Source organism: Gobio gobio (genome assembly GCF_949357685.1).
Source record: "Gobio gobio genome assembly, chromosome: 2".
In the NCBI taxonomy this organism is placed as follows: Eukaryota; Metazoa; Chordata; class Actinopteri; order Cypriniformes; family Gobionidae; genus Gobio; species Gobio gobio.
The window spans coordinates 50,181,915-50,319,252 of record NC_137098.1 but is presented as its reverse complement, the minus strand read 5'-3'; the positions used below and the strand labels follow the sequence as shown (position 1 = coordinate 50,319,252).

The following is a 137,338-nucleotide window of genomic DNA, read 5'->3' as shown; positions in this document are numbered from 1 at the left end:
TGTTGAGTAAATAAAAGCAGCTCTTAATGAAGGTGAGCATAAATAAACATGATGCTGTGTGGAAGGAGAGCTCAGGTTGGTCTGATGTATTGACTGCATGAAATGAGTTCGGTGAATGGAGGTGTTTGCTCATCAGCGAGTGTAATTCTGAAGGGACGACAGCAATGCTTAAAGATATCAGAGCTTGAATCACATAATAGGCAACAGAAACTTGTTTTGGCGTGTATTAAGGTCTCCAGTCTCTCAATGACTTTCTCTCACTGCTAGAGGGACATAGTCTCTCTCATGTCTTTTCTCTCACTCGCTCTTTCTCTACAGCTTCTCTGAGTACACACAGAAGGTTCAAGGTTAGCAGAGAAAAAGGGGAATGAAAAAAGTGAGAGAAATCGATCGATTTTATTTCTGTCCAAAGGCCTCTTTTGTGATACTCAAGTTCCCTGGTTACGTTTTCTTTATCATGTTCCCAGAAAAACAAACTTTGAAGCTTAAGGAATGGTTGCCTCATTGTAGATAAACACAGCCAACATACATTTCATATACAGTTAATAATGAAACAAATTTCAAATTAAACACAGCCAACATACACAGATGTTATTGGTATAATGCTTAACCTGAGCCTCTCCTTTACATGTTGAATGTTATTTTGAATCTTAATTACAGTGAAAATGAACAGCTTTTTTTATAAATTTTGTTTGGTATAAATCCAGATATTCATAAAGAATATGAAATCAATCAGTGTTTTTAAACCGGCTAGGCAACCTTTTACACCACAGACTGAACAAAATTAATTGCTTGGTAATTAGTTGACCTAAATTGGTTTTATCTAATTGTGTAGTTAAATTTAAAAGCTGATTGGTTGATTGTAAGTCATTACATACCTTTCTATCAAAGTTATCTGACATTATCAAGATGAATTTGTTCTGACACAGTTTAACTCTGAGTTCTTGTCATATTTTATTACCATTTTCTAAACTATAGCGAATAAACTTTGATAATGTGAGAAAATGTGGAAGGTGTCTGAATACATTTACATTTATTCATTTAGCAGACGCTTTTATCTAAAGCGACTTATAACTGAGGAATACAGGAAGCAATCCGTCATGAAGAAGTGAAAAAACACAAAAAGTGCCTGAAATACTTCGTTTTGGACATTACCCAGAGCAGCACATAAGCTAGAATAGGGAGTAAATAGAGGAAAATTATTATTATTATTTTTTTAAGATGAGGTTAAGTGCTCAAGGAAGAGATGAGTTTTCAGCTGTCTTTTGAATGTTGTCATTGATTCTGCATTCCGGATGGAGGTGGGAAGATCATTCCACCAGTAAGGAACAGTGAATGAGAATGTTCTGGAAAGTGAAAATTAATTTTAAAATAAATTTTGGTTTGACTGTATATATATATATCAATCGATTTTACATATATATCGCTTCACTTTTTCCAAATTTTTTTATGTTACAACCTTATTCCAAAATAGATTCAATGAATAGTTTTTTTCCTCAATACTACAAACAGTACCCCATAATGTCAACGTGAAAGAAGTTTGTTTGAAATCTTTGGAAAACATTTTTTTTTTAACAAATAAAAAAAATCACATTCACAGCCTTTGCCATGACTCTCAGAATTGAGCTCAGGTGCTCCTGTTTCCACTGATCATCCTTGAGATGTTTCTACAACTTTGATTGGAGTCCATCGGTGGTAAATTCAGTTGATTGGACATGATTTGGAAAGGCACACACCTGTCTAAGGTCCAATAGTTAAAAGTGCCTGTCAGAGCACAAACCAAGCCATGAAGTCCAAGGAATTGTCTTTAGACCTCCGAGACAGGATTGTATCGAGGCACAAGCCTGGGGAAAGGTACAGAAAACTTCTGCAGCATTGAAGGTCCCATTGAGCACAGTGGCTTCCATCATCTGTAAATGGAAGAAGTTTGGAACCACCAGAACTCTTCCTAGAGCTGGCCACCCGGCCAAACTGAGCGATCGGGGGAGAAGGGCCTTAAGCCGCCTTTCCACTGCACACGACATTCGGACACGACTGTCGGAATTTGCCCCCTAGTGGCAGTCGCAAGGAAATTTCATTATGATCGTACACGGCAACATGGGAGAGAAGCTTATCCTCGCGGTTAAACAAGTACACAGAATAGTGTGGGTGTATAGCCTATATATATACACACATATATATACACACGTGTGTGTGTGTGTGTGTGTGTATGTGTGTATTAGGCCTAATATATTATTATTATTAACTTGGGTTTGTACCTGAGGCAAATTGCCAGACGTTCGGGCTGATGGATTCCCGGAATGCAGTATCCTGAATGGTAATTTTTGGGCCAACACAACAACCTGAAGGATCTCATTAAATTTCTCTCGTGAGACCCGAAAATATTCACGGAAATCTTCAACGTTAAGGCAGCTCATTCACTAAACGGTGATACTCGCCAAGATGTTTCCTCTGAGCCATTATACATTTTTTTTAAGTTTTAAAACAAAATAAAATGTGATAAACAAAAAGAATTCTCAACTTGCGCACTCCGATTTGATTGGACAACTTTGGAATACATCACATCTGGTCGGCGTGTCGAATACGGTGTAGTCGCTCAAGTTCAAATATTTGAACGCATCCGAAGCTCAAATCGGATCCGAAAATTCCGCATTCGCAGATGGTCGGCACCCCACGCAACCCCTGTACGACTCTCCATTGGAAATGAATGACTTCCGGTACGACGGCTGTCGTTTGTCGTGTGCAGTGGAAAGGCGGCTTAACTGTGCGTTCACACCAGATGCGACTGGCGCGAATAAATCACGCTATTCGCGCGTAGTTGGACGCTGGAACATTTTGAGTTTACTCGCTTCATTCACACGTAAAATTCACTTCCCAACAAATGCGAATTCGCGTCATGGGAGGGGCTTCTGCTTCAGCTCTAGTCTCGTTGCAAAATGGCTGACATGGATTTTGTTGAGAGGGTAGCTGTGCTTTATTTGCTGTGGAAGCTAGCTTGTAGTCTCAATATGTATACATATATAGCCCAAACTGAGTAAAGAGCGTTTTTTACAACTTACCAGATTGTCCGACCTCCTCACTCACTTTCTTCCAAGCAAGATCCTTATTATTCCTGTTTCTATAATAATACGAAGATGTATCGTACAGCTCTGGGTATCCACACACTGCAACAATGATTTTGTCCTCCATTGTTGTTCGAATTTCTGCCTCCGCTCGTAATCACGTCACTACTAGAGCAAGCTCCTGATTGGTTAACGAATATCCGCCAAAGATCAGATTTTTCAACTTGCGCGTGTCAAAAGGCCGAAACGCTCAATTCGCTGCCTCATTCCAAGAACCCGATGGTCACTCTGACAGAGCTCCAGCGTTTCTCTGTGGAGAGAGGAGAACCTTCCAGAAGAACAACCATCTCTCCACCAATCAGGCCTGTATGGTAGACTGGCCAGACGGCACATGACAGCCTGCCTGGAGTTTGCCAAAAGGCACCTGAAGGACTCTCAGACCTTGAGGAACACAATTATCTGGTCTGTTGAAACAAAGATTGAACTCTTTGGCCTGAGTGGGGGTAATTTTTTAGGATTCTTTACCTAACTTAAGTCTCTGAGATCCTGACACCTTGCACTTCTGGAGACTCCAGGTAGGTTGCAGTTCTGGAAAATGGACACTGGACACTAAAGGGTTCTTGGTGGTTTCACACTTAATTCTTCACCTTAATTCTTCATTCTTTTGCAGTTAACATGTGTGTCTTCTTTGCCACCTGTTTTTGTCTGACCCTGCTGACCCAATGAGCATTTCATTGTCCAATAGTCTTGCCTTAACTGCAATGTCTATTGCATTAGTAATGTATCCTTCTCATGGGCATTTAATACTTTTTGACTTTTCAGTCTGAGTTAAATCTCTTTTTTGGCTCATTTCATCTGTAAAAGAAAATGTACCTAATGCACACCTTAATATAAGGTGTTTTTCATTTCCAGCCTTCATGAACAATTATATATCACTTATAAATTATTAAATACAAAATTAATAGTAGTTATTAAGATTAATGTGGTTTGGAATTGGTCAAATGTGCCTGGAAAAAAATATGATCAGAAAATCAATAAGCCTAATAATTCTGCACGCAGTGTATGTGTGCTTTGAAGTTGTTTTTCAGGATTATTTTATTAAAATTCAGCATTAAATTTAAGATTAAAACATGCTTTATGTATGTTAATTACAACAACAAAGTGGCAAATTTAGCAGAGCAAAACTGTGTATTTGAAAGAACAGATGAAAAAAAGTTTTGCTCTGTGATTACTGTGCATGTGTGTGCAAGAGAGATACTGAGAAATCGTAGATCTGAAAATAAAATCTAGAAAGACTTGTGGTGGTTTGTACATGTGTCCTACTAAGCATTCAATTGGAAGTGTACTTAAAAGTGAGAGCTGAGAGTTTCTCTGTCATCGTCAGTGGCAGCCGTCCTGCTTGTGTTTTCTCAGCTGAGTGTTAGTCATCTTTAGTTTGAAGAGCTCTGGGCGCTTCCTCGACCACATATTTGTGCTTCAGAGTGCCCCCTTCTCTCCTCCAGCACTCATTCAGGACAGTGGTCTCAAATAAAGCCTGCACTTCTTTTACATAATTGAATGGGCCGCAAACCCTCCCTCCTCTTAAATGTGTTTGCTTTCATTTGAGTGAAACACATATAGATGCTTCTGTAAACCCAACCACAACTGGACCTTGGTTACCTTGAGGATTGGATCCTTCTGTAATGATAAATATATGTGCTCCAATTTTTCCCACTCAAAAAACGTCTCGACACTCATTTTCTCCTCCCAGTCCACAAAAATGAAAATTTTCCTTCTAGGAAGCGGCCTTTGATGTGTCGTATTCTGTTTGATTTGCCCATTTTAAATTATGTGTGAATTATTTACACAAGCTGTTATGATGTCTCCAGCAACAGTGTGTATATTGTTCCAGTGAGTTAGAGTTCACAGCATGCTTCTGAATCCTGACTTCGTTGCAAAGCAAGGTGCAGAATTGGCCAATGTCTGTTCCCTGAAAAAACAAATGGTTTTCAGCAAAAAGAAGCAACATTGTTAAACAAGCAGATGGAGGCTGTTAGACAGTTCAAACTTACTTAGTGAACTGTGTTGTGCTATTTTTTTTCTTTTCTTTCTACAGCAACTTTAGTCAAGGGGATCAATTGTTCTAACAGCAACAGCAAAAATCTGTCACACAGTTATAGCATGATGCAAATAAACAATGTGGATATTTATAGGGATATTTGCTTAATTAATAAATGTATTTTTTATTTGAAACTAACAGTAACCTAATTCTGTCTTCATTTACAGCAACAACAAAAACTGTGTTACTCTGAGGAAAAGAGATAGCCAGTTAGTTGAATGTTACTGGTGAGAAATTGGGAGCGAAAACAAATTGAGTCGCAAAGAAAATACAGATTTATGTTAATCAAAAAATCTAGTGTGGTTATCTGCCACTTTAAATGCTCGAGCTCTTTCAAGCAGGATGGATTCTAAACACTACTAAATCTCACACTCAACATTAATCTTGCACCAAAAACATGATATAACTCTTCATTTTTAGCATTTACTCTCCATTTTGAGTGTAATGGCAAAGCATGCTGGGAAATAGAAATCCCAGCCCAGTTTCAGATAAATTTAAGTTTGCCTAAATTAAAAGAAACAAGTTCATAAAACTCAAAAGAAAAGGAAAGTTCGAAACACTCATAAAAGTGAATTTGATTGAACTAATTTGTTTAATTTGAGTTGGCTCTACTCGAACTAATTCATTATTTGAGTCTATACTTTTACAGAGTATAGAATCACGCAACATCGCAACATCAAATTGGTTGGTTCAACTCATGTTTGGGTCCAATGTGGACCAACCCAATCGTTGGTTTAAATTAAACAGTTTAAACCTATAGGTTCATTTAAACCAATGGTTGGGTTTGTCCATATTTGACCCAAACATGGGTTGAAAAAACCCAGCATTTTTTAGCGTGTGAGAACATATTGAAAACGTATTGTTCGATTGTTTGAATAACCTTGTTTAAAGTGACAATGTTGATAAGTGTTGCATATTTATCAATGAGCACCATTTACATGATATTCTCTTCCAATTTGAGCTCAAAGAACAGGTCCGTTAGTCTTTATGAATAAACCCTTGCATTTATAAAAACAAGACCTTAGACCTATAGCACGATTTTGTAGCACACGCATGAATTCTATAGCAAAGATAGTTTTTTTCCCTGAAGACATATTGCCAGACGGGTATACTTTAATACATGCATTTTTTACTTTACAGCAACAATGTGTCTTTTAGTTGTTGTTTTTTTTACATTTAAAGTTGACAATTCACTATTGCACTGTCACAACTAGAAGAGTATAGTGACACTCATAATGAGAATCTCAGATCGGTCAGCATCATGTCTCATAACGCTTCCGTGTGGATGTTTAGAGTGAGAGTGAGAAAAAAACAAGACTATCTGAGGCGGCGGAGACAGTCAGATGAAATAATCATAGCCGTACGACACTGCGAGTGTGAAGTGGGAGGAAAGAGCCTTTCACCTCCTGCTGCTAGGCCTTTAATATTCACACAACCCCACCCGTCACATCCTCCCTTTAGGTGGGAAGAGATAGAACCACAGAAGTGCAGCAGAGAAAGAGCGTTACTTCTTTAGAAGAAAAAAACGGATTTATATAAATATTTAGAAATATTATAGCCTATAAATATCTATTGAATGGTAGCATGATTCTTTACATTTACTATCTCTCTCTCTCTCTCTCTCTCTCTCTCTCTCTATATATATATATATATATATATATATATATATATATATATATATATATATATATATATATATATATATATATATATATATATATATATATATATATATATATATATATATATATATATATATATATATATATATATATATATTATTAGGTCACACTTTAGATTAGGGTCAAATTCTTACTATTAACGACAACTTTTGCCTCAATAAACTTTTAATTACTGCTTATTAATAGTTAGTAAGTTATTTGTTAGGTTTTGGTATTGGGTAGGATTAAGGAATGGAGAATTTGGTCATGCAGAATAAGCTATTAATATGTGCTTTATAAGTAATAAACAGCCGATATGCATGCTAATAATCAACTAGTCAATAGTCAGAGAATTGGACCCTAAACTAAAGTGTTACCAATTATTATTTGTATGAACTATTATTTCTCTCAACACATTTCATACAATATTCCCCTCATAGTTATTAAAGTCTGAAATCAAAACATTGTTTTAATTGGCCATTTGTAAATGTTTTGATATCAGACTGTTCCCATAAGCACACAATAATGATCTTTTCTCTAATTGTCTAACTGCATAAAATGTATGTGGGGGGTGGGGGGGTCTCCTTTGTTGTTTGTGCTTTGTTCTATGCTACTATTACTAAAATCCCAAGACAAAAAAAAGCACATTAACTGGAATATAAATGAGCTTTAAACTCAAAAGCTGCTACATTAGTATAATACCACCCACAATTCAATGTTTTATTCTCTGCATAACTTACTCTTATGAATGTGAGCTTTGTATTCTGTGGCAATGTATGGAGACACCAGAGACTGAAATAACATGGGAGTCATTTGGGAAGTATTCAGTTTGCCCTTGATAAATGATGATATATGCTCTTCCTGTTGGGGTCCGCCCTCCTGCGATTTAGTAAATAAATTGCATTGTAATGTTCAAGCATTCCAGCCCCTTCTTTTAGGTAAAATCTAAACTTCTCCATTAGGAGCAAAGTCTGTGAGCCTTTGAAGATAATTAGCAAATGCGCTGGAATGTCGGCGATGCTTGGCAGGTGCGTTTGATCAGTTCCATCAGGCGAAATGAGTGCTGACAGGGATGGGGTGATGGGGGAGGGGATGGAAGGGTTACAGGAAGAGGGGGAGAGGTACACACTTTTCATTTAACACCAGAAAAAAATGACTTTTTGAAATTAGATTTTGACAATGTTTGGATTAAATGACATGACTGTTTTCTATCTTTGTGTGTATGCATATAACCCGTGGCATCCTTGTCATGTTGTTTCTGTGTTTGTGTATAAAAGTTTTGATAAATAAGAGTCTATACTTTACTATTCAAAATGTGGAGTCGGTAAGATTTTTCATATGCTCACCAACGCTGCATTTATTTTTACATAAATATAGTAAAAATACAGTAATATTGTAAAATATTTTATTTGTGTAATTTTTTTTTTTTCATTGGCACATTCATTGGCACTCAAGAAACATGTATTATTATTATCAAAGTTGAAAACAGTTGTGCTGCTTATAAATGATCTTATATATATCTGTACTGTCACTTTTGATCCATTTTTATGCATCTTTGCTGATTAATTTCTTTAAAAATACAAGTGCATATAAATGGCATGACATGACTACAGTAAAAATGAAGTTGTTTCGGACAAATATTAAAGTTTTAGGTTTACCCAAAAAAGTTTGAACATTTTCTCACATAAAAATTGTAAAGGGATTTTTGTTATACTCAGAATACTGTATGAGGCAAGTCCCTGTGAAAGTCATTAAAATGTTCTCTTTAATTGTGATGGCCATTACCACTGCGCTGTTTACATGTGCATTTGATCTATATGTTGCCCTGATTTAAAACACAACAAAAGTTTGACATTTTATAACCGTTAGAGGATCCGCAAGGAGTGGTTTCGCCCAATAGTTGCGAGTTATTTTTCAGCAGTGACACAAATACACAATGGAGCCCAATTAAATGAGTCACAATATGTGAGAGCTCATTTGAAGATGCCAAGAGCATAGTTAATATATAAATGCTAATATTTGAAAGTCAAATTAAAGTTGAAAGGGCCCGTAATAACTGTTAATTAACTCTTGTTTTCTTTCTCACACACCCCTCGACAAAGTTGAACCGACTGAAAGATTAACAAGGCTTCTCTTTAACATTTCGGACCACAAAGCTAAATTTCAAAGCATCAGGCTCTGCCTTTGAAGTGGGGTATTCTCTGCAGATTAGATATTATTTTAAGATCCCTTTGTTTAAAAATTCATTTTTATTATCCCTGCATGAAATGCAGGGGCAATTCCCTACATAGCCGACCATCAGTGCAATTAACATCTTCGATCGAGACTGCATTCCTGATAATTAATACAGACTTTGGGGCTCCCTTGTGATCGCTCGCAGGGGTTTGATTCTTCTGCAGCAACCATTCATTTGCAGAATGAGATTCATCCTAATGAAAATGGAATGTGAAACTTTAATGAACATGACTGCCATGTCATAATGATAAAGACTTTGAAACAACACCGGCCTTTCCACACTGGCTGTCTGAACCCGTGTAGCTACATCGTGCCAATTAAGTGTGATGATAAAAATTAACACTTGCGGGTGTTCGGCAAACACACGGCCCGAACGAGGCTGTAAACAACTGTTTTGCAGGAGATTGTCATTACCGCCGTCTGCGCGCTGAGCAGAGTGATGATGGTGGGTGTCTGTTTTGAGCTTGTTTTTTCCCCCCGTCAAGCTCTTCTTGTTTTAATTAATGTTGAATTAATACACTAAATGCATGTTCGCACTTGAGGATTGGAATGATTAGAGAAACACGTTTGCTCTTTTGAGATCAGAATGGCAGAATTAACATTTTGTGCACACTTGATGGATGTGAAGTTTTCACGACTTTGCGATATTTCGTTTGCACTTCAACGTTTGGCAGAATGCATGTCGGAATGCAACACGATAGTGCTTGTTTTATTGATCTGGCTGCAATGTCTTCTTTTTAGCACAACGGTCCCACACTTTTGGACCTTGTCAGCTTTTGTGCTTTTGGTTTGGATCTAAAAACAAGGGAAGTGTTTTAGAGGCAGCCATTTAAAGCTCTGTCTCTGTGTGTAAATGCAGGGTAAGCCCACCCACGGGAGCCCTCTAAGTGTTTTAAGAACATCCTTGAACATGGAGCTGCGTTTGATGAAGAAACAGAAGAGTCAGAAGATCCAGAGCATGAACAAATCAACCGTTCCCAGAGGAAACCATCTCAGCTGTCTACAAAACACTGGTCCTGAGACAGTTTGAGCTGAATAGCGCTGTAGTCTTTTACAGCTGCCAGTAAACTCCTCAAACTGTTTCATGATCAGTCAGATGTGCTTGATGTGTCCACTGTCCCAGGCTTGGGGTAAAGTCAGATCTTTCAGCTAGGGAGAGCCACAGACACAACTAATATTCATCTGCACATCACTCAGATAAAAAGGTCCACTAGGCCCCAAAGGTTTTTTCTGAATTTTTTTGAAAGCATCGTTCTGCAGAGATGATGATTCTGTTTATAAGGACTTAATGATCCATCGAGGATGATCGATTGCAGCAAGGATCTGACAGCTGAAAAATAAAAAAAACATACAATCATATAGCTGTCTCATCAGCTATGAAATTGGTTTACATGTGCTATCGAGAATATCCTGCTCTGTCAAAATTTCATTATAGTTATTTTTACTGACCACAAATAAGCAATTTCACACGAGCAAAACGTCAAGTGCAACGACTAAGTGTGATTTTATACAGCAGTTAAATAAGAAGTACACATTGAGTAATACTGTTCTGCCAATGAAAACGAATTCAAATCAGAATCAACCCGAATAGGCTTCACTGTGGAGAGTAGTGTTGTTTCGTTCCTGGATGAATGAGGCTGCATCTGAAAACATATACACTGATCAGGCATAACATTATGACAGGTCAAGTGAATAACACTGATTATCTCTTCATCACTGCACCTGTAGGCAACCCATGACCCTGTCGCCGGTTCACCACTGTTCCTTCCTTGGACCACTTTTGATAGATACTAACCACTGCAGATCAGGAACATCCCACAAGAGCTGCAGTTTTGGAGATTCTCTGACCCAGTCGTCTAGCCATCACAATTTGGCCCCTGTCAAACTCACTCAAATCCTTACGCTTGCCCATTTTTTCTGCTTCTAACTCATCAACTTTGAGGACAAAATGTTCACTTGCTGCCTAATATATCCCACCCACTAACAGGTGCTAGAAGATATAATCAGTGTTATTCACTTTGCCAGTCATAATGTTATGCCTGTACCTAGATGAACTACTACTTCCAACGAGATTCTGAAGTGTGCATACGATGGACACTTTACTATCCCATGATAGGCCATGGGTGAGGATTTGTGAATGGAAGTAAAACGACGCAACTGGTGCTGGGAGGTCACATGATAATGATAATGACAAACAGACACACATTCACAATATAAAGAACCTACTTTTTAGCACTCGCAAAGTAAGTACTTGTTCAAAATAAGTAGCTACTCAAGAGAGTATGTTATTTCGGATGCAGCATCAGTGTTTTTTTACAAAATGATTGAATTAATGCCAATTTCTGCCCCCATTGGCATTAATCATGTAACCTGCAGAAATAATAGAATCTTAATGTCTTTGTTTGATTTTATACTGTAAGATGTGACTAATGCCAGGTAACAACAGTTGTATTATAGTAACAATAATGCATTTTAGTTACCATGGTATTTTATTTATAATTTTCTACACATGATCAGATACCATCATAAAATTAATATAATGAAATACAACCCCAAATCAGAAAAAGTTGGGACAGTATGGAAAACGCAAAAAAAAAAAAAGAAGTGATTTCTAAATTTACTTTGACTTGTATTTCATTGCAGACAATATGAACACAAAATATTTCATGTTTTGTCTGGTCAACTTCATGTCATTTGTAAATATGCATCCTTTCCTGTCATTCAGACCTGCAACACAATTCAAAAAAAGTTGGGACAGGAGCAATTTAGGGCTAGTAATGAGGTAAAATGGTTAAATAATGATGTGATTTGAAACAGCTGATGTCAACAGGTGATTGTAATTATGATTTGGTACAAAAGCAGCATCCAAGAAAGGTCTAATCCTTTAGGAGCAAAGATGGGCCGAGGATCGGCAGTTTGCCAACAAATACGTGAGAAAATTATTGAAATGTTTAAAAACAATGTTCCTTAAAGAAAGATAGGAAGAGATTTGGATATTTCACATTCAACAGTGCATAACATAATTAAAAGATTCAAGGAATCTGGAGGAATTTCAGTGCGTAAAGGACAAGGGCGCAAGCCTAAGCTGAACAACCGTGATCTCCGATCCCTCAGGCGGCACTGCATCAAGAATCGTCATTCATCTATAAGCGATATCACCACATGGGCTCAGGACTACTTTGGCAAACCTTTGTCAAGTACCACAATACGTAGTTACATCCACAAATGCCAGTTAAAACTGTACCTTGCCAAAAGGAAGCCCTATGTTAACAGTGTCCAGAAGCGCCGTCGACTTCTCTGGGCTCGGAGGCATCTGGGATGGACCATCACACAGTGGAAACGTGTACTGTGGTCAGATGAATCAGTATTTCAGGTATTTTTTGGGAGGAATGGACGCCGTGTGCTCCGGACCACAGAAGAAAAGGATCATCCAGACTGTTACCAGCAACAAGTCCAAAAGCCAGGGTCTGTCATGGTATGGGGTTGTGTCAGTGCCCTTGGCAAAGGTAACTTGCACTTCTGTGAAGGCACCATTAATGCTGAAAATTACATAGAGATTTTGTAGCATAATATGCTGCCTTCAAGAAGACATCTTTTCCAGGGACGTCCATGCATATTTCAACAAGACAATGCAAAACCACATTCTGCACACATTACAAAGTCCTGGCCTGCCTGCAGTCCCGGCCTGTCTCCAATAGAGAATGTGTGGCGCATTTTGAAGCGCAAAATGCGACAACGAAGACCCCGTACTGTTGCCCACCTTAAGACTTGTTTGCAGGAAGAATGGGACAAAATTACACCTGAAACACTTCATCACTTGGTGTCTTCAGTCCCTGAACGTCTTTTAAGTGTTGTGAAAAGGAATGGCAACATTACAAAGTGGTAAATGCTTTACTGTCCCAACTTTTTTTGAAATGTGTTGCAGGTCTGAATGACAGGAAAGGATGCATATTTACAAATGACATGAAGTTGACCAGACAAATCATGAAATATTTTGTGTTCATATTGTCTGCAATGAAATACAAGTCAAAGTAAATTTAGAAATCACTTATTTATTTATTTTTATTTGCGTTTTCCATACTGTCCCAACTTTTTCTGATTTGGGGTTGTAATATTGAACAATTATTGTTTTCTTACTAGATTGCATGAAAGTCCATATATGGTAAAGAGCATGGAGACCTCCTTGTAGACTATACTAAAATTTTAGTATGGTGGAAGAAATAGTGTGCGCATGGAAAATCAGAATTCATGCCACAAGTCAGAATGAGAAAAAATTATGGGCAAAACAGTTCTCATATACAGTACAGTTTATGCAAGTTAAGTATAATGGCCCCACTTTTTATTAGGTGGCCTTAACTACTATGTACTTACATCAAAAAATAAGTACAATGTACTTACTGTGTTCAAATTGTATTGCAAAACACCTTTTCTGATATTGAGGTGGGATACGGGCGGGGTTAGGGACAGGTGTGGTGGTATGGGTAAGTTTAAGAGTAGGGTTAGGTGTAAGGCAAATGTCAACTGTGTAATTACAAATGTAACTACAGAAATTAATTACAGACGTAATTACATGCAGGTATTTTTTTTAATCTAAGTACATGAAAACTAAAACATGCACACAATAAGTGCATTGTATCAAATTATTAACTAAAATGTTAGTACATAGTAGTTAAGGCCACCTAATATAAAGTGGATCCAGTATAATTTTATTCAAGTAATATTTATGCATATACAGTAAGTGGATAAAAAAAAAACATTTGTTGCCTGTAAACCAGTAACCAGAAGTCTTTTAAGAAAAGCTTTCTCTGGACGCTGCTCTTAAAAATAACTAGATCATGTTGAGATGTTCATTGATCCTCTTATGCACCAGATGTTGTCGTTTTATCAGAACAGAATTATAATGTGAGCATGTTATTTTCCTCTGAATGCCATATAAATTCTAATCTGGAAACATAACCTGGGAGAAAAAAGATCCTTTCTTTTACTCCATGCTCTTTAATACAAAAATCATGCAGTAGCTATCTAGCTCACCCAATCAGAAACAGACCCTTATGCTGAATAAATAAAAGATGGCAGAAAGTTCTATCATAGTTAATTCCACTCCGCTCAATTATACAAAGGCCCACGTATTGGAAAGTTTGAGCTGAGGACGATTCTAATAAATCTGCGCTTTAACACAGGGCATTTAATATCAGCGCTTCTTAATGGGGTCTTGGTGTTGAATTATCTATGGGGCCTCTGTGATTCTAGAAGGACCATCAAACCCCTGAACTTGAGAGCTCTGTCTTGTAATTGAATAATACATTACATGTGGCAATTATTTTCGTTAGAGCTAGACGGAGAAATCAATAACCAGGGGATCAGATCAGTGGCTGCTGTGCTCTTGTCTTTCCCCCCTTGTGGCCAATTACATCATCACAGCCCTAAACACCTGCGCCGTGTCCGTGAGTCGACCGCCGGATCCAGAGGAATGTCAAATGAACACTGCCGTACAGTAGGATAGAGAAGCGAACAGGTGAATAAGGTGAATGTAGATGCATTTTCTCTGCATAAGCTAGGCAGGGAACACAAACAATAGAGACGTCAGACAAATTCAGGGTGAACGGGGGAGTTGTGTATATGTTTTGAGATAATAGATGCTAGTTGCAAGGACCAACTCGGAGTGATAAATTATGCAAGTGTGTTTAGCTCCAGGCAGTATTCCCCACGACATACAGCTATTTGATTAAGTGGGATTAAGAAGGGCTTGTATAATGAACTACCACCTTTATGTACACTGGGCTGGCATATATAAACAACACATCAGTCAAGTATCACTCAGCACGGTGGAACGATTCTGTCCAGCCAGACAAACAAATGCAATTTACTCTGGTCTGGAATATTCACAGCCTTTAAAAAAGGTGGATATCAGGTCTCATTAAATGTAGATGCAGCTTGTGGCTGAAGAGAACACTGGCTACATCAAAGGCTCTGTTACATGAATACTAATAAAGGTTTGGGCTATACTCAGACTCCACACAGCCATCAGCATCGCTTTCTGCCTGTTCATATTTTGCTGTGATGTTTAACTAGTAATGTGTAGCATTAGTATTAAAGGGTTAGTTCACCCAAAAATGAAAATTCTGTCATTAATTACTTACCCTCATGTCGTTTGACACCCGTCTTCGGAACACAAATGAAGATATTTTAGTTGAAATCCGATGGCTCAGAAAGGCCTCCATTCATTGGCACAATGCACTGTACACTCTCAAGACCCATAAAAGGTACTAAAGACGTCGTTACAAAGTCCATCTCACTACAGTGGTTCTACATTAACTTTATGAAGCGACGAGAATAGTTTTTGTTTGTTTTTTCTCAAAAAAACAAAATAACAGCTTATAGTGATGACCGATTTCAAAACACTGCATCATGAAGCTTCGAAGCGTTGTGAATCAGCGAGTCGATTCAGCGGTTTGGATTGCCAAAGTCATGTGATTTCAGCAGTTTGACGGTTTGATCATGATTCGACTCAAAGATTCATAACGCTTCGAAGCTTCATGATGCACTAAGTGTTTGATTTTACTGCACTAATGTGACCATGTTTGTTGGTTTTACTAACAGAAGTAATTTCCATAAAGAATGAGACTAGTCCAGATTGATGGCAATAACACCAACTGGGGAAAGAAGAGATTTTTACTTTAGAATTAGACTAGAATACAGAGCCCCGCACATGACATGCGAAATAAAATTTAATATTGTAGCCAAAAATTGAAGAATCCACACTACTTATTAGGGGTGTAACGGTATATCGTGTCACAGTATATCGCAATACAAAAATTTAACAATATGTATCATGGATAGTAAAAATCAGGGTTATTCAAATCTTGCCCTGGAGGGCCAATGCGCTCAGGGGTTAGCTCCAACCGTAATCAAACACACCTGAACATGCTAATCAATGTCTTCAGGTTCATTAGAAAATCACAGGTAGGTGAGTTTGATCAGGGTTGGAGCTAAACTCTGCAGCGCATTGGCCCTCCAGGGCAAGATTTGAATAACCCTGGTAAAAATCTATATTGTGTACAGTTCACCCAAAATAAAAATTACAGTGTGAAAAAAAATTCAAGTTCAGTAGTGTCAGTACATTAAACTACTATAATGTTGAATATAATGTATAGTAATGCAATTGGGGAATAATGCCAAATGTCTTATTTTACCAGTAAAAAGTGCCCTACATTATTTTAAATATATCTAGTCGTTGACAGAATGCAAGCATATTCGTCTAAAATTATTCTGTATTTTCAGCTTCAGAATCGTGAATATTTTTATTTTGGTGTCACCATTATCCTTTGCATTGGGTTACCAACACCAGGTTCAAGCATATTCATTTCCACCCTCAATGTAATACCAAATTTAGCATTTTAATCAACAGTAAATTTGTTTGTTCACCTTTTGCCATATGTCTTGTAGTTTCGCAATAATACTGTATCATGAGGTCAGTATCGTTATATGTATCGACTCGTGACATGAGGGTATCGTTACACCCCTACTACTTATAATTTGTGGATTATATTGTTCTCTGAGTTAGTTACATTGTGGCCACTTTGTACTATTTCATTCCCTCATTTAAATTGAATTAAATCGTGATCACTCACGTATGTCATGTTATGTAATCAGAAATCAGAAAAAAAATATTATTATTATTAGTATTATTCATATAATTGTCATTGGTTATAAATTTACAAAGGGTCTAGCAGATCTAAGTTAAAGACAGTTCACCCAAAAATGAACATTTATTTACTCACACTCGTGTTGTTTCAAACCTGTGCAACTTTCTTTTGCCCAGTGAACACAAAATGTTTCTCATGCTCTTTTCCATGAAATTACTATGAATGGACTGTACTGACTGAAGCTTTTGAACTTCAAAAGCACCATAAACAAGATCCATACATAACTTGTGCTCTATATTTCAAGTCTTCTGAAGCCATATGATAGGTTTGTGTGAGGAACACACTTAAATTCACATTATTATTCACTGATAAGCATCCCCGTCACTAAGCTGTTCACCTCTGTGACTACAAAATCTAAATTGAATTTGTTAGACTAGCATGCAAAATGATTCACAAGTAAAGTGAAATAGGAATAGTATGTTGTGCTAACAAATGCTTAGTTAGTATAGTTCACTTACACAAGAGTTCTAGTAACTAAAAAAGAACTGTAGAGAGGACTTGATCTTTTACTTTAGATTTACTCTTGACTTAGTATAGCTACCATTGTTGTTACCATTGTTGTGTTTTGCATGCTGAATGTTGAAGTCTGTGTGTGACTCAAGCATGGTCAACTGCAAGATATTGTTACAAATATAGAGGGATTATATCAATTAAACATTTCACTTGTGTTTATGGCGTAAGTGTTAGCAATAAAATTGTAAACAATCATTATACGACATAAAGGGAAATATTACATAGGTTGCTTTTAAAAGGTGACCTAATTTCTGACTAAATCATTAATTATTCAGTCAGAAGCTATAGGTCAACTTTTAAAAGCAACCTTGTTATTACTTCTCTTCCTTTGAAACCAAATAACTGATTTCTTGTTGCATTACTGTATCAATAGGAAGAGAATTACAACAATATGAATGTTCCAAGTGCCCAACCAAATGGAACACTGATCACCATAATGGTGTTTTTATTTTTTATTTTGCTTGACAAATCGGCACTCGAACCAATCAATTAATCTTAACTTGGGTTTTCTGAGTAAACAATGAATAGTATGTAAATAGTACAAGTTACTAGATTTTTACAATTAAGTTAAGACATTATGTAAAGTTAAGTAAGAAGTGTTAGTTAGAATCACTGTTGGATTGAGTCTGGACTGAGTAACTGAACTTGAGAAAAAGATCAACTAATTCACTGAAACTTGATTAAATCACAAATCAGATATTGTGAATTGCCTCATGAACTTACAAAGAAAGGTTAGATATTCAGATCTTTTTTGAATGGCTCACACAAAGCAATTGTATTAACTTTAAAAGACTTAGTATTTGAATGGATCACTTCTACCTCAAAGCTTCAGCCCACTTTTCTTGTTATTGTATGAGAAATTGCAGGGAAATGTTGTCTCCCTTTGTGTTCCATGAGGGAAAAAAAGTCATTACTGAAGAGAAAAAACATTAGGCCTACTGAGTTTTCCATGTTTTTTAACATAGTATTTAGATTGCAAGTCTCAGTGGCCAGCCCGGTACAAAGAGCTGCAGAAGAACAGAGACTCCAGCCACGCTGCAGGACAGAGAAATCTGCCCTGGACCAGAGTGTCAAACAGATGAGAGAAAAGGGCCTCATGAAATAATGATCATTTTCTCAATCTCACCGTAGCATGGCGCTGAAGTACAGAGAAGACAGAAAGAGAGAAAGAAAGTGGCACTGGGGTGAGTTTTACAGAAGGTTAAAACATCCACAGGCTACTCCAATGAAGACATGCACTAAAGGAGCTCACATCAAAAGAAACCTGTGTTTTTTCTCCTATTCTGTGTGGTGCCTTTCCATATTTTATGAACAAAGGCTTTACAGGCCTGCTGTTTTCTCCGCTAATGTATGAGCACCAGCCTCTGTACAGCTCTTCCTGAAATAAAAAAGTTTTTTTTTTTTTTTTTTTTTAACCTTGTGTTTGTAGAATCCGAAATGTTTATGCAGCGATGAGGAACTGTACTAACATCTCTAGCCAGCCTGAAGGGCAAAAGACGAAAGAGTGGAGTCAGACCTGGTATCTCTACATAAAAGACCCCAAATGACCTATAGTTGCAGGGCCTTTAAAGACACAGATGACAATCAAAAGGACAAATGTGACTGGCTGTGGCACGGGAGCAATACCGGCCCCGCAGTTCTGTGAAGTCTTTGACCTGAAAGTTCAAAGCCCGCAATGGACCTTTGGACCTCCCTCTGAGAGCCCCAGACAAAGGCTTTGTTCATTCTAAAGCAAAAAAACCACCGGCATTGTTCCCTTTGAGCCAAGCAGCACCTGTAGAAAGTGGAGAAACCATGCTGACAGCGAGTAGAACACGAGCACAAAGCGGCATTTCATCTGGTGGGATGTGAAATTACATTTCAGAGCTTCCTGACAGATGCATATTTTCTTCTTTTCTGTAAATGGCTCTGAGAAAGCCCAGCGGTTGAGCGGTTGTTGCTCTCAAAGAGTGAGTGATGTGTTGTTTTTGTAAATGATGAGATGCATTTTCTGTAGTCTCTCTCTGCTCTTCATATACATTCAGGATAATATATTCCCTTGAGGGTTGGTTTGACGGCATGAGATTAGAAAACATAAAAACATAAATTATCTTGAAAATCAAGATATTTGTCCACAGAAAAGTTAGTCAGTTTGACATCTATGGTGTTGGACATTAATTCTAGGATCTGTCAAAGGAATGTCGATTCATCAAAATACATGTCAGAATAAAACCCATTAATAGTAGATCATCAAGTCCTAAGGAATGTTCTCGTTCATATTCATGCACAATTTATATAATGTTAAAATGAAAACTATTAAATTAGTCATATTCAACCCATAGCTGATAATCAAATCAGCTAATATACAATTATAAATTGAATAACAAAAGTGAATGATTAAAATTAATAACTCAAAAACCTAATTATAAAAAATACAAGTCCCATTTTAAACATCTTTGTGATGCGCTGTGTGATGTGTTCTATATGATTTTATAGTGAACTAATTGAATATTTGTGTTTGTACTTAAAATAAAAAAATATTTCTGCAGACTGTTTTTTCAGAATTCCTCATCAGTATTGATATTTAGGTCTTTTCCCTAGTGTTTAACTGATGCTGCTGTTTTAGTGTAATCCAAATAGTTGATCCTAAGGAAAGTTGTCTGTTGTTTGTATCTATTGTTATATATCGTTAGCCTCATAGCATAATTGCCTAAGTCATATTTCAATGTTTTTGGTAAACAAGAAAAAAAACATTTTTAGGTATTTTTTCACAGTAAAGTTAGGCAGATATCTCAATTGGGCCAACAAATGACTTAGGCAATTATGCTATGAGGCTAACGATATATATATATATATATATATATATATATATATATATATATATATATATATATATATATATATATATATATATATATATATATATATGTCAAAGCTTTTCTTGTAATTGTATGAAAAATAGCATGGTAGTATGCTCAATTGTCTCCCTTTTTGTTCCATGAGAGAGTAATTACTTATAGGACTTGAAGGATCTGCTTATTAGGAAGGTGGTCATGATGTTATGCCTGATCAGTGTGTATATATATATATATATATATATATATATATATATATATATATATATATACAAACACTCTTCCTCTCATTCCAGCCTGATGTTCTGAGCTGGTAGCTGCTCGCATCTCGGCCTGCCTGACAGACATTTCTTGCTGGATGAAGGCCCACCAACTTCAACTCAGCTTTGCAAAGACAGAACTGCTTGTGGTCTCAGCCAACCCAACACTTCATCACAACTTCTCCATTCAGCTAGGTTTGTCAACCATCACTCCATCCAGGACAGCCAGGAACCTTGGAATTGTGATTGATGATCAGTTAAACTTCACAGACCACATTGCTAGAACTGTCCAGTCCTGCAGATTTGCCTAATACAACATTATGAAGATCAGCCCCTTCCTATCAAAGCTCACTACTTCAGACCTATGTGCCCTCCAGAAGCTTGCGGTCTGCAAGTGAACGGCACCTTGTGGTGCCATCCCAAAGAGGCACAAAATCACTTTCACTGACCTTTACCTCAACTGTTCCAATCTGGTGGAATGACCTGCCTAACTCAACCCGAGTCTTTAGCCACTTTCAAGAAACGGCTGAAGATGCATCTTTTTCGTCAACACTTGAGCCATTAATACTAACACTTACTATTCTATATATCTGTAATTTAAAAAAAACCCTTCCTATGTGTACTAACCGGGACTAGTCACAGCACTTGCATATTGTTGCCCTATTGTTGGTTTGATTGCTTCTATTTCTCTTTTCATTTTTCACTTTGGGTAAAAGCATCTGCTAAATGATTAAATGTAAATATAAAGGAATAAATGTATCTAGTTTAAATGATAAATACGCATGGCAATAGGTGATCATCGTGTTTATAAAATATCAAAATGTAAAAACTAAAGTTTATAAACTAAAAATATTCAAATAAAATGATATGTAAAACCAAGTAATAGTTGATCATTGTGTCCTTTATGAAAGTTCTCTGTTGTTTGTATTCACACACAGGTGTCCTGGAAAAAAAACAGTCTGTTTAAACTCCACGCCCGCTGATCACATAGGCCAATATTGTTCAAACTGGCCACCTTTTCCTTAAACATATCCCATAGCGTTGATTGGAGCTACAGTTCTTAGAACAAGTAAAGCTTTGTGAGAGGGTATACAAACGTACCTGTGTCTTTAGTGACAGTGTGAGAGGAGTTGAAATTCCTGCTGTAGCAGGTTGAGGTGGCTCTGGACGGTAGCCCCTGGTGCTTGTTAGCCGTGTCAGTGGAGAGCGGCTAGTCTCAGTGCTCTTCATGCAATGCTGCCCCTGTCTCTCCAGAGACAGTGGGGGTTTGATGTTAAAAGTGTGGCTGGAAGACAATACTGAGTGCATGTGATCTTTTCGGCTCTTTGGTCTATCGTAGGCTGAGGGAAGGTGAGTCAGGCACGCCTCGGCACTAATGATCTTCCACAAAAACTGCTGTAAAATTTTGGCAGGCTACTGAAACTTTTCCTTGAGCGCAAGAAGCATGATTTTCTCTGATCAAATACGTATTTATTTCATAGTCAATTTCAGCCTTATCTTTGAGAGCTTGTCCACTTGTATGATTAGTGAGCTGTGTCAACATTTAGCCTTTGTGCCTTGAGATCTCAACTCAGCCTTAATATATATCTCTCACAGGCCACTGGTCAAAGCGGCACAATCAACTCATTATCAACGCAGACATCAGTGATGCTTGGATCTAATGACAGAGAAACAGGATTATTAGAAACTTGCTTCACTAGGAACTTGAGAAGATTTTCTTTAGACCTGTGGTGCTGCAGGTCCTCACTGTTCACTGCTATTACTTCAGTCAGAGTGATGGAAACATATTGAACATGTGCGTACATAAGCCATGATATTCTTCTGTAGCACTTTTATTATGTAATAAGGAACATTTACTGTGTTAATACAGACAATGTTGATGTGATTTCTTTTTCTTTCTGCATGAAGAAATGATCACCATAAAATATATGTAAATCAAATCAATTTACAGAATTATTTCAAGAAATTAAAGAAGTGAACTCTTGAAGGAAAAATGTATAAATCAACTAATACAAGAGCAGTGGATATATGTATTATTTTTCTAATGCAAGTTATATAGTTCCAAGGACTTTTAAATTAATCTGTAAAAACTTGAATCCTTTCTTTCTCCCCCATTATTATTATATCCAACATATATTTAAAATGATTAGACTTGAGATGCCACAGTGTAGTTTATTAACAACACATTTTGTTATATATATTGATTGTAAGGATTTTTGCATATTATTATTATTAGTTCACATTACAATTACTGAATATAGGATATAATATGCAAAAATCCTTACAATCAATATATGTAACAAAAAGTGTGTGTGTGTGTATATATATATATATATATATATATATATATATATATATATATATATATATATATATATATATATATATATATATATATATATATATATATATATATATATATATATATATATATATATATATATATATATATATATAGCTTTACTTGAGAGCACAAATGCTCAAGGAGAACAAATATAAAATGGATCTTCACTGCCATCTAGAGGAAATATTTTGCATCACCGGTAGGATGGTAGGTATGAGCAACTGTTGGTATGGTTCTTTTCTTTATGAGGAAAATAGTATTCTTTAGGCAAAATCAAATAATATATTTTATTTATATAATATAATAATATAATTTTTCATTACATTTTATTTTCTTTGTTCTGATTCACCAAATTGAAACAAAATCCAGAATGGATAAACAGCTTGAATGGGCTATTTGATCTCTGCATGTGGGGCGGGAATGAAACGCTCCTTTCCACTGATTGGTCAAACCAAACATCAAACCGTACCGTCATCAGTTGTCCCTCAGTTTTGTCAGGCTTAGGCCTACTGCATTTACAGTGAAGTGCAGACTAGTATCTTTTTAAGTGTCAATGCAACAGTCATCATTTTTGTCTAAGGCATTATGCTGAGTTTCTTTCATTAATACTGAGTATTAATTTATGTCACTCAAAACAATGCGTTTTATTTTTTCGAGAAGGGTCTGTCTGCGTCCCAAAAACCATGCCCCAGCAAATTACACCTTACATAACAAGTTACGCCTCCCACGAAGAAACAAGCTTGGATGTCATTGACTAAAACAATCTTTTGAAGTAAATTATTTTGTTTTATGTATGAAATGTTTGTACGACTATCTTATATTGCTTTATTTGGGGCATGGTTTGTAGTTCTGCGGGACGCATTCGGACACACTTTGAGAGAGGTGCACAGAATGGTGTTTCATTCCTGAATGAATCTGAGTCTTTGAACGAATCTGTTGGTGATTCAATGACTCACATATAAGCTGTGTCCCAATCAAGCGGCAACCTTCCCTAGTTTCTCTTGAAGCCAACACAAAAGTGACTTAAACTGCAATTCATCGACTGGCCTTCAGAAGGGAGCATAATCTCATTTAGCCCCATGTTAAAATGCCCAACTTTATAGCACAAAAAAACATGTTTACAGCCTGGTACAATTTGTGTTTTTTGTCTATATGGCTAATTTTGCCCTTCATGACAACTGTGAGGGGGTGAATCTTTTTTATAACTCATTCTTTTACATTATATTAAGCCTTTAAGTTCTGCATAATTAAGGGCGTGGTCACTTGAGTGACAGGTGGTTGCCGCTGCTGTCACTACTAGCCGTTTGTCTGCTGTCAGTTAGCTCCACCCACTCCACCTGTTACCTCCTCTTAGCTCATTTTCAGTTATCCGGGAGTGACGTGCTGCCAAGATGGCAACGGCCGCACTTTAGCCTTCAGAAATGCTCTTCAGAAACCGTCACGGACACAACGTCCATATGTTTTAACAGTTTATGGTCCCAATTTAGAGGTTGCATCCTTCGAAGGCTACATCCGAAGGCTGATTGCGTCAAAGCAGCGTGACGAAGGCTGTCCCAATTCGAAGGCTCCTTCAAATGCAGCATCCAAAAGACGTTACTAGTGCTCGTCAACAGCAGCTGTCAGTTGCTAGGCAATAAGAACAGTCCTCTTTAGGCTAGAATGTCCCATTTAACAACACTCGGTCTGACCTTCGAAGGATGCAGCCTCTGAATTTCGAGTCCTTCGAAGGATGCAGCCTCTGAATAGGGACACAGCTATAGCCACCACCACTTGCTGTAGGCCTACGTCCAAAATCAAATATTTATAGTATGCAAAAAGCAGTAGTATGTCTGAATACATAAGCTGTGTCCGAAATCGGTTAATGAGTAGGTACTACATTTGAATTTGAACTTACTTTGCAACGGTTAAAAAAGCATTTTGTATAGCTTATTCAAATCAAAGGCATAGCTTGATGATGCCGTGAATGAGCGTGGAATCATGGGAGTTGTGGTCTTTTCTCTTCACCTCCACATCCAATAGAAAGAAATTCGACAAGCAGAAATCATGTTCATGAATGAGCAAATGTATTAAAGTTTTATTAATGTTATGGTGGTATGAAGCAGGGCGGGTCAAGAGCCCTGGGAGTGAATGCCAATGAGAGACACCGGTTCGCCATTTGACCAAATAGTGTTGTCTCTGAGGCATAGTAAAAACCTTACTCGCTGTGAATCAAGAAAACAAACCAGTTAAACTAACCGGTTAAGACTAATGTGTCGCGCTGAATAACAATGATTCCTTTTCTGTTGATAAATGTATATCCAAACAGTTGCTCACCTGTATAAAAAAATACATACTACATTAAATCTCTTTGGTGTTTCCATGGTTTTTACGGAAATCAAGGATAGCGCGGATATGACGTCATTGACAGGCAACATAAAGAAAGCGGTCTGTAACACTGGTTAAAATAGCTGATTTCCCTGGATTTAAACATTGTTGGAAACATTTGGGATAATGTAAGTACACAGGTCAATAAAATATATAACAATGTTTTAGTGGTTTAATCTATAAATCTTACATATTGTGCCTTTAATTGGTAACTGCCTATAGCATGAGTGTCCAAACTCGGTCCTGAAGGGCCACTGTCCTGCAGAGTTTAGATTCAACACACCTGCCTGGAATGCTTAGTAAGACCCAAATAATCAGGTGTTTAATTTGGGTTGGAGCTAAACTTTGCAGGACAGTGCCCCTCCAGGAGCAGGACTGAACACCCCTGGGGCCAGTTGCATAAACTAAGCCATTATGTTAACCCTTAATCGTCCCTTGGGGTCCAGCTGACCCCACTGGACTTTTCCTCCATTTTTAAAAAGTGTTCCCTTCATCTCAGGGCCATGAGACTCTGTGACTTTTCCTACATAATCTATCTAAACATGCACAACAAATCTGGGCTTGATTTGGTTGTTCTAAAGGTGTGTAAAAAATGTTTTACCGTTTAAGTCCCTCTGGGTCAGATTGACCCCACATTGAAAATGAATGGGAAAGTGTAAAAAATACTTCTTTTTTTTCTCACTTTTTTTGTCACATTTTTTTTACTAAATCCAGTATAAATCTGAAAATTTCCAACTTTATATCAAGGTCTGGTCCTAGACCATAAACACAAAGTAGAACAAACTTTCTATCTCATACACACACACGTACACACACACACAAACACACACATGTGTGTGACTGCAACAGAGAGTATTTTTATTGAAATTGGCAAATAAAATCAACAAAACTGGCATAAATCTGAAAGATTTTCATACATAAATGAAGTACTAATACTAGAGCACAAATGCAATATGGAACAAGCATGTTCACACACACACACACACACACACACACACACACAAACACAGGTGTCTGGAGCATTTGTTTGATTTTGGCAATGAATGGGAAAATGTAAAAAATGCTCTTTTTTTCACTTTGTTGAAAATCAACTAAATCCAGTATAAATCTGAAAATGTCTACATTTATATCAAGATCTGGTCCTAGAGCATAAACACAAAGTGGAACGAACTTTCTGTCTCATACGCACATACACACACACACACACACACACACACAAACACACACACACACACGTGTGTGACTGCAACAGAGAGCATTTTTATAGAAACTGGCAAATAAAATCAACAAAACTGGCATAAATCTGAAAAAAACCATACATAAATGAAGGACAAATACTAGAGCACAAATGCAACATGGAACAATCATGAGAAAGAGAGGGAAAATGGCAAATAAAAGAAAGATGAAAGGCAGCTTAACTTTTGCATAACTTCCCTGTGGACCTCTAGTGGATAATGTGGTCATTGCACTCTCTTTCTCTTTAACTATAATTCCTAAAAGTTTTTCCACAAACCTACAGATGGCGGTATTCTATCCCTAACACATAGCGCAATGTCCAAAAACTATTTATATTTATTTAAGATCATCATTCAAGTGATTTTTTTCATTAAAAAATAATAATTTTTAATGAGCCAATTTATGACATAGTTAAGTATTTGTGCAGTAAATAGGTAAAAAACTACCAAATACCCACAAAAACACAGCATAAATGTATAGTTGAGAAGTAAATAAAAAAAATGATATATAGTTTTCCATGTAAAAAAATTATATTTCCTTATGCAATCGCTCTGTAAAAGTTTGGGGTCTATCTGTCCCAAGGGACTCAAATGTAAACCCTACTTGAGGGACGATTAAGGGTTAAGACAGTGTCTTAAGATATGAGCCACTAGCAGTTAGGCAAGTGGCATTCAGTCTTACTTTTCGTATCAAATTAGGCCAGTCTATGTTTTTATGTAACTGATTTAAAAAAATCATGAACAGTCTTAAAGAAAAAAATGTAGGCCTATGTCTAACTTGTAAGACTAGTCTTAACGGTTTATGCAACCGGCCCCTGCTGGTCTACGGTGTCATATAATTCTAATTTAATAACATTTAAGAATTTAACATTAACGATGGCATAGGCTAGCTACATATTGGTTAGAGAGAAATACCCCTGAAAAATGATTCTGTTGTGCGGAACTGAGAAACAGCTGATGATGGTTTGATGCGTTTCATTCCCGCCCATGGCTCGAATATTCAACCTGCGTTTCCATTTGGCGAATTAGAACAAAGTGTAATGAAATACAAAAAAATATAAAGAAAACGACATGAGATTAGTTTATTTATGTTCTTCATAAATGTTCATTATGTTCATGTGATAAATAAACTGTTTCTTTTTTTTCCAGTTTTGAAGAGCTATAAAAGAGAAAACAAAGTATCCGAAGGTAGGCTACACGGACTCGGGACCTTGTCGCACAGTCTGCTAAATTAAGAAAAGACAAAAAAAATGCCTCCGGATGAAACCCCTGGAGCAACCGATAATGCGCTGCCTCAAACCTAACATGAAAATCCCTTCGATCTATATAGGCTACAGACAAATCTTGTCTAAATGTGTGTAGTTTATTGTTCACAAAGTTTCGAATACGATATTAGGCCTAGAAATGTTTAGAGTAGAAACCAACTGCTTCTGTAAACTTCTGTTCCAGTAGGCTACTTCTGCGGCGATGGTGGTTCGCAGTGTGTTGGTGTCAATAAATTGTAGATCCTGATTTAGCCACACGGTGGCGGTGTTTCGCAAAAAACTTGTACAATAAAATGTCATGAAAAATGGAGTGAAATTAAATCATCTGCAGAATGGCTTAACTTTGCCCACATATCAGTGTAAAATAGTAGCCTACTCATTACATCGTATTGCATCCGACTGAAGTAGGCCTATACATGGCAGGTCAAAGAAGGAAACCAAATTAAAAATGTTTTTTTTTTTCAGAAGTGTGAGTTTTCGGGCATTATATATTGCAGTTGTGACGTGAAATAGAATCACCAAATGCAAACTTTTGGCAAATATATATTTTAAGGTAACAGTAATTTTACTAAATGGTGTAACATTATGTTTATTTAATAGCCATGAGCATTTCGTAAACCTCTCAATAGCCCTATTTTATTGGGACTCGTGTTATTTCCCATTTAGCTAGTTCATAACAGTGTAGGCCTACATGTTTGAGCTACAATGTCACTACAGGCACAATCACAACTGAATCTACTTTGTAATTGGAGCGGTCAGTGTGGGCCTACACTTTGGATACTTTACAACGTTTACATTCCCTCCCATCAATTTATTACACTACAATCAATCTTTATTTATATAGCACCTTCCAACAACCAAAAGGAGGACCAAGGTGCTTTACATTTAAAACAGAATAACATTTGCAGTATAAAATATATAAATACGTTAAACAATAACCAAAGGGAAAAAAAATACACAATAATACAAAAAAAAAGGCTACAAATATGAAAGTGAAACAGTACTGCAGTGTTTTAAAAGCCAGTCTAAATAAGTGCGTTTTTAACCTGGACTTGAACAGGGCTAGGTCTGTGAGAACACGCAGGTCTACAGGTAAAGTGTTCCAGAGTTTAGGAGCAGCAACAGCAAATGAACGAACGCCCCACTGCTTATACCGGGACCCCGGAACAACTAGTCTCATCTGGTCAGCCGACCGGAGGGCTCTGCTGGGACGGTGGACACTTAAAATTTCAGATAAATAAAGTGGCGCAAGGCCATTAAGAGCTTTAAAAGCATTAGAGACACATGTACGACAGGTATTGTGCATTTTCCTCCATTGCCAATCAAATTGTTTTTTTACAACGGGAAGAAGCGTACAGGAAGAAACCATCTTGCCATTTTTTTGTGAAACTTTTGAAAGTCATTGACATTTGTTCTCCTCTTAAATGTAGTGCGAATCATGCTTAGAGAAGCATAATGCTTTAAAAGTTATTCATTATTGATCAGACAATGCAGGCTGCACTTTGTGCCTGCTTCCATATGGTCAGTCCACTTGGTCGTACATGTGTCTCTAATGCGAGTGCACACTATTGATCTTGGGATGGATGTATGGCATAAATGGCGACCCGGGAAGACGCTTATCAAATATATAGTGGAAACACTGTAGAGCTAATGGCTTGAGTCTTCAGGCTCATATCAGATAAATGACAAGTGACTGCGGTTTATACGTAAGTGCAAGAAAGCTATGGATTAGTATTATTTGTTGGAAAATGTATGTGAACCCTTTGGATTTACCTGGGTGGGGGTAAAAAATGGGGGTTCTGCAAAACTCTGTCATAAATTTTGATCTGGTCTCCAAATTTTAACAAGCAACAGACAATCTGCTTAAAAGATGCACATATAACAATGAATGTTAATCACTGATTTGTTTTCATGTCTTTATTGGACACACCATGTAAACATTGACAGTGCAGAACGGGAAAAGTATGTGAATCCCTAGAATATTGACAAAGGAGTCATCAAACCTGGAGGCCAATCAATGAGATGTGATTGAAGGGGTTGGTCAGAGCTACATAAAATCACTCAAAGGGTGCTTCTAATTTCTTATTAGTGAATTCCCTTGCTTCCTTTCCTCACGTCTTAGCTCCACCCCCTTAGAATGCGAGGGAAGGATACACCTATGTATCCTCGCTCATTGAAGCTCAGGAAGCTTCATTCCTTCGGTGCCATTAGAAAATTGAGATTCAAGATGGCTGAGTTTGATAGGTTTCCAGGTTACAGGCTTGAGGACATAGGAGTGGGGGAAATGAGGAAGCATCAATTTGAGTATGGAGAAGCACCCAACACCTTGTTAACTTGCATAAAAACCCCTTTCTGCACATGTAAAGTTCTCAATCAGGCACTTGAATGTTCCACAGAACAACTGGCAAATGTTCTGTGGAGAGATTCAATCCAATTTGAAAACATTAAAACTCAACAGAAGTTCAACAGCAGAATCAACAGATGAAAACACACCTTGAGTCCAAACCTCAAACTTGAGTTACTTTATTATGACCTCAAGAAGCAGATTCACAGAATGGGTTGGCAGTTTCACATCCAATGGGTTTATGTAATTTTCCATACTGTGAATTTTGAATAAATAAAATATTTTTTTCTGCGTTAAAGGGATAGTTCACCCAAAAGTGAAAATTAGCCCATGATTTACACTCTTTGTTAATTTTAATAAGTTTACAATTGTTTTCAAATGTGGGAAATAGAAATAAGAACGAGTAGGTTTTTACACAGATCCTGACCACAAACTGAAGGCAGCTGAACTGATTAATAAGACATAAAATATTCTGTTACATGAGCATCTGCGCATTGTTTCTGGTTTCATTGCTTTCCCTTTGGTAAAATTATGCCTGGTTGAAACTGTTCTTCAGAGATTCTTCACCGGTTCTTTGACTAAGGTGCTATATAGCACCTCTGAAGAACCGCTGAAGAACCACTGAAGCACCAAAATTGGTGCTATATAGCACTAAAAAAGGTTCCCCTATGATTACGAGCCAAGAACCATTTTTGGTGCCATACAGAACCTTTTTAGTGTACTCATCCTGTGTAAATGACATTCTTCTTTCAGGCGAATACAATCAGACTTATATTAAAAAATGTCCTGGCTCTTCCAAGCTTTAAATTGTAGTGAATGGTTGTTTCTGTTTTACAGTCCATAAAAGTGCATCAATCCATAATAAAACTGCTCTGCACGGCTCTGGGGGGTTAATAAAGGCTAACTTTCGCTAACTGTCGTACGCTCGTTCACAGGAGACTGGTGTTCCAGCTTATGACGTTCCTTACGTTATGCCTGCATCCTACGTCATACGCTGGAACACCAGTCTCTCGTGAATGCATGTACGACAGTTAGTGGAAGTTTTAAATATGGATATTTTTCTTACACGAACGCATCGCTTCGCTTCAGAAGGCCTTTATTAACCCCCCGGAGCCGTGCGGAGCAGTTTTATGATGGATAGATGCACTTTAATGGACTTCAAAACAGAAATAGCTATTCACTGCCATTATAAAGCTTGGAAGAGCCAGGACATTTTTTAATATAAGTCTGATTGTATTCATCTGAAAGAAGAATGTAATATACACATGACTTGAGGGTGAGTAAATCATGGGCTAATTTTAATTTTTGAGTGAACTATCCATGTAAGTGTCCATCATCCTAAACATTATGCCCAGTGCTGATTTAGAAACGGCTACACACAGACACACACACACACACACACACACACACACACACACACACACACACACACACACACACACACACACACACACACACACAGAGAGAGAGAGAGACAGGTTAAACAATGACTAATTCCCCTGAGCATTTTCTCAATTCCAGCTGATGTCTTTGAAAATTATCACCGTTTTTGTGAGGGATTATCACTCTTGCCTGAGTAGTTTTACAGCAAGAACAGATCATTAATATTGGAATTTTGATAAGAGATTCAGATTTTGATTAGGCGCTTCCCTCCCTCACAAGCAAATTATGATCATGGTCTACACTTTGCTCATTCATCTCCATGTAACCTCAATTTCACGGATTATTGATAACTGAATGCAAACAGTTTTCGAAGAGGCGGAAAGTGGGCATCAGTTCACCGATTTCATTACAGTTTCAACCAGGCGTAACTTTACCAAAGGGAAAGCAATGAAACCAGAAACAATGCGCAGATTGGCTCATGTAACAAAGTATTTTATGTCTTAATAATCAGTTCAGCTGCCTTCAGTTTGTGGTCAGGATCTGTGTAAAACCTACTCGTTCTTTTTATTTATATTTCCCACAATTGTAAACTTATTAAAATGAATAAAGAGCAACACAAAAAAAACCATCTGGTTCAACTCATCATCATCATTAAAAAAAACGTAACTAATGAAAAAACTGATTTGTTGTAATTTGTGTGAAGTAAATAGTTGTGTTTTGACTTCATGCAACAAACATTTATCGTCGCAGCACAGGTGTAAAAATGTCAGGTCAGCATAGTCGACACAGAAACACAGATGATTAATTTTGAAGCAGGCTATTAATTTCTATTGTTCGATAAAGGTATAGCATCTCCTATGAGAACGCAGACAACGTTTTACCTGGTTTGGGGCCAAAATGCCCATTTCATCTTCCATAAACAGAGTCCACAAGAGAGTGATGTGGAAAGAATTGATTTTTTTTTTTTTTCCTTTGGGCTTTTCTTATTCCACTCAGGGTGAGAGGCTTGGTAAATATCATGTTTTCTATATTCTGCCATTGATCTCATTAGCGGATGTGCGTCACTTTGCCTTCAATCAAAGCAATTGCTTTTTACAGTAAAGCGCATCCAGTAGTGACAACAAACAGAACCGCCCCACACAGCTCTCCCTAATGAAAAATATTTAATTGAGATCACATATACAGAAAAATAAATCAATGAATGTCAAACCTAATTAAAATATCCTCATTAGCTATAATGAAAAGATAGAAACTTGTCTATCCTGTTATTTGAGGACGTCACATAATACATGTCGAATTGTTTTGACAGTTACTATTAAAGAGTAATTAAAACGCAGGGCCAGTTGATGGTGTAGGATTCTTTTCCGCTTCATTCTAGAAATGTAATCCTTCAATTTTAGACTGCTTAGCATTTTAGCCAGGATGTTTAAGCAGTATTTATCATAGGTGAAGTGACTGGCAGAGTGCCATACAGACGCTAAAGCACTAGCTGCTTTATTTAGCTCCATGTGTTGATGTATTTCATTTAGATCAGTCCATTTCTTTTAAGTTGGATGTACGGCGCCGGAGACTTGTAATCCATTTACTTAATGACGTCTTACTGTGGCGAAATCATCGCACTTCCGTATTATGCAGCTCAATTAGCAAATAACTGCAGAGCTTTTTTCATTTTTTTTATTGTTTACTTAAGCGTACCAAAAATAGCTATCCATCTGTTTTTATTGCTGATAAATAAATAAAAAAAAAACATTACTTAAAGCAATAAAAAGAATGCATTTAATTCAATAAATCAATTGTTGCATTTTCTCTTCTGTTTGCATTGTGAAATATGTCAGATGTAATTACAATGAAATGTGTACGGTGATAGGAGTAATGTAATGTAAAAGTTTGCAGATAAAGATTAATTGACTGGCTGGCTCTCAAAGAGACCCTGCCTCTCAGAGGCACGAGAACTTACAATCTCTCCTTATTAGCAGAGAGGAATGGGCCGGGCAGCAGAGGCACTGCAATATGAAATGACTCACTACTACTATGAGGGCATGGAGGTTAATTAACAAAGCATCTAACTGGATGGGATCCATTTGAACTGTGTGAGGACACAAGAAAGCACTTGCCGTCACGATTGTTGAGAAGGCTGTGATGGGAAACTTGGATGAGTGGTTTTGGTGATTAGAATGAGCCCGATTTATGAGATTATGTGAATGAAAATGAATCATTCACATTGTGCTCTTTTATTCTCATTTAGATGCACATAAAATGTTATTGCTTAAATGATGAAATATATTAAAGGTTTCGTTCGCTCAAATGGATGCAGGAAAAGATGCTGTATGTTGTGCGTAAGAGGCATTGTTTAAACGTCTCTCCTTCTTACAAGTTCAGAGAGACGTGTTTTAATGGCATCAATAAACATAAAGAAGATCAATTCATCCTAAGAAGAAATAACCGCTCTCTGTGCTCCCTCCAAAACATTTTACTTCTATTTTAGGAAATTGATTTAACTGTAAACAAGTTCCCATGAGTGGTTACTGTTGGGAGACCGGCATGACAATTAGCCATTAAAAAACAGAATCATGACGAACGGTTCCCAGAAGGGTCTATACAGAATGGCTGCTGTCACTGTAATATGCACAGGGGAACCAATAAGAACAAATAGAGCATGTCTGTGGGGCTACAGAACACAGTGCAGTGATGCGAAGTCTTTGTTTTTACTCCAACAAGCAATACTATATCATTGAAAAATATAAAAATAGATTTATATTTTTGGTTTTCTGTTAGATATTAGGTTTTCGTGAATTAAAATGTGTAGATTTTGCTAGATTAATGTTGGTTTGCAAAACTGAATTTCTTAAATAGACACTTTCAGTTAGACATTTTTCAGTGCTTTCATTGTTTTATGACCTTTTAAATTGGCATTATTTCAGAACAACACCTTGTGGTCATCATTTAATTCTGATTATTGTATCAGAAATGCAGAATCGAGCGTGACATGAGGGGGCATGTGTCAATTATTAAAACAACCAGTCAATAAATCAAGTACCCCAAACCTTATGTATCTAAAATACATTTTAATCTTGCTCAAATTCACAATTGTTACAATTTGTAATTCAGTGGTAGTACCTTCCTCCTTTAATTCAAACATACTGTACAACAGCGGCATGTAAAGTGTGTTACATCAAGGCACAAGACACATCCATATTCAGAGAAGCCTTTTTATGAGGCACTGCTTTAATATGATCCCCAATATACCGTAATGTGCTGAGACACATTAAAGGAACATGGGCCAAACCAGACTGTACATACTGAATGTGCTCTCTGCAGAGAGGAAAGAATGAAGCAATGCTCTTCCTCGGATCCAAATGAGTAGAAAAATTATGGTTACTGATCATCACCGCTTTCTCGTTTCTTTTTCTTTTCTTTTTTAAACTTATGTTGCTTCGTTGAAGAGCCAAAAACAATAAATAAGCAGTTATAATGTCTGGCTGGATGGAAACGATCAGTGCTATCAACTGGAGTCCATTCAGATGAAAGTGAGGAGTTTCCATTCCCAGGGTTCATAATGAGGACATGATGGTTTCTCTTTTATTGACAGCGATCAAAGAAGAACTGTGGACGTGTAGATTGGTGACCTGTCGAAAGATTTGATGTTATCATCATTGTATATGACACCAGCAACATACGCATAATAATATGAAAAATTAGGACATTTTTTGTTTTAGCTAGTTTAAACAGAATAAATATTTCTTATTGACTGTACATATAAAGAGGAGTCCACTTCTGAAAAACGTGGATGGAATTATTTCATTTGAGCTATTTTACATTTAAATATTCATTTAACATAAAGTTTGTTTGTTTTAAACTTTTCAAACATCTTCAGCCTTTTGTTTATTTATGGGTTTAAATGATTTTGAACCCCAGATTTTTTAGATGGACTGTATCTGTTATTGGCAGTGCTGCTTCAGTTTGATCGCATAATCATAAAATATCATATTCATGACATCTACATCATTCTAACATAAAACACGGCATGCCTATAATGTCACGACGGAACTGTCTTGATCGCGGTTCACATAAAATCTCTGACACTGAAGACACGTGAGGCTTCAGAACACTATTCACGTACCATTTCACGAAGAGGTTGACTACTCCTGACTGAGCCTCCTTCGTCTGCCGAACGCCTGGGAGCCCACATTAGTGGGGACAAATTTGCTGCTTCCGATTCCCCCCGAGCGGCTCAGGAAATCTGCCAGGCGATGGGTCACACATGTGGCCGTGTTACAGGCTCTCTTCTGTGTCGTGACACTGGAGGGGTAAAAAAAAGAATGTGAATTGAAATGTTCATTTAGAAGAAATAAATAAACATGTTAAAAAAAGTACATCATAAATGTATTAAGTATATTCAATGAACAAAAGAAAAATGTCAGCAGTAATGCATCTTACCTAAAATGGGTACCCTGATTATATGGCATTTATCAAATCAAAATGCTTGTTCATTTCTGAACTTTACACAAACAACAGGCAAAAAAGATCTCCTTCTAAAAATATCTTTATTAGATCAAGAACAAAGTCAAATCACACAAGACAGGAATTTTGTTGTGGGTTAAAAAAAGCTTGTCGTTACGCCCTGTGTACCAATGAGAGCTCCCCGATTTTATGTATCAGTTATATAACCCAAATAGATCCAGTGACTATATGAAATTAGTGGAACAGAGTCTGTCTGAGATTTGCTACTCTGCCAAAGAAAGTAGAAAAAAATGTTCTTTCAAGTCAATCAGGCAAGCAAACTTCCACATGCACTCGCATATCAGGGCCAAGCACGGGTTTACAGCCGCTGCCGATTAGACACGATTGAGCGCCTCTCCGTATCCAGCCAACACATCACTCTCTTCCAGGCTGCGCTTCTTGCCCGGTGTACCAGCTCCTACATTGGTGCGTGGATACGTCTGCAGTTTGTGCAGCTCCTGGGACAGTTTCCCCAGCACGCAAGTGCTGAGGCTGGAGCAGCGCTTGGACACGGCTCTACCCAGGCTGTGAGGAAACAGACCACATGCAGAGAAGCTCATAGACACGTAGACATGCAAAGGCATTCGTTCTGTTCACATACAGGATAGACATGATGACAGGATGCATGTTGACATGCTTCCTCGCACGGCTGCCATTATGGTCTCGTAAAACAAATCATGCTTCAATAATTCATTTCTGTCTTTACTTGAGCATATCATGCAGGCATTTCCTCACATGTTTTCAGATCATGCTTCCGTCCATGCCGTTTGATATACTCCTTTTCATGCATTAAGAGCAAACAGGCATTTACAAATGGTCAATCTCTCATTAATCTGACAGGTACATACAGTTTCATGCAGAGAATAAACTGGCAGAGAACTCTACAGCCTTAATAGAAAAAGAATTCCCCATTTGTGTACAGAATTTCATCACATACCTGTCATTTACAACAAGTACATGTACACCTGACATTAAGGAGGCATTGCTCTCGTGTTGGAGGCATTTCGGGCTTACTTTCTTGAATGTGAGAGAAACAAATCAGTGCACACTCTCTAAATGATTCAACAGATTGCGTTTGGAACGATTCGAGAAATGGACACAATGGGATTTGTACCTGTTTTCCTCAGTAGCTTGTTGTTCCATGTCCTCTGCGGTCATCTGCATGAATTCTTTGACAATTGCGTGAAGCAATCTTCTCGCTTCGTAGTCGGTAAGCGTAGTTCGATCTGGTGATGATTCCAGAGCAGGCCTGCAACGCAATGTCGTCATGATTATCATGTCTTGCAGGACTATACAAATGGTTTGTGTGAGGGCTTCTTTTTTTGTATGATAAAAGCACTTTTTGCTTGCTACATCATATCCTAAACATAATCAAAAACAATCTGCTAAGAGTATGGCACTTAAAAGCTGTCCAGTTGCCAAGTTAAGATTTATCGCCCGATCAATACTGTCGTAAGCAGAGTGGGTTTGGCCGGGATTCATCTGATGTAATCAGAAGACTGATAGTCCATGGTGCCGCAACCTCTAATGAAAACATATGCTCTCTTGCCTTCGTCCGGATGACTTGACCAAAACACCAATTTCACTCTCAAATATATTTAGCCAATTTGAGGAATTATCAAAGGAAAAACACTGCCCTTTAAGCATTTATCAACCTTACCTGGCAGGAGCTGCGTTAGAGCTGTACATCTGGCAAATAATCAGAGCGTAGGCAACAAGGAAAGCGGAGATCTTCAACATAACCATGGTCCCCTGCAGTGAAACATTTCATCATTAGATCATTTAAGAACAGACCAAAAATGATGATGGGGAAAAAAAACCCATCATGGTCAAGCCATCACTTGTGAAAAAGTTGCAAATAGATTTTTAGCAGAAAATTGCTCAAACTTCCCCACCCTTAAACTTCTCTTTTCAATATCATTGGCACATTTGACCGAGCCTAAAAACCAAAAGAATGTTATTTGTAAAGTTCTCCACAGAGTCTCGTTCTCCTGTTTGCTGCAGAAGAATCAGCGCTGGTGCGTCTCCTGCTGTCAAGCGCTATGCTTTAACTGCAGCATTAAAGATATTAGTCTCGTGATTTCCCTTCCAGCAGGACCCTGTGCATTAGTGTAATGAACTGCTGTCTCTGCAGCCACAGCCAGGTCTAAGGAGCCGTCCAATTCTCCTTGAAGAAAAAAAAATCCCTCTCTGTGCAACTACAGAGAGTAATGTATATACCATTAAGCTCTCCCAAACATTTGATTTCTTTTATTATTTACACACGTACAGTATAGATTTATAAAAAGCATAGCACGTTTATTATGTCAAGCCATAAATAGTTGTTACTTACCTTGAGATGTTCAGCTGCGTGCAATAGATAGAGTATAGAAAAGAGTCGTCCCAAAATAGAGGGGATATTTCAACTTGATGAAATTTTGAGTCTGTTGCATTAAGCTACAATACACCTGCCTATATACCCACCATGTGGGTCTCACTATTGACAATGTGGGTGTTTAATGATTCTCCGGCAGCCAACCAGAGCTCACTGCTCCCTCATCCAACCAATCAGATTGTCCTCGGGCTTCTGGAAAATGATAAAGAGTGTGTCACACGAATGACGTCATTCTTCAATCACAAACTGCTCCATTCACAAAAATTCACCAGTGATCAGCAAAATTCAATATCGTTTGGAAAAAAAATGTAAGGGAACTATTTAAAGAAAGTCTATGATCCGTTTTTCCGTTGTGCTCATTCTTAGTGCCAACTATCTATCTATCTATCTATCTATCTATCTATCTATCTATCTATCTATCTATCTATCTATCTATCTATCTATCTATCTATCTATCTATCTATCTATCTATCTATCTATCTATCTATCTATCTATCTATCTATCTATCTATCTATCTATCTATCTATCTCTATGCCTGTCTGTCTGCCTGTGTATCTATCAATCTGTCTGTCTGTCTGTCTGTCTGTCTGTCTGTCTATCTCTATATATGTATGTCTATCTATCTATCTATCTATCTATCTATCTATCTATCTATCTATCTATCTATCTATCTATCTATCTATCTATCTATCTATCTATCTATCTATCTATCTATCTATCTATCTATCTATCTATCTATCTATCTATCTATCTATCTATATGTCTGTCTGTCTGTCTGTCTGTCTGTCTGTCTGTCTGTCTGTCTGTCTGTCTGTCTATCTATCTATCTATCTATCTATCTATCTGTCTATTTACCATGTTGTGCATGTGATATGGCTCTATTACACATATAGAGTTTGTATGATACTTCTATTTCAGCTTAATTCTTCAATTATAATTTTCTAAATTATACTTTTTATAATTGTTCAGAAAACCTTGGGTAAAGCACATACACAAAACAGTTATAAGGGAGCGGGAAGAAAAAACAAATGGATTATGTGTGACATTTTCGTAAATCCATTTCAAATGACGTGCAAGACAAATGTTGAAAGCTGCAAACAAACTCGAATACCCTTTCGCTGTGTATCCTGTAATAATGTGTGTGATCAATTGCAACATTGCGCTTGTCCTTATTTGGGTTTCCGTGATGATGTGACCCTTTGTCAGAATCAAAGAGGTTACGTCTATAACAAGCCCAATTACAGAAGTCTTTGTCTTGAGGCATCATCTGACTCCTCTTCTTTATTGGTTAAGGCCTAATAAACCATTTCCACTAAGAGACAGTGTTTGCGTCACATAGGAACCCCATTAGTCTGGATGAGCCTTTTAGTGCTATCGAACCCAAAGCCGCGCCAATGACGGAATCAGTAAATCTGGGCAACGTGACAGGACCAGGGACCCCCGCTCTGGATGCAAACTACACTTGAACGCGTGATGAACTCCTGCCTAATGAAGGGTCATTTCCGCTAGAGGAACACTTTGCTGAGACTTACCACGTCCATAGTTCAGTGAGTAAGCAAACAAAGTCGAGATTGTTCCTTTACCGCATGAAACTTGGAAGTCAATACTGTAACCTTTCAAATTTGGTCATGCTTTCATCACTCACTCCAGCCGGCCTTCTGTAAGTTATTTCAGAAGACAGATAATCATTTCGTTTCGAAGAAGACAATGTCCTTTTGGATTACGTTTGCATCTATGTGAGACCTGAGTTCGTTTGAGGAACGGCATCTGTAGTGGTTATCATGGTGCAGGAGACATCCGGCACAGCTTTTTTGGTCAGCATGACTGTTTAAACACCTGCAGACGGAACAGAGCAGGGATTAAGTGTGATTTGTAATGACTCTGAGAGGAAAACTAAACACAATCCATAACCCTCTCTGAGACAATGAGTTGCACTAAATGGTCAGCGAGGAGCCAGCACAGTTCATCCTTAGACATTAAGGAAATTAGATTTAATCACCGAGTGTTGCTCATCAATCAACCCTCCTTAGCGAGTTAGAGTTCATCATAATCTCGTCTGTGTGCTTTACTGATCACACACCATCCTTTTATTTAGACTGCATTAACAACCAATGGCATCATCTGACTGGGATTGGCACACTACCAAGTCAGCAAGGACTAACTCAATGAATGACTGAGACACCTCGGATGGGTATTAGCTGGGCCCATTCAAAATTGCTTACTGTATGTGTAACAGCAAAATGCAACATGCAGGGAAATTGTATTTCTGAGCAGCACAGCACCCTCCATTACTAATTACATTTTTGGCCTCGTCTTTTGCTAAAATCACAGCAAAGGATTACTTTTCATAATATGCCGTTGCTCCTTTGAGGCCTCGAATTCCTTTATTGATTCATTTATGTTGACTGACTTTTCCCTCTGCTATACCAAATCCATAATAAGAAGTGTTTGTTATGGAAGGATATATTGAATGTCTAGATGTCCTCATTATATATCACAAACACTGCAGTCTTTGAACAGAATCCTCTGAGACCTGCTGGATTTATCTATCAATACTCACGGAAGGGCTCAGTAGAAAACCTCATAGATAATAAGGCCAAAAGACAAATGTGGAAAATCACTTTTCTACTGAGAAAACCAGGATGATTTATGATCAAATAAGCAGCATCTAATTGCTATAGTTAACACTCTGTCTGATACTTCATTCACACATTCTTTAAAAGTATAAAAACTCGCAGAGGTTGGTATTCCTGAGTTATGGAGAGACATATGCTTTGTTTTCTTTTCAAACTGATTTTCTCAAGACAGCATTTCCTACACAGTTTATAAATACAAGCTCATGCAATTTTTATAGGCTGCAATTAAGATAAAAGGGTTATGCCATTCTGCAGGCATATTCGTCTTTTCCCCCCTGTGGCGCTGTTTATTGATACATGATTTGTTAATTGTTTTATTTATTTTTTATTTTTATTTGGGAATTGCATGTTGTGCACTATGAAAATGTAAATGTTTTTTGTCTTGAATTCAACTGTTGGTTCTGAATTGTTTTTTCTTCTTTGATTAATATGAAAGCAATTTCCTAATTAAATATGCAATACATCACAAAGTTATGACAAATTGAGTTTTAAATATGAAAGATTCTGCAGTGCATGGCCCCATTTAATATTATTTAACCCTTTACATGCTTTTGAATGTGTGCAGTGGTGCAGAAGCATAACGCTTTTGCTTAAGTAATACACCCACATCACCATTACTCACGGATAATAAAAATGATCCCAATTCATATAATATGTGCTGATTAATTAAACTGGGTGCTGTTATAGACTATGGTGACTTGATAAACGTGCTGCGAACTTGCAGGTCTTAAAATAGCAGGGGGAAAAATACTGACATGATTGGAGGGGAGTTTCAAACGGTCAAAGTTTGTAGCACAAATCCTACAGTGTAAACGTGTCTGACCCAAAAACTAGTTCTACTTGGTTTTTCATTTGTCATGAAAAAAAGGAAGAAATATTCTGGGCCAGACGGACCTTTTAAATTTTATTTAGCTAATTTTAAAACTATCGTAAATCTTTAACACTCTGTCGATTTCTTCAGAACTTTAGCCAAACCCACATAAGTGATTAGTGTTAAACCAATTAGTATTTTTGATTTAATAGACCTCACGTTCTCTTCCATTCTTCACGTTTACTCATATCACTTCAGATCTCTGACTCTGCCCTATGAAGCACGTTTGACTAATTTCCTGTCTTCAAAGTTTGTCATTTAGTTTAATGTGCCGGTGCTGACAAACAACCGTTGACTGTCAAAGCATTAGCTCAATTTAGCAGTCAAAGACTGACTGACTGACTGTAGCACGAGCTAGCCAGGGTTGCCAGGTTTTCACAACAAAACCCAACTTATTTTCACGTGAAGTTGTTAAAGGCAGATCGGTTTGCTGCTAAAAGTTGCTAAATGACGGTGTGACGTCATTGCGCTATGACGTCATTACATAATGCAAGGCAAAACTACGTCATTATGTAATGCATGGATATTATTTAAAATGCTATTTAGATTTGTTTGTCAAATAAATTAAATCAATGTGTTAGTTAATATGTACGGACGTGCAAGAAGAAAAAAGTGAATTGTGTGCAAAATTTACTTATTCGTTCCCTTGATTTATAAATCATGCGCACAATTGACTATTTAGTTCCCTCGATTTGCTAAACCGTCCACACAATTTATTGTTCCCTCGATTTATAAATCATGCGCACGATTTAGCCTAGGCTACTAGTTTTTTCCTGCATGCCATGTGCAGGAAATATGCTAGGCTACCTAAATGATCTTCCGGTTTTACAGCGATTTCCACATTTCCACCGCGATCTTAAGGAATTATGAATGAATCGATCGGCCTATTGAGCTAGCTTGTACGTGTGTTGTTTGGATTAGAGTCACTTTCCAGAAGTTGCTAAAAGTTGCCAAATCATTTTTTAAAAATTGCTAAATTTGTTGCTAGGTGCTTTTTGAAGAAAAAAGTCTCTAGGGTAGTCTGAAAAGTTGCTAATAGCAACAAAATTGTTAAGTTGGCAACACTGAACAAAACCCGCCCAATTGGTTTTACCGGTTCCCCGGTTTTTGGCAGGGTTCCCTGCTAAAATTCGCATTCCCGGGCTAAAAACAGCCCATAGTTTTTGTAGTCGGCAATGTAAGAAAAATATATTTTGTTGCCTAATTTGTGGGGACATGCTAAAAAAAATTCTTGATCTTAAGTAGACTTGTTGGACGCAAAACTTAATACAGGACAAGACTTCTTTTGGTCGACTGCTGATTAATGACTCGATTTTTGGAAATTATTCATTATTAGGCTACTTGACTTGGAAAAAGTGTCCTATTAACCTGAATAGCCCCTACAAAAATACTTTTCGCCTGTCACAACCATGACTGGCGCTACGATGTTACCTCAAAGAGAGGGGCACTGAATGATCAATGAAAGAGTCTTTTTTTTTAATGAAAAGATTCAATGAATCAGTCACTAGTTCATAGAAGAGAAGAGGTTTCCACTGTAAAGTCCTATTTTGGTTTGTATGGGTGGGCGTGGCCACATATAGCCTATGTTGCAAGTTACAAAGAAAACCCCGCTTGGAAACCTGTGAACGTCTGCCCTAATGAAAAGAAATCTGTCTAAATTCTCGCGATCAATAGTTCTGACTACCGTTTAATCAAACACAATGCAAGTTAATCCGAAGCGCTCTTTCCGCCAGCCAATCTTAGCCTTTAAGAGGCGGGGATATAGAGCAACATGTGCAAGATGATCTCCTAATACACTGTCTGACAGAGAACGGAGCACTAGAAACTTTTCAGAAAGTTCAGATTATCCAAAAGTGTTTGTCTCTAAAATGGTATCGATTCAACGGTTGACATCTCTGTTCTCTGTGTCTTGGGAGCAGACGCTCATATGTTTGAGCAGTTTGTTCATTACACTCTTCATTTTGCTGGTGATTCGCCAGCTCTTAAAGCAGCGGAGACCCCGAGGGTTTCCCCCTGGACCGACACCTTTACCCATGATAGGGAATATTCTGTCCCTGGCCACCGAGCCTCACGTCTACATGAAGAGGCTGAGTGATATCCACGGACAGGTATGCATGACACTTCACTCTCGATCATCAGTCCTCAATGTCTCTTATTTACTTGCACATAATGTCAAGTTTCCTGCCTTTAACTTGAAACGTTTTTGTTAATATTTTTTGTTGTCACTTTTATGGATTTTATTTTTAAAAAAAGAAGTATTTTATGCATAATATTGTGATGTATCTTACTGTCTTCCTACAATGGAAGCGTCCCATGTGCTTGAGTTTTGCTGCAGAGCTGCTCCAGCCACACACACACACACACACACACACACACACACACACACACACACACACACACACACACACACACACACACACACACACACACACACACACACACACACACACACACACACACACACACACACACACACACACACACACACACACACACACACACACACACACACACACACACACACACACACACACACACACACACACACACACACACACACACACACACACACACACACACACACACACACACACACACACACACACACACACACACACACACACACACACACACACACACACACACACACACACACACACACACACACACACACACACACACACACACACACACACACACACACACACACACACACACACACACACACACACACACACACACACACACACACACACACATATATATAGTGCTGTCAAATCGATGAATCGCGATTAATCACATCCACCAAAATAAAAGTTTGTGCTTACATAATATGTGTGTGAACTGTGTATAATTATTATGTATACATATTATAAATACACTCAAATGCATGTATTTATTTAAGATTGTTTTATATTTACATATAAAATATTTAATGATATCAAATATACACAGTATATACATGCAAATATTTCTTAAATATATACATGAATGAGTGTGTATTTATATATACATAATAGTTATACACAGTACGCACATATATGATGTAAGCACAAACTTTTATTTTGGATGCGATTAATTGTGATTCATCGATTTGACAGCACTTATATACATTTATAAAATAAATGCTTTGTGCCATGTTGGCTAGCCTACTTGTGTGTTGCAAAATAGCCTACTTTTTCTGTAATTGTAGAGATTAATTACAAATGCAGTTACATGCAGGCTTTTTTTTAATTGTTATTAATATAAAACTTCGATAGTTATACACATTTTACTGTTGCTGTCCCTCGTTGAGCTCACAGTCACAGCTGATTGGTCCGTGTTAGTGAATTGGAGCGTTCGTCTTGACGCTCCGCGTCTTGAGAAGTGTAGCCGGGGGTGTTTGAAGGGAACAAAAGAGTATTGCATTTAGCGTTGCATTTTTGGCAGAGCACTGCACCACTCAGTTTTGCAGAATGGCCAAGACATGCTGAGTCAGCGTGCCTTATTCATTTCCTCACCGTATCCATGAGGGTGAATGTAGTGCTCTAATTATACTCCGTTCATTAGTAGAAATATGTTTGGCATAGGAGTGGATTAATGAATATTGCCCTTTTATTATCCAGATTTTCAGTCTAGACCTGGGAGGAATCTCGACTGTTATTCTAAATGGTTATGATGCCATTAAAGAGTGCCTGTATCACCAAAGTGAGGTTTTTGCAGACCGTCCATCCCTCCCTTTATTTCAAAAGATGACAAAAATGGGAGGTAAGTGGTTTCTTATAGAATAATTTATTTTAGAATGTCCTATTTCCTAGAACAGATCACTGCCGAAAAACCTACGTAGTTAAAGGGTAATACAAATTTTAAAGTAAAAATTATGACATTTATGTAGTGTTCCCCCTTATGTCCTTCTAAACTTGTGCAGTTATTTTTCCCCCCCATGGAACAAACAAATGGAGATTAAAAAAAAAAAGTACAAAACACACTATAAAACCATAACCTTTCTATAGTATAGTAATGCACTGTATTCCAAGTCTTCTAAAGCCACAGGATAGCTTGTGTGACCGAAATAAGTCATTAATCACCGATAATGATAACAGGCTGCAGTGCAATTCATTTTCATCTGTGCAACATACAGCTGTCATGAGATTTCAGAATAAAGCATATGGACTATATGGTTTTATGGTGAGTTTTTCTTTGTTCATTACAGTCATGGTCTCTATGAAATGTCTGGGAAATAAAAAAAAAATTCTCCATTTGTTTTTAATGCAGAAAATATAACCGCACACAGGTTTATAACAACATGAGGGAAGTGAATGAAATGGTTTGTCATTTTTATTGAACATTTGGGCGATTCAGAGAAAAGGCTCTGGCACAGTAATGTATGTCAGAGTTGGGGCAATAACTAGAGAACAACGGACAGTCACACATGAGGTTATCACATAATCAGTATCGCAACTCTTGTAAACTGTGTTTAACCCATGAGACTATTACTGTTTAACTAATAATCTCAAGTTAAACATTTAGAATGTTTACCAGATAAACTTTCTTTGTTTCCATTTTTAAACCAACCTCTCTCATCATTGTTTATTCTCTGTCTAGGACTTCTGAACTGCAAATATGGTCGAGGCTGGATTGAACACCACAAACTGGCTGTGAACTGCTTCCGCTACTTTGGCAGTGGTCAGGGAATGTTTGAGAGGATTTCTGAGGAGTGTGGTTTTTTTCTGGATGCCATTGACCAGCACCAGGGAAAGCCCTTTAACCCTAAGCATCTCGTTACCAATGCCGTCTCCAACATCACCAACCACATTATCTTCGGGCAGCGTTTCCCGTACGACGATGGTGATTTTCAGCACATGATTGAGATCTTCAGTGAGAATGTGGAGCTGGCAGCCAGTGGCTGGGCTTTCTTGTACAACGCCTTCCCCTTGATGGAGTACCTGCCATTCGGGAAGCATCAAAAACTGTTCCGGAATGCCAACAAGGTGTACGAATTCCTCCTGCAAATCATCAAGCGCTTCTCACAGGACAGGATTCCGCAGTCGCCGCAACATTACATCGATGCTTACTTGGACGAAATGGAGCAGAGCGCAGCCGATAAAGCGACATCTTTTTCTCAAGATAATCTCATTTTCTCTGTTGGAGAACTCATCATTGCAGGCACAGAGACCACCACAAATTGCCTGCGCTGGGGTATGCTCTACATGGCTCTATATCCTAAGATACAAGGTCGGTGCCCACGAAGCAGTGGTTCTTTTTTTCTCGTTTACAACATTATAATGTCGTTGCACTAATGACGTTATGTTTTTTTTTTCTGTGCAGAGAAGGTCCAAATGGAGATCGATTGCATCCTGAATGGCAGACCACCTGCTCTTGAAGACAAGCAGAGGATGCCATATGTGGACGCAGTGCTGCATGAAGTCCTGCGCCTTTGCAATGTCGTCCCACTGGGCATCTTCCGCGCTACGTCTCAAGATGCGCTGGTGCGTGGCTACACCATCCCCAAGGGCACCATGGTCATCACTAACTTGTACTCGGTGCACTTTGACGAGAAGTACTGGAGCAACCCATCCATCTTCTGCCCAGAGCGGTTCCTTGACTGTAATGGCAAATTTGTCCGGCGTGAAGCATTCCTCCCCTTCTCAATAGGTAAACTGTGAATATTTAGGAAATCAGTAAATCTAAAAGCGTGTCATGTTATTCTTCATTCTAACGTATCCGATCTCCCTGCATTTCGATGGTCTTTAGGTAAGCGGCACTGTCTGGGAGAGCAGTTGGCCAGGCTGGAGATGTTCTTGTTCTTCACCACATTGCTCCAGAGGTTCCACCTTCAGTTCCCCGACGGCTTTATTCCAAGTCTCTCTCCGAAACTGGGCATGACCCTTCAGCCTCAGCCTTACACCATACGTGCCATCAGGAGATAGCAGTAAAACTTCCCCCGTGAGCTCACCTCAGGGGATCCTACCAAGAAACGCGAATGGCAGAGCGATTCCCCCATCTTAAATTCCATCAGGTTTTCAACGGGGAATATTGACCTCTGATATTGACTTGTTAAATTCTCTGAACGTGTCCTCCAAAGTTTCACAGAACCCAGCATGAGAATGATAAGAGTACTCTTACGGAACACATGGCGTACAGAGCAAAGAATGAGCACGTGTGTTACCAAACCAGAACGTACACGAGGGTATCAAGATATAGTGTAGCATGTATCTTTGATTACTTGAATCGAAGAAGTGTACTGTGTAATGACCGAACATTGTGCTTGTCAATATGAGAAGAGCTATGGTGTGAATGATTGACAGGGTTTACCTCTATAATGGTTTGGTGGTCTGTCGTTTTCAGCATTCCTTGAATTCCGCCATTTCTGGAATAGGGCAAGTGTGAAGAGAACCGATGCCTTTCCCAGAAAGTTTAGGAAATGCTTCATGACTCCCGTTGCCGTTGGTTTAATGCCATATATCAGTTCTGCAATAATAGCCGCCTTTTATCTCAGTGGAAAGAGATTATCAAGAAACTTGAGCTGCAATATTTCTGAGGAAAAAATGGTGCTATCGTGAAAAGCTGACTCCAATATACATTTTATAGTGCAATATCATTTGTGCTTTTACTTCATATTTGAAACCGTTTTGTGCTTATGATGAAATAAAACCTGAAAAACTTGTACAAATAAACACAAAATGAACCTTTGTTATGGAAGTTTTAATGTTTTAATGGTGATCCCTAGCTTTTTTTTTTCTGTCTGCAACCTCTCAGCTGTGCTGGAATTTTCCGAAGCCAAGTTATACACCATATAAACCAATCTGGAAGGGGAGTATATAGAGAGAAACTTCAAGATTACCTGAGTGTAGTTTTGTGAATGTGTAATTCTAGCACACTTCAAACATGAATGGTTTTCAATGGCAATTCTTTACTTTTACAAGTGTTTGTTAATTGTGAATCTACAGTATATGTAATACATACTTTTTTTTTTATAGTATATATATTTTCCTTCTCCTGCGGTGCCTTTAGAATCCCCATTTTGTCACATTAAAAACATTTACATGCCAAATAATCTTTTCAGTCTGTTATTTAGGCACCACTTGCACAAGACCGGAAACTCAATTAAAAACTGAGAGTGACGGGTAGGGGCATTGCTGCTTTGGGTAAGCTGTCACAGTGATTCTGTCATCTGAAGAGATAAGGCTGGCCTTTCATACGACCTACACTTGGGGACTCATCATCCGCTGACTGTCATCTTACAGGCAGTTGCTCCCATGAGAACACTTGGGCTTTCATCTGAGCACGAAATAAATAAGCAGCAACCTGCAGCTAGACGATGCTCAGTAGCAGACCCAGATAATGTCAAAACATGTTGCGCCATGGAGATAATAGTGAAGGGCGAAGACATTTTGCTAGTGTCTGGACTTCTCTTAATAGGTGAAAGGTCATGTTCAATGCTTGTTCATTCACTGTGGTGGTGTGATTAAAACCCTGTATGTACCTGGATAATGTGGTTTGCACAAATATTATGATTTTACTATTAATGAGACCAGGGGTTTTCAAACTTTTTGATGACAAGGGCCCCCCAAAAATGTTATCCTCTTGGAATTCCTGAAATATTAAGGTTTTATATTTTCCAAGTATACAAAATAGAAAAACCCTGTCTGAGACAAAAATATCACATGATAAACACATACGTTTTCAAAATTAAATAATTGGCTTTTGTATTGTAAATGTGCAAATTAAAAAAATAAAAAGTAAATATTTTCCAGATAATTTGGCAGCATTGACAAGATAGAGATAAAAATTTTATGTTGATGCTTTCCTGATAGATTGACATAGTATGTAAGATAATTGCAAATGTCTTCGATAAGTATTCAAAATATTTTCCAGATATTTTTTTTTTACTGACAGCACAACTTTTTTTTTGTGAAAAAAGAAACCGATAAACTAAATTCACAGAGATCTATATAATGTTGAAAAGTTTGGGTCTGTTTTGTTTTGTCCTTATTCAGCAAGGATGCATTAAATCGACCAATAGTGCCAATAAAGTCATTTATAATGTCAAAAAAGATTTCTATTTCAAATAAATGCGGTTCTTTTGAACGTTCTATTCATCAAATAATCCTGAAAAAAAATATCGTGTTAAGAAATGTTTCATGAGCATGTAATCAGCATACAACGAAAAAAAAAAAACATTTTCTAGTGTAATAATGTTTTACAATATAACTTTTTTTACTGTATCTTTGATCAAATTAATGCAGCCCTGGTTAGCATAAAGTCTTAAAAATTACTGTCAGGGAGTGCTGTCAATACCTTTACTTAATATCTTAAGTGCACACATTAATTTGACAGCCCGGAAATACATTTTGTGAATTCTTTTTTCTTGTTTTTGCAGGGCCCTTAGCACTCCCCCTCCCATGGACCACCGTTTGAAAACCCCTGACTTAAAACAATCAACTACACATCCGCTCCCATGCATAACACAGAACAAAAAAAAAATGACACAAACAGAAATTAATTGAGAGTAGAACTATTGTTCAGGGATGGTGCTTTTATGACAGCTATAAATAATAACAAAAAAGTCAATTCTCCCCCACAACCCTGAAAAGGCTGAATGGTTACATCGGACATTGCTATCTAAATGCTACATAAAAAAGTAAATGCCATCATAAAAGGTACTGATGACAGGAACGTCGGAGGTTACCATGTTGCGAGTGCCCCACAGTGAGATACCACAGTCCGCTCTGACGGTCGAGCAAGTGGTCAACACGAGGGGATGGGGGCGCTGTGACGCACTGATCTGTCGAGGGGAGAGGGGGGGGGTGTTGGGTGGTACAAACTGAGCCACTCTGGAGTCCCAGAACTAAGAAATTATGAACACACAGTCTGGATAGAGAGAGAGAGAGAGAGAGAAAGAGAGAGAAAGAGAGAGAAAGAGAGAGAAGCACCACAAGCTGCTTTGGGTGCACACAAATCCCCAACACAGAACACACCCTGAGCACAGGCCAAAAAAGTGACTAATGAACAAACCCACAAATGGAGACAGAGACATTTAGGCATCCGGCATCGCCGATACAAGCTCGGCGAGCTTTGGAAATAAGGGGTGTTCGGCAAAGAGTGGTTATGGGTAGGAACAAAAGACAGTGCACCCAAAATAAACAACTAACAAACTGAAAAACACAACACCCAAACACATCCACATCTGTAAATAGCATTAGATTTTTTTAAAAACTCCTGAAACAAGATGATAATTACATGGTCTCAATGTACAATATATGTCAGCTGTATGTAGAAAACAGACGCATTGTTGATTAATTAAAAAATATATAATATAATATATATATATTTATATATGCAAGTATTCTTTCTGTGCAGAGGTTAAACACTTGTTTGGTAGTAAAATGTGCACATTTATATCTTTTTTGACTCTTAAATATACTAGCTTGATTTACACTGCCTACTTGAGAACTTTCCTCTACAGAGACAAAGTGAGTTTTGTCGAGGTGAGGCAGACCGCGAGAGAAAGAGACCCAGAGCCGGTTAGTCTCCACCTCCCCGTCCTCCCCTCATTATTCTAGTGGAATGCCTAGAGTTCTTGCTTCAGACAAAAAATATAGAACTATTAGTATTAAACCTGCCTCATGGTGAAGAATAAGAAAATACGAAAGAAAAAAAAAAGAACAGCTTACAAAGTGAAACCCTGGATTACTTGAAAATGGAAAAACTGGCCAGATTATGTGTTTGGCAATAATTCGAGTAAGTACAAGCATGTGTCCGTATGTTCAAATAATGCCAAACGTGAAGTAACCCCAAAGCAATGTTTAGTCTACGACTTGCATGCTAAGTCAAACATTCCCGGGGGTCTTTGGAAATAATAAACATGGATAAATTGGTCTGGAGCAGCTGATAAGCACAGGGGTTAATACGAAGGACACCGCACTTTGAGGGAACATCTCTTTTTGTTAACGACTTTCAAGTTATTCATACAAAAAATAGAATTTTTTTCTGTCCCGCCTCTGAAAAGAATGCTCGACGTGCAAGCTGAAATTTCAGAATTAAATTGTCGCAAAAAACAAGGATCGATACTTCACATGAATCCTGAGTAACCGTGAAAAAATATATCTATTCAAACGTAAAAAAGGAGAAATGTCCCTTCATCTGAACAGCATTCCTGTCCCATTTGCTGTGCTTTTAAACACAGACAGACTTTACAGAGAAGATTCAACGGTTGGCAACTCAGCGTTCCTGAAGAGGAAAGGGAGCGGGGGGGAAAAAACACAACAAATGAAATGAAAGAATGAAAACTACCTTACAAACAACAAAGGCAAACCAAAAAAAAATGCAGGAAAGTGATCAACATGAATAAAAAGCATCCAAAACGATGCAGAAGTCAGGTCATTTTTCAGTCAAAAATGTCAGCATTTCCACTTGTCCTAGTGACTCTGTTCAGTAATACAGTGTTTTATGTCGCCAGCATGAATTGGGGACTGCACATACAGTGCAGCGTACATAGCCCATTTTCTGGACCACAAGAAAAATAAAAACAAACTATATATATATATATATATATATATATATATATATATATATATATATATATATATATATATATATATATATATATATATATATATATATATATATATATATATATATATATATATATTTAAAGTTCAGACAGGCACATTTTGAGTTATGCTTCCTGACACTGAGCCTGAAGAGGCATCAGTTGTAGTCTTTTTATGTTTTTGAACTGTTCGCTTTGGTAACGGGTGTCAATTATGTCATTGTCTCTTTTCTTTTTTCCAGAGTCTTCTTCGTGTCCTATTTGACTTAAGTACCTACGGGAGAGATAAGAGCTCTACGTTGAAGGCAGCATCACAGCCAGGTAACCATGGATGACATGATTCTCCCCTGCCTGTTTTCTTCTCTGTCTTGTTTTAATCTCATAACACGATTCTGCGTCTTCAAAGCTCTGTTCGTTCTCCGCTGATTCTCCATGGGGTGAAAGTGCATAGGAGTGGGGTTCCCACCAAAGGGTCCTCTCACAGTAGTAAGGCCTTTTTTTAACACAATGTGAACTGCATTAGCTTCAGAGTGTCGGCACAGTGACGAATTTCAGCACGGGGAGATCCGCTAGGGTCTTCCTCTGGGTGTCAATGTGTGTGTTTGTGTAGGTGAAGGAGAGGGAGGGGTCGTTCACCTCCGCTTAAGCCACACAATGAGCTTCATTTCTTGACCTTCTCCTTTTGCTACTGCCTTTCCTCCTCCTCGGCCTCCTCTTGAATGACCTGAATGTCATCGGAGGAAGAGGTGGATGGAGGAAGGCTGGGGCTTTCGGATTGCTGCTGCTGCTGCTGCTGCTGAGTCTCCAGCTCTTTGGCCTTCTCCTCTTCTTCGATGGTTTTCTTCCATACCTTGTGGTTCTCTGTTAAGTGCTGCATGATGTTGCAGAACAACCGACGTTGACCCTTCCTCCTCTCTGTAAGGAAAACACACAATTAGTGTGTGCAACTTCTAAAAAAGGCCTCTCCTTATTACAGATTCTACAAGGGCTATGTAAACTTATGAGCAGTGTTGGTGAAAAAGTTACTTCTAAAAGTAATGCGTTGCAATATTGTGTAACTTGCTAAAAAGTATTTTCACTTCGTTACTTTTTATGGAAAATATTGCATTGTGTTACTTTTGTGTTACTTGTTCTAACCTGGGCTGGTGATAAAAAGTAACAAAAGTTCTATTTTTGGCAAAAAGGCCCTTTCACACCAAAAGTGAAATGAATAAGGTCATTTTTGCTTATTGGTATGGTTGAATTGGACTGAGATTAAATATGTTTAATCTATAAATTTAGATTAAATATGTTAAGTATTTTGTATTATTTCAAATATTTAATCTGTTTTTGAGCAAGTGAGATGAGTAAATGCCTGCTCACATTTAGTCTAGAACTACAATAATCGTCATGTTTACACAGCGCCTTTGCACTTACTCCTGATTTCTCTCAACATGGGGACAGAAGAGCTGTCAGTCAACAAATGGGAAAACAAAGTAGCTTGCATTACTTATATGAAAAAGTAACTTTTTGCCAACTTGATTCTACGCTCCGTAAATTCATCTGGCACGGTAAACAACCCAGACTTAAATATGAAACACTGTAGCGTACAAAACATAATGGGGGTTTAGCGCTTCCGAATTTTGAATTGTACCATAGGGCCTTTCAATTAAAATGCATTAAGGTTTGGCTCACTTTCCGGGGGTCCTTGGAGAGAGATAGAAGAGAGCTTAGCAGGCAAATACAGGTTACAAGACATTCTGTTCTCTGGGTTGAACAGCAAACAATGTATGAAAGCACTTGTTCCAATCATTGCCAACACAATAGTTAACTTTAAACTGGTGGAAAAATGCATTCATCACTTTCATTTGGCACACCAAGACAATTTTGGTCCTAAATCCATGTTAACCTTTCAACCTTTAACCTTTTCTCACCAACTGTGTGAGCGGTATGGAACAGAACCCTCTTCCCTCTTTTGGATCTGCACCTCAGGTTGGCTGTAAAGGCCTTAGGGGGGAACTGCTCTGTAATGAACCCCTCTGTAATACAACTAAATAGCGATTCTACATTGCCCTTCTTTAAGCTGCACAAAATGGTTTGGCTTGCCAGTCTGACAAATAGCACTGGCTCCCTGGATATTTAGTTGACACAACTCCGGGACATTATAATGCTGGAAATATCCATGGCTAGGGTGAATTTTGCACAAATCTCTACATTAAAGATCTGGGGGCATATTACAGAAACGTTCTATCTTAGGTCTTAACTTAAGATATGATAAGTTCATTTAGTTAATTTTTCACATTTTTCATTACAGAAGCAAATCTTAACTTGATTTAGGATTCTTATCCTATCTTACAAAATCTCATTTTATCTGTAGTTAGGAAATCTTAAACCATTCCATCGAGTTCGGTAATCAACTCAAGTCAGGTCTGTTACCAAGCAACTAACAATGCACAAACTGCTTCTGAGGTAAACCTAAAATCAAAATGGAGAAACAACGGCGTGCTTTTAATTTAAGTGTGGCAGAGATAAAATTTTTGATGAACTCAGTTGAAAAGGTAAAGCAATTTTAATGGTCGACCACTCCTTTGCCCTTGGAAACCGAATGTAGGTAGGCGCTAAAGCACTGATTGCCCTGGCCACTTCTGTAAGATTTTTGGATATGCCAGATTGTGAAATTTTTGCTACAGAAGCGACCTCACTTTGAAAATTGCCTTTTACAAAAAAAAAAAAAAACTTAAGGCGTTAGTGACTTGAAGAATAACTGGTAATGCTCCGTGATGGCTCATTGGCCTCTGTAATGTTGGTCGCAATTCTTCAACTAACTCCAAAATCATGTGTCGTGGGAGTTTGTAATTATTTACGAGTATTTTATCAGCACATCCTCTGGGTCCTCCAAAAAGTCTCTCCACCATCAAACGTCGCTGCTCTTTGACTTGTATAATTAATAAATGTAACGCCATTCTCGAAAAAGGCTTTTGTACTGTGATGTTTACCGTTAGATTTCTAAACGATTTGAAGTTAGGACACCAGTGGGGTTGTCCTAAAGTTAAGACAGCTTTTTTGTCCAGTTAGGAGGCTTCTGTAATACCCGTTTCCTATCCCTAGTTAAGTTAAGATGCACTTAAGAAATGTCATTCTGTAATAGCTTTTGTCCTAAATGAGGAATTGCCATGGTTACCAAACAGATAAGATAGGATTCTAGAGTTAAAATCTTTCTGTAATACACCCCCTGGACTATATCTGCTGAGAAGATTTCCAATTATATTGTACATTACAATGACCAGGACTCATTTTTGTATCCCTGTAATTTATATTTCATAATTCCTGTGACTTGCATTACCCCCAACACTGCTTATGAGCACAAGTGTATAGCCATACTTGGTTCAAGATCCTCGTCCAGCTCTTCATCCTCTGTTTCAATGTCTTCTGTCTCCTCTTCATCGTCAGAGCCTTCCTCGTCAATCCAGTATCCCGGCAGCAGGCCTGCAGCATCATAGGAGTTACAAAGAGGCCCAACGATGTGCGTGATAAAAGACTCCTGCAGCTTTGCTAACTGTGGTGCCGAGCGGTCCATGAAAGGACTGATGGGTAATCCTAGATTGGCTTCCTCGTCACCCTATAAAGGCAGAAATGCAAAAATGCACACGTGTTGAACTCATGTTGCCGCAGTTGAAGTTGTGAACATTATCTAAAGTGAATAGGACATACCTGCTCATAAAACTCATTGACGATACCCTCTGTCCATTTGAGGTGAAGGCTGCGGTCTTTGGCTGGCCCATTGATATCTGCCAGCTTAATGCACACTTGGCACACTAACAACCTGTCATTTTCATTAGTCCAGTCGATGCCTGGACTATTCACATCATTAACCTGAAAAGACAAAAATATCAATCAGAGGATTAACCACAAGAAAGCACCATTTTCTGCAGTAGGCAATTAAGATTTTTTTTTAAGTCTCTTAAACTCACCAAGGCTGCATTTATTTAATTAAAAATACAGTAAAAAGTAATATTGTGAAAAATTACTACCATTTAAAATAATTGTTTTCTATTTGAATATATTTTCAAATTAATTTAAATTATTTTTCAGCAGCCATTAATCCAGAAATGAAATAATTTGGTGCTCAAGAAAAATGTCTTATTATAAACAATATTCAAATGTTTTTGCTTAATATTTTTGTGTAAACCATGTTACACTACCATTCAAAAGCTTGGATTTAAAAAAAGAAAAATAAATTAATACTTTATTCAGTAAGGATGCATTAAATTGATCAAAAGTAACAAGACAATAAAGACATTTAAACTGTCACAAAATATTTCTGTTTAAAAAAATGCTGTTCTTTTGAACTTTCTATTCATCAAAGTATACTGAAAAAAATTAATCATGGATTCCACAAAATATTAATAATCAAAAATAAGCTGTTTTCAACATTGATAATAATAAGATTTTTCCTGTTTTTGACGGTTACTGACTAGAGTGTGCATTTCATTCTACTAGTTTAGGCCTTTTCAATGACAGATGGCTATCTGATCTGTCTGATGATTTTACCATTATGATTATGAGTTGTTCTGATCCCCTATATATATTCTACATTTTTTCACACATATTTTGTGTCAAGTGAGTTAATTAGTTAGCTGCTACAGTTAAACAGGTTAAAATGCAAAACATAAATTGTATTTATTGGTATTGTGCAATAAATCAGTGCAATCAGTGACCCATCAGTGCACCCCTACTACCGACCTTGGAATTAAACTCTGCTAGGAAGTCAAAGTGCTTCTTCAGGTCTGTAGCAAGGATGGCCTCGATCACAAGGAACCGAAAGCGCTTAAACTCAACGTGGTCCAAGCTGCACAGGAAGTTGAACTCAGGCTGGGAAAGAAACAGGCTCCAGGCAGAGGCTGCATGGTGGTTCTCCAAAACTGAACGGTCATTATATAACACCGCCTGTATGAGAGAGAGATTGTGTGTGTGTGCGTGTGTGTGTGTGTGTGGGGGGGGGGGTTGAAAGAAAGAAAGAAGAAGAGAGAAACCGTGTGCATGAGTCAAGAAGTTCCATGCTCTGATTACAAAATCATAGGCTTCTGATAAAAGATGGGCTGTCTTCACTTCTTGACACAACAGTGTGAAAACTAGATCGATAGCCAAAACTGTGTTCATGAGCTATTCAGAACTAAATTAAACCTTCAATTTTTGGGCATTGTTCTTTACTAACCTGAGGAGCGTTAGTGGCTACGAGAAAGGCATTTGTGCGACCAGGGTGATCATAGTCATGCATAGCAGCTGCTACATATAGTGCCATGAGTTCCAGCGCAGGGACATTCCAGGCCAGACAGCCATAACTGTCATCCGAAAACGAGGAGCTTTTGGACGTGGCATATGCCACCCTACCTGGGGAAATTCCACTGTCCGAATCTAATAAAAACAAAGAGTGACCATGTAAAACCAGTGATGAAACACGATTACACATCCATTCCAGGTGACAGTCCATTCCAAAATCAATACAGCATCCTACATAATCACCTAGCTGACCCACGCAGCTTGTTTTTTTTTTCCTAAAAATGTGAATTAGCCGATAATATACATTTTGAATGATGAAAAATTATCATGTGATTATAATAATCCAATAATAATAATGAAAACTAAAATCCATTTCTTTAATGCTGTAAGTGAATTTAAACAATCATAACATTATAATATACAGCAATGGAAATTCAAATATAATATACAGCAATTGAAACTATATGACTACATGAATATAATACTATATATAAACTATATAAAGCACAAAAAAAAGAAACAGGTCAGTTTAGAAATGTTCTAAGATTTTTTGGGGTACATAAGCCTTAAAACGTCACTAACAAAATAAGAGAATCAAACACCGCCAAGAGACTGCAATGAAGCTGACTGTTTTTACAGCAAACCAAATCATACTCCTCCATCTCTTTCCCAAAGATTTTGGAATATTTTGTAAGTCTGTACTTGAGCCAGCTAGTGAAGTCACTGGTCTCAGTGTGATTCAACACCTCTGCCTGCCAGAGATGGCTGCTGCGTGGAACAGCAGCAGAGTGAGTCAGAGTGAACTCCATTTGAGAAATTACAAGGGCCATCAGCAGACTTAAAATAAGCCTCGGACATGCTGAGCCAGCAGCCACCTCAGATCTCAAATCGCAACAGACAATCTCTTATCGGACAGCATTTGCGCCGCTGGCTGGAATAACGAAGACAGAGCTTCGGTGACGGCCTCTAATTTATTTCCGATGGATCAGGAGCTATGCTAAATATAATTAGAGACATGACTGAGGATACAGATGCTCTAACCTCAATCTGTCCATCATGTACTCTTTATTAAAGTTTTATCCAGTACCTTATCCAAGGGCACAATGATGGTAGACCATGAATCGGCCATTGTGGGATTTGAACCTACAACCGCTCAGATACCAGTCCACTATACCACCCCGCTTCAGTAACGCCCACTTATCTCAAAGTTTCTTGAAGGCAAAACTATAATAGAGTATGAGAGCACAGATGTACCTGTATCACTTCCTGTGACATGCTCATTATGGATCTGCTGAAAGCCTGGGATTGGCCGGGTGGTAAGATACCACACTGCATGAAGGACGTCGGTGGCATGGACACGGTTGTGATCTGAGTGGAGAACAGATCAAACAGCACATTAACGCTTCACTGTGTGGTCCAATTTGAGAAATACTGGAACAATTCTAACCCAGTTTTCAAGTTTAACTTCAACCATATATATTTTTTTATTCTCACAGGGAATATCACGATATCCGTTCTCCAGAGCGCAAAAGTACGTCATGAATTCCCGCACAGGGATTTTGAAGATTTCGAACAGACCCGTGTCCCGGAACAAAGTGTACGCCACCTGAGAGAATGTAACAAACAGAACTTCATTAAGACAAGACAAGCAGTGAGCCATCGCGTCCCTGCAGATTCATGTTTATTGGCACAGAGTACTGAGAGAGACCTTTAGCATTACATTCAGCTAAATCTATGAAATGCCATTCACACCAGATCAGACAATAAAAGTGTATTTAACTAAACGGGAATGGTTTTAATGAGCTAAAAGAGAACCATGTTTTCGACCAAAGTAATGAAAAAACTCACTAATTTCACTAATGTTGATTTCCAGAAATCAGGAATTTCATTAGCAATAGTCATTGTCAATAGTAATGCTGGACTTAATACTTGGAGTTACAAAGCACTAACATAGCTGAGAATCCTGCCAGTCTTCCCTCCCGTAATGTCCATCAGCTCAAAGATTTGGAAGTTCCAGGTGTTGATCTTTTCCATGAGGGCTTCATGCTCCACCAGCATAGAGTCCAACCTGAACTCCTCGTCTCCCTGCCAGAGATCAATCACAGTCAGCAGACAGAAGGTAAAAGGTTTTGCAGTAATCTCAGCTTAGTCTTACAGAAAAAGTCATGCCTGGCCACTTTTCCAGAGGAGATAACGAAAATATTTTACTAAGTCAGCTAAATTGATGTTGTCCTCACACACTCTTACTGTAGATCCCTTTGTGCAGAACAATAAACCAAGGGTTTGAGATCCACTCAAGAGCCACAGCCATAAATCCAGCAACCACATAACAATGCAAAAGCATGGGAATGCAAATAAGCACTCTGCTTCTAAACTCCACTAGGCTTGTTCAACAGCTGGCCACTTTAACAACTGCCAGATTGGCCAATAAAAGGAGTGGGAGAGCGGTAGAATCGAGATGAGGGCATTTCAGGTTACGTGAAAGAAAAGCTCTTCTCTTGCGGGGCTTTCTGAGGCAAAACAGCACTTCATAAATTAAAATTACTTGTCCACAAGCAACACTGGATATTGATTTCAGTTCCTGAGGCAATGTTTTAGACATTAATATAATGAAACCATGTGGGGATAAAGTGTAGTTCAGCGAGTGTGCGCTCTACCTCAGGGTCCAGTGAGTACTGCTCTGTACTGGAGGTCTGTTCCTCTTCCTCGGGCTGGCTATTTAGCTTTCCCCCCGCTGTGTCTGGACTCTTTTCCTCCTGAGACTCAGCCTCCATGCTCTCCTCTCGGATCAGGTTTTCTCCACCATAATCTACTCCTTCAGCTAAGCAAGCAAGCAAAAGCATCATTTTGAGGATGGACTCAAGAATGACTCTGTTGTGAGAAATTATGTTTGTTGTATAGCTTAATAACTTTACCTGATCGTGTTCTTTGCATCTCATTGACTACTGGGTGATGACCCTCACCCACTTCCACACTGGCCACACCTTTCAGCATCTGTCGGCCACAACTAAAAAAAAATACAATTCATTATTTCTCGTATAAGGTACAGCTTAATTGGTCTATTCCTTTGAGAGAAGAGGAAAAGGGTTCTAGAATTTAAAGTACCTAGTGCACAAGGGGGCCGAGACAGGACCTCGATACTGTTGCTGGAAATCGGGTGAGCTCAGCGTGTAGCCCAGCGGTTTGTGCAGGTTGACGCTGGGCTTGGTGAGGAAATCAGCGGTGTCTGGGAACTCCACCGGAGAGCGTGTGACCAGAGACAAGCCAGAAGCAGCAGGGGAACTGTGACTCGGGGAACTGACAGGACTCAGGCTGGGAGAAGCACCTATATAAATCAAAATCAAAATCTATTAAAAAAAATCATATTTAATTAATACAAAAAGAATCAGATACACTCCTGCTATTATGAACATATTTTCAATTTCAGAGTTAAAATCGTTTCATATTTTTGTGGGCTTTAAAGGGATAGTTCACCCAAAAAAATTTAAATTATGTCATGATTTCCTCACCCTTATGTTGTTCCAACCCTGTACGAGATATTTTGAAGATTGTTGGTAATCGGACAGGTGACGGTAGCCATTGATCTCAATTGATATATATATTTTTTCCTGCTATGGAAGTCAGTAGCTACCATCAACTGTCTGATTACAATCTTAAAAATATCTTCTTTTTAGTGAAACAACATAAGGGTGAGTAAATGATGAGACAGAGGTGTCATTTTTGGGTGAACTATCCCTTAGTCATGGGTGGTGTAATTGTACAGAGACTGCTAAGGTCTGTAAAGGTCTCATTAACATCCTGAATCATACTGAAATTCTTGAAAAAGAAATGTTGGCAATAATCTATTATTATTGCTTGTCTGTCCAATTAAATAAGTGCGGTGTAATCAACATACTGTACATGTAGCCATTTTGTTGTCCTGCAACAAGAAAACAAGTAGGAAGGACCCCTTTAGGCCCTCGCGCATGTGTTTTTGGGTCATTATACATACATATACCTTGAAAAATAGGATTGATTTTATAAATTATAATAAAAACTAATAAAATAAAGTGAAACATGAAAAAAAGATTAGATTTCTAAGAACTTGGCTCAAGTGTTGTCTACTAGATTTGTTTTTAACATCTACTAGTTTGTCATTTGCCAAAATAAGGAGATAGCTGTTGCAGTAAAGCCATTCAAATCAGCCTGACTAATCGCTTTTTACATTTTTCACAAAATATTATATGAAGGGAAGGATATTTCACTCTTGATTGGTGCTGACCTGGTCGTCTGGGTACAGTGTGGCCGTAGGAGAGGGTGACGGAGGACGATCTCTGTTTAGGAATAGTCAGCAAGTTGCTGTTGGGCCCATTAGAAACATAACTCGGGCTGTAAGGTAAAAAAGAAGAACAATATAAGTCACCTATATTTAGGCCCAGTGCTAATTTTGGGAGAAAATCTGTGCAATTAATCTTAATATTGCAAAATGTGTTAAAAACAAAGCTGAGATTATTACACTTTCATTGAGACCTGAAGCACAATTCATTGATTTAATCAAAATATTTAATAAAAGGGCAATGCAAAAGACAACAGATGTCAGTTTACTTTGGATTAAGTTTCTTTTAGGGATTCTCAAACCAGCTGCTGACAAATTTCTTTTTAACACTGCCACCTTGAGGACAAGCAATACAATTACAGAAAGCACATAGTCCTTATAAAATCTTAAAAATGTTGCCTTATAAAAACATTTCATGATATTATAAAATCACATTTGGTGACGACTACCAATCCACAGACACAAATGCAATTGTGTTCCTGTCCTCATCCACCCTAGAGGAGTACAGAGAGTGAACTAAGAGTGTAGTCGTGAGGCCTGACCTGCTGAGCTCAGAGTGAGATCTCTTTCCATTGGTGCGTTCCCAGCGTGAGGAGGCAGACTCCAGTGGGGGCAGAGAAGAAGAGGCTGAACTGCGCCTCAGCTGAGGGGTAGGGAGACTGTTCCTGCTGCTCAGACCCTGAAAGTACACAGTCGTTTAGTAAGTACTCAAAAAGCAGACATGACTTACAGAACTACACCTGTTAGAGAGAAAATCCCTTTTGGAGCTACCTAGGGCACAACTGTGCTCAAGAGCACAGCGGTAATGGCTCATGGATTACTACTTGTAGGGATCGAACCAGCAACCATCCTAATGTCACATGGTATTGTGCACTTAGCCCAAGTTGAGGCGATATTTCAAAAGACTCTTTATTATTACTGTGAAATATTACTACAATTTTAACAATATAATATAAAAATGTGTATATAAATATAACTCAAAAAGTCAAAAGTAACTCGTTCCTGTGATGGCAAAGCTGAATTTCAGCCATTACCCCAGTCTTCAGTGTCACATGATCCTTCAGAAATAAACAACAAAAATGAAAAAATAAAAATGTTTTTTTTAGAACCCGTGATACATTTTTTTTAGGATTCTTTGCAGAAAAGAAAGTTAAAAAGGAACAGCATTTATTTGAAATAGAAATCCTTTGTAAATATGTGACTTCTGACTAATTTTCATTGACCGTCCTTAAAAAATAAAATAAAATAATAATAATAACGGTAATGTACAGTATATCTGATCCATATCGGTTTTCAGCTGATATTAAAGATTTCAGTCTATACTAGATATAAAATGGCCGATATTCGTAATATAATTGTGCATACAATGAACATCCATTTATCATATAGGACAATGCTGTGATGCCTAAAAGTATTTAAAACAACTGATTTTACTTTTGAGTATTTAAATTGGAATTTATTTTGGCCAAAAAAAGTACAGAATTTTATTACTGGTATAGACTTGTCACTTATTGGCCAAAACATGTGTATAATTATTAGCCATAATTTCAGTGCATAGAAAAATGCAATTATACAATTATAAAAATCATTATAATTAGGGGCCAAGCACCAAATGTGCACAGGAACCTATTGTTAGTGTTCGTATTTATTAATTATAATCATTGTATGTTTATATCTAAATATATAACAATTGGACCTTGAGTAGCTTCAATGTAGTAGCTAAATTCTGTTACCGTCTTCTTTTCCAAAAGTGTAGCTTGACATTAACTACTTCAAATTAGGAGTAACTTGTAGCTTGGCAAGAGAGAGTTTCAAAGTCTCTTCCCCAACACTGCTGCTCACCTACCTTCAGTGGCTTTCTCTCTCCTCTCTCTGAGGGGTCTTCTATCTCAGCACAGGGGTAGAAGCCGGGGAAGGGTGTGAAGGGGTTGACCCGTGGGCGGCAGGACCCGGAGAAAGCTCCCATGAGGCTGCTGATGCTGCGCAGTGAGGAGAGGACGTGGGGTGAGAGAGAATGGTCCACCAGCAGGTCTGAGACCAGGTTCCTGGCCTCGTTTATCACAGATAGATCCACACCATTCCCACTCACTGCACCCTAAGCACACACAGAACACATATTACAACATCCATAGAATGCAAAATGAGGCAGCAATTTACCTTACACTTATCTGTTTATGGGACTTATACTGCCTCCTTGTGGCCATTTATAGGTACAGCGGGATTTCAAACATTGACATTTGCGTTTGGCAAAGTTTTTTCCATAAACCACCTTACATTGCATTCAGGCTGCACATTTGATCAATTCATGCGTTCCCTGGGAATCAAACCCATGACTCTGGCATTGCTAGCAGCACCATGCTTTACTGTTTAAACAACAGGAACGCCATCCCACTGCTCCAGACTTGCGCCAGTAATAACTGTAGCAAAATATGACTCATTCCCGGAGCCATCCATTTGATAAATCTAGCCAAGTAGCAGAGACAGTTTTTGATGATATCCACTCAGCGGAGAAAAGGAACCGTTCATAATGATATTACAGGAAGAACTCTGGGTGTATCTATAAACTCAGCTAGTTTTAATCCATCTTCAGCCTTGAGCGCACATGCTGAGCTCATTTTATTGATTGTATTTAATTCAGACCTACATAATTTTTTTTTAAGGGGTGGGGGGGTGGTTCTGATGAAAGTAATAAAGTAAAGTGGCAGCACTGCTGCGACCTGCGTGTGTGTGCGTGCTCACACGTGTGTGGTAAAAGTGCACAGCGAGCACTTCCTCCAGGCTTTGACGTCATTTGGCAAGCTTTATGTGAGCCAGGATGAGGGTTATCCACTCGCAGGTCAGCCGCAGTAATGAGCGGCGGGCAGATGGAGGGGCTACAGGCCTCAGCATGCTAACAGGCTGTTCTCAGATGGACGATATAAGGGTCTTTCAGACAAAAAGAGAGGGAGAGGAGATGCTGGTCTGTAGGTGACTGACTACACAGATTATACTCTTATTCCTGACTTTACATCAGTGTTATTGAAGTATCAATGATGAGATACTATTTTAGTTTTAATTAATATTTTGAATTAGATTTTATGATTATATTTTCAGTTTTCATTGTAATTTCAATTAAAGTTGTAGTAATTTTGTAGAACTTTTAGGGTTTTTTTAAGTAGCCTATGTATATGTATTTTTTATTTTAGTTTAATTTTTTTTTAGTTCAAGTTAATCTGAATTGCCTGGCAACTATATGAAATTAAATATATATATATATATATATATATATATATATATATATATATATATATATATATATATATATATATATATATATATATATATATATATATATATATATATATATATATATATATATAGTTTTTTTTATGGTTTTGTTTTGGTTGCTTAATATAATTAATTATAATAATTACCCTGCTGTAAATAAAGCATCATAAAATAAAACGTGTACACAAATAATAATTTAATAATGTAATATACAAATAAAATCTAACACAATATATGGTAACACTTTACAATAAGGTTTCATTAGTTAACATTATTAGCTACTTTAGTTAACCTGAACTAATAATGAACTGCTCTTCTACAGCACTTATAAATCTTAGTTAATGTTAGTTTCAACATTTACTAACACATAATTAAAATCAACTGGTGTATTTGTTAACATTAGTTAATGCACTGTGAACTACATGAACAAACAATGAAAAGCTGGATTTTCATTTACTAACATTGATGAAGATTAATAAATACTAACACATGTATTGCTCATTGTTAGTTCATGTTAGCTAATACATTAAATAATGTTAACAAATGAGATGAGGTGTATAATGACATGGTTATTAAAACATAAAGGTGGTTTATGAGAACAAACCAAATAGCTTTTTTATTCAAAAAAGCAGAAGGTTTTGTTTACAGTTTGTACAGTATAACCATTATTGTTATGAAGAGTCCATGTAAACCACATATGCCAAGTTTGTGTGTGTGTGTGTGTGTGTGTGTGTGTGTGTGTGTGTGTGTGTGCTGAGAAACACAAAGATTAGTTAAAAGCTAAACATGAGCTGTACTGACCTGATATTGCGGCTTGTACCATTGTTTCAGGTCCCAGTCCCAAAGGATCATCTAAAAGGACAAAAAACAAAGGCTCTTTAAAAGTACATTTCATTCACGACTGCCACCCTGCACAAAACCTATGGAAAGTTAAGACAAAGAAGCAGCTAAATAAGTTATTTTTATATTGCTGAAGTGCCTATAAGCATTTAAAAATAAACACTTTTCTAAGTATTGGTTTGTACAACCGTTTGATGTGGGAGTGAAAATTGTCAACACCTGAGCAACCTTTTTTTTGTGAGCTGAAAGCTGCTAAACGAAAACCTTTCTGGCGCTTGCAAAAAAAAAGAGAAAACCACTCTAACCACAATGAGACGTCAACAATAGCGCTCACAGATCTTATCTAGCCAAACTACGTCATTTGACTGCATTTCCACGTTATCTGTCTCACAGGCACAGAGGAAAGTCACCCAACAGAAGTCAAGTCCCACAACACTATCACCGAGATAGGTCACAGACTCTGTCTGTTTCTGCTATCATGAAGTAGCAAAGCAACTTTTACAGTTACAGTTGTCTAAATGTCATAACAAAATATACTTGTATGATCTGTAGACTAAAACTCATTCTATGAAAATTGAACTAATCCATTACATACCAAATTAAAAGGCCCAAACTTCAAAGCAACCATAGACACAATCATTTTCAGAAGCTACAATACAAAGGAAAACCAAACAAAACACACATTTCATAGACCTTACTAAATAGATATTTGATCAAATGTGATTTCATTATGCATTCAGCTAAATGTAACTTCTTTATTTTATCAAGGCTAGGTAACAAATAATAAAGGATTAAATTATTTTTCAATATTGATATTTAGGTTAAAATGTATATGAATGTATATATTTTAGTTACTACTAGCACGTTTAAAATACCTTTTTGGCCACTTTTTATGAGAATCACCTTATAGCTTTTATTTGCAGTTCACTTCTATAGGCCGGTGACAAATACGCTTTTAAAAGCGCATATTCCATGCAGTTTTATATCCTCATATTCATTTAGTATAATACATTTAATAGAATGATAAAAGTGTTGTTTAAGATTAAGGGTTTTATAATCCATTTATTTTTACATTTTCTGCACCAAGGAGTCTGTTTGGACTCCGTTTACAACAATAAAGAGAGATAAAATCCTTTCTTTTAGGGTATATGGAAAACTTTTCAGGGTACATAGGCAAAAATGTACATTTTAACAACCAGGCAAGCACAAATGAACAAGAGTTCAGCCAGTTATCAAAACAGCAGCATGTCTCACAGTCTTAAAACAATCAGTCAAGCAGAGTTCGAGGGAGTTCGAGGTCCAACAACGGCTCGTATCTGTGAGCGGTCGCCATGTTAAACTCAGAAAGTCACTGTAACTGAATGGCAGGGCAGCGTTTGACCACATGGGGGAGTACTGGTGTCGTGTGAGAGAAGAGCCTGGTCTCTCTAAAGCGGCAGACAAAGCAAAAGTCCCCTGCACCTGCGCTGGCCGTGTCATGTGTCACTTCCAGCAGCTCTGATCTTTAAAATAAGCACCAGTCTTATACACTCAAAGCTGTCCAAAAGACATGACCGCAAACTCTTACTCGTCTGACACACACGAGCCTCAGAGAGCAACAGATGGAATTGATAGAAACACTCAACTGTGAGACTGCAAAGCTCTCTGAGTCAATAAATTTAAATAAATAAAACAAATGAGTCCACATCAAAAGGCAGATGAAGACTCATTTGCGTTTAAATGACTCTTATGATGTCAACACAGTGCATGGTCTCTTGCTCTCAGATCAGATCAGATGTTTCACTGATCAGACAGAGATGATCACTGTTAGCTGTCAGCATCTGCTTAACACCATCAGACATTTAGTATGGCAAATAAGCACTGCCATGGCAACCTGACAGAGGCCAGCAAACAATAGCACAAACGTCATGGTAACTAGGATGGCGGGAGATGGATGGAGGAGAGATGTGTCAGAAAAAGCCAAGGTGTTTGACACTCTCGCACATACAGATTTTTGTGGGTCAAAAATGACCACTTAACATCAGACCGGTCAGATAAGTTTCCATCAAAACAAGCATGTGGCATAGAGCTACACACATAAGCTCAAACCCTCTGAGCGCCCCACAATGTCACAGAGTTACTTACATCAAATCTCTCGACTTTTGTTCTTTACGGTCTGTGGAGCTAGTAAACTTCAGAGACGGAACAGAGATTACCAGAACAATAAAGGTGGGGTTGGTTTCATAAAACCTGTTTCCTTGAATTTGTTACAAAATTTGGATCCCGGTCAGCTGGTATTAAGATCTGCTTGGGTGACGTGAACAGCACTAAATGCAGACGTAAATGGGCTCCAAAACTCAAGGCACATTCGTACACAGTGATTACACTACAAATGCATGCATTTTTCAACTAATTCGTCCTGATATTTTATTGTTCAAAAGTTTGAGGTCATTAAGATGTTTTGAAAAAGAGATACTGATACTTCAAAAGTTGTATCAAAAGTTACATTTACAACTATTTCAAATAAATGCTTTTTTAACCTCTTTTTTTCTATTCAATGACATCAGTATTATGGTTTTCACAAAATATTAAGCAGCATAACCATTTTCAACATTCATAATAAATAATAATAATGTATATAATAATAATGCCGTGGTGAACATATAAGAGACTTCTTCAAAAACATTCCAAACCTTTGAATAGTTGTCCCACACAGCAATGAAAGACTGGCTACACACCTGTCAATCAAGACGGCAAAACAAGTTTTTTTTTTCTACCAGGTGCATGCAGCTTTAAAAGAAAAGAACAGTTTGAAAGTTGCATACACACACACAACGTCACTAAAGTGACACAGATCATGTTCACTTAATACAGATACTCCTCTAAAAACAGACAATTCCACTTGAAACATGTTTGTTTTTTGATTAAAATGCATGTACATTTGAGAGGAACACCATGCAAATTTTCCTTCTACACTCTGACGTAGTCAGTGATGTATGTAGTCATGAAATCCCCTTGAAATCTGATCACTAGTGGTCAAAGGAGACACACTTGAAATGCATGTAACTACCAGGTGTAAACGCCTGTAAAAACTAAAAGAATATTGTCTTACCTTTAGTTTTCCTAAATATTTTGAAAGGTACAATCATTTTTTTCTTTTACAAATACAATTTATTAATCTCATGAATATTGTTGCGTCTTAGGGTTACACCATTTGACAACTTGACCAAGCCTTATTATGAATCAAGTCAAATATTAAATGTTTTTCAAAGAAGTTTGCATTTATTATTAGGTAAAATTACAGAGTAACTAGTAATTTTGTGAAAAAATATTACAATATAAATTATTTGAATATATTTTAAAATGAAATGTATTCCTGTGATGACAAAGTTGAATTATCAGCATTATTAATCCAGTCTTAAGTCACATGATCCTTCAGAAATCATTCTAATATGCTGAGTTGGTGCTCAGGAAGTATTGATCATTATTATCAATGTGAAAAAACAGTTTCATTTTTTTTTTTGTGGGATCCATGATCATTTTTTTTCAAGATTCTTTTAAGTATAGAAAGTTCAAACAGCATATTTAAAATAGAATTGTTTTGTAACAAAATGTAAAAAGCGGCAATGTTTGATTAATTTAATGCAACCTTGCAGAATAAAACCAATTCATTTCTTTAAAAAAATTTTTTTTTTAATTACTGACCCCAAACTTTTGAATGGTAGTGTATTTGTTTTTAAGGTGTTTAAAATGGCTTCCTGCACAATTTGGCAATCTTTTAATAAAGGTTTTGTTCTTTGGAATGTTACGATGGTTACACCCAATATACTTTAACAAGATTTTGTTTGTTAATTCAGAAGCTGAAAACATGTCAATCATGTAGGAGGTCACGGTCAGCATGAATTGCAACAGACAAAAAAAATCATCATTACATCACTGACCGCAGGCCAAACAACCATGCATGTTCATGTGTACAAATACACTCGCTTAATCAGACCCACGGACAAAAAGAGAGTGTACTGTTTTTGTTTTTAGGACAGATGCATTGTGGGAAATATGTGTCATATAGTATTTGCATTACAACAGACTGAAATAGTTCACTCAGAGTAGACTCTAGTCTGCAGACATTCGCCTACATAAGGTTAAAGTGATCATAATTTTTACGTAAACCCAAAGCTGACAAATGATGTGGGATCTGTGCTGACAATGAGACTAAAATGAGCCATCAACAAAACTACTACATTGTCATAATGGGAGCATCAAAGTGATGAAGTGTGAGACAGAGAGTATAAGCGCATTGTGTGTTTGTGTTGAGAGAATCTCAGTTGAGTGGCTAAATAACAGCACACCATCCGAAAGCAAGAGGCCAACCAGGGCTGGCCAAACAAAAACAGCATCATAAAAGCCACAGAGCCATGCAGTCAAGAGCTTCATCAACACACAACAGACCAGCCAGTGAACCAGAACAACAAACCAACCACTGATGAACACGCAACACCTTACATGCAGAGAGACAGAGTGGGAAAACACCTGTCTGTACGTCATGATTTTATGAAAATGAGAAACCTGTTTTAATTGATTAAAATACAGAAAACGGTTTATTGACGTTTGTTATAAGGAAATACTGTATGATCCGAGATCCAGAACAATGAAGCTACAGCCTGATAGACAACACATGACATGACAAGCATGTAATTACTGTGAGTTATTGATATCATGTTTGGCTGGTTTTGAAAGCTTTTTCCCGTAACATATTACAATAAGCTTCTATATGTTAATATTAGGTAATGCAATAGTGCAACATGATCTAACAATGAACTATATTTCTGCAGTATGTATTCATCTTAAATGGTAACGTTGACACACAAATACATTGTTAATATTTTAAGTTGTATCAAAGTGTATTAGATTTAGTTGTATTAGTACTATGACCTAACATGATAAACATTAACAACAAACAATAGTATATTTACTGTATATATTTACATGAACATAAAATGTTAATACTTTTATTCAGCAAGGATGCATTCAATTGATCAAAAGTGATAGTATAGATTTCAAAAAAAAAAAAATTCTATTCTATTCATCAAATAATTCTCAAAATAGCATTGTTTCCACAAAATTGTTAAGCAGCAAAACTGTTAACAACTTTGATAATAATAAATGTTTCTTCAGCAAATCAGCATATTAGAATGATTTCTGAAGGATCATGTGACACTGGAGACTAGAGTAATGATACTGAAAATTCAGCTTTGCCGTCACAAGAATAAATTACATTTTTAAATATATTAAAATAGAAATTAGTTATTTTAAATTGTAATAATATTTCACAATATTACTGATTTTACTGTATTTTCGATCAAATGAATACAGCCTATCAAAATACAACAAAAATAGATCACTTCTTGTTATCTTCTTAAAATCCCAGGGGGTACTGAGTAAATAATTTAGGCTATAAGGGTTCACAAAAACATCTGGAAAGCCCCACATTGGTATGTAAATGAAAGCTTCAAAAAGGAGCAATACAAATACCAGGACTAATATCTAAAACTTATGCCACTAAGAACACCATGTACAAAATGATGAGATCCTTATGTGTACAATGATGAGGGAAATGGTTTTTAGATTTAGGATAGCCCAATAATGGATGGTAGCAAGAGTGTGTGTGTAGCAGAGATGAATGTGTCCTGTGGGTGTCAGGGAGCTGACGTCAGTGCAGGCTAACGCCCCTCACGGCTCTGCTCGTCTGCAGCAGCTGTGAGTGTGGGAAAGTCTTGGCTACTCTGCAGTCAACTCCAGCCAGTCTCACAAAGACAAGGTCAATGGCCCTTTCTCAAGTCTCATCTGACCCCTAGAGACGATCACATTTCACACTGAACATTATGACTTTTCGGCTGCATTGATCTGAATTGCACATTCATGTTCTCCGGGAAAACTGTGCAATGTTCCAGCATGAAATCACATATTACGGAATCGATTTTAATCATTTTTTGAATTAGGAAATGCCACAAAAGCAAGAGCACTTCTACATAAAAAAAATGTAGAAGTGAAAAAGCATGGCAAACCATGTTAAATCAATGAATCCATTTATATGGCAACCTGAAACATTTTTTGTGCCAAACAGTATTATCTGACAGATATTTATCCCAGCATCTCCCATATCAATGCTTTGGTCCTTGAACTTGGGTACAACCCATCCTTAATGGCTCACAGTCCTGGTCATTACAGAGTTATTCTGTCTTCTGGAAAGCAGTCAGTGACTTCATGCTGAGCAGTGATTATGTCTGGCTCTCAGTCGCTGGTGTCAGGACTCTGACGGACAGGAGAGAGACTGGGGAAGAGGGTTATGTTGTCAGGAGGAGCTGGCAGGCCTGTGGAACATTCCCTTTGCGGAGGGGAATGAGGAGATACCGCGCCGTCCTGTGCTTTTCACATAGGAGCATCACTTCTCTCTAAACTACTGAGAGCGGTTACAGATACAGGACCAAACCGGTTTACAAGCTTCCAACGTTCCACTTGGCTGAAAAGATATGATGGTGATTGCTTGATTACAGTCTTCCAGGAAATGATGCAAGTCATTATAAGATGCTCTAAAACAAAGACGCTGTAAATGGGTTGATGCATCAGTTGCAGTTTTATAAATTATTAAAAGTGGTTATGGTGTGATAATGGAGAGACGTTCCAAAGGGAGGGTTTGAAAGCATTTGTCCACAATGTCGTCATGGGATGATGATTTTGATGGGTTCTCTCTCCACAGTAAAAAGACAATGGTTTTCAAAATGGTTCATTGTCATGTTTTGCAAAAATCTAAAACAGACAAGAACTCATTTGATTAAAGTCTGGAACTCAGTTAAGCTCTAAGACGAGTTCCAGATCATTGTGTGTGTTGTCTTAGTCTCAGTCTAAGCTCGCTAGCATCTGGTTTAGCCATCGCCATTTGTTTTGAAATTACCAGGGGTGGGGGGGGGGGGGGGGGGGGTTAGGTTATTCGGTGGTCAGCCAGGGTATCTGATTCGCTAGACTAGAAGGAAGGGAATCCTGTCCTGTCTAGGGATGTGCACAACTATATATTTTCAAAATCAGTCAAACCTTTAAGTTACTGTAAAAAAGGACAGTTTTTTTTTTTTTTTTTTTTAAAGGAATATCTTGCCATTTGACATGGCATATTAAAAATAACAACACTGTAATGGCAAGAAACACAAAACACAGCAGCCATCAATTCAATCTTCAGTGTCACATGATCCTTCAGAAATCATTCTAAAATGCTGATTTGGTGCTCAGGAAACATTTCTTATTATTATTAATGTTGGAAACCGTTGTGCTGCTATATATTTTGTGGAAAATGCTATATATATTTTTTCAGGATTTAATTAATAAAAAGTTTTAAAAAGCAGCATTTCTTTGAAAAATAAATAGGTTGTAACAACGTAAAAGTCTTTACTGTCACTTTTGATCAATTTAATGTTTCCTTGCTGAGTAAATGTATTACATACACATTTTCGGATGATATCAGCGGAGCAGAGCTCGGGCGAGATCATACAATCAAAGCTCCTGAAAAGCAAAATGGAAAAAGCAACATAACAGCCAAATGCAAATCGCAGGCCAGCAGCCACAGAAGTTGCTGTCGTTCCCCCCTCGCCAACTAACCAGATTCCAGTCACACCAGAGTGGGTGCTGTGAACAGGTGGGGATGCTTTGCGGGGTCATCGGGGCAGCCCTAGGGCTTGGCTGCCCTCTCTTTCGCCCTGCCTCTGCACACAGCTGGCTGACTGCACTGCACTACGTTGCCCCTCTGCTGTCTTGGCACAGCTAAGAGCAAAGAGCTCCAGAGTGACTGCTCTTTTTGTCAGGGCTGAAATGAAAATCTGCTGTCTGAAGCTTGACTCGAAGAGCAGGGAATATGTATCGGAGTGTGCGAAGGATCTCAGGCACACAAGTGAAAGCACACGAGGGAAAGAAAGCAATAGTTCATGACTGTTTGCATGCGTCGATGTGATCAAATATTCAAATAAATAAAGTACATATGAGCATGCAGGGCCATGCAAACAGACCGTCCCGGCTGCTGCTTCACGGATTCACAGCTCACCTCTCTGGGGTCACCTGCCTCCAACACAAACAGATGCTGTTGACGCAAGTCTGCTGAGCCTCAGCCGATTAGGTTCACCATGTTCCTCGGTGTCACAACACCTCCTCCATCCCAAGAACACTACCATGAAACAAAGGGGGACTCCAGGGCTGTGTTTCCCAAAGGTTTGCCTTGACTCAAGTAAGCAAGCACATGTAAGTGTGGCACCAGGAGAATGAAACCCGAGCTGGTTGGACAGTAAATCTGTGCCGAAAGTTGCGCGTTATTTGGAAGACCAGGCTCTGAACCTGCTGACGGTGTGATGTTGCGGTTTCCTCTCTCTCAAGTCACACTCCCTTCATCAAATCTGGCTCCTGGATTGGATTTTTCAGAGCTCTTCCAAAGTCCAGCATATAGAGGGGCGGTAGGTGTCGCCAGTACTGGACTTCTTTTTTTAAACTTGACCGGTGATTCTAATTAGACATGTTACAGCAAATAAAACTGACTTAACTTATCAAATAATTAGCACCAAATATATTGTGAAATATAGTTTACACCAAAGCATAAATCCTTTTTGAAAGACTGTCAGAACTTTGGTTTTACCACAAGATTGCACCATGAAGACTAAAAGCAAAGAAGAGAGTAAAATATGGCAGCTAAAATCTTAAAAGCTGAAAAGCCACGAACATAAGCGAGACTAATCTCTGTTAAAGTGTCTGTCTCTTCACTCATTCTTCAGGTTTTGGCTCTTGGTTGCATGCCAGACCGAGAGGAGCTTGCATAATAACAAACACGTTTTTGCAGGAACAACAAAAATGCCACAAGCTGAGGAAGGTCAACAATATTACGTCAATGATGAACTTTTTCCCACAATGGTATGCTTTAGGACTAAATGGCCCAACGCTATTTGGCTTTGTTCAACTTTATACTCATCAAAAAAAGAAGTCCACATTATGCAAGTCAAAAAGAAACAAAGAACCACATATCAACGTGTTTAGAATGAACAAGAACACCCATGAAGACATGGGCTCAAAACAAACCGCACAGACAGGTTATGATCTACATATACACAATTATCTGAAGAAACTGACACAAATGCCGAATTATCTCAGCATGTTTGTCATCACCACCATTATGTATACACTGTTCATTTCAAATGTTTGGGGTCAGTAATACTTTTTAAGGTTTTAGGAAATGTTAGGTTAAGGGAAGAAGTCTTCTATGTTCACAAAGACTGCATTTTTTTAATCAAAAATACAGCAAAACCAGTAGCAATTTCTTCATTACTCCAGTCTTCATTGTCACTTGACCCTTCAGAAAACATTCTAATATGCTGATTTGTTTCTCAAGAAACATTTCTACTTTTTGTGGAAATTATATATATTTTTTAGGATTCTTTGATGAAGAGAAAGTTCAAAAGAACAGCATTTAATTTCAAATAATTAGTTCATCTTTACTGTCACTTTAATCAAATGAATGCATCCTTGCTGAAGTATTAATTTCTTTAAAAAAATAAAAAAAAACTAACTGACCCCAAACTTTTGAAGGGTAGTACGCAGCATATATTATTTAGTTTTTGCTAAAAAAGTATTGAAAGAAGCATAAATAAAATAAACAAATGCATTCAGAATTAAAGTAAAACACACATTGGCTAGACAAATATAGAGACTTGTTTATTATTTTCAGCCAGTTATAACAGGCTCAGAGACAAATCACGTCATAACATTACCTTGGTGATATTTAAATCAGCGGAATTTGACAACCATATTCAAAACGCTATAAAAACCACAAAAATGTTTGCAAGGCAAAAAAAAAAAACCCTAAAAAAACATGTAGGCCTACATGACAATCCAATTTCATCAGCTGGTCTTTAAGTCACTGGCCCTGGGCCATCAGGCCATCCTTATTGATCCCTGAATAAACAAATAACCTTCACAAAAAGTTGAAGCAGGGTTTGTTAAAGTCAGTTTTGAAAGCTTATCCAATCTAGTCTTGTTCCAGAGCGAGCACATAGAGTTCTAGCAGGAGTGTGTGACATATTGACTGACTCTCTCAAACTCAAGCTGATAGGACAGTGTGAAAACTCGAGAGCATGAAAGGTGAAGCAGCCTCATTCGACCAATTCAAACTCCTCCCCTGGCTTTATTATTGTCTTCTGAAGCCTTTCATTTAAAAAACAGAGGTTAAAATAGAAGCTGCCAGGATCAAGAGGTATACAATATTTCTAAGCCACATGAAAAAAACATTAGCATTTTCGTTTTATCATAAAATCTCTTATTTTCATTTTATTGCACCCAATATATTTAGCAGCTTAGGGCTAGCATATTGTGTCCGTATGGCAACATTAATGCAAGCCATCAGCGTACTTTTGAGATTAGATTCTGCGAGGGTAGTTTGATCCAAAGTTAAAGCACAGCACTCAATAAATCACACACCCATTAATAGTTTCAGGCAGGTGGCATTTCATGTGGGTTCAGCTTCATCTGCGCCCAGCTGTTCAACCCAGCACAAATAGGTCTAAATGACTGTGGAACACACTGGCTATGTGCCCTACCATCATGAACACCCTCAACACTCCCTCTCAATGACAAGCCTCTTGAGCTCAGCCTTCATTTGTCTGTCCACCAGTTTACGGTTTATCTACTTCTAGCAGACGGTATCAAAAAACAAACTGTTATGTGCTGATGCACAAAGTTTTGAAATATTCGGTAACAATTACATTTTCAATGTCCTTGTTACACATTACATGTACTTACTATTGTAATAACAGTAAATGATGAATAATTTACATGCAATAACCTTAACCCTATAAAGTATATGTTGCTAATTAATATTACTCAGTATTTAAATATATGATTACACTGTAAAAAGGACACCTTAAAATAAAAGTGTAACCAAATATTCTTTCACAAATTATTTCTGGCATTTTGAAGTAGTCTGGATGTTAAATCAACACTACTGCTGAATTATTTCTGTATTTTGGACTTAAAAAATATTTCAATACTTTGTGCATCTTTATTCGGTTACAGTTTCTTTTAAGGTGTCATTGTTAGAGTGTAATTATATATTTAAGTTTTGAATAATATTAATTAACTTTACTATAGGGTTTGGTTTTAGGGTTAGTTGCATGTAATTATGCAATATGTCGACTAAACTTCATGTCACCTAGATGTTAATGAACGTTTTCAGCTAATTTTCATGCAAAGCTGAAATAAATAAATTGACAAAATGAAATTAATTAAACAAACAAACAAACAAATAAATAAATAAAAGGGCAAAATGAATAAATAAATCGATAAATAAAAAAACTAATAAATGAATGATAATAACAATAACAATAAGGATTAAAAACGGTATCAAAAAACAAATTGTTTTGTGGTATTGCACCAAGTATTGAAATATTCTTCAACAAAACTTTGTTAGTCTGACGTTGCCTGGATGTTAATCTACACTACTGCTGATGTCATAGCTGCTGAAAGGTTTCAGCGCATTTTCATGTGAAGCCGATGTGCAAAACTGAGAACAGTATTTCTACTGTTCAGAAATGTTACAAAGCATAATCTAAGATTGACTCTAAAGTAGCCTTTGACTTCCCTGTTGTCACCAAGAAGAGCTAGTCATATATTTTATGCAAGTGACTTTGAAAGCAGAGGGCAATAAATAATGTTTCCTGACAGACAGACGTTTATGCAGTAATTGCCTTGTAAATGAAGGCTGAACGAACACAGGCCACTGTTCCTTATAGCTTGATGGAACAGAAGACACAAACACACACAAACACAACGGTGTGTCAACGACAGCCTCGCGCAAAATTGATCCCTCAGAGTTTCTCCAGAACTCCAGTGTTAACATTACACCCCATAACGTCTCCAAAATATCAACATACTGGATACAGCACGTCAGACCCTGGAATTCTTCGCTCCGTTGAGCACGGCTCATGCCAGACTGATTTGTGTCAAGTAAGGCCAAACACACAAACAACGCTGGCAGAGAGGCGTCCTCTCATGCGGAGGGGAAAGAGAGTCGGAGCACAACAGGAAGACTCTACCTGATATGGCCATGGCTGCCAGATAGGCCCGGGCTGGAGGCCTTGTAAGGGAACATCTGGCTTTATCTTGGAATCAGTGCGGACAGACCTCTCACATAAACACAGGGGCTCTGGAGCGCTGCAGATCTCTAGTCACTAACAAGCCTGTGAACGGCGCCGAGCTGCCATCTATTAGAGAACCCAGAGAAATCACCTGCTGACAAGTGAATCATTTACAAACAAGTGGACGCTCAGGGCCACAGGCTTCTTAACTGCTTATCAAAGCGATTGTATAAGTATGGCTTCTTCCTGCTTAACCATTTAATACACATCAATTATATCTAACGAATGAACTGTAAATCAGGGGTCTCAAACTCATGACCTGGTGGACCACTAACCAGTTGGTACGTCAAACTGAGTGTTAACAAATGACAGCCATGTATTTTTTGGTAACTTTTTTTTTTACGGTGTCCTTGTTACATATGTTACATGTACTTACCATAGTAATTAAAATACACCTTAAAATAAAGTGTAACCTATTTTTTATAATTGTATGTGAAAATACAAACAAACCAAGCAGTAAATAAATGAATGTTTATTACATAATGCATTATAAATATTATAAATTATAAAATATATTAATAATTGAAATTAGCAAATGATAAATATATTTAATATTTAGGTATTATTATAAGGTGTTAGATAAATAAATTTGGTATTAAATAATTAGAAAATAATAAAACAAATTAATTTAAAAATAAATCTCCACTTTTTACAATTCTTACTTTCTAGATCAAACCGGAAGCAGTTCCATTAGGAGATCAGAATGTAACTTTGATGTTACTGTCAGAAGAAATATAAAAGCACATGGCAATCATTTCACACACATGGTATATGCAAGTAATATTATTTCATTTGGGAAGCAAAATAAAGTAGTTGGACTAGCTGTGCAGTATATTAAATATAGAAACAGGCCTTCCAATGTAGACGGCACTGTTGATTATGTTGGGAGAGATCTAGTTGACAGACGGGCGTCGTCAAACTTTTTTGTTGTCCTAGGGTACAGTTTATATTTGTATTTAAGGCATGTAGAAAAATATATAGCCTACTGTAGTTCAAGCTACTGTTTAATCAACCTTTAGGAGAACTGAGGTATTCTTTGAAAACAGTGTGTGTTAGACTTGCATATGTGAATTAATATATTTGTTTTTTACTTATTACAAACCAATAGATAAACTGAAATTATTTTCTATAGAAAAACAGCAGCATCCATTAACATTACTTTAAGATACTAAACCTAAGTCACTGTTCACCATTAAACACACAGCTAAGTACGTGAAGGCAAGACATTACAGGCAAAACAAAATAAAAAAATTCCCGGCACTAGAACATTTTGAGATTTTGAACTATTTGACTTTTAATAACATGTTTTTCAGACTAGTGGGAAGAAAACATCCAAAATACACTTTTAAAGTGTTTGTTTAAAATATCATTAAAGGGATAGTTATCCCAAAAATGAATTTCTGTCATTAATTACCCATCCTCATGTTGTTACAAACCCGTAAGTCTTTCGTTCATCTTCAGAACACAAATTAAGATCTTTTTGATGCAAATCCAGCTCCTGCGTCAGCACCCTACGCATGCGCCGTGGTGCTCACATGTACAGCATTGGCCAATAATGAGCCGGCGTTCTGACGTACAACCCGGAAGCGCTGCATTGTGTTTACTACGTGAACCACGTAGGAGACTTACACAGAAGAGGAAAAATTGTTGAATAAAATCGTTATTTTTGTGTGTGTGTGCTTTTTTTTTTCTGCACAAAAAGTATTCTCGTTGGTTCATAACATTAAAGGGTTAGTTCACCCAAAAATTAAAATTCTGTCATTAATTACTTACCCTCATGTCGTTCGACATCCGTAAGACCTTTGTTCATCTTCGGAACACAAAGGAAGATATTTTAGTTGAAATCCGATCGCTCAGAAAGGCCTCCATTGGCACAATGCACGGTTCACTCTCAAGACCCATAAAAGGTACTAAAGACATCGTTACAAAGTCCATCTCACTACAGTGGTTCTACAATAACTTTATAAAGCGACAAGAATAGTTTTTGTGCGCAAAAAAACCCCTAAATAACGACTTCTATAGTGATGACCGATTTCAAAATAATGCATCATGAAGCTTCAAAGTGTTATGAATCAGCGAGTCGAATCATGATTCGGATCGCGTGTCAAACCGCCAAACTGCTGAAATCAAGTGACTTTGGCGATTCAAACCGCTGAATCGACTCACTGATTCATAACGCTTCGAAGCTTTGTTTTGAAATCGGTCATTATGATACAAGTCGTTATTTAGGGTTTTTTTGTGCACAAAAACTTTTCTCGTCACTTTATAAAGTTATTGTAGAACCACTGTAATGAGATGGACTTTGTAACGACGTCTTTAGTACCTTTTATGGGTCTTGAGAGTGTAAAGTGCATTGTGCCAATGGAGGCCTTTCTGAGCGATCGGATTTCAACTAAAATATCTTCATTTGTGTTCCGAAGATGAACGGAGGTCTTACGGGTGTCGAACGACATGAGGGTAAGTAATTAATGACAGAATTTTCATTTTTGGGTGAACTAACCCTTTAAGGCCTGTTCACACCAGGAAGGTTTTCGCGCGCGTTTAACACCTCGTGACTAAACAAAGGGCGCCAATGTGAGTGTGCACACCGACGCGCAAAACGGCAGGCATAAAAGTGTCATTTAAAAAAAAAAAACGCCTCGGGTTTGTTTTTTTATTTTGACGCGACGCGTTAAAAAGAGGCCGACCAATGAGATCAGCGCTTTTGTTCACGTGCCTGGAGCTGCTGAAGTGACAGTAAAACACAACTTGGTGGCGCTCAAGCACAAAACGGTCTTGCCGAGCACACATTGATACGACGAAGAAGTAGTAAGTAGACAAAGAAGAAGATGAGCTGCTAATGCTGCTTGCCAGTTAGCAAAAAGTGTGTGAATGGTTTTGGCCATAGACATAATATATCTATGGTTTTGGCAAGCACGTAAATACTGTCTCTCTTCTTCTTCTGTGTGACAAGCGAGTGTCAGAAGCGTAAAGTGCCGCAGCACCACCTTGTGTACCGGGAGAGCTATCTACTGAATGTGCACGTTTACTCGGCGCATCGCCAGTGAAAAATCTCTTGGGTGTGAACACTCAAGACGCGCCGAAAAACGTCACGAAAAACGCTGGCGATAAGCGTGCGCGATATTCGTCCCGGTGTGTACAGGCCTTTAAGGTTGAACCACTGTAGTCACATGGACTACTTTAACTATGTCTTTACTACCTTTCTGGGCCTTGAAAGTGGTAATAACGTCTATGTGGGGTCATAAAGCTCTCGGATTTCAACAAAAATATCTTCATTTGTGTTCCGAAGATGAACAAAGGTCTTACGGGTTTGGAAAGGCATGAGGGTGAGCAATTAATGACAGAAATTATCTTTTTTTTGGGTGAACAAACCCTTTAAATGGCCATTTTCTCCAAATGAGTATTTTTCTCATGCACTGAGCCAGACTTCAGTAGCACTTATATAAACCAAACTTAACAGTTTGGTATCATTTTATACAACATTTTATTCCTAAAAACATATTAAAAATGTTTTTTTTTAATACAGCATCTTCTGATTTATTGATAAAAGAGATATTCAAAATCCCCTCTGAAAAAACCAACGTCAACAAAATGAAACAAGAATTTTGAACCAAGCTTTATCCAAATGTTCAGATTTCTGATCAGCAAATGCATGCAAATTAGTGCATTTTTAATTAGATAATGTCAGCGATAAAGCTAAGGATGTCAGATTAACGTGATAGGCAATATTAAATAATATCAGATATATGGCAATGATTAAGTTATATTTAGCAATATAAACAACAAAGAAATGATAGTAAATAGAGATTCAAAACAAAGCTATACAGCGCTACAAACACAAGCCACACAGCAGCGAGGTAGACAGGCGGTGTTAAGCATTGAACACACAGGGGCTTGTTATAAAAAAAAATAATTTAAAAGCAGCGGGCAGCAAGGAAAAGCTCTGAAAGTTGAGAGGGGATCAGGGCAGGAAAGGTCAGCCATCTAGTGTGCGGCCGTAGTATGAGATGCCTGCCGTTGTTTCACTGAGGGATTTGCAAACAGGACTTCCTGACACAGTCTGAACAAGAAAGTACAACGAAATAAAACTATAAGCCGTACTAACATGCTACCCTTCCTCAAACTCACTGGCATAGCCGTTTTATCATGATCTCACACCTGACAAGCTGTGTACTTGGTCTGCTGTCAATCAACACAATCCAAAGTATTCTGGCCAAAACACTTTAGAATAATAAAAGATCAGACACTGATTTTTTTTTTATGCTTTCGAAATGCCTGAAAAATGCCTACTTGTCGCCAAATGTGAGTGTAATGATTTGTTTTACGAGAAACATAAAATGGTCCTTGGTGATAGGAGTGTTGTTCTGGATCAAGAGCCCAAATCATGACAGGAGAGTGTGAAAGGGTGAGTGTGCGTATGGTGTAGGAACACTGTGTATGTCTGTGCGTATGTGAGAAACAAGGCCTGGAGAAATCACAAACCAAAGACCTCTTCCACCCTCTGATGTCCAACATCAGTTGATCAGCTTTACTCAAAGGTCAAAAGACACAGAGCTTATTGAAAGATGTCAAAAAAAATTGTCTTACAATGGTATTATTCATCACAAAAAAAGTAATAAAAAGTAAATCAAAGTCAGAATGGTGTAACCAACAAATGGCTGAAAGCCATTTTTGTTATTGTGACAAAAGGGCTCAGTAAGACTTTTTTTTAAAGAAATTAATACTTTTAGTCAGCTAGGGTGTATTCAATTTATCAAAAATGACCGCAAACACATTTATGTTACAAAAGATCAAATAAATGCTCTCCTATTGAGCTTTCTATTCATCAAAAAATCCTGAAAAGGTGTGTCATGGTTTCCAAATATATATATATATTAAAGCTGCAGTCCGTAACTTTTTTGAGTTAAAAATTATCCAAAATACATTTTTGAACAAGTACATAACCAGCCAGTGTTCAATACTATCTGCTTACCTTAGCTCGATTTACAAAGGTAAGCTTGTAATAATGTTTTTAATTCCAGTGGTACTGGTGGATTTCCGCGGGAAATTCAAGCATATCTTTGCCATTACGTCACATCTGTACACATAAAGAAGGTGCGTGTGTGGATGTTGGAGGTGGAGATTTATAGCCTTTTCTCACAGCACTTGATATAATTAAACGTATCAATTTGATGGCGGATCCAGAAAGGTTCAAAAGACAATCACTAGTGACAACTGGAGATTCACCCGTTGTAAAATGCAAAAGACTTTGGACTTTCGAGGTGCGTCTCAATCAGCTCCCTAGTTCAATAGTCAGGGCCCTGATCAGGACATTAGTCAATGGGTTGATTCCTGATCAGTGCCCTGACTACTGAGCTAGGGAGCTGATTGATACACACCCTCGGAGTGGCTACAGAAAAAAAAGAGACTTCAACCGGGCCCATGTGAAAACAAGGATAAAAATGGCTTTTGAAAGGTGGACAAGTGTCAAGTGTGTACTTTGTATAATTATTATGTATATATAAATACACACTCCTTCATGTATATATTTAAGAAATATTTGCATGTAAATACTGTATATATAAATTTATATAATACAGTAATAATGATATAAATATTTTTTATTTAAAAAAAAATCTGAAATGTATACATGTGTGTGTATTTATATATGCATAATAATTATACACAGAACACACATATATTATGTAAACACAAACTTTTATTTTGGATGCGATTAATCGATTACCATGCACTAAAAATAACCTAAATAAACATCACAGTAGTCAGGCCACAATGTTGTTACCAAGAAACAATTTTACAAATACACCTGCTGTTATCCCCTGCCTTCTAGACCTCTTAAAGATCACAATTCTCCCACGATTCTGAACAGACAACTAAACAAAATAACATGTCATTTACTAGAGGTTCTGACAAAAATGCTAATTTCTGCAGTCTATTTAAAAAAATATTTAATTAATTTGAATTAATTATTCAATGACCCACTCAAAAATACTATTTTCATTACTAAATGAATCAGCTTTTTATTTTATTTTATTTTATTTTTACAAATCTTTTGAATGAATGATTTAATGACAAATACATTTTTAAACATTCATTTGTTGCCAGCCACCTACTGGTGTAACAATGTATTGATACAATCTTTATTTGAAGTGGAATAATAAACTTTTAATAATAAGAATAAGATCACATGGGTGTTTGAATCGAGATCGTAATCTTTTACAGACTAATTGTGCAGCTTCAGCTTGGGCTGCTCCCTCACTCCTCAATGATTCAGAACCTCAACCAACTTAACACTCACTTCAAAATAAAGCACAGCCAGGTTCCTCCTGGATCTTGATTGGCACATGTATAGAAAAAAAACACACAAAATGATATAAATATCAATAGAGTTCCATTTATGCACGTTTTTCATTTAAGCCTATTACATTTTTACTAAATCATGAATTTAACAGCAGTTATGATTACCAAACAGCAAAGTAAACGTAAAGATCACACATTTTTAAAAAAGTAGTAGACTAAATCCTAAACGTTCAAGGGTCTAGAGGTGTGTGTCTCATGTTATCTAGTGTGAGCATTATTTTTCATGTCACTGTGGTGACTCGGTGTTCAAATATCAGATATAAACCCCACGAACCCAAACAGAGAAAGCTCACGCACAAACCACCATCAGAGCTCGGTAGAACACACTGTCTCTTCAGAGAAAGCACAAAGCCTACAGGACTGAAACTAGTTTGGTTTAGTCATAAAAATAAATAATACAAATAAAATAAAAAAGGGAGGAACAACAAGAGGAGGAAAACCTTCAAAATGTGATATATGTTTTAAAAGAAAATTAAAAAAAAAAAAAAAAAAAAAAAAATCGAAGGAAAAATTGCATCAGGTACCTTCGTTAGTTTCCCAATGGCGGTTAAACAAGGTGGATGAGTTGATAAAGGGAAAAATACTTTGGTTGGCCAAAGTCACATCTTTGGAATGTGGTTGCCAGAGGACATTTCTTAGGAAAGATCTCTTCAGGATTACTAATTGACTAGGTTGACTCTCCGGGCAAGATTAGCAGTGTTCCAGCTTCTAAATGTTTCCAGAAACTAATCAAAAGCAAATAACTGACAGAGAGAAAGAAAAAAACATGGATTCTAAATGAAAGTAATTAGTGATTACTTCAGGAAAATCAGGATAAAATTGATGCATTTAAACTATTAACTGTTCCTGTAAAACCCAACAAGGTACGATAACTCATTTGAATTGAGGAAACGGATTGCCTCAATTCATTTAAGTTTTGAAACGAATAGTTGGGAGTTCTGAAAACGTATTTTAGGTGAGTTCACTAAAAAAATATTTCCCAAAAAAAAATTTTTACTCCACATAATTGTTTTATGTTGCTGAAACTTAACTGTATTGATTACAACAACTAAATTCAAAAACTCTTTAACAAACTCTACTCTCATATGAGAGACAGTAGAGCCTTTATAAACCCCCTGGAGCCGTATGGATTACTTTTATGATGGATGCGCTTTTTTGGGCTTCAAAAAATGGTTCCATTCACTCCCATTTAAAAGCTTGGAAGAGCCAGGATATTTTTTAATACAAATCAGATTGTGTTTGGCTGCTAATCTCACCTACTCTCCATGCTAGCTAGCTAGCTACATAGCAGGCTATAGCACTCACAGGCCTGGTTTCACAGACAGGTCTTAGATTAAGCAAGGATAAGGTATTAGTTCAATTAGGACATTTTGGGAGCTTTTATACACGTGCCTTAGAAAAAAACATTACTGGTGTGAATCTTGAGACAAAACAATAGCAGTGACATTTTAAGACATGTCAGTGCAAGTTGCTTTCAGTTAAAACGGCTCTTGCAAGCTTTAGTGAATGGTAGCATAGATTCAGATAGATCTATACGGCTCCAGTGTGTTAATAAAGACCATCTGAAGCGAAGTGATGCGTTTTTGTAAGAAAAACATCCATATTTATAACTTTATGAACTGTAATCCCTGGCTTCCGGTAACGGCCGTAAACGAGTCTAGTTCTGGCGGAAGAGTGACCTCTGACCCGACGCATGACATATTGACGAACTTGGAAAAGCAGAAGATAGAGTAAAACAATTCACCGGTCACGAATTAGAAGACTGAAACAAGATTTTTTAAAGAGAAATATCAGAGGAGGAGCTTGAGTTTGTTGCCAAGCCCTATTTGTTTGAATCGCGAGAGGCATCTACTCTCACCTGAGATTACTTAACTCCTACATCCTACGTCATGGAACTCAGAACTCGACTCTCTTGTTCCATTCACTCCTATTATATAGCCTGGAAGAGCCAGGATATTTTTTAATATAACGCTGATTGTGTCTGGCTAGAAGAAAGTCATATACACCTAGGATGGCTTAAGGGGGAGCAAATTATGGGATAATTTCCTTTTTTTGGTGAACTAACACTGTATTTCTAATTGTTAGGATTTAAAAGATACAAATATATATATATATATATATATATATATATATATATATTTTTTTTTTATTATTATTATTACTGCTATACTGTAAATATTGCAAAGGGCTGTTTTTGCTCACATAAAACCAAATGGAATTGAGTTTTCCTTAAGCAAACATTTGATGATGTCGTCTCATTATTGAAGGACAGTAAATAATTTTTTTATTTGCCCATGGAAAAACAAATTAACCATTATCATGTCTCAGTGTAGCTACTTCGACATGTGGTGTCAATTTGCACTAACCAAACAGCATCTTGAAAAGAGCAAGGCATGTGAGGAATGCAAAAAGAATATTTTCCACTTGATCCCAGTGTTATCATGATACATCCACTCCAATCACTTTTTAGGAAAAGAAAAACTACGCACGGCCAACTTATGAGTTATAGGCGACGAGAACATCCCCAAAAATAATAACTGGGACTGGAGCGGCTCCTGCTGAAACGAAGTGACTAAATCATGTTCCTCAGTCCTCGTCCGAAAGTCAGAGCGATCATAATTCAAAAATCTGCCACATTCAGGCCTCTAACGTTCCGAAACAACCACTGAAAGATCTTTTGATCCTTCTATCCTATTCTAGATCAGATTAGCGTGTAATCTAATCACAATCATCACTTTAAACATAAACATATGAGATCTTGTTGCGCTACACTCTATGGAAAAAAAAGGTTCAATGAGGTTCAATATAGAACATTTGGGTTCTTGACTCAATTTTAAGGGAACTTTTTTCTACTGATAAAGTATGTTTATTAGCTGTTTAATTCATAAAATTTTACTTTTTTAATATAAGATTAAAAACTCAATCAAACAAAATGAATTCTTTAAAACTAAATCCATACACTGTAAAAAAAATTCAGGTCTCCAATTGAAAAATTTCTAGTGACCATCTAAGTTTTTCAGTTGGCCAAATTGAATTTCTGTGAATTAAATTGCATCACAGAAATTAAATTTGGCCAACTGAAAAATGTCGATGTGATCAGTCACTAGAAAATTTTCAATTGGAGACCTGAATTTATTTTACAGTGCAAGATGATCCCAGGATGGGAAACCCTAAAAGGTTCTGACAGACCCTGACCCTGCTAAACATTTTCATTCCCTTGAAATGCCTTTATGAAATTCAAACATCATATTGATCATATAAAAGTGTCTTAATTACACTGTCTTAATGATTCATAAAGGTTCCTCTGCCTACGTGCGGCGAGGGTGTAACTGAGTAACGTCAATCTAGCATCCGTGGCGCCCCTGAGCAGGTTTTACCTCAGCGGCCTGTCATCGAGGATACAGGTGCCCATCAGAGCACTGAGCTCCTTTTGTCCTGTGTGCCATGATGCCGAGAGCGAACATGATACAGGCCACGACAGGGATCGTGATAGGGCTTCTGGTCATACATCCCTTCCTATGTGTACGCAGGACCGTGTATGCGGTCATCAGGTTTCTGGGGGGTTGGGGATCAGATCTGTCTGTCAGACACCGGGCCGTGCCAGGGAGCTTTAGCTCTGCCCCTGTGGCCGATAAGGCAAGCGCCTGTCGTGTGCAGCTGAGAAAGGCTTTGCCGTGCTCCTGTATCATCCCTGTTGCACAGCACTCTGGGAGCCCTGCAGCTGCTGCAGTCATTCTCCGGGCACGAGCGAAGATGAGCATCACGCTCCATTTCCCAAGAGGCCGTTCTCTTTTAAAATGCACTTCAAAGAATGGGATAAAAAGTTTAAAAAGAAAATAGCCTGCAAAAAAACCATATCATCCTAGTGAATGTACTCTGACTCTTTTCTGTGTGTATTTTTTAAGTCTCTTATGCTCACAATGCAGCATTTATCTAATCATAACCACAGTAAAAACAGCAATATTGCTAAATATTATTAGATTTTAAAACAACAGTTTTCTATTTGAATATATTTAGAAGCCATTACTCCAATCTTCAGTGTCACAAGATCTTTCAGAAATCATTCTAATGTGCTGATTTGGTGCTCAGAAAACATTTCTTATTATTATCAGCATCTATTCGCAATAGGCAAAATCTTTAGGGTCACTTTTGTCAATGTAATGCATCCTTCCTGAATATCATTTCTTTAAGAATAAATCTCACTGACCCCAAACATTTATAACAAACAGTAGTGTTTTTAATAATAATGTAAATATGTGGTATATATTTTTGAATATGCATTTTTTGCTCTCTCTTCGAGCACTGTTATATTTCTCTCTGACGTCTTTTGAGGAAAAAGTACAATCAACAATCAAAGCTCACTTGCCTGTTTCTTAGAGGCCTCTATTCATTAACCTGGTGGGGAACTGTGTGTGCGTCATACGTGGCAGTTTGGGTGGGCCACGATTCTGATTTAATCTAGCGCAGTGCCACCACCACCACCGGAGTGTGTGTCTGCGCGAGCGCTCACTAAAGTAACGAGTCTTCTGTGCTAATGGCCACGTGATTCCCACAGACGCCTATCACACTCTTCATTAAGCCACATGCTTGAGTGGCCTTCTTATCTCTCATGACAGCTCACGTCATTCATAACACACACATGAGCAAGTACACAAAGCCCACAAGAGACACACACACCTCAGGGTTTAACAGACAGTACTTTTATGCCTCATTACTTACATTTGCGATGTTTTTCTACAGCCGTCTAGAACTTAGAGGACATTTCTGCCATGTACCAAAAATAATGTCAATGTGTAACTATGTAGACATACCTGAAAGAAACGTATTAAATGTCAAGTAGTTAAAGTCATTTTAAGCAAAGAGACATTACAATGATATTTTTAATAATAATAGTAATAATAATAAATAATAATCCTAGTTATATAGTTTCATAAATTTCTTTTTTTATAGGAAAAAAAACGGTTTTACTCAAAAATTTTAACCATACTGAAAGACAACAAAAAAAAATCAGGATCAAAGCACAACTGCTAAAAATAATAATAAAAAAGGGTAGTAAAATGTCTTTTTTAAACCTGGTAAAACTTTATAAACATCTGCCCTTAACCATTTCATCTGTTTAAAAGTAGGACTTCCTGACCAGCATAAACAAAGTCAAGAGAATTCAGGACGAGCTTCACGCGAGAGGGGGTGAGACGCCGCCGCTGAATTCAGGGCTTTTCTTTTGACACTAATGATTGACTTTTCCCTCCTGTGAAATGCGACTGACGTCATCATAGCTAAAGCTCAAAACAGGGGATGGGGGAAGGGGGGGGTCGTTGGAAGGGTTACATTTTATTAGCATTACATTTTCACAGTGAAAACTTTTAATAGAAAAGGAAATGTTTGGAATATTTCGGCCAGTTCTTCCAGGAGTTCAGCTTTCTGCAGTTTAGTGAGTAACAGCGTTTCATAGTTTTGCCCTCTTTCAGTGGGGTTCGCTCTCAGCAGCTAAACACACAGACCTTCCTCTGTAGCCACCACTGACGTCAGCAGTCACCTAGCAACAGTCTTTTGATGTAAAAGCAGCAGTGCTGACACTGTTTTCAAATAAGACAGAGAGAGAGAGAGAGAGAGAGAGAGAGAGAGAGAGAGAGAGAGAGAGAGAGAGAGAGAGAGAGAGAGAGAGAGAGAGAGAGAGAGAGAGAGAGAGAGAGAGAGAGAGAGAGAGAGAGAGAGAGAGAGAGAGAGAGACAGAGAGAGAGAGAGACAGAGAGAGAGAGAGAGAGAGAGAGAGAGAGAGAGATTGAGAGAGAGTCAAAGAAAGCAAGAAAAAGACAAAAAAGAAGGAAAAAGGAGAACTTGTGTTTCAATGTCATAATGCATTACCACAGTAATTTAAGGCTTCCCCGAACACACACATGTATGGAAAATGTTTTTTAAATAATAAAATATTCCATAAACTCTCAAATCGGGCCAATTTGATTTAACTAATACTTTTTCCATACCTATACAGAATAATATACACACTGGGGGAATTAAAATAAAATGATGCTTCCCACACACACACACACACACACACACACACACATACACACACATATTAAAAAATTATAAAAATAAAAAGTCAAATAAAATAAAGTAAATAAGAAATACTTGAGTTTCCAAAAAAAAAAGATAAATAAAGCTTTAAAAAAAATCTGGTCATTTTGATCTTGCTAAAATATTCAAAGAATTCATTACAGTATTAAATAAATATTTATTAAATATTAAATATTTATTTAATACAAAATTAAATAAGTATGTGAAATTTCAATTGTAAAGTGTAACAACTCTAATAATAAATTTCATTCTCGTGTCATTAAACAGCAAAAGCAATCACGATCTTTCACACAGGCTTCCCGAGCTAAGTAGAACATCCATGAACCCTACATATACGACCCACAATTCCCTCCTCCCGTCAGACCTGACCATGTGTTCGACCCCCGCAGCCGGCCAAATGAACAAACAGCTTTTTCAAATGCAGGACACACATACAAGGATCAACAACCTCCTTGTGGACTTAAGAGCTACTAGGCCACCTTAAATGTTTGAGTGTCTGGGAACCTTATGGTGCAATAAACCTTTCCCGATAAGCCATGCAGAAAATCCCTGGGCCTACTTAAAACCAATGAGATGTGCCGATTGTGTGGCTAATACAAAGAGGGGAGGTGTGCCAGACGTCCCCTGTTTTGACCCATGGGTCTCCTGGTCCACTTTCAACCCTGTCCACTAAGGGAAGGTGTGAACCTGTCACTTCAACACATCCAGGAAAAGCCACTTATCTCTCAACTGTTTCCATTAATATCCTCAAAACATGTAGACAAAAAGCACAGCATGGATATGGCGAGACACACACACACAGTTGTGGAGAGAGAGAGAGAAAGAGAGAGAGGCCAGATAAGAAGCTCGGGAAATGAGGAACAGCCAGAGTACAATTTGACAAGAGTTTGGCTTGGACAGCTTGTCCTCAAATATCCCTCCCATGCTAAATTAATAATATTTATCAATGCTAATCATGTCAATCACATGCAATGTATTAAAGGAACCACTGCTGCACTTGTGAGAGAAAATACAGCATCTGAAGCTGAATGACACACCAAGACAAATAAAAAAATGTATTCACACATGTGGACGAGGCAGTAACAAGAGAAAAAAATTGTAGTAACAAATAATGTATTTTTAAAACGTTAACATTGTAACAGCGGCACTTCAGCGCTTTAAGCAACCGCTGCTCAGCTCGGCTCAGCCAGCATGAAAAACTAAAGAGCTGCAAGCTAATTGCTGGCGATCATGACGCAAACGGTTTCCAAGGTAACCGAGTTTTGGAGTAGCCGCTCCAGCATTTCCTCATCTGTTTGCACTCACACCAGCAGGCTGACAATGCACTCGCTGCATCCTGTTTCAGTCTGCAGACAGAAATGGTGCTGATCTCTGTTAACCCCTTCCTCCTTAACCTGGAGAACTCCTGCACGCTACAGTAATTGTTACTCGCGCTACAGGTGCTGTTCGGACCTTGTGAGGTGGAAATCTGGGGGATAAAAGGCAGTAACACAGAGGAACGGCTGGTTTTATGTTACGCTTCTTTGTGTCTAGCTTAAAATGCAACAGACAACTTACGAACTGAGAGAGATGCAAAGAATGCAACTGAAAGCGTCAACCGTTGAAATATTCCAGCTTGGCACGGTTCCTGGCACAACAGAACACATTTATCTACTGCTCCCCTAAATAAAGAGCACATTTCACATTAAAACCAGCCCAACACATTATTAGATAATCAAACACGATTACATCGTGAATGCACTGTAAATCTAGCTGACTAATTAAATTGTCATTTTTAACAATATTAGTTTATCATTATTATAACAACAAAAAAAACCATCACGGGGGTTCCTTATAAAAATAAACTAATCATTGTCAATCTCATAAAATAATAATAATTCGATTTGTATTATTAAATAAGAGTGACGTCCAGTAAAGAGTCCAGTACAAAGATCTTTCCTCACTGTCGGCTAGCCGCTGCTACTCATTTTAAATGTGCAACTTTGGCTGGGGAGAGGATTTGTTAACCAGTGTTAACAGATACAACACACACAACCACCAATTTATACAGCAGCCTAAATATATAACTTAATCCCAAAATGTGTGAATAGTTTTAAATTTCCACATTTCAAGATTCTCCCCCTCTTTCCAACACACACACACACACACACCACCTCATTCAGAGAATGAGACTAAAAAAACTCTCTTGCACTCCAATAATGGAAATAGATCACAGTGCTTTACCTCGCACATAATAGGGCAGAGCCTCCCCATTTTCTTTTCACTTGTTTTAAAAGGCATTCTCAGAGATTCACACCCTATGCTGTTTCACGTCATCTTTTTCATGTATGAATATGAACTACATTTTTGAAACGTACTGCTATTGTTTTTCAAGCTGTCATTTTCATCTAAAGAAATAAAATATTAATACTGAAACTATCACACCTCTATGAGAAAACACACACACACACACACACACCAGTATATCATGTCTCCGAGCTTTCGGTATGGACAGAGTGTTCTCTACTCTGATCATGCCGTTGAGGAGGCAGTCAGTAAATTGTACATGGCAATAAGTAAAACTTGGCCTTTTTTTCTCTAGACATACTCTCATACGTCACCACTTAGTGACGTCAATGTTATATCATTCCACATGGCATTAGTGCAGGAGAACGTGACAGCTGAGAGGAGCTCCACTCCACTGTTCCACCGTCTCACACACACATGCACCTTTTCTCTCTCGCTCTCTCTCTCACACACACACTCCCTTTGCCTTATATTTAAGGATTGCTTAAAGGCATTACTTGCTACTATATGACTACAAATACAACTGTGTAAATGGCTGGAAATGCATTTTAATTAATAAGGGATTGCACTATAATTGCAAATTAAACCATTTGTAAATTGCACACACAGATTTGAAACAAAACTCTGAGAAAAAAAAAAAAAAATACAATTCAATAATTCACAAAAAAAACCAGTACTGCTGACTGTAATAACTCCATGCTGTGCTTACTGTGCGACAGCCTTTGTCTTGTACTATTTTTAGTCCTCTGTATTATTACAGTAAATCATAGCAACAGCTGATGTTTCAAAAGTCTCAATGAGACAAAGACTGTGGCACAACAACATTGTTGCACACACCATGGCAGAGGGCCATGTAATACCACACAGGGTTTATTCCTTAAATATATACAAACACACACACACTTCATGTTGATGAGTGACTGCAAATGCTTCAGCTTAATCCAAAATAAAATGTAGAGACTGAATCACAGCCTGAAGAACCCCAGCTCTGTATTAATTCACAGATAAACACACAATCACCACGTTCAACAGAAGAATTTCAATAAACTTAACTAATGGGGGAAACGTCAACTTTGACAAAGAAAGGTAGAATAAGATTTGTGAAGAACGAGGCCTTTACACCTAATGAAAATATGCACTTATGCGATTGCTCTTATTTTTGAGTAGCTTACATAAACCAATGTTCGGGTGATGATGTTTTACTGTGAAACTCTGCACGCACTTTCAACTCACTAACACCTCGGTGGTGACAAAATGCAAATCCCTCTCATCAAATCCAATGAATTATGAATTGTCAGTCTAGTTGTTTTTTCATAAATACATAATATGGAGCACTTTCCAAATGTGCCGCATGCATTGCAGGGGATTCCCGGCCCAGGACATCACCCACATTCAGGCATCTCATTCGCAAATGTGATCTATTCATTTTCAACTAAGGGAAATTATTGTGAGCACACATGGCCTCTCTCTGGCATTTACATTCACACACACACACACACACACACACACACAAAATCACAGGCCATATCAATTCTTACACAGTGCTCAATTTACAATAATCTTTGTTATAAACCACTTTGTAACACACATACACACACACACACACACACACACAGGGAGAGACAGTCAAAAGTTAATAATTACGTATTTATATAATAATTAATAAATAAGTATTTTCTGCTTACTACGGGTAATTTTATTTTTATCAAAAATACCATAAAAGTATTATGAAATATTACATTTTAAAATAACTGTTTTGTATTTCAGTATATTTTAGTATGAATTTTCAGCATCTTCAGTGTCACACGATCCTTCAGAAATCCTAATATGCTGATTTGGTGCTCAGTTATTATCTATTATTATTGGTGCTCAATTGTTAATAATGGTTCTTATTATTATCAATGTCGAAAATATTGCTTTCAGTTTTTGTGGTAAAAATGTGGCAAATTTCGTATGGATTCTTTGATGACTAGAGAGTTAACAGCATTTATTTGAAATAGTTTTTTATAAATGATTTCACTGTCAGTTTAATCCATCCTTCGATCCTTGTTCTTGCTGCTCAATAAATATTTCTTATTATCAGTGTTAAAGACAGTTGTGCTGCTTCATTTTTTAATTATTATTATTATTTTGCAATAAAGTAATATATTCTATAAGAAAACAATGCAATGTTTTGTCAGTATTCATAATTGTTTTTATACAATTTGAATATAAAATATTCACATTGAAATTCCCTTTAATTTTCAATTCTGATAGACACAACAGCATGACCAAGAACAGCGGTTTGTTCGCCATAATGGAAACACTGTCACAATCAGCAGTAAGCAGTTAAACTAATTGTATTTCATCAAATAAACATTGGTCAGTTTTTTGTGGAGTATGAAAGATAGGGGCCCTTATAACAGCATTTTAACCTTTTTGTGACTTCAGCATTACTTATGTGCGTCTAAACCTTCTGGGGGCTCATTTATTGTTGATGTGTTGAAAAAGATTATCCGAAACCTTGCCTAAACACAATATATTAAACCTCACAGAAGCTGGCAAAACTGAAAATAGCTATGAGCCAAGTTGCTCTATGCTCATTCTCTTCGCTTTCGTGAGGTCACGAACATCACGAAATACCTCAAACTCTCTATAAACCCATATGGCAAAACACCCCAGGGACAAATAACAACCGCCAACTTCACAGCTTCCAAATCAACACGAGCCACTAATAGCAAATGACCAAACTGCATTCCAGTCTCAAGCTATCTGAATCACTCTGATAGCAACAAAACAAACAAAATACATTTTAAACATATCATCATCCTTTATCCTGTTTATTTAAGATGAAATACTAACATGAATATGAAATTAACATATTACTAATGTTTTGTAATGATACGGACAATAATATATGTCAACAACCTCCATCAAAGACTGCATATAACAATGCTGGTCTGATTTAATACTCTTTATCTGCAGTATCCGTTTTCAAAAGGTAAGCACTGTTCATCAGTTTACATATAATTTTGCAAAGGCGTTCATATAACAATAACATTTCATATCTGAATAATTTAACACAGTCTGAGTCATGGTCAAGCAGTTTAGATGGGTACTGTGTCAATCACTAAAAAAGATATACAATGATAATAATAATAATAATAATAATAATAATAATAATAATAATAATAATAATAATAACGTGCCAACAAACTAACTAAGCAAGTAAGTAAGTAAATAAATAAAAATTGCACTTGCACAATGGTTCAAACAAATTCAACTAAAAAGCACTCTTGCTCAGCTGGTTAAGACAGGAACTAGCAAGAACATTCACATTAGGCAGCACATTTACTACACTTTGTTGTTGACGGTTTCCTCTACGTGAGAAATAATGTACAGCCAGTCATTATCCTTCATTATCGCAAAATAAACCCTGCTAGGGTGTTCAGGACCCCAAAGCAGAGGGGTCTCGTATCACCCTGAAGGGGTTTGTTTTGTGATAATAACTGTGTAGTTGTACATTATCCCACTTATTATGATGACCACTTACCAAATAAATAAAAATTATCGCTTGAAATAATGATTAAACATTTATATCATCTAACTTGTAAATTATCTTCCATTAAAAAAACAGCCTAGCTAGAAGACTAACGCTGTGACAATATCCATTCTCCACACTTGCAAAACCTTGCGACAACATTATATTTGATTGGCTGAATATTTCCTTATTGTCTTTTTTGGGACTATGTACTTTTGTCAGAGGAGATTTATCAAATCTGAATGCATTAAAAATATAACAGTCAGAAGTTGCAGTAATGGCTTTGAGACACAACATAGCACTTAAGTTGACATAAGTCCGCAAATTGAAGAAACATGAAAGCATGTTACCTTAGGCAACAGTGAAATGTCCAGTTTAGCTGCTCTGTGTCACAACTGACCAATAAGAATCAAATATTCCCAAGGCAACCAGAACTACAAGTTTGTTAGGACGAAAGGCCCATTCAAACAAAGAACAATAACTATAACTATATTAGCATCCATATCATTATATTTATTCTGAGCATGCGCTGAGTTTTGACATCTGGCGCTTTAAACGCTCAAGCTCTTTTAAGCAAGATGGATTCTGATTGGCTGTCATCGTTTTATTGTTCATCAGCTGTAAAAAAAAAAATTCTGAAAGTGATTACAGTGATATCGTTCCTCTGTGCCATTATCATTACAGTTGTGGTGTGGACTCTGCTATTCTTTTATATTTAAACTGATTTTTAAAACTATATCATTATCATTATAGTTATCGTGCTTGGTGTAAACTAGCCTGGATGCCAGCCGAACTTAGCCCCGCCCACAACATTTGAGGTCGGGAAGTTCGGTCTGGACTTGATCCGTTGTGGAGCAACTATGCTCGAACCAATCAAATTGTCAGGACGGGCTTTAAACAATGATGGACAGATGATGAACAGTAAAATAATCATTCACGTCACCAAAGAGAGCTTTAGTTCTAATCCTAAACTGAGAACTTGTTCATATATGCATTCACCTTTACTATTTCTCTCAAAAATGATCGTGTTGGCAAGTACTCCGTGTATCCTTAAATTCTTTTTACAACACTGGCAAAGATCGCTTGCACACATTTTCTTCTTCTACTTCTTCCAGCATGCATGCAGTTGCGTTCTGTTGACAACTATGCGTCGCTCATCCTCACTCACTTACTCCGTTGCTCTGATTGGTTGTAGGTCTATCCAATTGAGTGCAGAGGCATTTTCTTTCCTGGTTCGGTTGAAACGCCACATAATCACAGCCCAAGGGAGCAGTATCAGACTCACATTCTGACTGGAATCTGACTATGACGACGTCAGGCTAGGTGTAAACGGGCCTTAACAATAAATGTTGTTCTTAAAAATGAACTACAACATCCAGTTAGTCCACTAGCCTAGCCCTCATTTGTCTAATAAACAAAGGTACCTAAACAAAAGTAAGAAAAGACTGACTGAGCACACCAGTGATGCCTTTCATGATGGTGTTAGCGTGATGTTGATCTATGTACGCACATACCAATAAAGTCCTGTTTCAAGGCTGCAAGCACTATGGGTGTTATGCTGACTCAACTGGCTGGTCATGTTTGGTTTCTCTGTGCAAAATTTTATTTAATTGCTCAGCTATTCTTTCATCATGCCTTTCAACATATAACTAAAGAGAGGTTTACACTGTACGATTTTGGCCATCTGAGACACATTTTGTTAATCCTAAAAGATTCTTTGGATCTTAGACCAAAATCTGAAGTCTTCTGTTCACCGACAGCAAATAAATGACCATTGCGATTAAACGAAATTCTGCCATTGTCAGAAGATTTGACGCACAGTCCCGTAATGCGACTTATCCTACGACAACAATCAAGTCAAAAACCAATAGGAGCGCCAAACCTGATGACGCAATTAGTGAGACAACAACAAACCACCACTTGCTCCACACACATTGTCTTTGTTTCTTTTCAAGAGAAGCCATGATCAAAATTAACGCGAGAGATTGTTTTTGTTTGCTAGCCACCATTTCTATCCCGCATGTAAATGCAGCTCACCGTCACTGAACGTGTCACGGATTGATGATGTAAAACTCCGGACAAGTCTTCTTGTGTGCGTCCGTTTTTAACGCATCTTGACCTCCGTACAGTCTGACATTAAATGACAACCGAAATCCCACAATGTGAGAAAAAGTTCTGTTTCTTTTATTGAATTCTTCAATGCATCCACTGTTTACTCTTAATGATAAACCAATTTGAACAATCGCATTCAATGAATAATATATCTTAAAACTCATATGAATAATATAGCTTAAAAGCGCATTGCACTTTTTGCAGCTTCTTATTGGTATTCATATTTTAGTATTCAGTTAAGCATTCAGTCGGTGATGGGCAGAAACCTTCCAAATCCATATTTAATTTTATTTTTTTTCATAAATCATTACTATTGGTCACCCTTTACATCTTTCTGTGGGTTTTGCAAAGATTTAACAAATTAAATGTATTAAAAAGAGCTTGTGACTAAACCTCTTAACTACAATGGGTCTTCAAACTGTCTGTAAAACCGTAACTCCACCCTGCCTCTATCTGAATGTAGTACCACCATACATTTTGGACCATATCTGCTTGTATTGTTACAACCCTGTCTTCTATTGTGTTCTGATGGTGTGATTGGCTGCAGACAATCATGCCTACTTGATTAATTTATGGGCGGAGAGTATAAAAGCTGTATTCACCTGCTCATCAGTACTTTCTCTGGGGGAACAGAGAAATTATTTTTCCCTTTATTGTTTAAATCCCTAGACTGTGTTATATTTCTGTAATGGATCACTATTTGTGTTTAATAAATAATCTTGCAAGTCAAACTATTTGTTTGCATGTGTGATCCTCTTTATGTGATGGTCAAGAACGAGCTGGCCGTGACAGTGTGCAATGCAAGGGTAAATAAAGAACTGGTTGTTTGAATAAATACAGCACTTTCCTTAGTCAAGAAACACTATCTATATACCTATATACATATATATATATATATCTATATACATATATACATATACATATATATATATTAGGGCTGTCAAAAGATTAATCTTGATTAATCGCATCCAAAATAAAAGTTTGTGTTTACATAATATATGTGTGTGTACTCTGTTAATTATTATTTATATATAAATACACACACATTCATGTATATATTTAAGAAATATTTCCATGCATATACTGTGTATACATTTATATAATCTATAATATATATAAATATAAATGTTTTATATATAAAAATAATATTTTTTTCTTAAATATATACATGCTTGTGTGTGTATTTATATATAAATAATAATTAACAGAGTACACACACATATATTATGTAAAAACAAACTTTTATTTTGGATGCGATTAATCGCGATAAATCTTTTGACAGCCCTAACGGACTGTAGCTATCGGCAATGACTCGACAATATATATAAGGTGTAATGGCTAATATTTTTGAGGAGTGGAGAAGAGTGTCTTAGATTTACATTTGTTGTCGAGTCATTGCCGATAGCTACAGTCCGTAAGTTTTGCCACTGTGTCGCACCGCCATCTCTGCTTGAAACCTGCAATTGCAGTTATTTGCGGAGTTATCATCTGTACGCGAGTTGTGCGTCGGCGCAGCTCCTCAGTACGGATGAATCTAATGTTTTGAGGAGTATGTGCGGCTTTGCGGTCAGACACAGCACCAGTACTTTAGAATCACAGATTCTACATCTTGGAGTTTAACCTAAATAAGAATCTTCACCGGAAAGTGTCATCTAAACAAGTTAGTAACATGCCACTTTTGGGAACAAAACCTTACAGTAAATTGCGCTACCAACGGTGATAAATCTAACGATCGCTCATATAACATCAAACTGTGCAAATTATTATTAATGTTAAACTTTGTTCTCAAATTGTTAATGTTAACGCATTAGCATTGCGTGACTACGTGTATTCAGTGTTTATTAGCGTTAACTGTAGATTTCAATTTCCGTACAGTCTAATCTTTTGCTTTTGACTACGGGTGAATATCCAGTTGTCACTGATGATTGTCGTTTGGACCTTTCTGGATGACAATCCGCCATCAAAATGATAAGTTGAATTACTCCAGCTGCTGTGAGAAAAGGCTATAAATGATCCGCTGGAAAACATGCGGTATACATGCTCCTCACATGCGTTACTACTACTAGCCGGGCTCTTTCTTTATGTATACAGACATGACGTAATGACGCAAAGACATGCTTGAATTTCCTGTGGAAATCCACCTTGTGAATGAGGCTAATGTAAGGAGATAGTTTCGAAAACGGGCTTGTTGTGTACTTGCTCAAAAATTTATTTGGGATCATTTTTAAAAGTTACAGACTGCAGCCATGTCCAAAACACGTATGTCCGAAATCCTCAAAAATGTTAAATAAGCTTGATTTTGGTAAAATGTTAATAGTATAATGACACATGCAAGTGTAAGACTATATATAAAGCCACAATATCAACTATGACAACGCTGAGTTTAATTATTTAAAATATATAGTGTTTTTTCCATTTCCTGAGTAGCGTAGCGTTTTTGGAGATACAAGGTTTTCACCCGTCAGCGACGACATGCTTCTTAAAGATTCAGGACATTAATTAACCAGCACTTCAAGAGTTATTTTGGCCTTAAATTGTTTTTTTTAAAAACACAGACAAAAACAGATCCTTTCTAATCAGTGACTCCAATAAAACAACCACAACTTCACCTGATCTGCAAACAACACTGATATGCTTCCTAATTTATTTTGGAAACAGTCACATTTTCCACAGATGATTTCGCCTTGTAAAAAGTGCACACACACACACACACACACACACACACACACACACAATCATGCATGTTGTTGTACTAGTATGGTCATAACTTAAGGGGCTTAATTCAATTTTAACTATAAAATGTATGATAATGTACAGAATAAACCAGATTTAACCTAACTGCATTCAGCTAAATTTGAATTATAATGTTAGCTTTGTCAGAACGTGCAACACAAAAAGGAATGAGGCATAGTTCGCTGCTCGGCCCCCAACATCTCCACAATATAATCAGTGCTCCATGTGCTATGTTAAAAGTGACTGGGCTTTGTTATGATTATCAACTGATTTAAAGATCCAAGCCACATAAACATTTCAAACAGCCTGGCTACCGCATATAGTGGTCCATCTTAAAAGCACCATAATCCTACCATGGGTTCTAAACACAGCTCAGGCTGTGACGAACATTGGGCTGAAAATGCAATGAGTCACAGGTGGCTTGAAGAGAGGACTGGAGCCGTTTCTCACTCTGTGCAAGTGAAAAAGTCATGAAGCCATACGTGAGACAGCACTGACCAGAACAAAAAAACTCATACACACATCACGAGAAAAACCACAATGAAAGGGCCATTAATTTACACTTTTTTCCCACATAGCAATTCATTTAAAAGTAGAACATGAAGTCGCATAAACCGGTTCACTTCAAATATGTATTTTCACAACTGATAATGACTGATAATAACCTCACACTCTCACACTTTTGAGGTCTGTACAAGGAGATATATTTAGTATATTTAGTTTATTTAATATATAAAGAAAAACTATATATATATAAATTACTAGACATTATGTATATTACTAAAAGCTGTATAACAAATATAAAATAAATTATTATTATTATTATTATTATTATTATTATTATTATAAATACTAATAGTAATAAAGTTAAATTATATAATATTAATTAATAAAATGAACTAGTATAGCAATATTAATAAAATGCATTCCTTAAAATCAAGCTGAAGCAGTATTTTGAAAAAGAATTAAAGAAATAAAACGCTGTTCATGATGTCCATCAAGACGGGATCGTGTGCGAGTATGAACAGAGGGAAAGAGCTGAACTATCAAAAACAGTCCGAGAGAATCAGACTGAGAGACTGGTGTCGCATCATGACTCAAACAGAGAAAAACAGAAAAAGTTGCACAAAACACCTATTTAAAATTCACTGTAAAACAACATTTTCAATAATAAATGAGCACACACATAGATGTCAGTGTTCAATGTGCAGCTTCAAAATACACTTCTCCCTTTTGATTAGATGAGGGCTTAAAATGAAGCACAGTAGGCAGTAGGATGTCATTTTTACTTACTAGAAATTGCATTAATAGTGTAAATATAATGGCCTGGTGACACAATATTGTTTGCTGTACTGTGCTTATCCACCTCCACTTCAACAAAAAGTAAATTTTCAATAAATGTGTCATTAGTAATGATGGCACATTGAACTTGAATACTGAATAAGCACAGTTCAAATTAAATACTTAAGGACAAAACAGAGTGGAATTATAGGCAAACTCAGCCCAATCCATTCACTTTCATTCTAGTTTGATATTTGGTTTCCATGTGCCCTTACAGATCCCATGTGAGAGAGAACTGATGCTGCTGCTCAGTAAGAACAGGTGCTTACAGGTCAAAATAAAGTCTGAAACTGGTCATACTGAAACCTCAATTCATGAGCATGACTGGAACAGTGCACTCATTCAAAGCACACTCAAAATCACTTGAAGCACAAAGTGAATAGCTTTATGTGCATTGTGCAAGCAAGTAGAGAAAAGACTTAACTCTTTATAATTAGTGTGGAACAATAATTCCTAATTTACTTGAATTGTGTTTTTTATAATTCACTGAAATAGTGCCTTTGTGTATGTGCAGAAACAAGTCAGGATGACTACATGAAAACCGAGCACAATGTTACAACATAGCCACACACAGGTTTGATGACCTTGAATTTAGTGTTTAAACATGACCCTTTACCCTTCGACTTTTTGGGTAATGTGGGCTTGATGTTTCAAAAATCAAACAGCTGCAAGCACCATATCCTACCTAATGAACTAACAAAGTTTCCATATTTGTAGAACTTACAGATAACAAATCGCATGTGTCTGAAAAAGTTAAATAAACTTTCTGCTGAGTTTCCATTATGTCACACACACATAACATAAGCCAAATACTTTTGTTAAAACTTTTCACTTTGCACTAGAATGCAAAAGAAGAGTCAAACAATGGCAAACTTTTAAAACTCTGTTATACTCTATTTACGGCACAGACACTGGGACAAGAGATGCCCCACTTTTCATGTGTTTGAATCAATGATTAATAGTGTAGTTTTTTTCACTTCGGTATGAACACAACATTCTGACCAGCATTGTAAGAGTGCTGTAAACTGGATAACGTTTTCTGGATTACTTTACTGCGTACTGAAAAGAGGCCATAAGGAAATGTGACTCAAACAGACAGTTTTTGTAACTTGTTTAAAAAAAGGTTAAAAAAAAGATTTTAACAGGGTTAATAATATTTTAAATAAAACAGCCTGTATTGGATTACTGGATCAACAAGACTTAACATAACTAACTAGGCCTAAGAAGAACTTTGATCAATTTGATAACGAACAATGTTAAACTTAAATGTTAAAGCAAAAAAAAAAAAAAAAAATCTCACTCCATCACAGTGAAACAATCAAATCTAAATAAATTTGGGACCGGGCAACAGGTGACTGACACAACATTAAGACCTGGCCCAACAACAGTGTATAGCCTCCAAAACACTAATACCATCACATCCATGATATAAACTGTGTGGATTGTTGTTCAAACTGAACATGTCAGGTTTGTGATTGTGTAGAACAAGAGTTTGATGTATGGATGTGTGATTTTTTTGTGTGGTTAAGGACTGTAATTGTGTGGCCATTTGAATGGTCAGAAGTGTGATGTTTATCATGAGTTTTGAAGGTGTTGTGTGTGTTATAGTAGGCTAGTGTATATCAGCAGTGTGATGGTATATATCAACTGGTTTATCGGGATCAGTGTGTGCTTATGAAAAGCCCCTACCTGTTCTCTCGATATACAGGGCAGGGAAGGTCTTCGGGGCATCTTACAACTGCCATAATAACTGCTGGACGTCTCCCCCAAAGAAACACAGCTGGACCTTCTCCTTGGTCTGATGACGGGAACTTTCTCCTCCGTGTTAGGGATCCTGCCGGCCGTCTCCCTCGGTGGGTAATAATGATCGAAGCAGAGCGCCAGCAGAGAGCCTGAGACCCCCGCCACACACGCCAGCACCGGCCTGAGGGACGGAGACAGGCAGCCGAGGCTGGTGAAGGACAGCAGCCACACCAGGCTGGCGAAGACCAGGATCAGGACGCTGTGTTTGAGTTTGAGACTGGGGATGAGAGTGAGCAGACCCACGCAGCCCAGCACGAACAGCAACCTGCCCATCATTTGCATCTGCTGGTGCTCCTCTCCCCACTGCAACAAGCGCAAGACCATCAAATCCCCCAAGTAGCATGATGCTGGTAAGGACAAAAGCCAACATCTGCTGCTTTCCCTCTTCGTCCGCCTCAGGTAGAGGGTCAGAAAGAAATACGCGCAGCCAATGCTGAATAAAGGACTGATGGACTGTGAGAAATCAAAGAGGAAAGTCCGCAGCTCCGAGACGCCGTGATCACTTTGAAAGCTCCTAGAAATGAAACAGGAGAGCGCCAGAACTGCCAGCGCTCCCACGTAGAGAGCCGAGCCGCGGAATAGTTTGGACTTGAGGATATCCTCATTGCAAAACCTGCAGACGTTGAATAAAAAGCCCCTCGGATGGTCTTGTTTTAGCGGGGTGACGCAGCTCTTCACATAGCCGTTCCTGAAGCTCTCCGCGCTGTTTGCATTGCCAACAACACCATCGTGCTGTCTGATTTTACTGTGCAAAACCTCTCCGTCTTCCCGCACAGCCATGTTGTCCTCCTTCAGTGCTCTTTAAACTTTCATTCCTCCGAGATAAATCCTCCGTGTGTCAACGTTTCACTACATGACGGCAAACGCGCTCCATGGTCACTCAAACGTGCTCAGGCATTTTGGCCAGGAGGAAAAGAGGCTGAAATGTTGTTGTTTTTTAGCAGACTCGAGCTCTATGTCGCCGTCTAGGTGCGACAATTTGTAACAATGACTAGAGCGCGAGACACAGACGCGCGCGCTCTCTGCAGCGCAGCCAAACCGCGCGCGCCTTCAATTTATGTCTGTATATTTCATTTATTGTCAGATTTACTACCGTTATTTAAACAATACTATAGACGGCTAAAGTAGAAAGTTTTCTATCTCAAGACCAAACACAGGAGATGTGAATGCATGCGTGTGGAGTGTGTCCTATAATTTTAAAGATACATTCATTGTGTTTATTGTTTGTTTATGCTTACGATTCTAGAATATTAATAATCTAAGCCAGTATTTAGTAGTGTAAAAAGTATTGAATATTCTGTCATTCACGTTTTCTGCCGTTCATGAGCCAACCGGCCCATATGGTTTCAATGCATAAGCACCACAAGAGGTCACTAACACATGGACATTATGTTACAGCTGAGTTGTCCATTTTTCTTACCAATGGGGGCTCCAGAATCTCAGGCAACCCAGGAACCCCCTAAATGCTGTTTTACACTGCAAAACACACTATTATTATATTATGCTGATTTTGGTTAATTAACTAGGCCTACCTTTACATTCTTACATTTAGGCCTACATGCCCCCTAAAAGCAACAAAACCCAAGATCATAACATCAAATATCAACCAAAGATCACATAACAAATAATGGTAACACTTTACAATAAGGTTTACTTTTTAAATATTAGTTAGCTGCACTAAGGAACTACAATAGGCCTGCTTCTACATAATTTAATAATCGTTAATTTCAACATTTACTCATACATGAGTATTAACATTAGTTAATACATCTGAACTAATATAAATAATGATATTTTTATTAAATAACATTAACAAATATGAATACATGTTCTAATGTATTATATTGTTTTTGTAAAGTTTTGGTCAAATAACGTTTTAAATATATCTTTTTTTCTTCTTGCCAATGGATTAGTCCACAGAGCAGTACGTTCTAACACGAACATTATATATACATTAGGCTTATCCATTTTGGGCATTATTTTTAATACAAACAACTGTAGCAACATTCATTGTACTGAAGATTTTATTTAACTTGCAAGACAGAACTGATCGTATAAGATTATAAGATTAAAATATAGAAATCAGATAGGGGAAACATAAATGGCCCATGATCCTTTTGTCTTTGTTCAGTCAACCTCTTTTCCATCTCAAAAAAAGAAAAACGTAAAAAGGGAAAGTCCCTCTGAGAAGCTGTATTGTGAAAAGAGTCTTTTCCTTAAAGCGTGAGCACAAATAATGGTTTGTTTAATGGTCTTGAAATGACTCAGGTTTGTAAAAAGATCCAGATATAGGAGTTTATGAAAAAGTATATTTATTCCATATTGATGAGCAAGAACAATTCCTGCATTTGCCTGAAAAAAATGGTTTGAAATTGTGGTTCTCGCATTATGGTTCAATTATGATCTCAAAAGATGAAGACTAATGCTGGTTCCATAATGCATTGAAATTGACCTCATTTACTTCACTTCAGTGCTGCAATCCCCATAGCTATCTTAAGAGCTTTTCCATGATTCCAACTGCACAAGTGAAGTGATTGAGTAGACAAGTCAATAAAACCAGCAGTGAATCTCATGTGAGGATCTAATGTATCTTCCAAGAAAGCAGATGAACATGAGGCTATGACATGATATTCACACTCAAATGTATGCACTCATTGGCATAGGCTTCAATGTACTGTGTTGATATGAAGTGATTTTCCGTATTGATTATTCACATATTGTCTTCCCTGTATTTTGAATTATACGCATTGTATTGTGTTGTGGTTTAGGGTTAAAAGAAATGTCTGTAAACTGAGAGAAAAAAACTAGTACCTTTCTGTTTTTTTTTCTTACAGTGTAAAATAATATAAAATTGTAGGCTATATAAAAACTGTTTTATATAATAATCTTATTTAATTTGTTTTATCATTCACTATATCCATTTACTCAAAATATGTTGCATTGTAAATGTAAATATAATAGCCTAACAATATTCCAATATTCTAGTTGTTAAAACATGAGAGAATATTTAAATATACATTTAGATTGAATGGTAAATATAATAGAGAACTAAAAATGCTACGGAAAAATCTCCTTATAGTGTAGGCCTGTCTTTTGTCCAAGAGACTGAATCTGAATAAAATATTTATTTTTACATGTATTTTCATAGCCATTAGTGTTTCATTTCAGTATTGTTTTAGTATCATTGAAGTAGGCCTACTATTAGGCTATAGTTATAATAATAATGTTTTTATTAGGCAATTGTTTCCGTTTTAGTTTTAGCTATTTTAGTAGGCTACATAAAGATAAACTAAAATGAAATGTTGCCTTGGCATCTAAGTGAAATAATAAAAAAAAATGTTTATTTTATATATTTTATATTATTTCAGCTAACGTTTAGGCCTATTTTATGTACAGTAGCAAACGTTTTTTGTTAAAGCTTAATAACCCGCAGATCAATTAATACAAAAAGCTTATTAAGCCTATTATCGAACCTTTTCGCGTCAAATATTCGGTTTTACAGACAAACAGTCGCGAACATCATCACGCTGCAACAAACTTTCGCGTTTGCGTAACTGTGTGATCCTTCTGGCTCGCTGTAGTATTGATGTGGCCAAGTCAGTCAGGTTCCACGTCACTCGGAAGGATCAGAAATCTCACCAGACACGGATGCGCATACAGAAGAAGAGAAAGACCTGAGACCTATTTGAAAGGTAACAAATGAGCAGTTTTATAAGAAAGCACATTAATAAAAGACAAATGTGTTGTTATTTTAAGCCACAGACAACAATCACCGGTTTTCTGTGCTCGTTTTTATCGCAGACTGTTAGCGTGCTAGCCGCTACTGCAGCAGTGATGTCGATTGATCACGTAATCAGTAATGTAACTGTACGACATGGACTGTGTTATTATGTGTGTTATTAGACAGCAGTGCTGATATACATTTCGCGTTTGTAATACATGCACAACATGGTATAAATCGGCCTTTTGTCACGGCTGGCTTAGGCTTTTCAAACTAACGTTAGCTGCTAATTCAGTGAATCCCAGAACGTTCGCAGACTGTGAGACTTCTGACAGGATCTTCATTAACATATTCTTGTTAACAGGACAGATGGACTCTAATATTAGTTGTAGTTTATGTAGTTGCACATACTGTGGCAGTATCATGGTGTTCCTTGAAGAGCAAGATACGTGAAATGCACCCAGTCATTTTTTGCTAGTTACAGAAAGTTTTACTTATACAATCAATGTTGATAAATATCATGGAAATTATGTACACTTACCTGAGGTTACTCCAGTTATAACAATCTAGAAAATGGGGTTTTATTCTATATGATGCTGGTAGTCCTTCATCACATGACCTGCTGTGACAGTTGAGTTACTACTGCTAATTATTTGTATAGTGCTTTGGGACAATGCTCAGGGCACTTCATGTAGATCAATATGTATAAAAGTACCAAACTATGTGCGTAATTTCAATAGAGTTGTCGCATTACACGCATGCGCATCATTAGATGCATTACATTTTTGTTTGTGTCTTTATGGTAGTAAATGACAATTCACTTGAACTTACTAATGTATTTTGTGACCTTTGTTTTAGGAAACCTCATAGGCATTCTGTCTGAGTGGAGTCTCGTGAAGGGAAGGAGAGCTTACAACATGACAGCCGCGGAGAATGTGTGTTACACCCTCATCAATGTCACCAATGACACTGAACCCCCATCAGAAGTCAGCTTAAAAGCTGATTTAGGTAATACTCTTGTGTAATAATTTATTATTAAAGGGTTCACCCAAAAATAAAGATTCTGTCACTAATTACTCACCCTCATGTTGTTCCAAACCCGTAAGACTTTTTATTCAGAACACAATTTAAGTTATTTTAATGAACGTTCTGTCCCTCTGTTGACCGCTACGCCACTACCACTTTGACGGTTAAAAAATTCATAAAGATATCGTTTAACTAATCCATATGATCAAGTGGTTTAGTCCAAATTTTCTGAAGAGGCACAATCGCTTTATATGATGAACAGGTTTAATTTAGGCTTTTATTCACATATAAACATTCATCAACTCACAACGGAAACCGTAAGCTCAAGAATGTTCGCTTGACATGCAAGAACCAATGAGGTTCATTCTTGTGTGTTATGCAGCATGTTTGAGCTTCCTCAAGAACCAATGAGGTCCATTCTCCTAACCCTTTAAATTTGTATTCATGCACTCTACCGTTTAAAAGTTTGGGGTAGGTGAGATTTTTCAATGTATTTGCTCACCAATGTTGCATTTATTTGACCAAAATACAGTAAAAACAATATTATTAAATATTACAATTTAAAAATAATGGTGTTCTATTTTATATATTTTAAAATATAATTTATTCCTTTGATGGCAAAGCTGCATTTTCAGCAGCCATTACTTCAGTTTTTAGTGTCACTCAATTCTTTGATTTATTAGAAAGTTCAAAAGAATAGCATTTATTTCAAACAATGTTATTTTAGAACAGTATAAAAGTCTCAGCTGTCATTTCTTGATCAATGTAATACAAATGCATCCTTGCCGATTAAAATGATTAATTTTACTGACCCCAACATTTTGAAAGATGATAAATGTGGTGGTTAAAATGCACCCTAACCGTTTTTCCTCTCTCTCTCTTTTTTTTGTTGTCAAAATAGAAAAGGGAGAAATCAAAGCCAAGACAGAGGCTTTGAAGAAGGTTATCATCATGATCCTGAATGGAGAGAAGCTGCCAGGCCTGTTAATGACCATCATTCGGTTTGTGCTGCCTCTGCAGGACCACACAATTAAGAAACTACTCCTAGTTTTTTGGGAGATTGTTCCCAAAACTACCCCTGATGGCAAACTTCTTCAGGAGATGATCTTGGTCTGTGATGCCTACAGGAAGGTAGGCATGAAATATGAAACTATATGTATATTGCTTATTGTGAGGGCATATTGTGTCTATTTCTTTGTCTAAATGTACCATCTGTGTTATGCACCTGCAGGATCTCCAGCATCCCAATGAGTTCATCCGTGGCTCCACCCTGCGCTTTCTGTGCAAGCTGAAGGAATCTGAGCTGCTGGAGCCCCTTATGCCAGCGATCCGAGCCTGTCTGGAGCACCGTCACAGCTACGTACGGCGTAATGCAGTCCTGGCCATCTACACTATCTACAGGTGTGTTGATGGATCTTTGTGTGCACAAGTGAGAAATAAACATCAAAGACCGTTTTCATATTTCATTCGTTATTTTTTTTTAGGAACTTTGAGCATTTGATCCCCGATGCTCCTGAGCTGATTCATGATTTTCTTGTAAATGAAAAAGATGCAAGCTGCAAGAGAAATGCGTTTATGATGCTGATTCATGCAGATCAGGTACACAGTCTGATTAAAAAAAAAAAAAAAAATTGTTGTTACAAGAATTAATATCATGAAGCTAAGTAGCTGTTCTTTTAATAAATTTTTGCAGGATAGAGCTCTGGACTACCTTAGCACATGTATTGACCAGGTGCATACTTTTGGAGACATTCTACAGCTCGTCATTGTGGAGCTAATTTATAAGGTGAGGTGTCTATTCGTATCTTAAGTAATTATTGTTTAACCCACAGAGACCAAGAGTAGCAGAATTGCATTGTAAGTATAAAGCAATGAAATAATATTGAACTTTCTCTAAATATGGGTAAAAACAACACATAACAGTAGCTGACACTGAAATTTATCACAACAACAGTTGCATATGAACTGCCACAGCTTGCTGAAGTCACACAAAATGACACCAGCCAGCTGACACATTTCTTAACAGTTTTTGGTGTGAAAAGTCTTACATTCCCTGAGATTTTGAATGTAAACAATTTTGAGACCGTTTTTGTAGGTGTAGCCAAAATGAAACGCTGGGCATTAAGGGTCAAATGTTTTTCTATTGTTCTCACACAATCGAGCCTTCTCAGTAAATGAATTATTAATTCTTTTTCAGACGTTTTCTGAGCTGTTTTGTCATTGTCTCAGTGACATAAAAATAAATATTTTAAGTTAATTAACATTGCTACAATAAATATAATATATATGCTAGGAATATTTGTTTGGAATATTTATAACAGTATTTAAAATGGTCAAATATTGAAATTTCTTAACTTTTCATGGCTGAATTGTGTTGAGGATTCAAGACTTTCAATTACCATATACTAGTAAAATTGTGCAACCTTAAATTCTCAGCACTGCGATTTTTATGTAACTAATGGCTTCTTAAAGGCGAAGAATAAGGGTGAAAGAATACATCATGAATATCAATAGCCGCGTTTCAACCGCAGGAACTTTCCCCACGAACTAGGGACTTTGGGATGATACTCAGTGTTTTTCGACCGCATAAACTGGGATCTAAATGAAGTAAAAATTTGGGTAAAAATTTCCCCCTCAAAACGGCCCTGCTCATGAGGTAGTTCAGGAGCTTTCGGGGGTCGGACTTGGTCGCTGAACATGCTGATTGGTTGAGCTCACCCAGCATTTTATTTCAGCCTAAAAGTCAGTAAGAGTTGTTTGCTATTCGAATCAACAATGAAGTTTAAAAAATACGACCGATGGGCCGATGACGAGGTTCAGGCTTAATAAAATGTATTCATGGAAGACGAAATCCAGTGTGCTCTGGAAAGTCGCTTGCAGTCCTACATCACCGGACTAATCTTCACAGTACTTTAGACCGCAATGGAAACGCAGACAGCAACAGATCTGGGGGAAAAAAGTTCCTGGGACAAATTGTTCTGGGTAATTTTGGTGGAAACGGGGCTTATGAATCATGAATATCAATTTTAAAATTAAAAACTATAGTAAACGCAACAATAAAAATTCAGTAAAAATTATAATCTTTTTTTTTTTTTTTTTTTACTAACCCTCATGTCGATCTAAAGCTGTATGCTACTTGTTTTCTGTGACTTAAAAAAGAAGAATAATACCAATAGTTCAAGGTGACCATGGGCTTTTAAGCTCCAAAAGGGACAAAAACACAATGAAGGTGGTCTATACAAATTTTGTGATACAATATTTTATGTTTACTGATAAACTTCACTTCCACTGTTGCCAATGTCAAATCTTCATTTTCTTTTCTGGATGAACTACTCTTTTACAGAACTGATGTCATCATTGCTCATGCTTAAGCAAATGCTGAGCTCTTTGGCCTTACGCTCACTGCATACTATCAGGTGGTCTAGAATAGATTCTAGAACACATTCTCACTGTGTCTATTTTATATCTCTACATTTGTTTAGGTCTGCCATGCCAACCCTTCAGAGAGAGCTCGTTTCATTCGTTGTATATACAACCTGCTGCAGTCATCCAGTCCTGCTGTAAAATATGAAGCCGCTGGAACTCTGGTTACTCTGTCCAGCGCTCCCACCGCCATCAAGGTACAGCATCTTACACCATGGTTGTTCCCATATATACTTTTTCTGCATGGTGGTAAATAAAGTGGAATGACATTGTTTGAATGTTCTCTGTGTTTCAGGCTGCTGCTCAGTGCTACATTGATCTGATCATTAAAGAGAGTGACAACAACGTGAAACTCATTGTTCTGGACCGGCTGATTGAGCTGAAGGAACATCCCACACATGAGCGTGTGCTGCAGGTACACATGAGTTCATCACCTCAGTTGGAGCCATTTGCTCCACAAATGAAACCAGTAACAGGAAGCTTGGTGGTTTGTTCTGCTCGTAGGACCTGGTGATGGATATTCTGAGGGTTTTGACCACTCCTGATCTTGAGGTCCGCAAGAAGACGCTACAGCTGGCCTTGGATCTGGTGTCATCCCGCAATGTAGAGGAGGTGTGTGTGATAACATGCCATTTAAAGGGATAGTTCACCCAAAAATGAACATTGTCATCATTTATTCATGTCGTTCCAAACCTGTATGACATAAGTGCAACACAAAAGGAGAAATGTTGAAAAATGTATAGGCCACTCTTTCCCATGTAATGAAAGGGAAAAGGGACAGTAAACTGCCAAAAAGAACCACACAAGTAGGGGTGGTCACACTACACTTTTCATTCCATTGACAAATGCGAGAGACAAGAAAACGAAAGCTCACGCTAAGAAGTTTCACATTTTGCTGCGTTCTAAAGTTTAGTGGACAAGTTTGCTTTGTATCACATGAAGATTTGACCAGTAGAACGATATGTCATTATGTGACCCCTTAGCTGAATTAAAAGAACACACACTGTAAAGGCCTGGGTATACTTCGGCCATTCGTGCACCGCCCGCATGACGTAATTTTCGTCATTCGGAGGGCTCGCGGCCGGCCGCACACCCCGTCCGCGCGCAGCCCAAATTTCGAGACCGCGCGGATGGTCCGCGTGCAACAGCGCATGCGCCAGCAGTACAGGAGAGTCCACTAGGTGGCAATACGCACAGTATTGAGCACAGTGTTCGGCCATCGAAGAAGAGTGTGCAAAGACCGGTTTAAAAACAACACGCTTGAAAAAATGTTTGATTCTTCAGTGTTTCTTCCAAACTATGTTGCAATGGTGGATGCACTACAGTTCTTCTCCAATCATGCCCAGCGAATGTCCCGTTGATGACAGGACTCAGTGCTGCCCTCCGATGTCTGGTAGAGCATCGATCATCCGCGCGCATCCGTGGTGTAGTATACTTTGAAAGACGCGCGGACAGGGCTGCGCACGTGACGCGTCCGGGCACGAAAAGTGAAGTATACCCGGGGCTTAAAGCTGTGGGTTTGCAACATTGCAGGAAAGTGGAGTAGTTTTTACATTTTGTATTTTTTTATTATTTATTTTATGTTGAATGTTAAAAAGGTGGCTCCAAACACTGTGAAGTCATATCATGTTTGTTGCATTGTCCAAAGCAATTTGCATACTCAAATTCTTGTGTAAAAGCTGCATAACGTGCCACATTCTACTTTATTAGCACTTTTTTTCTGATTTTGGCGCTTGACATCCTGGATCCCCATTCACTCTCATTACATGGAGAAAAAATATCAAGAAGATATAATGTACTAAATTTAAGTCTTTCATAAGATGATTAAAAATTACTATTGCTAATTCATTTCTCTGTCCTATTCAAGCAAAGTGCCTGAATTGTTCTTTTTCTACAGCTGGTTATAGTGCTAAAGAAAGAAGTCATCAAAACCAACAATGTGACTGAACATGAAGACACAGACAAGTACAGGCAGCTGCTTGTTCGCACTCTCCACTCGTGTAGCGTGCGCTTCCCTGACATGGCAGCCAATGTCATCCCTGTGGTATGTCTACTGACTGAACACTCAGAATGCTTTTTTGCAGTTAAACTGTTTTAAAACATTCTTTGCTAGAAATTGAAGTTATACACTTCACTAGATCGGTGGACCATTTAATGTTTACTGTTAAGATGTCTAGCCCTTTTCTCATTTTTACTCTTAAATTCACTACTTGTGTTTTGTGTGGCCACAGCTGATGGAGTTCCTGAGTGACACTAACGAGGCGGCCGCAGCCGATGTGCTGGAGTTTGTGCGTGAGGCGATTCAGAGGTTTGACAACCTTCGACCTCTCATCATTGAGAAGATGCTGGAGGTTTTCCACGCTATTAAGACAGTCAAGTAAGAGATGATTTTTAACTGCTTCCTTAGAAGTTTGATGTATCCAATTACATAAATCATATATGAAAAATTAGTTGGTGTATTGTTCTTGACCGCTTAATAGTACTTTGTCCTGTTTAGTGTTATAAAAGGGATTTTGATGCATTGCGGTGATTTAAAAAAAAAGGACTTTTGTGTTGCAGGATTTACAGAGGCGCTCTGTGGATTTTGGGTGAATATTGCAGCACTAAAGAGGACATCCAGAGTGTCATGACAGAAGTCCGCAGATCTTTGGGAGAGGTCTGTAGTGCGTCAATTTGAATCACTTTGTCACATCCAGGGCTCGTCATTAATGCTTGTCCGGAACAAGCACCAAAATGAATTCGGACAACTGAAATGTCAAATGAATTCCTTGAGAGTGATATCAGTTACCATATCAAGTTGAATTAAAGGCTTAGTTCACCCACAAATGAAAATTCTGTCATTAATTACTCACTCTCATATCTTTCCACACCCATAAGACATTAATTCGTCTTCGAAACACAAATGAAGATATTTTTTATGAAATTCAAGAGCTTTCTGTGCCTCCATTTAGACATTCAAGGTCCAGAAAGATAGGACTCATTGTGACTCAATTTTATGATGCAACGTGAGTGCTTTGTTTGCACAAGAAAACCCATAATTTACCACTTTTATTTATGAAAATATTGACCTGCAATCCAGAAGGGGGGCATCACGACGCATGCATGTTGTGTTGACTCAAGCCCGGAAGTTGTTCCGTGAACGTGCTTTGGATAATACTATATGGAAAATATTGTTTTGTAAATGGTTTTTTTTTGTGCTAACAAAGCACTTCCGTCGCTTCATAAAATTGATGTTAAACCACTGGAGTCCCATGGATTAATGATCCTTCCTAGCGTTCTGGACCTTGAATGTGTCAATTGTGTTGCTCCCAATGGAATCAAAAAATATCTTCAATATCTATCTTGTGTTCCGAAGATTAACAAAGGTCTTACAGGTTTGGAATGACATGAGGGTGAGTAATGGAAAGCTTGAGGTTTAAATAGTGTTGCCGTGCAAAATGAAAGTCATGAAATACGGACAAAAATGTAATTGTATAATATTACAATTTTAAGATTCTATATACAGGGTTCACATGGTCCTGGAAATATTTGTGAATTTCCAAAAATGTGATTTCCAGCTCTGGAAGATTCTTGGAAATGAATAGTATCTTAATAGGTCATGAAAAGTTATATAGTCTGTATAATAGAACATTTTGAACTATTTATTTGGATAAAAGCTATTATTGTGAGTGTGATTACTGTAAAATGATTATTTTTAATCCTTATCCAGTCATTACAAGTTAAAGGTTGTGGAAATTAATTTGTCAGAAACTGAGACCCTGAATATAACAATAATTCTATTACTACTACTATATTAATATAATAGTTATATATTCAAATATGCAGTTTTCCAGAAAACAAGTCAAGTGTGAATGGTACAGTGTACAATATAAATACAAAACCGATATATATGGCTGACTCTTTAAAGATTAGCAATCCTTTATTAATGCCACTACATCTTATAGAGGTCATTAATTTAACATTAATTTATTTTAAATTGTCTTTTTTTTTTCTTTTCTTCTTATTCAGATCCCAATTGTGGAGAACGAATTGAAGAAGGAGTCTGGAGAGGTGAAACCTGAGGAGGAGGTGAGTGCAACTCCAGCACCTAAGCTGGTGACAGAAATGGGCACCTACGTCACTCAGAGTGCCCTGAGCTCCAACAGGCCATCCAAGAAAGAAGAGGACAGGTGATTATCTCCCCTTACTGATACATTATGGAGATTGTCCTCTGTTTTACATCTCTAAAATATCCCTATATCCTGTAGGCCTCCTCTAAGGGGTTTCCTGATGGATGGAGACTTTTACGTTGCTGCCTCACTGGCCACCACCCTCACCAAAGTGGCCCTGCGCTATGTTGCCCTTGCAGAGGACAAAAAAAGACAAAATGTAAATTCCTTTTTAATAATCCTCATTCCATGAGCAGTGACTAAAGTGTTAATCGAATTATTCATGTCTAATCGTGGTAGAATAAATGGTATTTTGCTGTTTTTAGTCATTTGTGGCAGAGGCCATGCTGTTCATGGCCACTGTGCTCCATCTGGGCAAGTCGTCTCTACCCAAGAAGCCCATCACCGATGATGACGTGGACCGGATCTCGCTGTGCCTCAAAGTCCTGTCTGAATGCTCGCCCCTCATGAATGACATTTTCAACAAGGAGTGCCGCAGATCCCTGTCCCATATGCTCGCTGTCAGACTGGAGGAGGAGAAACTGTCTCAGAAGGTAAACCTCATTGCTTCCTCCTAGTAACTGAGCTCAAAAACTAATATGGTGTAGATGGACATGTTGTTGGATAATGCCTTATTGATTAAAAGATCAACATTTGTGACCATGATATTTAATTATGTTGTTGTTCTTGTTTTTTCAGAAAGAGTCTGAGAAGCGTAACGTGACTGTTCAGGCAGATGATCCGATTTCCTTCATGCAGCTGACCGCTAAGAGTGAGATGGCATCCAAAGAAGACCAATTCCAACTCAGTCTGCTGGCCGCGATGGGCAATACTCAGAGGAAAGAAGCCTTAGACCCTCTGGCCTCTAAACTTAATAAGGTCTTTGGAGGATTTTATCTGTATCTGTTTAAATCTGTACAAGCCATATTTTTATGATGGTGACTAGCTCAAGGCTCAACGTAATTGGAAAGGCTGTTTGTAGTTTGGCATCTTTTACCACCAGAGGGCATGTTTGTTCAACTGATGGACATTTTAACACTAAAGTGTCACATCAAGCAGGAGTCTTAAGAATGTTCTCACTATATAATAGTTTCATACTTCTGCTTATGTTTTTTTTCCCCCAGCAAAGTATTTGAACTGCTGGTTTTGATCTTTTTTATCATAATATAATTGTAGCTTTTATAATTTTTGTGCATTTGTTCATCAGTTAGATTACCATCCAAATTACTCAACCTTTTGACTCCCAAGACCACAACAATATTTGAAGCCCCCATATAGGCTAATAACTTTCCTCTAGCGCATCAGCTGTACATTTTGTTTTCGATGCTTATTTTAAAATATAAGTATAGGTTTTATAAGTGTCCGTAGTTTAAAAAAAAATAGTAATTAAATAAATACATTTCTGAATTCCAGAAGTTTCAAAAGCTGAATGTTCTTCAAGGATTTAACTCTATTCAACAAATATACTTACATGACTTTTCCAGGTCTAGAAATGGCCATTTTAAACTTAGGCTACCTTTATATATCCAGGGCTGTAGGGGGAAATGCTGTTGAGGTAGTGAATTAAACAATTTTTTTTGTGTTGCTTTTATAGCTTTTTTTTTTTTTTTTTTTTTTTTTTTAGCTTGTTTTGTTTCATTTTAAATAATTTTCAGTGATCTTCAGCCCCCTATTGTGCCCCGGCCCCATGGGTGAAAACCATGTTCTAGACTGAATCATCTCGTGTTTTCTTTCAGGTCACCCAATTGACTGGTTTCTCAGATCCTGTGTACGCAGAAGCTTATGTCCATGTCAATCAATATGACATCGTCCTAGATGTCCTGGTTGTTAATCAGACTAGTGACACCCTACAGAACTGTACCTTGGAGCTGGCAACACTTGGTACAAGTTTTTCCTCTCATCCATAAAAATAACTTGTTAGCGTGTTTTTGGTGCATGTTTAACTGAACGTATTCCTCAAACTCCAGGTGATCTTAAATTGGTTGAGAAACCATCTCCTCTCACATTGGCTCCTCACGACTTTGCCAACATCAAAGCTAATGTGAAAGTGGCCTCCACAGAGAATGGCATCATATTCGGAAACATAGGTTTGTAGACTATATATGTAGATATCCTTATTTATAAACCTGTACTGTTTTGTTGTTGAGGTAGGTCCTGGAATAACTTCAATAATCAAAAAAACATATTTTGCAGTATATGATGTATCAGGAGCAGCCAGTGACAGGAATTGCGTAGTCCTCAGCGACATTCACATTGACATCATGGACTACATTCAGGCGGCTTCCTGCACAGATGCGGAGTTCAGACAGATGTGGGCTGAATTTGAGTGGGAAAATAAGGCAAGTCTGGGGGACTGGTGAATTCTTTGTGGATAACGGCTACGTTAATCTCCTTTCTGTTAACAGGAAATGTCTGGAATTTTTTCTGTTTTGTTTCTACATAGGTTACTGTCAACACCAACATTACAGATCTGAACGAGTATCTCCTACACATTCTTAGGTCCACCAACATGAGGTGCTTGACCCCAGAGAAGGTACAATACTCACTCGATGAGAACAGTAAACACAGTGTTTGGCAGATACTTACAAATTGTGGTCTATTACTGATTCCAAATTACATGACAAAAATTGTAGTTAGTAATGTAATCCATTACATTACAAATGTAAGGTAATATAATCTGACTACTTTTAGATTACTTTTGACCTAACGCGTTTATCACATTAATTTGAAAATGATAATCTTTTACCATATTGATATGAAGTTACAAAGAGAAAGAAAAAATATTCCATTCTTATCAACAACAACAACATGAAGTGCATTAAATATTACATTTACATTCAGGGTTTCCCAGACTTGGGTTTTTCATGAAACTGCAGGGGTTTGTGAGTTTAATGAAAAACTTTTAAGTAATTAAATAATTAAAATGTAAATAAAAATGGCAAAGAAATCTACTCAAAATAAAACATTTACTAAAAGGGAATATTTGATTCGTTTACCTGCATGTCATATGACCATTAACTGTCATCAGAGATTGTTTTGATCAAATTCAAATAATAATTAATTGGGCTGGGTAAAAAATATCCGATTCTCATTTTTATGAACCAATATCGATTCTTAAATCCCAGGAATCGATTAGTCATCCTGTTTTCAGTTGATGAATGAACGTGAAATTGTAGCACGCCTCCCTTCCAATAAATCTGAATAATCTTTGTTGTTTGTTACTATTGATATGAAACAAAGTCTCAGATTTTAAATTACGTCCAATTTATTTCGAAATTCGTTGTGGTGTGTGATCGCTCTGACACAGCTCAGCTCAAGAGAAGCGGCAGCGCGGAGCTCACGTGAACTCATCTGCTTTAATACCAGTTACAGCGCAAAATAAACATGAATGAGTATCTGAAAGTGTATTAAAAGATGCAGGACAACTTACTGAAATCCGTAACATGTCACATGGAATTGCTCAATCAGTGTTTCAACTGCGGAAAGACATCAGTAAAACAGCTTGTAACGTCACATTTACCTCAGAAAACCATATCCAGTGTTCATAAACTCGCTAGTCGGCTAGAAAATTAACTCCAGAGAGGAGCATTTTGATAAATGTATGCACCATATTAGGCTACATATTCATTATAATTTTTAATGTTCTTCAATATTGAATGCATGTTTGAATAAATCTGAATAAAAAGTTTTTATGACAGCCACCATTTAAATGTTTATATTTCATATAACTTTATTATTATTAAAAATATTAAGTGAAATTTAAGTGTTTGTATACAAATCAGTTAATTTTTACCTTCAATATTAGGCTACAACTGACTCCCATAGTTTACTAGTTGTTTTCCTTGAGAAAATTTGCCATATATTGTACCTGATATATATCCAAAATAATCGATATTGAATCGAATCGAATTGCAAGTTTGGGAATCGGAATCGAATTGTGACATTTGTGTCAAAACCCAGCCCTAATAATTATTGTGTTTGTCAGGAGCTGATTACATTATGCAGTGTTGAGAAAACACTATAAAGTGATATGATTTGTGTAAATTCAGTGATCACATGCCCTGTGTGTTCAGTTTTCAGTGATAGTCACATGACTAGTGGCTGATCTGTGTGTACAATTCCACAAATTTAGAAGACCTTCTGAATCTAAACGTATATATAAGCAGTGGGCTTTTCTTTTTTTTTTTAGAAAGGAAAATTAAAAACAAAAAAGCATTATGAATAATTTACTGCCATTGTGAGAATAACATGCAATCAATAAAGTAATGTAGTCTGATTACAAGTATTTAAAAATGTAATATAATCTAATTTCAAGTACTTAATTTTTTAGAATATGATTAAGTAATCCAGATTACATGTAATAAATTGCTACCCAACCCTGAGTAAACGCCTCTATGATTTTAGAATACATTAACATTCATGTACAGTCCCCTCCAAAAGTATTGGAACAGTGAGGACTATTCCTTTATTTTTTCTGTAGACTGAAAACATTTGGGTTTGACATCCAAAAATGTATATGAGACAAAAGATCAATCTTTCAGCTTTTATTTCCAGGCATTTACATCTGGATCTGATACACAACTTAGAAGATAGAACCTTTTGTTTGAACCCACCCATTTCTCATGTGACCAAAAGTATTGGAACATGTGACTGACAGGTGTGTTTTGTTGCCCTGGTGTGTCCTATTACATTGATTATTCAAACAATAAATAGCACTAAATGTCAGCACTCAGTTTCAGATTTGGGTTTTGCCTGTGCAGACTGCATTTATAGTTAGACGTGTAACCAACATGAAAACCAGAGAGCTGTCAATGGGTGAAAAACAAGCAATTGTGAAGCTGAGAGAAGATGGAAAATCAATCAGAGCCATTGCACAAACATTGACCATAGCAAGTACAACCATTTGGAATGTCCTGAAGAAGAAAGAAACCACTGGTGTACTAAGTAACAGACCTCGAATGGGTAGACCAAGAAAAACATCAGCTGTTGACGACAGAAACATTGTGAGAGCTGTAAAGAAAGACCCTAAAACAACTGTTAGTGACATCAGCAACAACCTCAAGAGGGCAGGAGTGAAGGTATCACAGTCTACTGTCCGCAGAAGACTTCATGAACAAAAGTACAGAGGCTACACCAGAAGATGCAAACCTCTCATTAGCAAGAAGAATAAGAAGGCCAGGCTGGAATTTGCCAAAAACTACAGAGACAAGCCTCAAACATTCTGGGGCAAAGTTTTATGGACTGATGAGACAAAGATTAACCTCTACCAAAGTGATGGAAAGGCTAAAGTTTGGAGAAAAAAAGGATCTAATGTCATGGCTTGGGCTTGCATGGCTTCTTCTGGGACGGGCTCATTGATCTTCATTGATGATGTAACACATGATGGCAGCAGCAAAATGAACTCTGAAGTGTACAGAAAAATTTTGTCTGCCAATTTACAGAAAAATGCAACCAAACTGATTGGGAGATCCTTCATCATGCAGCAAGATAATGACCCAAAACACAGTGCCAAAGCAACAAAGGAGTTCATCAGGGGCAAAAAGTGGAAGGTTTTAGACTGGCCAAGTCAATCTCCAGACTTAAACCCTATAGAGCATGCATTTTACCTGGTAAAAAAGAGACTGAAGGGAGTAACCCCCCAAAACAAACAACAACTGAAAGAGGCTGCAGTGGAAGCCTGGAAAAGCATTACAAAAGAAGAATGCAAAAGTTTGGTGATGTCAATGGGTCATAGGCTTGATGCAGTTATTGCAAGCAAAGGATTTTCAACTAAATATTAAGTCTTATTCACTTTAATCTATTTTAAGTTAATCTGTTCCAATACTTTTGGTCACATGAGAAATGGGTGGGTTCAAACAAAAGGTTATATCTTCTAAGTTGTGTATCAGATCCAGATGTAAATACCTGGAAATAAAAGCTGAAATGTTGATCTTTTGTCTCATATAAATAGTTTGATGTCAAACCCAAATGTTTTCAGTCTACAGAAAAAATAAAGGAATAGTCCTCACTGTTCCAATACTTTTGGAGGGGACTGTATCTCATGTTTTTCCTTTGTAATTTAGGCCCTGTCCGGCATCTGTGGCTTCATGGCAGCAAATCTGTATGCTCGCTCTATATTTGGAGAGGATGCCCTTGCAAACGTTAGCATCGAAAAGCCAATCCACATGGGACCTGATGCCCCAGTCAATGGACATATTCGCATTCGAGCTAAAAGCCAGGTAAAGTTTTTTACTCTTTGCACCATTTTAATTAAAAGGCACTGGGATCTTTGCAGTAGATTATCATTCATGTGGCTATAGACGTGGATATTGTTTAAGAATTTCAGTAATGGATTAAGTAACTTCTTTTATAAACCCCCAATCTACGTTTGTAAACAGGGCTCCAGACTACGACCACATGGCCTTATTTTTATTCTGTGACCTTATTTCCTGCAAGTGCCACAATTTCGTTAGAGGTTGCACTGGTGTCACCACCACATTGCCCAAATGATAAGAGCTGTCATTTTTTATTGCATATGAGAAACATCAAATGGCAAGTGAAAAAAAGTTAAACGAAACCATGCTACTCGTTAGACCTGCACTGCACAAATAATAATAGCTCAAAGCAATAATAGACGCAAGCTCAGAATAGGTCCTGGCGGGCTGATCTCAAGTATGTGACACTGTTAATACACAGCGCTGGGAGATCCAGTGAAAAAGCGTTTTAATTTGCAGCAAAATTAATAACATCACAACGAGATCTACTGCAAAACATTCAAATTCAGCACAAAATTCTGTTATAAACCACAGATATCAGATCAAACAGCACTGACGTGGAAACCAGGAGAAATGTACCATGAACAAATAAGTTATAAAAGGCTTTTTAATCCACAAATCACCATCATCCACCATGGATTCAATGTAGTAAGGCTAACTGTAACCATGGTATTGTGGCAGAAATAGTCCAAAACAATTGTTACGTTGTTCATCTCTTTCAAGTGCTTCAAGCTTTTCCCAGCACTTCAAAGCTCTAAATATCATGCAATTTTAATGTTAGTTTTAATGATGATTTGTAAAACTAAAAGTTTAAAAATGTTGGGGCTGGCAAACAAACACTTTTATTAACTCTTAATCCCCCCTACTCAAGTAGGGTTTACGTTTTTGATCCTTGGGGTCAGATAGACCCCAAACATTTACAGAGAGATTGCATAAGGAAATGTAAAAAAAAATGTACATGGAAAACTATATATAATTTTTTTTATTTACTTCTCAACTTTACATTTATGCTGTGTTTTTGTGGATATTTTTTGTACCTATTTACTGCACAATTACTTAACTAGGCCATAAATTGGCTCATTAAAAATTATTTTTTTTATGACAAAATCACTTAAATGATGATCTTAATTAAATCTAAATTGTTTTTGGACATTGCTCTGTGTTAGGGATAGAATACAGCCATCTGCAGGTTTGTGGAAAAACCTTGGGAATTATAGTTAAAGAAAGAAAGTGCAATGACTATCCAGCGGAGGTCCATAGGGACTTCATTTTCACTTCATTTTTTCTTGATGCTTTAACTTCTCATAACTTTGATATATATTTTTGTGTGTGTGTGTGTGTGTGAAATAGAAAGTTCGTTCCACTTTGTGTTTATGCTCTAGGACCAGACCTTGATTTAAATGTAGACATTTTCATATTTATATTGGATTTTGTTTTATTTTTGTGACAAACAAAGTGAATTTTTTTTTTTTTTTTTTCATTCAATGGGTCAATATTTACACACCTTTAGAACAACCAAATCAAGCCCAGATTTTGTGTGCATGTTTAGATAGATTATTTAGGAAAATCACAGAGTCTCATACCCCTGAGAAGAAGGGAACACTTTTTAAAAATGAAGGAAAAGTCCAGTGGGGTCAGCTGGACCCCAATGGGTGATTTTAAGGGTTAAAAAAAGAAATGAAGGAGAAGAGAAATGAAATTACCACCACAACCAGTAGATGGTGGCTGGTTATAGTTATGGTTCCCTGCTGACAGAGGACATCATTGACTTACAGCCAAAACTTTGACCTAAAATCTGGTGCAACTGCCCTCAAGTGTTAGTCTGGAGCCCTTTTTTTTTATAGCCACTTATATTCTTGGAATTTAATGGTCAATTACAAAGTTATTTATTTTTAAAACCTGTCAGTTTTTGAATTTGCCTATGTGATGTTTTACTGCATGATTGAAAACTCCTCTTTGTTTTTGTTTTTCAATAGGGTATGGCTTTGAGTCTGGGTGACAAGATCAACCTCTCTCAGAAGAAGTCTGCCTCGTAAATTTCAGAGATTGAGGCAAAGGGCGAGATTCGACTAAAAAGCGTTACGGTTATACCTACGTCTTGTCTTTTTTCCGCTAAAGCTTGTTTGTCTCCAGACTGTCATACACATGCAGTGCTTTGTGGCCAAGCTCTAAGCTCTTCAATCCCATAAAATATGTCTAAAGGGGATTATTTTGACATTTTCTACCAACATGATTCTTAACTGCTCTAAAAGGGATTGACCCTGTTAATCTGTAATCATGTTTCAATAAACATTGCACACCATATACCACTAAAGTGTTTTTATTCTCTTGTTAAACGAATAGTGTTACATAAATTGGGTCATTTGTAAGTAGTCAAGAACAGTACTGCCTTTAAACCACAGTTGACACAACAAAGGATGTGTTCTCTTGAAGAAAATCTTCTGGAATCTTGAGAATTTTGTTATGGTCTCCTGCCTCTTAGATGACTTAGACTCATAAGACTTGTGGTCAGTCATAACTTTCATGTCTACGTAGTGCATAATAATATTAAGGAAGAAGGCGTCAAGGTCATTGCTTAGCCCTGGCCACAATTCATTTTTTTTTTATGTTGTGTCTTTGATCAAAAATACAGTAAAAATAGTAATATTGTGAAATGTTATTATAATTTAAAATGACTTTAATTTTAATTTTAAAATTTTCATTTATTCCTGTGATTGCAAAGCTTAATTTTCAGCATTTTTTTCTCCAGTCTTCAGTGTCACATGATCCTTCAGAAGTCATTTTTATTATTTTTGATTTGATGCTCAAGAAAAATTTCTTAATAACAATGTAGTACGGAGCCTCTAAAAGGGACATGATGGTAGAAAAAATATATATTTGAATGCTTTTGTGTTCCCCCGAGAAACTGCACGCGAATGCAAAGTTTCTCAAGGGAACGTAAAAGCATTGACAAATCATTTTTCTTCTCATCTCATTATTTTTTGCCCTTCACCAAGTCCCTTTAGGGGCTCTGTAATTACGGAAAACAGTTGTGCTGCTTAATATTTTTGTGATGCATTCATGTGATATATATATATTTTTTCCAAGATTCTTGATGACTAGAAGTTCAAAAGAACATAATTTATATTAAATGGAAGTCCTTTATAACAACATAAATGCCTTTTAAGCAATTTAATGAATTCTTGCAAAATAAAAGTATACATTTCTTTCTTTCTATCTTACTGACCCCAGACTGAGTTTGTAAGTGGAAGTGTAGTGGCTGCATTCACCTGGTCACCAGTCATTGTCTGTTAATGTGCAATGGAAGCAGTTTTTGTTGTAAATGATACATTAGATCTAAGTAGCTTCCAGGTTCAAGCAGAGTAGAAGAGATGGGTGTGAAAAGTGCTGATGTGACTATATGCAAGTCCTGTATTTAATTCCATTATGCTTTTATAAGAAGGAACATTACTTGCATTAAAAATTATATTAATGCGTTTTATGAGTTACCCAGATTTATATATTGCTATATATAATACATGTAAGAAGATAATAGCCAATGAAAATGAGGTAATAAAGTTTTAAGCAAGCACTATTAATGAGGTTCAGCTCACACTGCACCTTCTCACAAGTTTTTTTTCCACATAATATGTCATGCAGACTGATTCAAATGTCGTGCAACATCTGAACACATAACTGTTATTCCTTTTTTTCTGAGCACAACTCAATTAAAGCACTCAAGACTCTCCATCTAGCAGTGACACAAAGCTGGAGCTCAAGTGGTTTCTTAACCTATCTTTACACGTCAGCTCTTTTCCTGAAAATGACATTTCAGAACAAGACTTTGATCTATATTGTAACTTGTCAGCTCCTCTTGCTTCAATACATCAATACAAAGAAGTCTAACCATTTGATTGTAAAGCAGAAAAACAAAATTGCAAGCCTTGCTTATAACAATTTCATTCAGAAGAGGCTATATAGTCCAAGCTTAGTCCATATGAATAAATAGTCATATTTGCTTGTGGTGTCATGAGACCAAGGGCAGAGTTTACCTTATTTTACTTTACTGGATAACAATCTGGGGGGTATTCCAGAAAGCAGGTTATGTGACATACCTGGGTATGTTTAAGGGTAAGTAAGCAGATAACCTCAACTTTCAGTTCCAAAAATGGAGGTAACTTTCAGGGTATGTAAGTAACCATGGCAACTCACTTTCTGAACATAACCTGCTCCAGAGAAGAGGTATTCAGATGTGTTTTATATAATTAATATAGTTATTAATATAACCAAATTTGTTTCAGTTAGCTATATAATATACAATAATATATATTAATTCTAAAGAATTAGAATAAAAATATATTATAACATGGTAATGTTTAAATGTTCACTCAAATCAAATATATGTATTATTTATTTATTTATTGTCATCTCACACATGGATATGCATTCAATTAATTAGCATCAAACAAACAATATAATCCTTATTCTCAGTGAATAAAGATTACTTAATAAATGAAGACCAAATAGGTGGCAATGTGCACTAGGTTATGTAAACTGCCATTAAACAAAAGAAGAAGAGGAAGTAGAATGGCGCACCTTTTCTTATCGTCTGTTTCCATGGTGAATCATCGATTCGTCGCTCTGTTGAGACTGTGTTGTGTGTTAACCGGGAACATACTCTGAGTTGTCTGAATTTACTTTTCGGGACCAGCATACCTCGAGTAAGCAAGGTTTGGGTAAGTTAACCTTGCTTTCTGGAATACCCCCAGGGCACAATTCAATTGGTTACCTGTTTTTAAAATCTAAACACTGCTTTGAAATGTATCCTAAATGCAAGTATAATTGTTTTATAATATTATTACCTTCTCATCAAGCTCCCTTTGAAAATGCTGCACCGATTGGTCAGCCACATTTGTCATTATAATGACTAACTGAGTGGTGAATCATAAGCTACGGTTTCTGTTTTGATATTACAAACAAACACAGTATAGGTGACTATTAATCATACATGTATAGTAATGAAAATGTTCTGTGGGGTGAGTCATAATGTGAGGGTTTTGACTTTTGCAATAAGATTTTTTTGTTCCTTTGATTAATAGTAGGCCTGCTTGTATTATGTATTCATTTTCCTCTTGCATGATACTGGATTAACTATTGTACAAAAGCAATATCGCACTCTCAACAGTCTCATATGATACGGCCATAACACTCACAGTTGTGTGATACTGCCTTATTATACACTTTTTAAGGATGCATTAAATGGATGCATTAAATTGATCGAAAGTGACAGTAAAGATATTTATAGTGTGACATTTCTATTTCATATACATGTTGTTCTTTTGTACTTTCTATTCATAAAATAATCCTGAAAAAAAAGTGGTTTGCACAAAAAAAAAAATTCAAGCAGCGCAGCTGTTTTCAACATTGATAATAAAAATACATGTTTCTTGAGCACCAATGATTTCTGAAGGATCATGTGGCATTGAAGGCTGTAATGATGGTGGTCCTGCACCTAGACACAACCAAAGCGCAGCCCTGAATGTCAGCAGAGAGCGTACTAGACAATCCCCTGTGAAAGATTCGTCAACATGACAGCCATCGGCACAGATCCTCAGCGAAGACCACAACAACCAGACAGGTCCTCCACAAAGACCCTGTGGTCATGATGAATCTGATCTTCAAGCAAAGGGAACTGGATGAATATTTAAATGCTACCGATTCCAATCTGAATTCTGACTTGTGATGCAGCCTGAATCATAATCACACCGTGCACATTCGTTGGCCAGAGAAGAACTGGCCCCCTGACAGAGCCTGGTTTCTCCGAAGGTTTTTTTTTTTTTCTTCATTCTGTCAACTGATGGATTTTGGATTTTGGGTCGCCTCTGGCTTGCTTATTTGGAGACATTTAATATTTAACAATATTATTGATCTGACTGTACTGGTGCTGTTGAATGAGAAATGAACTGAGGACAATCATGACATTTTTTTGCAAAACTGCTTTATAGATTAAATGAACTAATTGAATAATTGATGATCTTCCAATGGAACTGAATCAACACTGAACTGACTTCATCTGAACAACAGCCGAAATGCATCATTTTCATGTTATTAAAGATGCTTTGAAACAATCTGTATTGTATAAAGCGCTGCACAGTTGTGGTCAGAATTACTGGCACCCCTGGTATATTTGATCAAAGGCGGCTGTAAAAATAAATCTTCATTGTTTATCCATTTGATCTTTCATTACCAAAAAATCGCAAAAATGTAACCTTTCATTAAAGTGAAAGAATTGAAAGCAGGGGGGTAAATCACATTATGAAATAAATGCTTTTCTCCAAAACACGGTGGCCATAATTTTTGCAACCCTTTTATTAAAGTCTTTATTAAAGTCTCATATAATGCCTGATGAGTTTGGAGAACACCTGACAAGAGATCAGAGATCATTGCTCCATACACTCAAAAAAAGGGCAGGATTTCCATCCAATAAATATGTGTAGCCCAAACTCATAAAAAACTTATTCCATCCATCCATCATCTTCCGCTTATCCGGGGCCGGGTCTCGGGGGCAACAGTCTAAGCAGAGACGCCCAGACTTCCCTCTCCCTAGCCACTTCCTCCAGCTCTTCCAGGGGAACCCCAAGGCGTTCCCAGGCCAGCCGGGAGACACAATCCCTCCAGAGTGTCCTAGGTCCTCCCCGGGGCCTCCTCCCGGTGGGACGTGCCTGGAACACCTCCATCCGAAATAGATGTCCGAGCCACCTCAGCTGGCTCCTCTCGATGTGGGGGAGCAAAGGCTCTACTCTGAGCTCCTCCCAAGTGACCGAGCTTCTCACCCTATCTCTAAGGGAGCGCCCCAGCCACCCTACGGAGAAAGCTCATTTCGGCCACCTGTATCCGGGATCTTGTTCTTTCGGTCATGACCCACAGCTCATGACCATAGGTGAGAGTAGGAACGTAGATCGACCGGTAAATCGAGAGCTTTGCCTTACAGCTCAGCTCCTTCTTTACCACGACAGACCGGTACATCGACTGCATTACTGCAGAAGCTGCACCGATCCGTCTGTCAATCTCCCGTTCCATCCTTCCAAGACTCGTGAACAAGACCCCAAGATACCTGAACTCCTCCACTTAAGGAAGGAACTCTCCACCAACCTGAAGTGGGCAATCCACCCTTTTCCGACTGAGAACCATGGCCTCGGACTCGGACTCTGATTCTCATCCCAGTCGCTTCACACTCGGCTGCAAACTGCCCCAGTGCACGCTGAAGGTCCTGGTCTGAGGAGGCCAAACGACAACATCATCCGCAAAAAGCAGCGACGAAATCGGCCCTGGGCTGTGCCTAGAAATTCTGTCCATAAAAATTAGGAACAGAACCGGTGACAAAGGGCAGCCCTGCCGGAGTCCAACATGCACCGGGAACAGGTCTGACTTACTGCCGGCAATGCGAACCAAGCTCTTGCTCCGGTCATACAGGGACCGAACAGCCCTAAGCAGGGGGCCGCCGACTCCATACTCCCAGAGCACCCTCCACAGGATGCCACGAGGAACACAGTCGAATGCCACAAAACACATGTGGACTGGTTGGGCAAACTCCCATGAACCCTCCAGCACCCTGGAAAGGGTATAAAACCACACTGCTCATCCTGAATCCGAGGTTCCACTATCGGCCGAATCCTCCTCTCCAGTACCCTGGCATAAACTTTCCCGGGGAGGCTGAGAAGTCTGATCCCCCTATAGTTGGAACACACTCTCCGGTCCCCCTTCTTGAAAAGAGGGACCACCACCCCGGTCTGCCAGTCCAGAGGCACTGTCCCCGAAGGCCATGTGATGTTGCAGAGGCGTGTTAGCCAAGACAGCCCCACAACATCCAGAGACTTGAGGTACTCAGAGCAGATCACATCCCCCACGGAGCCTTGCCACCGAGGAGCTTTTTAACTACCTCGATGACTTCAGTCCGGGTGATGGACGAGTCCACCTCCGAGTCCTCAGCCACTGTTTCCTCAATGGAAGACATGTCGGTGGGATTGAGGAGATCCTCGAAGTATTCCTTCCACCGCCCGACGATATCCCCAGTTGAGGTCAACAGGTGCCCATCTCCGCACTGCTTCCCACTCCTGAGGCGTCGAACTGTTTGCCAGAATTTCTTCGAGGCCAACCGATAGTCTTTCTCCATGGCCTCACGAACTCCTCCCAGGCCCGATTTTTTTGCCTCCACGACTACACGGGCTGCAGTCCGCTTGGCCTGCCGGTACCTGTCAGCTGCCTCCGGAGTCCCACAAGCCAGCCAGGCCCGATAGGACTCCTTCTTCAGCTTGACGGCATCCCTTACTTCTGGTATCCACCACCGGGTTCGAGGATTGCTGCCTCGACAGGCACCGGAGACCTTACGGCCACAGCTCCAAGCGGCCGCATCGACAATGGAGGTGGAGAACATGGTCTACTCGGACTCAATATCTCCAGACTCCCAGGGGATCCAGTCGAAGCTCCGCCGGAGGTGGGAGTTGAAGATCTCTCTGACAGGGGGCTTGGCCAAACGTTCCCAACAGACCCTCACAGTACATTTGGGTCTGCCGAGTCTGTCCAGCTTCCTCCCCCGCCATCGGATCCAACTCACCACCACGTGGTGATCAGTTGACAGCTCCACGCCCCTCTCTTCACCCGAGTGTCCAAGACATATGGCCGAAGATCTGATGAGATGACCACAAAGTCGATCATCGACCTCCGGTCTAGGGTGTCCTGGTGCCACGTGCACTGATGGACACCCTTATGCTTGAACATGGTGTTCGTTATGGACAAACCGTGGCTAGCACAGAAATCCAATAACAGAACACTGCTCGGTTCCTCCCAATCACGCCCCTCCAGGTGTCACTGTCACTGCCACGTTGGCGTTGAAGTCCCCCAGTAGAACGACAGAGTCTCCAGTCGGAGCACTTTCCAGCACCCCTCCCAGAGACTCCAAGAGGGCCGGGTACTCTGCACTGCCGTTCGGCCCGTAGGCACACACGACAGTGAGAGACCCAACCCCCGACTCGAAGGCTAGTGTTGTAGTACTCGAGACCGTTCTTGGTCTCGAGACCGGTCTTAAGACCATTTTTTGAAGGTCTTGGTCTTGTCTCGGTCTCCACTGCATTTCTCCTCGGTCTTGTCTTGGTCTCGGACTTGGAGGACTCAGAACTTAAGACCAGACAAGACCACAACTGCAAGGATATCACTGAATTGCTGGTGCATTGTCTGATTTGACATCATTAATGTGATTTGATGTAAAACTTACTGCTTAAAATGCAGTCAATAACTTCTTTGTAATGTGATTTTCTTTTGCTTATGTGCTGCCAGGTTCAAAATCAATGTAGCATTGTCTCAAAAATGCCCAGAATTAATATAAATGCCCCAAAAATTCAGAGATTTAGGTTTTTTATATAACATAGAATATAATTAAGCAATATCACAAGAGCAAGAGAGCTGTTTTCATGAATATGACGTGATTGCAAATTATATTGATTTATACAAACGTTCAATAAACAAGAAGTTAATATTAAAAATTTACATTTTAAACTGTCTTTGCTAATTCGGCAACGTTTCGTTATTAAATGAATCAGCTGCTTTGAAGAAATCGGTTGAATAAAGGATTCCGTGATTGTTAAATAATGTTAATGTTTTAATGTTAAATTAATCTGAACATTATTTATGCAGGTGTAATTGTTCCAATTCAGATGCAACTTCTGTGCCATGAATTTTATTGTTAGTGATTTGATTGGTAACAGCGCTATAGTGTCTTACTATTGTAATTGTATTTATTCATTAAATATAAGTAATTTCTCAGACAGTAGATATGGATCTTTTAGATGAATTTAAGGAGTGGTGGTCTAGTCTTGGTCTTGACTCGGTCTCGCCCTGTCTTGGTCTTGGTCTTGTCTTGGTCTCAACCCCACAAAGTTTTGGTCTTGTCTTGGTCTCGGCACACGCTGGTCTCGGTCTCGACTTGGTCTCGGTTTAGGTGGTCTTGACTACAACACTATCGAAGGCACAGGGAAGCGACCCTCTCGTTCACCGGGGTGAACTCCAACACATGGCGGCTGAGCTGGGGGGCTATAAGCAAACCCGCTCCAGCTCTCCGCCTCTCACCATGGGCAGTAGAGTGGTTCCAGAGTGGTAGAGAGTCCAGCCTCTCTCAAGAAGTGTGGTTCCAGAGCCCAAGCTGTGCATGGAGGTGAGCCCGACTATCTCTAGTCGGTACCTCTTGACCTCCCGCACAAGCTCAGGCTCCTTCCCCATCAACGAGGTGACATTCCTCGTCCCTAAAGCCAGATTCCGTGTCCAGAGATCAGGGCGTCGGGGGCCTTGCCTTCGACTGTCGCCCGATCCATTATGCACCGGCCCCTTACGCTCCCTCCTGCAGGTGGTGAGCCCACAGGAGGGCGGCCCCACGTCACTCCTTCGGGCTGAGCCCGGCCAGGCCCCATGGGGGGAGCCCCGGCCACGCATACGAGCCCCAACCCCGGGCCTGGCTCCAGGGTGGGGCCCCGGCAGCGCCATGCCGGGCGACCTCTCGGTCCTTGTTGTAATTGTCATAACGTGTTTGTGAACTGTTCTTAGTCTGGCCCGTCACCAAGGACCTGTTTGCCTTGGGAAACCCTACCAGGGGCAGACAACATAGCTCCCAGGATCATTCAGGTAGTCAAACCTCTCCACCACGATAAGGTGACAGTTCAAGGAGAGGAAAACTAATTCATGCAACATAATGTAATTGAGTTAGTCCAACTCAATTTAATCAAATACAGTTTCATTTAAATTGATACTTTTATAAAATGACTTTTTAATGCTTATCAAACTTAAATTAAATTCCATTGGAAAATTAATACAACCAGTTTCATTACTCATTTTACACAATATATATATAATGAGAAATAAGAAAAGACTAATGTCATTCTTGACATTTGCATCACTGATCCTAAACACAGGCGCCACTCTTCTGCATAATGGTCACCACAAAATTCAAAAACATTACAGAAACTCTCTATGTCACTCTATGTCCAACATAACTAAACATTAAACACTAACATTAACAACATCTTTCCCTTAACTGAAAAACACATAAAATAACATTTGAATCCCTAAATGTACTCTCCTAATGCAGTCCCTTGCAAAGCATGCTGGGAACTACACATCCACTGCCCAGTTATGTCAACAAAAAAATTATTCATGTAGTTTTAACACAATTAATTAAGTAAACATCAGATTTAAATATATTAGGTTGACACAATTAAATAAAGTTGTGATAAAATGTTAAAAAAATCATGTTGCTTTATCTCATTTTAATTAATTAAACTGAAGAGGCAAAACATAATTTTTTGAGTGTACAAAATCTCTCCAGATCCTTCAGATTCCCAGCTCAATGTTGGTGCTCCTTCTCTTCAGTTCACCCAACTCATTTTCTGTTCAGGTCAGGACAGCCATGAAGCTTCATTTTGTGCTCAGTGACACATTTTTGTGTTGATTTTGATGTTTGTTTTAGATCATGTCCTGATTAAGATCCAGCCACGACCCATTGTAAGATTTCTAGCAGAGGCCGTCAGGTTTTGATATTTTTATCTGTTGGTATTTACTAGAATCCATGATGCTATCTGAACAAGATGTCCAGGACCTCTGGCAGAAAAATAGGCCCACAACATTAAAGATCCAGCTGTATTTTTTAACCGTGGACATATACTTTTCATCCCTGTTTGTCAGTTCTCAAAGCTCTTTTTTAGCTTCATCTGACCATAGAACCAGGTCCCTTTTGAATTTCCAGTTGTGTCTGACAACTGAGGAGTTGGTTTTTTTTTAGGCTTTCTGACCCCAAGACTCAACTAATCTCTGCAATTCTTCATCTGTGATCCTTGGAGAGTCTTTGGCCACTGGAACTTTCCTCCTTGCTGCGCATTAAACAATATAGACATGCGTCCTCTTCCAGGCAGATTTCGATTTAGTTGATTGGAACTTCTTAATTATTGCCCTGATGGTGGAAATGGGAATTTTCAATGCTTTAGCTATTTTCTTACAGCCACTTTCTATTTGAAGATTATCCTTTTACTTGTTGTGAAGCTCAACAATCTTTTGCTGCACATCAGAACTATATTCTTTGGTTTTACTCATTGTGATGAACGATTAAGGGAATTTGGCCTTTGTGTTTCTTCATTTTAATACTCCTGTGAAACAAGAAGCTATGGCTGGATAATTTCATGTTCCTTAGTCACTCTGGTGTGCTAAAAATGTAAATATTATTGAGAATATAATTCAGAGATATTTTACTCATAAAAAATTCTATAGGGGTGCCAATAATTGTGGCCAACGTGTTTTGGAGAAAAACATTTATTTCATAATGTGATCCCACCCCATTATGCTCCAAAATCTTTATGTACTTTTCAGCATTAATGGTGCCTTCACAGAAGTGCAAGTTACCTTTGCCAAGGGCACTGACACAACCCCATACCATGACAGACCCTGGCTTTTGGACTTGCTGCTGGTAACAGTCTGGATGATCCTTTTCTTCTTTGGTCTGGAGCACACAGCGTCCATTCCTCCCAAAAAATACCTGAAATACTGATTCATCTGACCACAGTACACGTTTCCACTGTGTGATGGTCCATCCCAGATGTGCCCTTGTCCTTTACGTACTGAAATTCCTCCAGATTCCTTGAATCTTTTAATTATGTTATGCACTGTTGAATGTGAAATATCCAAATCTCTTCCTATCTTTCTTTGAGGAACATTGTTTTTAAACATTTCAATAATTTTCTCACGTATTTGTTGGCAAACTGGCGATCCTCGGCCCATCTTTGCTCCTAAAGGATTAGACCTTTCTTGGATGCTGCTTTTGTACCAAATCATAATTACAATCACCTGTTGACATCACCTGTTTCAAATCACATCATTATTTAACCATTTTACCTCATTACTAGCCCAAAATTGCTCCTGTCCCAACTGAATGACAGGAAAGGATGCATATTTACAAATGACATGAAGTTGACCAGACAAAACATGAAATATTTTGTGTTCATATTGTCTGCAATGAAATACAAGTCAAAGTAAATTTAGAAATCACTTTCTTTTTTTTATTTGCGTTTTCCATACTGTCCCAACTTTTTCTGATTTGGGGTTGTATTTCACAATATTACTGTTATTACTGTATTTTTGATCAAATCAAATGCAGTCTTAGCATAAGAGTATACTCTTATATATACAATCTTAGCATACAGACTCCAAACAGTAATATGTATGTCATTTCAAATGAGAAGGGTGAGCCTGGCAAAAGTTTTTGAGGTAAACCGAGTGATATCCTTCATTTCAGAGATTTTATGTACAGACTCCCAATGAAGGCATATAAGTAAGAAAAATTATAATTTTAAATAAACAGATGTTTATGTAACATGTACACTGTCATCTTTTTTTTTGTCCCAGGACTGTGGGAGGTGGAAAGAACTGTTGTTGCTTTGCTCCCGGCGACTGCAGTGGGACCATGTGAATCTTGGAGTTCTGGATTACGAGTTAATTGAAATTCCTGAAATTCCTCTGGGACAAGAGAAGGAGTCAAAGGGAATTGATTATTTCTGCTACTCAAATAATATCTTTTTGACAGTTTTTGTTTGAGCTATACTGCTAAAGAAAGCATATGCAAACCGTTGTGTGTGGAAAAAAAAGACTAGCAAACCAGATTTTTTTAACATTATTTTAATGTTCCTTGAGGTTCATATTATTTCTTTTGTATTTAGTTTTAATTGTACAAAGACATCTTAATATGTCTAAAGATCAAGGAAAATTAGATGACCCCTTTAACAAGGGCATTCATGGAGTTCGGTAGTGTAGAATTTACAGGATTTACATTTCACTGCTGATACTTCCTCATGTTGTCAAAAAAAAAAAAAAAAAAAAACTCTGTTGATTCACATTCACATTGGGGGTTTTGTGTCATTGTGTTAAGATAGACTGAGCCGCCATAAAGTAGTGTCTACTGTTCTGCAGCTGTGGAAATAAACAGCTCCATTATAGACCCTGCACATACAAGTGGGTGGAAAAGGGACTTAATTGTTATATTTATCACACACACAGGTGCTGTGTTGCTGGTTGTCCTCTTCAGATTTACATAGAGGGATGAAATCATTTGAATAATTTTCCCACGAGTTTCTCACAATGTAAATTTAAACTTGACAGCTCACTTAGGAGAGTAAAGTGATGTGGAAACAAATGACAGTAAAAGAGAATAAACATATATGTAAGATCATTCATTTTCAACATTACAAGGATAATAGATGTGCCATAAGGTGACAGAGCAGGTTCTTAGCCTTTTTGATTCCAAGTCAAAAAAATATATTTGAAGACCCCCCAGGCTTAGATATTTTTGAGCCTAGCTTTGTAATGAAATTATGAGGGCAGGTAATATATTACATTAATTTAATTCCATAATTCTAGAAGTTTCAAGAACT

General features: G+C 37.7%; 4 protein-coding genes across 4 annotated transcripts; 2 read left to right on the top strand and 2 right to left on the bottom strand.

Moving 5' to 3' along the window:
* Positions 1-35,424: 35,424 nt before the first annotated feature.
* On the bottom strand, positions 35,425-38,370 carry calca (calcitonin/calcitonin-related polypeptide, alpha). The gene is made up of 3 exons (XM_079844099.1): positions 37,465-38,370; positions 36,919-37,053; positions 35,425-36,329 (listed from the first exon to the last, which is right to left on the bottom strand). Exons 1-3 carry the CDS (start codon positions 37,548-37,550, stop codon positions 36,140-36,142), a joined length of 411 nt encoding a protein of 136 aa, XP_079700225.1. The 5' UTR covers positions 37,551-38,370; the 3' UTR covers positions 35,425-36,139.
* Positions 38,371-43,317: 4,947 nt separating this feature from the next.
* Positions 43,318-48,716, top strand: cyp2r1 (cytochrome P450, family 2, subfamily R, polypeptide 1). The gene is made up of 5 exons (XM_079844089.1): positions 43,318-43,794; positions 45,292-45,433; positions 46,271-46,900; positions 46,994-47,320; positions 47,420-48,716. Exons 1-5 carry the CDS (start codon positions 43,555-43,557, stop codon positions 47,593-47,595), a joined length of 1,515 nt encoding a protein of 504 aa, XP_079700215.1. The 5' UTR covers positions 43,318-43,554; the 3' UTR covers positions 47,596-48,716.
* Positions 48,717-52,403: 3,687 nt separating this feature from the next.
* pde3b (phosphodiesterase 3B) lies at positions 52,404-107,119 on the bottom strand. Its single transcript, XM_079844079.1, has 16 exons — positions 104,215-107,119; positions 65,863-65,913; positions 63,641-63,889; positions 62,337-62,473; positions 61,741-61,847; positions 60,585-60,804; positions 60,395-60,486; positions 60,137-60,300; positions 59,430-59,564; positions 58,974-59,085; positions 58,734-58,847; positions 57,415-57,614; positions 56,943-57,146; positions 55,911-56,072; positions 55,581-55,818; positions 52,404-53,135 (listed from the first exon to the last, which is right to left on the bottom strand). The coding sequence occupies exons 1-16, from the start codon at positions 105,106-105,108 to the stop codon at positions 52,906-52,908; spliced, it is 3,309 nt and encodes a 1,102-aa protein (XP_079700205.1). The 5' UTR covers positions 105,109-107,119; the 3' UTR covers positions 52,404-52,905.
* Positions 107,120-107,913: 794 nt separating this feature from the next.
* Positions 107,914-126,476, top strand: copb1 (COPI coat complex subunit beta 1). Its single transcript, XM_079810529.1, has 22 exons — positions 107,914-108,020; positions 108,908-109,057; positions 109,977-110,206; positions 110,307-110,476; positions 110,560-110,674; positions 110,769-110,861; positions 112,558-112,695; positions 112,794-112,913; positions 113,003-113,110; positions 114,396-114,542; positions 114,730-114,875; positions 115,058-115,154; positions 116,507-116,667; positions 116,746-116,866; positions 116,973-117,200; positions 117,346-117,525; positions 118,383-118,527; positions 118,614-118,733; positions 118,840-118,985; positions 119,090-119,179; positions 122,709-122,864; positions 124,877-126,476. The coding sequence occupies exons 1-22, from the start codon at positions 107,915-107,917 to the stop codon at positions 124,934-124,936; spliced, it is 3,027 nt and encodes a 1,008-aa protein (XP_079666655.1). The 5' UTR covers position 107,914; the 3' UTR covers positions 124,937-126,476.
* Positions 126,477-137,338: the final 10,862 nt, after the last annotated feature.

What these genes read in the sequence shown, in the direction of transcription:
- calca (XM_079844099.1), bottom strand. Translation starts at nt 37,550, where the DNA reads ATGGTTATGTTGAAGATCTCCGCTTTCCTTGTTGCCTACGCTCTGATT. An exon ending in TCTAACGCAGCTCCTGCCAG is followed by an intron (nt 37,054 to 37,464) that starts GTAAGGTTGATA and finishes ATTGCGTTGCAG; the next exon opens with GCCTGCTCTGGAATCATCAC. An exon ending in CAAGCTACTGAGGAAAACAG is followed by an intron (nt 36,330 to 36,918) that starts GTACAAATCCCA and finishes GTTTCCTCACAG; the next exon opens with CCTGGGTAGAGCCGTGTCCA.
- cyp2r1 (XM_079844089.1), top strand. Translation starts at nt 43,555, where the DNA reads ATGGTATCGATTCAACGGTTGACATCTCTGTTCTCTGTGTCTTGGGAG. An exon ending in TGAGTGATATCCACGGACAG is followed by an intron (nt 43,795 to 45,291) that starts GTATGCATGACA and finishes TTTATTATCCAG; the next exon opens with ATTTTCAGTCTAGACCTGGG. An exon ending in ATTCCTCCCCTTCTCAATAG is followed by an intron (nt 47,321 to 47,419) that starts GTAAACTGTGAA and finishes GATGGTCTTTAG; the next exon opens with GTAAGCGGCACTGTCTGGGA.
- pde3b (XM_079844079.1), bottom strand. Translation starts at nt 105,108, where the DNA reads ATGGCTGTGCGGGAAGACGGAGAGGTTTTGCACAGTAAAATCAGACAG. An exon ending in TAGCAGAGTTTAATTCCAAG is followed by an intron (nt 56,073 to 56,942) that starts GTCGGTAGTAGG and finishes TTGTCTTTTCAG; the next exon opens with GTTAATGATGTGAATAGTCC. An exon ending in GGACGAGGATCTTGAACCAA is followed by an intron (nt 53,136 to 55,580) that starts GTATGGCTATAC and finishes TTTTCCTTACAG; the next exon opens with AGAGGAGGAAGGGTCAACGT.
- copb1 (XM_079810529.1), top strand. Translation starts at nt 107,915, where the DNA reads ATGTGGCCAAGTCAGTCAGGTTCCACGTCACTCGGAAGGATCAGAAAT. An exon ending in TCTGTGATGCCTACAGGAAG is followed by an intron (nt 110,207 to 110,306) that starts GTAGGCATGAAA and finishes ATGCACCTGCAG; the next exon opens with GATCTCCAGCATCCCAATGA. An exon ending in CAGCCAATGTCATCCCTGTG is followed by an intron (nt 114,543 to 114,729) that starts GTATGTCTACTG and finishes GTGTGGCCACAG; the next exon opens with CTGATGGAGTTCCTGAGTGA.